Consider the following 144,179-nt stretch of genomic DNA (forward strand, 5'->3'; position numbering starts at 1 on the left):
ATACTTGTAAATCGAATTTTGGCATGAAATTTTTATACGGGACACATATATTTGTTACTGTTACACATAAAAATAATTAGGTGTTTTCTGCTATCGCAAGTATTTTTGTTAGTATTTATTTTAACAGCGCTCAGATCTGTCCCGTTTTCTCTAAACCTCAATTTTTAGATAATATACGTTTAAATTAGTTTCTTCATGTTAGAATCTGTTTTTGGCACTGCCACTGAAGAAGAAAATGTTTAAACATTTATTTTCTATCCTCTGGAATTTTTCCAGAATTTTTTCTAAAATGTATGTTTTGCCGAAACCCTAGGGCAAAGGGTATTTTTGTCTTTTTACTTTCGAGTCCCGTCTCTGTGATTTTCCAGAAACTTTAGTACGTCCAGAAGTGATTATTAAAACCTATTTCCTATCCGTTCGAATAGGTTTCGAGCCGCATAGCTTTTCCAATCGTTCGAGAGTCTAAGATCTTTTCCCCGACTCAGTAAGGTGAGAATAATCTCACTACAATACGGATTAGTTTAAAATTAATTTATGATGAGTGTGTGATCTGAATTGGTTAATATGTGTTATATGATTGATTGTGTGATATCCCTTATGTGCATGTATACGTTATTGAGTGAATTGTGATTATTATATGTTATGTCATGTTATGATGAGTTTATGTATGAGTTTAGTACAATTTTGGCATAACATGTTCTATTTATTAGCATGTTTCATTTATGTTTATGTCATATGTCATCTTTATATGTAACGCAAATAATCAAGTGATAAGATAAGTAAGAGAGTCGTACCGCCTCGAGCTACGGAGGTATTAAGAGAATTCTCTCGAGCCGACCTACGGGCTCATAAAGGGAGTTTTCTCATATGATATGTTTATTAGATGGTGCGAACTATGGGAGGTCACAGCCCCGTAGTTCGTTTCCAAAGTGTACACTGAAATTGGTACGACTACTCTAGGGGCACCCCGAATAAAATATGATAAGACTTATGATACGAAAGACCATGACACTATTAGAATTTAAAACACTAATAACCGGATCATGCATCGCATTACTCATCTCTTTTTGTGAATTATAGTTAGTCTCGCTGAGCGTTAGCTCATATTATGTGTATTCGTCCGTATTGTAGGTAAGCAACAAATGAACAAGTGAGAAGGTGGATCAGCGGCGTTCGATGGCTAAGGGGTTGGGTTGTGGTTCCGCTCACTTATTTAAAAGACTTCCGCTACGAAATTTTCTAAACACTCGGTTTGAGATTTTTTATGCTTAAGATATTTTTCAAGTTTAATTAGTTTCGCAAAACTGAAGTTGAATTTTTATGGTTTTATTTCCGTCGAATATTCAAACCATCTACTTTAGTTTGAGATTCCGAATTAAGTACTTCTCTTATTTTCATCAAATGTTTTTGTAAGGTTTCAGATGTTGGTTATTTTTAAATTTGTTTTATTTTAAAGTCTAAACTTTATAAATATATGAAACGATGTTTAAAAAAAAAAATTATCCACTATTTTTTTTCTAAGTAAAAGAATTAAGGTTAGTATGACGGTCCGAAAAGTCGGGTCGTCACAATATATGTGTGTGTGTGTGTGTGTGTGTGTGTGTGTGTGTGTGTGCGTGTGTGTGTGTGTGTGTGTGTGTGTGTGTGTATGTGTATGTGTGTGTGTGTGTGTGTGTTTATATATTAGTTAAACCTCTCTACTTGATACCAATTGGCTTTAACATGGAATTTAACAGTTCCAATGTCGTTGGCGAATCAAACCACAGCCAACACGATCAACCACGCTTCACATGTTTCTTTCGCTCATCCGATCGCTTCAAAGCTCGATCAAAACAACTTCATCTCGTGGTGCGAACCTTAAACCTCCATCAAAATTTCTCAGCCGCGAAGATGAACACATTTCCAGGTTCAATCCGGAATTTCTTGATTTCGATCAACAAGACAGTCTTATTCTCTCATGGTTGTTCTCACCTATGACTGATAGTCTAGTCTCTCACATGATCAATTGCGAACCCGCTGCCCAATTATGGTCAACTCTTGAGACATACTTTAGCTCTCAAGTCAGAGCAAAGATCTCACGATACAAAATAGTTCTACAACATGCAGAGAAAGGCGATCTCTCAATTAACGAATTTATGCTAAACATTCGTAATTGTGTGGATTTGCCGACTCTAGCCAAAGAGAAAAAGCACATCTATGCAATTCTAAATGATTTGCCCTCAGATTATGAGATGTTCATCACATCCATCAATCTGAGAGTAGAGTCCTACACCGTTACAGATCTTGAAGCTCTCCTACTTACACATGAAGTCATGCTGGAAAAGAAGAACTACGAGTTTGATCATCAATCCAACCAGATCATGGCTAACTATGAAAAGTCGGGAGGCAATTACACACACAGTGGACATCAATACTCAAACAACCCTCAACAACAACAACGTCAAGGCTTCAACAACAACAACTACAATCCAAGAGGAGCCTTCAACAATAGATGAGTTCCACAAGCACGTGGACGATGGCAATCCACCAATGGCAGAGGTTCTTGGTCAAGCAACAAAGTCCAGTGCAAATTATGCGGCGAAATTGGACACACTGTGCTCCAATGCTATTACAGGTATGACCAAACCTTCACAGGGCCACAACAACTTAAATCCAAGGAAATGTTTCCTCACTCGCTCGCCTCTCTTGCCGTCACTATCGCAGCTCTACCGAGCCATCAATGTCGGGTTTTTGTTATCGATTTAGTGACATATTTTTTTAATGGATTCAAATCATCATTAGTTGTGTTTCAATTTATATTAGTGTTTAGCAATAGATTGTTGAATTGTTGTATAAGTCATGTTGATTTGCCATATTCGTTGCTGTTGTATTAGATTTTTGATTTGTTGTTTAATGTAGGTTGGTTATGTATGTTTTTTGTTCTATTACTTACATAAGTTGATTTTTTTTAAACGGTTAAACATATTTGCTCAAACCGGTACCTGAGTTTTGTTAACAAGTACAGTAATTTATACCCGCTCAACGAGACCTCTTCATCACAGAGAAGTTTGAACTTAGATTTCAGACTCTCCCTTCACATGATGTGTGGTGAGATCGTTGTTGGAAGAATTGTTAAATAAAGAGTATTTATTAACAAGTGTATGAGTGATTTGTGACTAATGTTTGAGTGGGGTCCACTCATTGGAATTTGTTAATTCTTGCGCATTCTTATTCCTCGTTGAAACGGGTATGCGATTGATTATTTATTTGCCAAAATAATTATTATAATAAAGCTGCATTATAGATGCCCTCCATCTTTGATACCGGCACCACACGCGAGGCTTCCTTTGTCAGTCACGCTATCGACGGCGTCGACATGTCTGCCAGCTTCACCTCCCCGAGATCGTCGGGCCCTCCGGTGTTGCTTCCGTCGAAGGATTCATGTATGTGCAGTCACCAGACCCGCCAAGGTCATTGTAACACCTTACATAAAAAAAATTACTCTAATACTAGTAGCACCAAAAATTGTTTAAAATAGGTCTCACTCTAGTGTGGTGTGCTTTATTATTATTATTATTTTTTTTATATAAAAAAAAGTAGCGTAGGCATTGTGCAAGAGCACTAATGTCATAATCATTACTACCCACAATGTTAATCTATAAACAAAAAAAGTGATAAATCATTGCCTCTTCATCAATAGAGCAACTTTGGGTGCTTGCATCGTAGAGTGTTTTTTGTATGGTACTAAAATAAATGATATGGATAGAAAAAAAAAAAAAAAAATATTATTTTTAATAATGTGTAAAATTTGACATATATATACATTGGAGAGCAACTCCAATGCGGGTGCTTATGTTTGGGTGAAAAATGTTTTAAGTTGATATTGGATTGTTGGCAACTTAGAGTATCGTAATTATTAAAATCATATATATATCGTCAATCCTCGCTAATATTTTATAAACAAATAAAAAATGAAGATAAAATAAATAAATAAATAAATAAAAAATAAAATACATTAAAATAATATTATAATGAACAATTTTAGAGTTGTCCATTGATATGAAAATAAAATTTGATAAAATATTTATTTTTAATGATGTGTTATAAATGAGTTTTTCTATTCTTGCGATGAGTTTTTAATGATATATTATTAGAGTTTCGCGATACATAGTTTTTTTGGAAAGTTGCAAAGTGTTATAATACAAAAGTTTATATATTTTCGTGTTGATTCAATTTTGATGGAAACCTAACGATCTGGTTCACCGACACGTGATGTTTTTCTATTCTTGCTATATTGATACGTATCGTTCCTCGTGGGATAGCGTTGTTAAGTGTTTCTTCTTTTTTGACGTCTATCTGCTTATTTATGTTGTTCATCAACTCATATTTGCACGTTCATTTCAGACTTAGAGGTCTACGATACAGTGTCGTGCATTTTTATTTTTCTCTCTTGATCATTTCTCATGGTATAATTAGAGATTCTTCTTCACCATCAATAGTTCGTCATCAATGATCCATTGCGCGATCCAAAAATGTTTCATCTTGTCCACGAGATTTGAAAGTCATAATTACATCTCGTGACAATGTTAAGCTCTTCCATATTTCCGACTGCATGGATTTGAAATAATTTTCTATGGAATGATCTAGACCATAGCTCAATATATCGAATTTCACTTGCTCATAATTTAGATCAAGTTCTCATCGATCAATTTTTTATGAGCGGGTGGTTTGTGGTCGATTTATGAGTTTATGCTAGGACTTGTGGTAATGTAGAATTTGGTTCATTCTTGAGCGTCTAAATTCAAGCATCTCCAACGTGAGCACTTCAACTGCCATTTTTCCTTCTGAAGACTAACAAAGGATCATTTGTACTTTGAGAATTCATCCCAAAGATCAAGAAATTAGTTGATAATCACACCAGATTAGGTTAGAGGGATTTGACAAGAACCTCAATTTATATAAGACCTAAACATAATGGGGGCAAGAATGTCCTAAATAAGTCCGCAAAATACTGCATCAAACCTATAGCGATGATGTCGCGTGTGTGTGTGTATATATATATATATGTATATATATATCTACATTGTTGATAATTAGTGGATCGTCGTAATAGTCTTTTTGTAAATCTTCGGACAAGCATACATCGACGATGAGTCACCTTTGTCAAACCTTTATACACAATAAATATTGTCGGTAGAGCTATATTGTTATCACCTTCTTAATTATACCAAGAAAAAACACGACCTTCTTCTACAAATCTAGTTAACCAACTATATTTATCATATGTATATATTTTATCATCGTAAAAACGTATCATTTTATCAATTTGGATTACCGTAATTTAGTAAAAGATTATAACTTTTTAATTAACATGGAGTCTTTTTAAAAAAAAATTCACGGACTAAATCACTTTAAATATTGAATTTGTAATCCAACTAACGTATAAAAATGTTTAAATTTACTCGCATGCCACTACATGACTGCAGATAACATATTTTATATTCTTGCTAACGAGCTACTGCGCTCTTTTTTATATGTGAAAATTCGCCTTTTTAACTTTTGTATAGGCTGACGTTAATTTATCCCATCTTTATTGAGAGAGAGAGAGAGAGAGAGAGAGAGAGAGAGAGAGATTTTATTAGGGTTTCAATTATTTTAAACCACAGTAATGTTGACATTTCAAGATGAATATGGGACCATATCATCACAGCTGGCGGTGAAGAAAAAGGGGATAGTAAAAAGTGATGATATAGTTTTAAGATTAAAAATTTGATTGCAAAAATATAATAATTAACTTTATATTGTATTACATCGCACTTATAATTGTTTCAAATTTCAACGACCTATATGCCACCTTCATCCTAAGTTTGAAAACATAAATTATTTTTTTGCCACTCCGAAAAATATTTTCTTGACTGTGTTCCATGTGTATATATATATATATATACATATATATATATATATATATATACTAGTTAAATATAAGCGCTTGCGCACGTTGGAAAGAGAGAGAAGATAAAAGAGAGAGAAAGAAAAAAAAGGAGTGAGAAAGAGAGCGGAAAGAGCCTAAAGAGAGAGAAAAAAAAACCGTCACATAGCGGACTCTGGATGAAAGTGAGAACAAAAGTCTCTTTATCTAGGGAAAATAACACATTTATACCATGTGTTTTAGTGAAATGTCGAGTTTAAGCCTCAGTTTTCAAAAATGTCGAGTTCATGCCCTCTGTTTAACTAAAATGACGAAATTATACATTCTGTTTAACTAAAATGACGAAATTATACCCTGAAATAGACAACAGTGTCACGAATATTCTTTTTATTGACTTTTCATTGACGTTGACTATAATATTTATATATAAACACCAATTATCTTTATTCATTCGCGTCATATATGTAATTTATTTAAAAACTAAAAAATAAACAACAGTCTCTTAATCGTGAAGAACACAGAAAGAGGCAAAAGGGTAAACATCGATAGTTGATAGTCATCAAAATCGCATATTCGAACAGAGAATCTAGGATTTAGAGTTACAATTCGAACACGGAATGAAGTCATTTCTTAGGAGGTATGAGTTTTATTATTTAATTTCAATTTAAGGCTATTTTTATTTCAAAATTGAGAATTTGGAAGTTAGGGCACTGATTTAGATTTGATTTGGTTTTTCTTATATAAGAGTTAATACCAATGAAAGGGAGATTTGTGACGCTGTTATTCATTTCAGGGTATAATTTTGTCATTTGAGTTAAACAGAGGGTATAATTTTGTCATTTGAGTTAAACAGAGGGTATAATTTCGTCATTTTAGTTAAACAGAGGGTATGAACTAGGAATGACAGTTTAATCCGAAACCCGTTAACCCGTCGGGTATCCGAGCTAAACGGGCCGGGTGATACCTGCTCAAATGGGTTAACGGGTAATACCCGTTATCATTTTTAGCGGGTACGGGTCGGGTGGCGGAAATAACATACCCGATCCGCTAACCCGTTAACCCGACACGTAAACATTAAAAAAAACCCTAGAATTTTGATATAAGTTATACGTACTCTCACACATATAATTTCAGCTTTTATACTACTATATAACCTATGTAGTAGTGACAATTTTTATCTTATAATATAAGTCAATTTTTTTTTATTAAAAACAGCGGGTTAACGGGCCAACGGGTGCATAATTTTGGCACCCGTCACCCGGCGGGTATACCCGTTACCCGCCCCGTTTAAATAGACGGGTTAACGGATATGGGCTAACGGGTATTTTTTTGGCGGGTACGGGTATGGTAATGGTGTACCCGCTAAAACCCGTACCCGTTGCCATTCCTAGTATGAACTCGACATTTTTTAAAACCGAGGGTTAAACTCGATATTTCACTAAAACACAGGGTATAAATGTGTTATTTTCCCATTTATCTATGTTATAGAAAGAAAAAAAATCTGTCACGTGTCGCCGCCTGACGAAGCCACGTGGCGGACTCTGGATGAAAGTGGGAACAAACGTTCTCTTTATTATCTATGTTATATAATTATACATGCCTATAAAGGCAATGTGATGTGTATTAATTTATTAAAAATTGTTAAATACATTAGTCTGCGGTGAACGTTGGCTCTATAATAATTTCAAACATTTTAATTGGCTAGTTACCTAATTCTTTGTTAAACTAATTAGGGGCAATTAGGTCAATAACCCAATAGCTCCAGCTCCTTTTAAAAAGATACCCCAAGTTTCATTTTATCTAAAAATAGCCAATCAGACCGAAGTTAATTAATTTAGTTATTCAGTTAATTTAATTAACTTCGGTCTGATAGACTATTTCCGTAATGAAATGAAACTTGTGCTAAATTTTTAAAAGTATGTAGAAGATTGAGTAGTTGCAACAAATACTTGAATTAATAAACTAAAGAGTAAATTTAATTTACTATTTAGTTAATTATAAAGAGTAATCTGTAAATGTTAGGTAAATAGTCATAAATATAACGTGACATTCTTGTTTTGCCCTTTCATTGAAATAAAATAATGGAGTATTTATGTCAATTTACGGGTGTAAATACATGGACGCGATTATTTACCTAATATTTACGAAACGTTGACTATATAATAATGTGAAATTGTAAATATTGTTATATACCTAATGGATCATTAATTACTGCGGATCTGATAGATTATATTTTAATAAAAGGAAACTTGATCTACTTTTTAAAAGAACGGTATATTATTGGATTACTGATCTAATTGTCCCACGAATATTATACAAAAACAAAGTTATTTTTATAGAAACTAAGTAATTGTTTAAAGGGCTTAAAAAAAAGGTTATTATTTAAAGCTGCAAATTTATTGTTTCTTCAAAGCTCCAAGATTCGATCAGCCGATTCTGTGTTTCATGTTCCGTATTTAAACTTACAAAATTAGTATCATATAAGATTCTTGTAAACAAGATCAGGTGATGGTAAATATATCATGCTCTTAGTCAAATATATAATAAATTTTAGTTTCTATTTTCATTCTGCATCAAATATACAAAAGAGATGACGTTTCTCTTTGGTCAACTTATTGATACCATGCTATTATATTTTTTTTATCTGAGTATATTTTTTACATGTATAAATCAATTTTATTTTTTGACAAATCAAATCATTCGAAAGCACAAAGGAGCGTAAATAAAAAAAAAATGTTGTTTTTAGTAATACTCAGCTTAATCGATAATTTCACGCTATCTTCAAAATAGAAATTGTGGGTTTAATCCTTACGAACAACAAAATTGTACTTCAAAAAAAAATGGTTATAATTAAATTGACATTATAAATTAATTGCACAAAAGAACAACCTTTTTATTTATGGTCTTTTGTGCTTTCAAATGATTTGATTTGTCAAAAAATGAAATTGATCTCTACATGTACAAAATATACTCAGATAATCTCTCTCTCTCTCTCTCTCTCTCTCTCTCTCTCTCTCTCTCTCTCTCTCTCTCTCTCTCTCTCTCTCAAGTTCAACAAAATAAATCAGTGGTAAATATTAAAAAATAAAAGTCAATTAAAGTTACTTACGCTTACGGCTGTAACTTTATTATGTAAAAATATAAATATTTCGTATATAGTGTAAAAACTATAAAAACTAAGAAACACAGAGAAATCAAATAATATCATAAAAAATTGAAGCACCGTAATAAAATTGAAAGAACAAAAATCATAGAAAATTTTAAAAATGAGTCAATTACATAAAATGAAACAAATATGATAATGTAAATATTATATGCACAAGTATAAATATTTCATATAAGGTGTCTAAAAAACCTGGAAAGACATAGAAACGTGAAGAACAAGAGGCACGTAACGTACAATCTGAAAATGCGACAGACAAAAATCAAAATTATGAAATTTATGATAATTTTAAAATGAATTGTTCAGAAAGAAAAAATAAAGCGAGAGAAGTATTGAAATATAGTATAGTATTTTTTTTTTCACAATCATCAAAATTTCACTTGGTTTTGTAAAACGTAAAGTTTTATTTGATAGTCACAAATTTGATATTCACCAATAAAGAGTGGATAGTAGTCTATTCTAGTATTTTCCTAAATAATTAGTTTTGAACTTTAGTCACTTCTCATACGTGCGAAAAATAAGTTATGGACCAAATTTTTTCTAAAGATCGAATTGAATTTTGGCATAATGGCTCTTCTAGCTTATTTGAGCATATATAAGTGACCGTGTATGTAAATCTTGAAAGTATCTCTCAGGTGCATACATTTATTTCCGCATTTGTAAATATTTGAATAAGAACGATTGATGACGTGTGTCTTCATTTGATTGAATTTTGACTTACTAATTGTGTGATCGATGACGACGAGATTTTGAAGAGTAGATTGAGGAGAGGGGACACGACAAATGAGAGTCTTACCATGTTTGTTATTCCTCTCAAAAACAATTTTTTAGTTTTTTAGTTGAAAAAATTGAAAACATGTTTGGTTTAAGTTTTTGGAAAAAAATTTCAAAAAATTTTGAAGTTGTTTTGGAAAAAAGTAAAGAAAACTGAAAACAAATAAAATGTGTTTTTGAAAAAAAAATTCTTCTCTTCTCTACTCTTTTCATTCTTTCAAAAACAAAAATGAAAACTATACCAAACACCTTTTTTTTTTCAGTTTTTTCACTTTCTCAAAAACAAAAATGAAAACTGTACCAAACAGTTTTTTGAAAACAACTACAAAACAGTTTTTCAGTACAACTACAAAAATTAAGGTTGTGTTTGGTAGTTAACTCAAAAAGTTTTTTGTTTTCTGTTTTCTAATTTTTGTAGTTGTATTGAAAAACTGTTTTGTAGTTGTTTTCAAAAAGATGTTTGGTACAGTTTTCATTTTTGTTTTTGAGAAAGTGAAAAAACTGAAAAAAGTGTTTGGTATAGTTTTCATTTTTGTTTTTGAAAGAATGAAAAGAGAAGATGAGGAGAAAGATGAGAGAAGAGAAGAAATTTTTTTTCAAAAACACATTTTATTTGTTTTCAGTTTTCTTTACTTTTTTCCAAAACAACTTCAAAATTTTTTGAAATTTTTTTCCAAAAACACCTAACCAAACATGTTTTCAATTTTGGTTTTCAATTTTTTCAACCCAAAAACTAGAAAACAGTTTTTGAGTGAAGAAACAAACATCACCTAAAAAAAAGAAAACAAAAACCTTTTGAGTTAACTACCAAACACAACCTAGCTCTTGTTTATTAGAGTTGAGGGGAGGATTAATATTAGGGCTCTTTAGATATATAGCTATATGAAAATTTGAATTTTGTAATATAACATAAATTTTATGCAAATAGTCATGTAATTTTATTAACAACGCCAAAAATATGTTTATAGTTTATAGTTAACGTTAATAATTGTTAATAAACAATCAGACTCTAAGAGCACAAATGAAATGCTAAAAAAGTCCAAATAATGCCACATTATCATACTATCTATTTATTTAAAATTTACAAAAAATTAATTATTTAGCATGTGAAATCCCAAATTTTAAGCTTTATTAAAAGCTAATATTTTGGTGTTCGAGTGACGTTAGTATTTTTTTTTAATAAAGTAGTAGTGAATGATTTATTTATGTGGTAATTTTTGAAGTTTTATTTTTTTTATGTTTGTTTTAGAGTGTTTTTTATTTATTTTTAATATACTCTTTAGATTTCAAAATATGGATATTATATATATATATATATATATATATAAAAGTTATATGTTATAAATAAATCATGTGTGTATAAATATACATATTTTACATATATTGTTATATATAAATATATATATTATATATATATATATATATATATATTATAGTTATAAATTAAAGGTCATATGTACTTAAGTAATTTATATATATATATACATAACATAATACATTATATATATATATACATATTACGTAATATATATATATATATATATATATATATATATATTATAATAAGTAATATCACGTGGTCTTATATAATAAGTTATATATGTTTTATATAACTATATCATATCATATTATGTTATACAATCAGCCAAGGTTTAAAATGCCGTTTTCGTTGCCGTTTCGAGGCTCCTGATTTACGAAAAGTCGTCATGCCGATGGAAAATCGAACGGAAAAAATGTGGAAAAGGGTAAGTGAAATGCCGTTTTCAAATGCCGTTTTCCATGGAAAACCGACGTGCCGATGGAAAACCGAACGGAAAAAGTGTGGTCAAATATATTATAAATATATACATACATATATTTTTCAATTTTTAAACATATATAAAGAAAATACATTATGTATATAATCTTTTTTAATAGAAAATTGTATATATATAATATTTTATAAATGTGTGTTATTAATAATATTTAGTATATATAATTTATAAATGTGTGATATTATCTATTAGAATTATCTCATATAGTATGTGTGATATTATATATAATAGAATTGAATACTATATATAATTTTTAAATTTTTAAATGTGTGATATTATATATTAGACTATGTGTGATATTATCCATTTAATTGTGGACTTGAATAAGGAATTAAATGGACATGACCCATTTGCAACAAAAATTAAGGACTCAGTTGCAACAAAAAGTTAATTTTGGGTCAGAAGTGAAGCTTAGGGAAAAAGCTGAGGACTTAAATGTGTGATATTATCTATTAGAATTATCTCATATAGTATGTGTGATATTATATATAATAGAATTGAATACTATATATAATTTTTAAATTTTTAAATGTGTGATATTATATATTAGACTATGTGTGATATTATCCATTTAATTGTGGACTTGAATAAGGAATTAAATGGACATGACCCATTTGCAACAAAAATTAAGGACTCAGTTGCAACAAAAAGTTAATTTTGGGTCAGAAGTGAAGCTTAGGGAAAAAGCTGAGGACTTAAATGAGCAATTAACCAACTCTTGGTTATAACGTTTGTTTTCTTCTTCTTAAACCTGAGTTTCGTTTATTTTTTTTTCTTTTCCTTGGGAATGTCGGCGACTTTCCACGACACGTTGATGGTTTTATACATGGAGATGAACGACATTGACCGGCAGAGACCAAGCGAAAACGACATGCTGTTTCTTGGAAAACCGAACGACAAATTAGAAGGAAACGACACAATTGCTTGTCGCCGGCCGTTAACCCTCCGAAATGGAATTTCCAGGCGACTTTCCTGGATTTTCGCCGGTATTTTGAACCATGCAATCAGCGCATGCATGTGTATCCTTTATAATAATAATAATAATAATAATAATAATAATAATTAATATATTAAGAATATAAGTATGATTAGGGTTTAGGCTTTTAGGATTTGGGCATTTAGGGTTTAATCAAGTCCTATATAAACATCTCATCCTTTTATTTTCACGCTTCTTCTCTGCTCTCCCTCCCCAATCCTTCTCTTTGTTTGGAAATTCGTAACTCTAATTAGGTATGCTTTCTTTTCTATCTGGTTCGGATTCCTTAAAAACGGTTTCTTAAAACGTTTGTCCAGATTTCAAAAAGTATGGTTTTGCGTTGATTCTTTTTGGAAAAGTTAGGTTTAAGAGTCTTCTATCTAAATATTTAATTGAAAAATATTTTTATGAAATACAGAATATTTTTGGATTATTTTCAAATCAGTGCACAGACCTGAAACCTATTTCCGATTTTCAGACTTTAAACGCTTACTGTGGATTCTTTTGGTTTTACGTTGATTCTTTTTGGAAAAGTTAGGTTTAAATATCTTCTATCTAAACCTTTAATCGAAAAATATTTTATGAAATACAGAATATTTTCTGATTATTTTAAAGCGGTACACAGACAGTTTTTGGTAAAAACTTTAAAGTTAGATTTTACCACTTCTTTTATTTTTAATAAATAGTTAAAAAAAATTATTTTGGCCGTGGTGCCTTTACAAAAAGTGATCAAAATTATGTTTTATACGTACTGGAATTTTTACAGTAGTTTTCTCAGAGTTTTAGTTTTTCACCGAAACCCTAATAGCCAAGGGTATTTTGGTAATTTCACTTTGAAAGTCGTTTCTGAAAATTTTCAGAACCAAAAGTTTGTCTTGAATCCTTTTCTCAGCTGATCCTGGTAGTCTTTTATCCTAATTAGGTTCCAAGTCTTTTAGAGCGTCCAATTCATTCGACAGTCTACGATCGTAACTTCCGATATCCAGGTGAGAATAATCTCACTACAACACAGATTAGTTCAAAAATAAATATGATGATTTGTAATTCATGTTATAGTTTGTTTAAAGCTTTATATGTTGGAGCATGTTTTTCTTTTTGATTGCGTGATTGATTGTAGTAGTTAGATTAATGTTTTGTCAACTATGAAGCGTTAAGTTAAAGTAGATTTTTGAGAATGTTACATTGTTTATATTTTTTTAGTCATGTATTGTATGAGCATATGTTTGAAAGTTTTTATGTACATGTCATATCAGTATGTAATGTTATCTTAAAAGTGAAAAGATAGAGATAAGCAAGAGAGTCGTATCGCCTCGAGAGGTATTAAGGAGAAATTTCCCGGGCCGAGGCTCTAATGGGGAAATTTCTCGGGCCGAGGCCCTAATAAGTATAAAAGATAGAGTGAAGTGTGGGACTTTATAACCCCCACGTCTTCGTATCTAAAGTGTGCACTGAAATTGGTACGACTACCCTAGAGGCACCCCGAACTAAAAGTTGATGCCCGAACTAAAAGTTGATAGAATCAAGAAAAGAAAGATCAAGTAGTCAATTAGTTTTAAAATATTAAAAACCAGTTCATGCATTGCATTACTCTTTTTATTTTGTGAGCTTTATATTATTCTCACTGAGCGTAAGCTCATCTCTTCGAAAAAAATATACGTCTGTGTTGTAGGTAAACATCTTACAAGGAACTGAGCAGGGCGGACTAGCGGCGTCGATATCGAGAGGGTTGGGTCATGGATTCCATTCACGAATTAAGTCTTCCGTTACGAGTTCTTAAGAAATAAAGTTTAAAGTTTTGTTTCCGTTATTAAGAAATAAGTCTTCCGCTACGTTGAATAAATAAAGTTTTGTTTTCGTTATTAAGAAATAAAGTTTAAAGTTCTGGTCTCTCATTGTTCACTGAAATTCATATTTACATTTCAGATCAATGTTTTTTTTAATAATGGGCAACAAGATAAGACAAGTGAGATTCATATGCATAAGGTTATATGGGCTAGCAAGATAAGTTTCATCAGAACGATCCTATTAATTGTTATAATGGTATTGAATATATATATATATATATATATATATATATATAATGTTTATAAATATAAAAAACCACGCATGTTCATGAATCCATTCCACATATTTCAGCAGGAAATTGTAACAAATATGTCACAAAAGAAGTTAGAATTATTCAAAATTTTAATTTATTTTAGATATCAAATTCTTAAGTCGTTCGTTCTCGGAAAACTCAAAACATTAAATTCAGCACAACCCGCATCGAATTTCGAATTATGCGGCCCAACGGACCATGTCATTATAAAGCCCATCCGTGAAGAAAAGCACGCACACACGATGCGCGTTCCTCAAGCACATCGCACACCTCCAAAATCGAGTGCGCGCGGCGCGCACCTCCAAAATCAGGCATGCGCGACGCGCCAGCGCGCCTCAAAAATCAGGTACGCACGACGCACCAGCGCGGAGACGTGCGCACCGTTCTTTGCATCCGCGCTCATCAAATCATATCGCACACTCCATGCCAAACGACCAGAGGCACCTCCTCAGCCTCCCAAGCACTATAAATACATCTATTCAGAGAGGACATATATGCCCACACAATTCTCTCTCAAGATTACTTTATTCTAGAATTCTGAAATGTTGCCGAAGACCCTGTACACTACGTTTCCTTCGTCGATCATACAATCTTTCTAAATATTCTCTAATGAATATCTACCCCCTACCTCACATAGCAATTAGACTAACGTTGAGTGTCGGAGCGCGCGTCAAAGGCACTGCCTCTGCGTCCCTCCAAGCTTGATATCTCTTCTTCTTATTCTCAGATCTCCACGACGAGCGAAGAACGCCTTCGATATAGAGGAGTAACAACTCGTGGCGGCTCAACACGACCGTCTGATCAGGCGTGTGTGCCAGACATGGGCTTGCTTGCCTCCCAGCTCTTCTACAAAACTGGGTCATCATCGGGAGCCCAAAAATTTTGTATGTACACACTCAACGATAATACATATATTTTCCTTTCACAAATTTTTTCTTTTACAGTACATTTTGAATATCAATTTTTCATTCATAGTAATTTTTAGTTTTTAAATTAATATTCAATCTTATACCTCACAAGTCACCAACGACAATTAAGAGAATATGCTCTTGAATCTCATAATCATAAAGTGACACCACCCAATCATTTGTCACAAATCTGCCTATTAAATAATAAAATATATGCTCTTTATATCTTTTATTTTCAAACATATCTTGCACTATAAAGTCTATTGCAATTGAACCATCTGACAATTTACAATTTATTGTTAGATTAATATCATATTTTATAAACTGTTAAAACAATATCTTTTGACATTTTTGTTGATGTGTTTTTCTTTTTATGTTGCCCCACGTATCATTCTGATTGAATAAAGGCAAAACATCGACATAAAAACTGTGAAATATGTTAATAATTAATACAAAACAATATACAAACGTAAGATAAATTGTAGCGACTCGAAATTGTAAACTTAATGTTGTAAATTAAGTTTAACCAAAGGACGAGAAAATTATGTGATTAATTTTCTATGAAGTATTTCCAGTATTTTTGGATTTGAAATATATTAAGGTAAGGAGAAATCTCGGAATAAAAAAGAAGGATTTATCGAGTTCGTCTCGAATAAGAAATTAATTCCGAGGAAATGTTCCAGAAATTAATTTAAGAAAATAAATTCTCAAGGATGAGAATTATTTCCGAGAAACCTTAAATATATTTTAATGAATCGAGAACAAACAAGAAAATTCTCGGTTCGAGTTTTTTAATTAAAAGTTCGATCGGTTACGGTTTTAGTCACAAAATTTTGTGACAAGGACGTGGTTGTCATATTTTCCGGGCTCATTTGAAAGAAAACAAGGAAAAAGGGGTTGGATTGTAAATAAAAGGATAAGTATAGCATTGCCACGTCATCAAGAGTTTGGAAACTTTTGTAAGTGATATATATCACTTGGCCGACTAAGGCAAAGCGCAAACCAGGAAAAAAAAAGAGAAGAAAGAAAAGAAAGAAGAAGAAGAAGAAGAAGAAAGAGAACTCGAGAGAGAGAGCTTGAGCACGAGGGAGAGAGAAAGACGGACGCGAGGGTCCGAGGAACAACCACAACGCCGAGGAGAACCCGCGGTGGCTCGCCGAGGTTGCGCGCGAGGGCCGGCCTGAGTGGGAGCTTCACCGGAGTAAATTCAAGGTAAAAATCTTGGTTTCCCTCACCCTCAACCTTGGATTCCCGAATTTGAGGCTCGAATATTTTGTTCCAATTATGAAATCAATTTGGGGATTGATTTTTAGGGTTTGTTCATCAAATTTGGGGGTTTTGTTTTGAACGAGGTTTGATGATTCTTGGTTTGAGATTGTGCTCGAAATTATGTTTAAGATGGTTTGTTTTTGGAATTTCTGAACGTTTGGTTTGAAAATTTTGTGTTGGCCGTGTGAAAGAGTTTTGGGCCGTGTATATTGGTTTTGGCCGTGTGATGTTCAATCTGAAATTCTGGTTTTTAGTTGTTGATGATCCGAAACTAAGTTACTATGGTTTAGTGTTTGGCTGAGTTTGAATTTCAGATTGTTTGGAAATTTTGATTTGATGAATTTTGTTTGGTCTCGGTTGTGAGCCTTGTTGTCAAGGGTCTAGGCTTGTTTAGGCGGGCTACGCAGAGCCCAAAACAGCGGCGGATCGGGACGACGAGGACGTGGCCCGAGACATGACGGAGCTATCGCGCGAGCGTCGACGAGGCGAGACCGAGACCGGGTGAATGTCGGCGTTTCGGTTTAGGCTCGGAGACTCGCGGAGGGCCGTCCCGTTTTAGCGAGTTATTTTATTATTGTTTTGTAATTATGAAGTTTAAAGTTATTTTTGTATACGAATCGTTTTGAGTTAACGTTTGGTATCTCGGTTACTCGAGCGTCGTGATAAGAAATTTGACTATGTTTTCCTTGAGATTCGGAGAAGAAAAAGAAACAATCTTTATTTTGTTGGAGTTATTTTCTAATCTCATTTTGGATAAATGAAATTAGTTTTATTCAAGGAAGCACAAGCTCGCTTATTAGAGTTACTTCTCGGATTTTTGGAGTTTATCGTAGTTTCTCATTCGAGTTTACACTTTCTTGTATCGTTTGAAGTTTTGTTCTAAGAACTTGGTTTCCTTATAATTGGATATGTCTTTGGGTTATACGATTATTAAATCGTACGTTTGAGTTTGAGTATTGTGGATTACTCATAGGATTCTGATTCAAGATCGGTTTGATTTACCGTGATAGGACTCAAGACTGAAAGTCGTTTAGAGGGTTCACAGAGTAAGTGAACGTCTGGATTCTCGGTTTTAGTGAACGTTCAGGTTCACAGGACGAGCGAACGTCTCGTGGAAGAGCGACATAGACGCTTACTCTCGAGGTAGGTTATTATAACCCTTCTCTCCTGATTTTATGGTTTGGCCTCAAGTATATATTATTTTCGAAATGAAAATGATTGTGAACGTGCCACGAAACCTAGAATCGTTTTTAAAATGTGGCAGAATCTCAAATCGGGAGATCCGATTGTGAAATTGAAAGGTATTTTCAGTATTATACATATATCCCTTATTTGAAAAATATAGATATAATATTTTTCTATATTGGCCTGGGATAGCCGGATACTTATATATACGAAGCGGAGAATGCATGCGTATATATAAAAGGGTGTGGAGAGTGCACCATTCTGATCAGAGGACTGCCACGAGTTATGTGGGCAGGCGGTGGCAGGCCACCAGCATAAAAATCGCATTTTGCATTTGCATATTTCATCATTCAATGCACGTTTACTTTTCTGCAAGCTAGACTCGTACGTGGTTGGAGATCAACACGTGACGGGGGTTATACTTGTACGTGTATGAAGATCTGCACGGGACAAGGATAGTACTATTATATGAAAGTATTATTGTTTTTTCGAAAATGATATATGAGAATTATTATTCTTGAAAATATATTTTTTTAAAATCGAGCCAAATATTATAACACCTACTGGGCCTCAAGCTCACCCCTACGTTTCTTTGTTTTTTTTTTCTTAAATTATCTGTATAACCAGGAAAGTAAGAAGAAGTGTTAGGACGACTTCGGGATTAAGTGTGGTCGAGAGTTTGAAAGTCTTTCGCTGGATAGACTATCAAGTATCGAAGGTTGGTTTTATTTCCGTTTTCTTTCTTTTATCTTTGGACTTGTAAAGTAAATAACTGAGTATGCACCGTGGGTTAGTTTTGTAAAGTTTATCAGTTTATTTTATATTCAATAACCACGCCTCATCTTTTCCCGGGGCGTGACAGTGTGGTATCAGAGCTCTAAGTTATGAATCTCTAGGGAATGCATACTCGGTTTACTTTACACTTATAGTCCATCGATAATAGTTTTGGAAGGTCGCCTGATGCGAGTCCTTCGAATGTTCCTCTGTTACAAGGATCCTTATTATTTACTTGAGCCTCTTGAGTATGGTCGAGTAATGAATCGTTTTTCAGGAAGTGATAACACGTGTACGTCTAGAAGTCGATGTCTTTGAAAGTTTTAGGACTTCTACATTCACGTATTTAAGGATCTATGGTTCTGCGAGTTGCAGGTCGTTGGGTTCAGAATAACGTAATGCAGTTGGATATAGTCAGAACTCCGCTAGAGTATTGCGTAGAGTTCATGGTAACTAAGCACGAAGCTCGTGCTAGTTAGGACTGTTCACAGAAACGTACGATGCTCATGACGTGGGAACAAATGGAGGGATTGTTCTACATACAATACTTTCTGGATGAAAGTTGGTGGACCTCGATAAAGGAAGATGATAGCATCTCAATAAGAGACAAGGTTGTGATAGGGTGCGTTTTGCACTCTCACTATCGAAACCAAGCACATGAAGTGCATAAGGTTTGAGGATGGCTTTGAGGCTTTTGTTTAAAGATAGCCAAGTGTATGAACAAGGATGAGCTGGACATGGAAAGTCTTCTAAGATATGGCCTAGTGATGATGGTTGAATAGGGAGAATACATGGACAACCTATGTACGTGAAAGGTAATGTTCTGACATAGATTGGTTGTCAACATATAGAGTTCAACTAGATCTCCTTTGGCAAAGAGTTAAGCTACGTATGGAATCTAGGGAGATAGTTTCTTATTAGGAATGCCAAGACCAGGGGATGCAGAATGGTATCATGAAGTCTTACGTTGGAGGACGAAGAAAGTTTTCATGTTATGCACTTCTTTCGGTATCAGAAGTCGACGTAGGAGACGCTAATACATGATTAGTTATTTCTGTTGTGGATGAATTTCCCAACGTTTTCCAGAAGAGTTAACTAGTCTGCCGCCTGATCGGGAGATAGAGTTATGTATTGATCTTATCCTCGATTCCTTTCCATGTTTGACGAGTTGACAAGTGAGGAATACATTTGGAATAGCACGTCATCATGGGAAGCAACTGTGTTGTTGCGAAGAGGCATGATAAGAGTTTAAGGTTGTACATCGAGTACAGAAAGCTGAATGCAGTAACGATCAAGAATAAGTACTCATTGCCCATGATTAATGAGTTGTTGATTCAACTGGGAGGATCTCGATTCTTTTTCAAGATAGATCTGAGATCTGGATATCACCAGCTGAAGGTTCGTGAAGAGGATATTCCCAAGATAGCTTTCAGGACTCGTTATGGTCATTTTGAGTTCCTGGTAATGTCTTTTGGATTAACGAACACTCATGCATCTTTTATGGATATGATGAATCGAGTTTTTCGACCATTCTTGGATCAGCTCGTCATTGTTTTCATTGATGACATTTTGATTTACTCGAAGGATGCGCAAGAACATGAGTAACATGATGGAGAAATATCCATGCTTGTTCCATGTAACCAGTTAGATCTTAAATTTCGGGACGAAATTTCTCTAAGGAGGGGAGAACTGTAGCGACTCGAAATTGTAAACTTAATGTTGTAAATTAAGTTTAACCAAAGGACGAGAAAATTATTTCTATGAAGTATTTCCAGTATTTTTGGATTTGAAATATATTAAGGTAAGGAGAAATCTCGGAATAAAAAAGAAGGATTTATAGAGTTCGTCTCGAATAAGAAATTAATTCCGAGGAAATGTTCCAGAAATTAATTTAAGAAAATAAATTCTCAAGGATGAGAATTATTTCCGAGAAACCTTAAATATATTTTAATGAATCGAGAACAAACAAGAAAATTCTCGGTTCGAGTTTTTTAATTAAAAGTTCGATCGGTTACGGTTTTAGTCACAAAATTTTGTGACAAGGACGTGGTTGTCATATTTTCCGGGCTCATTTGAAAGAAAACAAGGAAAAAGGGGTTGGATTGTAAATAAAAGGATAAGTATAGCATTGCCACGTCATCAAGAGTTTGGAAACTTTTGTAAGTGATATATATCACTTGGCCGACTAAGGCAAAGCGCAAACCAGGAAAAAAAAAGAGAAGAAAGAAAAGAAAGAAGAAGAAGAAGAAGAAGAAAGAGAACTCGAGAGAGAGAGCTTGAGCACGAGGGAGAGAGAAAGACGGACGCGAGGGTCCGAGGAACAACCACAACGCCGAGGAGAACCCGCGGTGGCTCGCCGAGGTTGCGCGCGAGGGCCGGCCTGAGTGGGAGCTTCACCGGAGTAAATTCAAGGTAAAAATCTTGGTTTCCCTCACCCTCAACCTTGGATTCCCGAATTTGAGGCTCGAATATTTTGTTCCAATTATGAAATCAATTTGGGGATTGATTTTTAGGGTTTGTTCATCAAATTTGGGGGTTTTGTTTTGAACGAGGTTTGATGATTCTTGGTTTGAGATTGTGCTCGAAATTATGTTTAAGATGGTTTGTTTTTGGAATTTCTGAACGTTTGGTTTGAAAATTTTGTGTTGGCCGTGTGAAAGAGTTTTGGGCCGTGTATATTGGTTTTGGCCGTGTGATGTTCAATCTGAAATTCTGGTTTTTAGTTGTTGATGATCCGAAACTAAGTTACTATGGTTTAGTGTTTGGCTGAGTTTGAATTTCAGATTGTTTGGAAATTTTGATTTGATGAATTTTGTTTGGTCTCGGTTGTGAGCCTTGTTGTCAAGGGTCTAGGCTTGTTTAGGCGGGCTACGCAGAGCCCAAAACAGCGGCGGATCGGGACGACGAGGACGTGGCCCGAGACATGACGGAGCTATCGCGCGAGCGTCGACGAGGCGAGACCGAGACCGGGTGAATGTCGGCGTTTCGGTTTAGGCTCGGAGACTCGCGGAGGGCCGTCCCGTTTTAGCGAGTTATTTTATTATTGTTTTGTAATTATGAAGTTTAAAGTTATTTTTGTATACGAATCGTTTTGAGTTAACGTTTGGTATCTCGGTTACTCGAGCGTCGTGATAAGAAATTTGACTATGTTTTCCTTGAGATTCGGAGAAGAAAAAGAAACAATCTTTATTTTGTTGGAGTTATTTTCTAATCTCATTTTGGATAAATGAAATTAGTTTTATTCAAGGAAGCACAAGCTCGCTTATTAGAGTTACTTCTCGGATTTTTGGAGTTTATCGTAGTTTCTCATTCGAGTTTACACTTTCTTGTATCGTTTGAAGTTTTGTTCTAAGAACTTGGTTTCCTTATAATTGGATATGTCTTTGGGTTATACGATTATTAAATCGTACGTTTGAGTTTGAGTATTGTGGATTACTCATAGGATTCTGATTCAAGATCGGTTTGATTTACCGTGATAGGACTCAAGACTGAAAGTCGTTTAGAGGGTTCACAGAGTAAGTGAACGTCTGGATTCTCGGTTTTAGTGAACGTTCAGGTTCACAGGACGAGCGAACGTCTCGTGGAAGAGCGACATAGACGCTTACTCTCGAGGTAGGTTATTATAACCCTTCTCTCCTGATTTTATGGTTTGGCCTCAAGTATATATTATTTTCGAAATGAAAATGATTGTGAACGTGCCACGAAACCTAGAATCGTTTTTAAAATGTGGCAGAATCTCAAATCGGGAGATCCGATTGTGAAATTGAAAGGTATTTTCAGTATTATACATATATCCCTTATTTGAAAAATATAGATATAATATTTTTCTATATTGGCCTGGGATAGCCGGATACTTATATATACGAAGCGGAGAATGCATGCGTATATATAAAAGGGTGTGGAGAGTGCACCATTCTGATCAGAGGACTGCCACGAGTTATGTGGGCAGGCGGTGGCAGGCCACCAGCATAAAAATCGCATTTTGCATTTGCATATTTCATCATTCAATGCACGTTTACTTTTCTGCAAGCTAGACTCGTACGTGGTTGGAGATCAACACGTGACGGGGGTTATACTTGTACGTGTATGAAGATCTGCACGGGACAAGGATAGTACTATTATATGAAAGTATTATTGTTTTTTCGAAAATGATATATGAGAATTATTATTCTTGAAAATATATTTTTTTAAAATCGAGCCAAATATTATAACACCTACTGGGCCTCAAGCTCACCCCTACGTTTCTTTGTTTTTTTTTTCTTAAATTATCTGTATAACCAGGAAAGTAAGAAGAAGTGTTAGGACGACTTCGGGATTAAGTGTGGTCGAGAGTTTGAAAGTCTTTCGCTGGATAGACTATCAAGTATCGAAGGTTGGTTTTATTTCCGTTTTCTTTCTTTTATCTTTGGACTTGTAAAGTAAATAACTGAGTATGCACCGTGGGTTAGTTTTGTAAAGTTTATCAGTTTATTTTATATTCAATAACCACGCCTCATCTTTTCCCGGGGCGTGACATAAATCAACTCTAATAATAAGTGCATGTGTTCCATTATTTTGTGCTTATTTTCGACATAAGAAATAATATAAAGTCCATTACCTATATTTAAGTGTTTCAAATATTCACAATAATTGATGGAGAAATTCAAATAGCAATTGCGAGTTGCGACCCGTCACTCAAATCGTCTGTGAATTCTTTCCATATATACCAAAGAATTCTGACTATTACTACGGTGATCTCTGATTTGGAAGAAAGAAAAATTTATACAGTAGGCCCTAAGAGGATAATGCTTGGCTGGCTAAATACATCTCATGAATCATGATATATATTGTAATATAGTAATATCTACTTTAGTTATGCTAATAATTATATTACAAGTTTGCATAAAAGAAAAATTATAAAAAAATGCTGGCGTATACATAGTGATAAATTTAAACTATTTATAAAACATAGTGACAAGTTTTAACTATTAATACAGCATTAAGATAGCTTTAACTAATAAGATCGAGGACCGGAAGTTATGAGAAACGCCGAGTTCATAAGCTAATTTATAGCACAATCTATGAATGAAAACCCTTACTAGGAGATAAGCTAACATGACTAAACGAGATGAACCATCTAAGATTGATCAAATCATTTAACCACTAAAAGTCACAAATTACACAATTAAAGAATGTCTCGAGTCACATTCTACATACGAAAATTATTATTCTAAATATGACCGATAAGATTGCGAGTCTAATCAACTCACTAATAAGAAAAACAAAAAAATTAAGAAAATAACCAATTTAAATATTTAATATTGATAAATAGTCAATATTTCGTAAATTTTAAGTAAATAGTCATAAGTGATGATGTAGTATAGTATATGGCAATGACTATTTACATAAAATTTACGTTTGTAAATATATGAAAGTGGTTATTTACCTAAGTTTTGTCAAACGTTGGCTATTTAGCAATATCAAACGTTTAAATTGACTATTTTCCTAATGAACCCTAAGAAAAAATACTCGACTACAAAATATTATAAAAAGAAAAAACACAAGGCACTCTCATCCACAATAACATGTGTAGAATTTAAGAGATATATTTGATATAGATAGAGAAAATATAATGAGAGAGTTAATCTACTTGTATTTTGTAAGAGATGTGGTCTTCTATATATATAAGAGATAAGTGAATAAATAATTGTATCTTTATATGGGAATTAGGAAAAAAAAATCAATTTATTAAAAGAAAAATACAAATATATGAAAAATAGAGTTGTGTAATTTCTAATAAGATAGTGCAACTTTCAAGATGATATCTTAAGACTCATAAACTTCTTGTTTTTTTACAACACATCTAAAATCTCTCGAAGAGCAACTCGTCCAATACAAAATGTGACAAATTTTTACACATCATCAATGATAATATTTTTTTTTCTCTATCTACATCACTTATTATAGAACTTTGCATAAAAAACATTCCAATAGCAGTATCACCAAAAACTGTTTAAAGTGGATCCCACTCTATTCAATGTTGTGATTTGCTTTATTATTTTATTAGTTTTTATTTTTAAAAAATAGTGTGGATATTGGTGGGGATCAATGTCATGATTACTATTGTCTAAAATGTTAAGTTGTAAAAAAAAAAGTATTATGTAATTATCAATAGATTTGCTCTTAACACAAAATACTCTTGGATATCAATTCATTATTTTTTCTATCATATATGCTCAAGCTAGTGGACTTTTCATCCAATATATTTTGGTGTAAGTGTTGGAATACTTGGTATTCAATACCAATATAATGTTTGATTTGTGGTAACAATTTGAGTGGGGTCCACTCATCGGAATTGTATAATTCCAAATGCTATGTATTTCATATAACGAGGGATATAAGATTGAATATTTATTTGCCAAAATCATACTTAGAATGAATGAGAAATTGATGCTCAAAGTATGCTAAAAGAACACATTTGTTATGTGTAAGTGGAGTGAAAATCAAGAGTCTCACATGGATTGTGTAAATATGTTGTGTAGTGTATATTATTTTTCAAATTAAATTAATTAATTTAACTTTAATTATAATTAATAATATCTATTAACAAAATTTAATTTAGCTAAACTGAAATTTATTAAAATTTATATACGAATTTATAATAATTTTTTAAAAATTAATTATATCAATTTACTAATTAATTTAATTATAATGAAATTAAAGGCATTAATTTCTTAAATAAATTTAAATATTAAATAAAATATATTAAAACAATTCGGTTAATTCGGTTAATTTCGGTTAACCTAATTAAAAAAAATCGGTTAAACGGTTAACCTTTAACCTAAATTTTCGGTTAAAGGTTAACCTAAGTTAATTGAATCTCTTCTTCTACTCGCGCGCCGCCGAGCCGTGTCGAGCCGGGCCCGGGGTTGGGTTTCGGGAATGTCTCGGTCTCGGGCTTTCTTTTTATTACAAATTTCACTTCTGAAATTTTTAATTCCTCAAATAACTCGTGCGTTATGTTGAGAATTAAATTTGTAACCCTGCATTAAGGCTTGGACGGTTTGTAACCGCTAGGATTAAGGCTTGGACCATTTGTAACCTCTCCTTTAACACGAGTTATGGAACAATCAGTGTATCGTTTTGAGCTGTTGTGCTTATATAAGGCGGAGCTTTCTCTCATTTGGGACACACCGAAAACCACAATCTCTCACTGTTCCCGAGCTTTCTCTTCCCCAGAGTTTTTTTTTGTGTTTGTCTTGGTAATAGTATTTGTAATATTGCTAACAGTAAGATATATCGTGCATCTAACACTATTTTTTTTAATATATATATATGGACTGTAATGTATAGGTTCCAAAACACCAAGTGGAAAACAACGAAATAATAATAAATAAAAAATTATAAATAAAAAAAGAAGACTACTTGTCTCTGTCTTTGCTACAAATTAAAGAGCCGCAAATAACTCTCCACTTTCTATTTCGTTTTTACCGTCTATCTCCAGTATTATTTTTAGAATCAACATTCTCTTCCATGTCTCTCTCGTTCTCTTCTACGTTATTCCATTGACTAAATATATACACAACTTGTGTTCTGATGGTATTTTTCAGATTACTATATTCACAATACGTCCTAATTCATCTTACCTTTTCTTTTATCTGATACTCATACAACTGTCGGTGTATCATATTCTCGAATAAGATCGCCCTAATAACAATCCATTTAAATGGATAGTTAATTACGCGGCTGTGTACTCTGTACATGTACGCCTTTTTAAATAGATGTTTGAGCAAAAATCATGTGTGCTATGTACTATATAGTAAAAAAAAAATTGGATGAATGTACTATATAGTAATTAGTAAGTAGGATTTTTTGTGGCATTAAGTAGATGGATTTTTTTTTTATTGTTGGTCATACTCATATATAATATGCAAGGTTTAAAATTGTACGGGAAGTTCATTATTCCATACGGTATCTTCACTTATTTTGCATACTTGCGAAATAGGTTTAAACATTTTCTAAGATATGTTTTAAAAATCGCAAAAATATAAATATAAAAAATTATCGTTAATGCTGTAAATTGACAAATTATATGTTTAATAATAAATTCATCGTAAATATCGCAAATATAAAGTAAATGCAAAAAATATATCGTAATTATTTTTTTTATAAAGGGTTTTTCAAATGAATATATTAATAAAAACCGAAAAGCTTAAATTGTAAGAATAATGCAAAAGAAATTCAAAAACTTCTATATGAATGGATTTTTTTTTATTGTTGGTCATACTCATATATAATATGCAAAGGTTTAAAATTGTACGGGAAGTTCGATATTCCATACGGTATCTTCACTTATTTTGCGTACTTGCGAAATAGGTTTAAACATTTTCTAAGATATGTTTTAAAAATCGCAAAAATATAAATATAAAAAATTATCGTTAATGCTGTAAATTGACAAATTATATGTTTAATAATAAATTCATCGCAAATATAAAGTAAATGCAAAAAATATATCATAATTATTTTTTTTATAAAGGGTTTTTCAAATGAATATATTAATAAAAACCGAAAAGCTTAAATTGTAAGAATAATGCAAAAGAAATTCAAAAACTTCTATATGAATGAATCGTACTTTCCGAAGAGCTTCCATGGCGGATTTTTATGTGGGAGTCAAAATTTCCGTAAAGTAATCAGATGGGACGAAAAAGTGAGACCACTGATCTCGGACCCATTGATTTGCAACATCGAGCCTTGGAGGGCGGCGCGTATTTTGCGATTAGTGTCAATGCTAGTATTTCAATATTAGAATTTCTTATGTTTGTGCATCGATTCCGTATTTTGAATACAACGATCGATTATGTAAATAACGGGAAATTCCTAGAAATTATATGGATATAAGTGAAAATTTCCAGAAATTTATGGAAATTACATACTGAATCTTTCGATTACCTTCGTCTTTTTGGTTCATTTTTTTTTCTATTGACTTTTTTTTTCAATTCAGAGAAATGGGGAAAAAACCTTAATTCTAGAAACGAACAACTTTGATAATCTAATTGTTGAAGATCTTTACACTATTGTTTGAAGTTTTTTCCTCTGTGCTTCGATTTTTTTCATGGAACAGCACTCAAAAAATAAAATCAATATTGATAATTTTGAAGAGATTTCTAGCATCTATGATTATAGGTTTTTATTTTTGTTTATAGAAATAGAATCGTGAAGAGATATTCTTGACTCTGATTAGTTCTAAAAATTCGGAATCTATAAACACTTGTCATTAATTACTATTTTTTTCATTTTTTAGTCAAGTATATGAGGTTTAAGGATATTATAGTCAATTTAATGTATCGCTTAAGGCTCTATGACTAAATATTCAAAAGTCTCTAAACGCTAGTTATAATTATAGTTTCAATTGGGTTAGAAAAACAAAGTGTTCTAAATTTAAAAGGAAAAATTGTATAAAAGTAGTAATTTGAAACTTATTCATTAACAAAATAGTCAAAGTTTCAACTTTTCAGAAAAGTAGCCAAATTTACGTTTTCAAATTTTTTTTAATAATCGGGATTAAAAATTTTGACGATTATCATCAACAATTTATCACTTTAAAAAAAATTAATTTTGGAGTCAATTTTTTTTTGAAACCTAATTACTACACATTTTGGCTATTTTAATAAATTAAGATAAATATTTGTTATTTAACAAATTCATAACTTTAAATCGACTATTTAGTTATAACATTGACTTTAGTATTAAAATTTAGTAGGCTTCTTAATTATATATGGTGCTAGAGCTACCACGTATTATCAAGAATTAAAATATAGCCTACCAATAAGAGAGAGAGAGAGAGAGAGAGAGAGAGAGAGAGAGAGAGAGAGTATGATGTCATTTTAGCGTTTTGCATTGCCTCTCTCATGCGTCCCTTTCACTCATAAATTTGGGGAAACTAAAAGCACCAAACTACTGCAACACACAGAAACACACCAATTCTTTTTTATTTTTTCGTTCTCTATTCTCTCTCCCACGAAATTAAAAAATTATAAAAAAAGACAGATAATTATATAAACAAACCCAACGTATCTCTCTCAACAGTACTTAACGAAGAAAGAGAAGAACTTCTTTTTCTCTCTCCAGAACCTCTCTCCTTTTATTCACCTTTCTCTTAAAAAAAACCATGGAATAGAAGAAAAGAAGCTCCAGACAAAGAAGACAATAACAAGTTCAGGAAAAAAAAATCACCATGGCCGTTGCGTTTGACGGCTTTTCCATCAGGTAAATTACCTTCTTCTCCCTCTCTAATTCATTACTTCAGAACAAAATAAAACAAGTTAGAAATCTTTTTTCTTTTGTTCATCTAGAGCCTATGCGGCGAAGATGAGAAACGCTGACGTGGCGAAATGCTGGCCGTTCAAAGAGGAAAGCGAAGATCTTCCTCCGATGACCGTCACAAAGTTCCGTTGGTGGTCCAACGAGCTCGCTGAACTCCGGCGCCGCCAGACGACGGATGCGGCGGCACCGTCTGAGGCTTTCCGGTCTCCGGCGAAGGCGAAATCGAGGCCTACGAAGAAGCGATCGATCGCCGAGATCTTCGCGGTCGCTCCTCAGATCGATCCCGTTGATCACGAAATCTACATCGACGAGGTCGATTTCGGCGCGGATCGAGTTCCGATCTTCGATTCCGGAGATTACTTGAGTGAGCTCAGAAATGAAATCAAGAAGAAAAAGAAGGTTAGCAACAACTGCGCTGTGGTTTCGATAGAGAACAGGAACGAAAATAAGAAGAGGTTCATCAACAAAAAGAAAAAGAAGAAGAAGAAGAAGAAGAAGAGGAGTTTGGATCATCACGGCTCTATTATTGCGATCAAGGTATGTGATTTCTCTCATACAATAATGATTTATTTTATTCTTCTCTGTTGACTGTTCGGTGAGAATTAGAATAGTAATAGTCTTATTTGTTACTGTAGTCTTGTGATACTCTATTTTGCTGAAAAAGCTGAGATATAAAAGACTCCGGAGTCCGGAGTAACGAGAGAGAGAGAGAGTTGCCACTATTAATGTCCTTTTTTTCTTTTTCTTTTTCTTTTTCTTTTTGCTATTTCATGTCGTGACTGCACTGAACATATCTCTACAAATAATTGTACCCATGAACAAAAATTAAGGTGGAATTTCATGGCGGTTCATTCACTATAAAATTGGGATATGTTTGTAGGTTTTTTTTATAATTAATTAATTTATTAAATATTACTTTCCTTTTATTGCTGTTGTGGCTGTGGGGGTGGTAATCCAGCTATACTGTACGGGCTTGTCAGAAAGGGCTTTAATAATAACGTGCTAGGGGGTTTTTTTTTTAATATATATATATAATATTTTCGTCATTATTTTTGTTTTTTTTCCTGTTAATGTGTTTGTTGTGGCGTACTTGGTCTGGAATGAGCCAATACCATCCTAGGCTCCTAGCTGAGCTAACTATTATCTTCTTTTTTTTTTTCATTTTCTTTTACTTTCCCCACTTTCTAGTATGAGAAATTTTAAGTTAGGTTTGTGGGTTAAGTGGTGATTCACGTACTTCATATATGACGACTTGTTCCAAAAGCAAGAATTCGATTGCGGAATAGCGTGTATTGGTTACATTACGCGGTAACATTGCGTATTGGTTTAGACATTTTATCTTTTTTTTTTGCTTTTTATTTCGAAAGAAAGAAATCTTACCGGATATCATGCGATATTCGCACTAGTCATTGTTATCACATGGGGATTTTTCCGAGATATGTTGTTTTTTCACCTTTAGTATGTTCGTCTTTATAGCGACTTTGATCTAGTGCTTGTGTTTTTCTTTAATTTGTACTCTTTTGATAATAGTTTGTCAAGTGGGTCTTGTCTTTACTGGCATCAAGGAATTTTTTTTTTTTTTTTTTTTTGGAATAGGGTCTTTGGTAGAAAGATAAGTACTATATCCTTTGAGGTTGCTTTTTTATATATTATTCTTTGAGGTTTGCAATCTGCATTGGTCTTATAGTAGTAGTATATTTGTTAATCCAAATCTTTGAGGACCACCCTTTTGAACGTCAAGATTATATTATTCAGGAATTGGGTAATGGCAGTGTACGTATATTTCATGCCGTGTTACATAGATATGCTGTGATTTTTTTTTTTTTTTTTTTTTTTCTGGTCATCTTACTGTGGACATTGTTCTTTTCGAAGCCAGGTATGTATAACAGTATAAGGGATTATATTCAGTAGTATGTTTGATCATATTAAGATTGGAATATTATCAGGTTATGTGCATGGTTTCTTACGTTAAACCTGATATTTTTAGAGGCTTTGGAAACATATATACATGTCATTTACTATTATGTAGCATAGAATAAATCGTGGGGTTCTATTCCTGATCTCTTTCTATTAATGTTAATACATATATATATGTATATAGGCATATACTTCGAGCCCACATGCATATAATTTCGACTTTTGAAACTTCGTGAGAGTAAATACAGAGACAAACAAGGTAGGATAATGTAGTTGCGACTCCCCAGCTAAGTATGTGTATGTGTGTGTGTATGTATGTATAATACACAACACCCATACTGGCTAGCTAGTCAATGATTTGAACTTAGCTGGTGTGATCAAATGTATCTTTCTGCATGGTCTCCACTGCTCATAGTTATCAAGAAGTAAGAAATGAAAAAGATAAGGAATTATTAAATAGTTTTCCATATCTTCCGTGATTCTTGGTTTTAAATTTTGTCATATTCTGTTCCGCAGTTTCAACTTTCAACTAGTCGTTATTAAATATATATATATATATATATATATATATATCAACTAGTCGTTAATTAAATATATATATATATATATGATATATGCTTGCGCACCATGTACTTCCAAAACCATCATGTGGGGTTACTTTGGAAACACTTATTGTGGTGACTATTATTAGTCGTTGTCTTTAATAATTCTGATATTAATATTATATATAATAGATACCGAATTGTAGAGTCCTAGGGTATATTAAAATGCGATAAATTACTTAGATGAACTAGTTCAGCATATGATAGTAAATTCATTTCAATACTTTTGAAGTCAACATAGATTATAACCCCTTTACATAGACTAGTTTGTGCGATCGTTATAAGATCATTTACGTAAAGGAAGTTGGGATTTAAGTTATCTTAACTTTGTTGATCCATGATTTGCATAAAATTTCCTGTTTAGTCATGAAACCATTGCGTGCATGGTATGTATATGTACTTTTATGTGCTATTCTTGTGTTCGTTAGATACTATAATTGCAAGGATTACAGACGAGGAAAAACGATACATTTGGTAGTTCATGAAGTTCTGTGGAGTAAATTACAAAGTTTGTTTGAACTGCTATGATTGAGAGCCCATTACTTGTTAGTTAATCTACGGGTCTTTAGAGTTTAACTGCTACGATCAGAATATTCGTTCCTTCTGCATTTCGCAACTACATTTGCTTGTACATCAAATAACTATGAAAGCTATATATTAAATTTGATATAATGTCAGCCTACGTTTCCCTCAAAAACATGATTGCTTTATTATCTCCCATCAGTTTAATTTATATATATATATATATATATATATATATATATATATATTTATATATATAATTTTACGACATTTACATATTGCTTCTACCAATTGCTAACTTCATAGCTTATCTTTAACCCTTTAATTGTTGAAATGTAAAACGAGCTTCTGTATTGTGAACCTCTTTTCAAATATATTCTTACTGTCAATCCTATTCATATAATGATATCATTATTTATAGATAATCAACGCTCTTTTTTTTTATTTCCTTGTATGTAACAGAAGAGTCCTCATAAATTAAAACATCAAAGCCATGCAAGCTTTGCGAAAAGGGTGAAGAGATTTGCAATGGATATCCTTGATTCCGACTCGGCACCTGGAAAGAAAACAAGCGATAATCCCCCATCAACAAAAGAGAACCAAGAAGCGGATAATTCTCCCATATTGATTAGTAGTACTGATGATGACGAAGAGTCAACGCCTCCGGTTCGCAGCATTCTCAAGAATCACCCGAGTTGCGAGCCAAGCTCTACGACTGACAATGTGAACCACGTCGGATGTGATGATGATGAAATTCCTTGTGGTACGCAATCATCAGAGAAGCACGTAAAATTCTCTGAAGAAGCAGACATACTTGGTCATGACGTTGGAAGCTCGTCACTTTCAGACTGTCTTGCCGCTTCGTCTTCGGAAAATCCTGAGGCAGTTGCCATGGAGATAGACGGTTCTGTTGATGAAATAGAGGTCGAACCAGTAATAATAGAGGTGCCAAGCTCACCTGTACTTCCCGTGCCTGTTCAAGAGAACCCGAGCCCTTTACCCGAGAAGGTTGTTGGCTCTTATTATGACAAGAAATTACAGATGTTCGATGAAAAGTACCCGAGTGTCCCGCCCGGGTTCGCGTCAAGGCCCTTTTCTACGGTTGAGAGATCCGGAGCAGCTGTTACTGATGTTGGTGGAAGTGTTATTCGAATTCCCGGCTCTAAAAATTCGAGGCTGACTAACCACGTTCAAGATCCTATCTACACAGTCGAGGAAGTTAATCCATTATTGGATTGCACGGGCGGATTGGTTGAGCCGGTTTCTTTAAATCCAGTGGAGAATAATGGGGGCGCTGAGAGCCGTACAATTCAATCTCAGATACGGCAGGTAAGTAATCCGATGAACAGAACGCGCGGATCGGCCGAGCTGGTGTCTTTAATTCCAGCTCGTTATAATGGGACTGAGAGCCATAGAATTCAATCTCAGTTACGTCACGATGAGCAGGCAAGTAATCCGATGGATCGCACGTGCAGATTGTTCGAGCCGGTCTCTTTAATTCCAGCTAGTGTAAACGATCATCTTGCTTCGTGTATTCGACCCGATCGGCGTCCCAATCCAAAGGACCTGATCAGAGGTTCAAATTCCTTGCCGCAACAACAAGCTGTGGTGTCGAGAAAAAGGAACTCAAACAAGGATTTCGTCAGTTTGCCTTTCGACTCACAAAGCATAGCAATGCAGTCGAATCCAAGGCCTTCTGTGATTGGGTCTTCGACTGGCCTTTGTCATGCCCAAATTCACACACAGCCTAGGGGTACCAGGGACTCTCTGGGCGAGAAAAATGACCGGGAAGATGTGTTCGTGGCACAGAATCACGCTCGGGAGAGTCAAAGCTTTCACATGCCGGCTAGGTTAGGGGTCACTAGTAGTACTTGTTGGGAAAGTAGTGGCAGAGCAGATAGTAATAATAATAATAATAATACTCAGCGGATTGGTTTTGAGAGAAGCAACCTTAATATGAGGCCGTTAGACGCTGATCCTAACCCGAGGATCATCTATTTTGATGGAACCAGACAGCCGATGCATGGCCATCCGAAGGACAATTCAGGTAATAACCTCTCTCTCAATGCCTGCCAACCGACAATGCGTTTGATGGGCAAAGATGTCCCTATCGGTAGCGACAAAGTACAACGATTCGATGACGGAAAAGGAAACGTGTGGACCGATAAGCAGATTATAATCGAGGATTGTGATTCGGAAGAAGATAGCCCGGTTGTGTCAACAGCGGCCCCGAATTTCCGGGAGTGGATTCCGGTGGAAAAGCAGTCTCAAGCTCCACAAGTCAACTGCGAACAGGTGTCAACCCAAAGCCATTTCATGGTCAAACCCGTGTCACTGCGAAATAGTAACCTCGGCTTCGGCCGCTTGCCTGCTTCCTCCGCGCCCCGTTTTCGAGACTTCTTCGTGTCGGAAGGCGAACCCGCTCAGCTCGTTCCACATCATCAGAGCCACGATCCGTACGCGGACGTCCAGTGGAGACCAGCCGAGCTCACATACGGGTTTAATTTCTCGAATAATAATAACAGCAATAGCGCTCAGCTTCCATCTTGGCTGGTTCAGGCGAAACAGCAAGGGAAGACTCAGGCGAATCTTTCTCATCTTCATCGTCAAGTACTGCCTCAGCAGATTTCGTCGCGGACAAACATCTACAACACTCCGTCGCTGTACCAGTCTCAGGCAAATCCCTTGCGGGGAGTTATTTCTAATTACCCGAAAACGAACTCGGCTCAGGTTAGTAGGCCTGGTTCAAACGCAAGCTGCGTAAATAGAGTGAAGCCGACGGAGGAGGTGAATCCGAAACCTTTGGGGATCAACGACATTTATCCTTGGAAGAGAACCGCCACCAACACCAACACCAACACTAAGAACCTCGCAGCTGTGAAACCGAGCGCTGGTGTGACCAACCCCACGAGATCCGTGATCGTTAACTCGGAAAGAGATAGAACAACGACAATGCGAAGCTCGGATGTCGTTTATCAGGGTCACCTGACCATCCCTTTTATCCCGCCAGCTGGTAGTGTTATTAGTAGGGCAACTCAACAAGACCCTCGTAATAATGCAACAACCAATATCAACAGGTTTTAGAAAGTAAGTCCTTTCTTTACAACTATTCGCTTTAATTGGGGGGATCAATTTAAGTCTGATATATGCATCTAAAATGAATGATTTATTTATTTATTTTGTTCTTCAGGTTTAATTCCTGTAGGTACAGTAGAAGAAGTGAACAATGAAGTCCAGGTCACCGAGGTTTTTTGTTTTTTATTTTATTTTTATTTTGCTCTACAAACGCAGAAGCATTATTGCTAGACTGTAATCTAGTTGCGCTGTGAATTAATTATTAGTTGGTTTTTTTTTTATGTTTTTTTTAGTTAGTCGAATACAACCAATCAGTGTGTACGGTAGGTGGTTGTCTTGACCAACCTATTTTGAATCCTTTTGCTGTGTACACGTTTTAAATTACTCAAAACTCTTGAAAATTTCATAGATGATTATTGATGAATAGTATTTTTGTACATAGCGACGTTAGCAAGATAACCTGTGTCTTTATTTCAGTTTTGGTTTTATGATATTTAAAGAAAATTTGTATGTTTTCAAATAAATATGAATTTAATTTTTTTTATTATATATTTATATTGTATGGTTTGCTAGCGGATTATGAAGGCAATATTGTAAAATAACTCAAGATCAAATTACCGATAAATTATTGAAAGTACTTGTGATTTTACTGGAGTATCGGTTACCGATAAAACTATCAACATATATAATATATAGTTATTTGAAATATTATTATGGATGTAGCGATCAAAAATAATATCAGGTTGCCAATGTAGATAATGATGAATATTTTATAATAAATTATTGAATAAATCTTAATACACTTTTGATATACAATTTTTTTTTTTGCGATTGACTATTTCATTAGCTCTTTTTAATAAAAGGAAACTTAAGCTAATTTTTAAAAAAGATCATGAGTTAATGAGCTACTAACTTAATTATCTTTTTTAAATATGGATTTGGAACGATTGCCTCATTTTTCGAATGGTAATTACTTATGTTTCATTCTAGCTTTGTGCTCAAATCAATGTTTATTTCTAGTATAAAATTATATGTATATATAAGGTATCATTAGAGTAAAATAAAAATATAAAATTTAAAAGTAGGAGTTAATAATGACATTATTATCTTTATATAATTATTCGTAAATAAATTACACTCAAAAGTCTAAAGCATGTTAAAAATAAAAATTCCAAATACGATAAAAAAAAAAAAAGAATAACATTTAAACAAGTGAACAATGCTACAAATAAGAACGCTATTTATATATATATATATATATATATATATATATATATATATATATATATATATATAACAAAGTGCTATTGCATGAGCGTTCGTAATTAGTCATTTCTATTGTGTTCCTTCGTTCCAAGACATATTGATAAAAAAAAGATTCAATAATATATGCATGCATTTTGAGGCATGAATAGGTAATCCGGCAGCAAAAAAACACACGAAAAAGAAACGGGGAACACTAACGTGACTACCCTGTCGATATAAACACGTACACACAGCATAATGTCACTTTGTCATAAAAAGAATAAGAGAACAAAACGAGCATAATGTCATTTTCGAGGATGTATAATCGCTTTAATATCGAATATAATATGTTAAATAAAGAGTAATGCATGAGTGTCAATCTGTTGCATTGAAAACGACGTTAGTACGTGCTAATTAATTAAATATTGTAGTAATAATATTGTTCTGAACTACTCTGGAAAATAAATATATCATGTATCTAGAAGCTCAGAAAGAAGTGGTACTAGGATAGTCTAGTGGTAATTCCACACCATCTCCTGTGTGGAGGCGTGGGTTCAATCCCCACTGCAGCAAAGTTGCATTAAAAAAAAAAAAAAAAAAACTAAGAAAGAATGATAAAGCATCAAGTGTTTGTTTGCATGCCATCCACTTAAAATCAGCGGGATGCGTAAATTGGACATAATCTGGATTCTGGATATTAAAATGAGTACAACCCAATTAGGGTTTATGATCAGGTGTCGAATTCATGTCCTAGAAAATCGCACTCCTTAATATATATGCAACGCAAACACACCGTGACAAAGGAGAGTAAAACCATCGTATATGTAACTGAATTAATTTGCCCGTAAATAATGCCAAAGATTGTTGATATATATATATATATATATATATATATATATATATATATATATATTTGTGTGTCTCAGACGTCAAAGATTCTATATACTTTGTTAGAATAGGAAAGTCTAGAATATATGGAATAGGTCAAAAAGTACACCGACCTGTCACGAATAGAAACGACTCTGAACCATTTCCATCGACTAAACGTGGCTTAGCGGGAGATACCGCCACTCCCGCTACCGCGTGTGTCCCACTCCCGTTAATTGACCAAACGGGAGTCCCGTCCCGTTAAGTAATGGGACGGGAACGGGACTTGGCCTAACGGGATTCGGACCCCGTTAGGTATAAAAAAAAGAAAAAAAAAATTTAAAAATATTTTAAAAGAATTTAAATAATTAAATAGAAGGATATGATTGATAGGATTTTAAACTATGTGGGTAGAAAAAAAGAATAAAGAAGAATGTAAATTAAAAAATGGGTCTCTTAAAAAACCTCACCGACCCCTAAAAAAGTGCGACGGCGAGGAAAAAGAGCACCCCTTTCCTCGTGAATTATTTGAAAATTTATCCCGGACAAGGGCCGGGATATCCCTTAGTTATACAAGGTAGTCTAACCATTGATGTTTACATTTGCGAAATCAACTTCAAAATCGTCAAGAATATCGAAGCACATGAATGTTTCTTGTGCTCGATTTCTATGTTGAATCCAATCCTTACCACACGTCAATGCTTCGACCATCTCCGGTTTCAAGCTACACCTTCTATCGTCGATGATGCGGCCCGCGCTACTAAAAGCCGCCTTAGATGACACGGTTGAAACATGGATGGTGAGGATGTAGCTTGTGCCATAGATGACAAGACCGGGAACCTCCTCGCATTATGTCTCCACCAAACCAAGAGGTCGATGGCTTCGTCATCCGACCTGACCCAATCGTTCCGATCGTACTCTTGGATCTCCGGATGGGACCGTGCGTCGGTTGCGCTCGACCTCGTCTGACTTGTCCCAGCTTCTTGTTGTTGAGGCGATGGGTTGTAAGCGGGCGCGTTGACGAAGACATTCGTGTATTGGTGTCTTCTCGGATACTGCGTCTGTGATTGAGATGGTTGTGCTCGATATTGCGGTAGGAGTTTCACCTCGTATACCTTGAAAAGATAAAAAAAAAGCTTGCACGATCCTCGCGAGATCAAGTGCAACGTAATCTTGGTCCACGAAATGGTTTCTAATGTACTTCAGAAATTTTTTTAAACCACCAATTTTACATCGGACGTCTAGAATGGCTCCAAAACCGTATAATAATGGAACCTTTCCAGCCCCTCAATATTTTAGAAACTTGGCTGTCATTGCTTGAATAGAATCTTGAAAAATTGTTTCGTTTTTATATTTATCAAGATGCACAGCAATTGCGGTCATAGTATGAAGACCGAGAAAAGAAGTAGGAGTGTAAACAGCAGAGAGATAACAAGTTTATTTGTAAAAAATGTCGAGAAAAGAAACAAATGATTCAGCCATCCTAATATCATATTCGGATATAGCGTTTTCGCCATGTTCGCTGTTAATGTAAAAAACAATAACATTGACGTAATGCTCGGATAAGAAGTTGGTCAACATGAGAAAGGTAGAATTCCACCTAATTTTGTTATCTAGGTGAAATGTGCGTTCTTGGAGACCGTTTAGTCTAAGGCGTCTCTTAATCTCATCTACTCTAGAGGTTGAACTATTTATCCAACTAATGTAATTCCTAATTTTGTTGATCGAATGGTCATAACTAGCGGCTCCGGCTTGAACTATGACGTTTATGATATGGGTAGCACAACGTTGATGCAAAATGGTATCGTCAACGTTAAGTTTCTCCTTTACCTCCCTAATCATGGCGTTGTTGCTTGTGGCATTATCAAAGGTTACAGATATAATCCTATCGGTCAAACCCCACTCAGCTATAACACTAACTATGATGTCTAAGATGTTTTCACCAGTGTGAGAACCTTCTATCCTCCTAAAGGCTAAGATACGTTTGTTCAGGTTCCAATCGCCGTCTATATTGTGCACTACAACGCTCATGAAATCCATCTTAGATTGACCAGTCCAAATATCCAAGGTTAAGACTACGCTATACCTACCAGATGATATTGTGTCTTTCATTTGTTCCTTTTCTCCTAAAAACCATTTTAGGATATCGGATCTCAAGGCTTTCCTAGACATTATTTGAACGTTTGGAATTATAGAACTAATGAATCTAACGAAGACTTGAGATTCGATATGACTAAAAGATTGATCGGTGGATACAAAATATTCTACTAAATCACGTCTAAAGCTTACAGGATCGATGTGACTTACCTGGCTTGACGAGGCTCCATATTGATTCCCCTGGCAGTGCCTATGATGACTCCACAATAGCGACGTCCCGACTCTTGTGTTGTGAGCGCTAAAGATTTTGCCACAACTGTGACATTTTCCGGCTTTTTCGCCATTCGCAATCACCTCTTCAAAGAAGGTCCACACAACGGACCTAGCACGACGTCGTGGTGGTTGTTGTTGTTGAGGTGGTTGTTGTTGTTGTTGAGCACCTTCATGTTGTTGTTGTTGTTGTTGTTCTTGTCGTGCTCGTCGTTGTCGTCGTTGTTGGGTCTCCTCTTGTTGTTCACGTTGTCGAGGTCGTGGAACTTGACTTCGAGGTTGAGGTGGTGGTGGTGGTGGTAGTTCTTCTTCTTCTTCCTCCTCCTCCTCCTCCTCTTCTTCATTTGGATTTTGGGTTGCATCGTCATCTTCTTCTTCATTTGGATTTCGGGATTCACGATATTGTTGCTCGAATACTTGAAATTCTTGAAAAGCCACTTCGGATGGCGGAATTTGAGCTTGATAAGCTTGCTCGATCGGAATCCATTTGAGGGTAATATGGCATTTGGGTGTTTGGAATTTCGGTGAATTCCGAATGGTTGAAAGTAGGAGCAACATAATTTGGATCGAAAGAGTATTGGGTGTTTGGGTCGGGGGCGTTTTGAGACAAGTGCAACCAATTTTCTTCAAAACGGTGCATTTGTTGACCTCGGAAAGCTCTTCCCCTTCGACCTCCTCGGTTGTGTGATGAGGATGCCATGAAAAATTGAAAGCGTTTGAGAGAATATCATATTAAAATCGAGAGAGATTGAGAGAATTTGATATTGAAATTGAGAGAATTTGAGAGAGTTTGAAGGAAAGGTGTGAAGAAAATGAATGAAATGGGGGGGTATTTATAGATTTTAGAAATAAGTGGGAAAAAAAAAATTAAAAAACTCGGCCGAAATGGGTGTAACGGCCATATTCAAACGGCTATAAAACAAACGGCTCTTTTTTTTGGGCCGTTGGATCTTTGATCCAACGGCCGAGATTAAAAAAAAAAACCGGGACTAACGGGATCACCGGATCCCATTAGCCCACTTAACGGGACTCCCGTCCCGTCCGTCAGCAGTAACGGGAGTCCCGCTCTCGTTACTGTGCCTAACGGTAGCGAGGATTCCGTCCCGTCCCGCTACCGTTAGGCCAGGTTTACCATCAACCAACAGGATTATAAAGGTTCAATAATCATGTTGTTACAGTGATTAGTTATGTTTATTAAAAAAAAAATATGAGGTCTCTCTCTATGTTTAATCGAAATGTTACGTTTATTTTCATAAATTTTTTAAAATATTAAAAACGTCTCTTAACATTCCTATTAATATCAATTACATACCTTAAAATACGTTTACAAATCAAAATCCTCCATTTTTATAAAATTTTATTAATATTTTTCAAAATTAAAAATTGAACTGCCAATTTTTTTTTAAAAAAAGTGATCGCACCTGGCCATATGACAACCACTACGATAAATGCTCTCTTTGTATGCGACTTTTGTCGCATCCAAAGCTCGAAAAAGTATTGGATGCGATTAGTCACATCTATAGTTGTATCCATATCGATTCCACAAAAACATATCATTTGGATGCGACTAGTAGCATCCAAAGGTTTTCCCGCGAAAACGCGGAAGTCGCATCCAAAATCCCTTTCCCGCCAAAGTTGTTTTTAGATACGACAAAGTCTCATCTATTTTATTTATTTATAAATTAATTTATATATTGAAATATATATGATAAAATAAAATAAATTCAAAAATATGATAAAACAAAATAGAAATTGTTTTATATAAAAAAAATAGAAATTGTTTTATATAAAAAATTTCATGAAAAAAATAGATAAAAGTTGCTGTTAACCGCGTTTTTGGGTTTACACTAAGAACCGTCCGTGGTTCGATCTAGGGCCGGACCCTATGATCGCACGTAGGTTGGATTTGGTGAAGTTCTTCTCTTCTCGTCGTGTTTGTGTTATTCGGATCTTCGGGTCTTCGAGTGTCCGGGTCTTCGGATCTTCAAGTCTCCGGGTCTTCGGATCTTCAAGTCTCCGGGTCTTTGGATTGTCTATGTTTTCCGTGTTCTTCGCCGGGTCTTTGAATCCTTGCACCTTCACCTAACCACAAATGAAACGTGAATCTAGAGGGACGCGGAGGGTTTTCCCTCGGCGCGTTCTCCGACGCTCAACATTAGTCGTGTTGTATTGTGTTTTTGGTAAACAATTTGTACTTGTCTCTATGTTTTCTAGAGAGAGAAAGTGGTCGTGTGATTTTTGTAGAGTTTTGACAAGTTGAGAGAAACTTCCCTTGTGTTGTGAATGAGTGGGGTATTTATAGGGACCAAGGAGTTTGGTGGAGAATGCTTGGTTGAGTGGTGGAGATGACCGGGTGGTCTTGGCCGAGTGAAGATGACCGGGTGATCTTGGCCGAGTGAAGATGACCGGGTGATTTCGGCCGAGTGAAGATGACCGGGTGGTCTTGGCCGAGTGAAGATGACCGGGTGGTATTGACCGAGTGAAAATGACCGGGTGGTCTTGACCGAGTGAAAATGACCGGGTGGTCTTGGCCGAGTGAAGATAACCGGGTGGTCCTGACCGAGTGAAAATGACCGGGTGGTCTTGGCCGAGTGAAGATAACCGGGTGGTCCTGACCGAGTGAAAATGACCGGGTGGTCCTGACCGAGTGAAAATGACCGGGTGGTCTTGGCCGAGTGAAAATGACCTGGTGGTCTTCTTTTTTGACCGACCGGGTGGTCATTCTTGTGATTTTGTCTTGAAGATTTCTCAAGGAGCCTAGCTTGAAAAAATTATTTACAAGTCTTTTGAAAGACATTTCACGAGAATTAGACTCGGGTTTTGACTTCATGCAATGTGTTCATCGGTTTGGGCCTTGTGCATTGACTTGACGTGCCGTTTCTTATTTTAGGGTGTCGTTTTTACCTTGCGAAAATATCGTCATAACATTAACCCCCCAGTTTCTTGCGCGACTTGTCGTGTGAGAAATTCTCTAATCTTCTTCTCCGCTTCGTGGATCTCCGATGTCGATTCCGAAATTCTTTTGAGTCTACTCTTTTTTTTTTTTTTTTTTTTTTTTTTTTTTGTATGTACTTGGATTTTCTTTATATATGTACTTCCTTTTTTTTTTTTTTATATAAATATATTTATTTGTATGTACTTGGATTTTCTTTATATATGTACTTCCTTTTTTTTTATATAAATATATTTATTTGTATGTACTTGGATTTTCTTTATATATGTACTTCCTTTTTTTTTTTTTTTTATATAAATATATTTATTTGTATGTACTTGGATTTTCTTTATATATGTACTTCCTTTTTTTTTTATATAAATATATTTATTTGTATGTACTTGGATTTTCTTTATATATGTACTTCCTTTTTTTTTTTTTTTTTTTAAGTACATGTATATATATGTATAAATATATTTCTATTGCCGTACATACATGCTTATCCATACATATATACATATGCATATGCATATTTTCTTTTGATATATATGAGTATGAGCATGCGCCTAGATGGGCATTTTAAAAAATTCACATGTATATATTTCTATGTACATACAAATGATACAATGTTCACTTTTCTTTCTGACATACACATGTTTTTTCTTTTTTCTTTTTTGAAATTGTTCTTTTGTTATACATCAGCACATTCTGACACACGCTTCCCTTTTTTTTTACCCTTTTTTTTTATTACTATTTTTTTTTAAAGGAGAAGAAAGAAACAAACAGAGACTTTCTACACGGGAAAAGCATTACTCTGAGTTTCATCTCTTTCATTTTGAAACTAACAGTGCAAAAACCCTAGAAACACATCGTCCACCATTCTTGCCAGATTGAAGCTCATTCTGCAACAAAAAAAAACGTCGGATTTCAGGTGAGAATAGCTTCTTGGCTCCTCCTCTTCTCTCACACTTCTGCTTCCTTTTTTTTTTTTTTTTTTTTTTTACTTTCTCCCTCTTCATTGATGGTGCTCAACGACCCCATTGATGACGGGTCCGAGGTTTTAGATTTGGTACGTTTGTCTGAAATTAATTCAAACAATGGGGAAGCTTTTGACCCGGGAGAAGAGTTTGGGGTTCATTTGCTTGACGATTTGTTTTCCACGGAGGAGGTTCGAGGTTCGGATGTGTTTAGGTACGATGACTTTGGCTGGGTGAGCGTCTTGGCGGAAGTAAACCAGGCGGATTTCGTTGACGGCGGTGGCGGACATCGTGCCTCCGGCATCGGAGTCGAAGATTCTTGCGGTGCACGAGTGGTGGGGTCACACGCGGAGGTCGTCCAGGTTGTGGCAAGACGGTCCCTTGGTGAGATTGTTCAGGCGAAGGAGATGGCGAGAATTTCCCCGAAGAATGTCAGAAGCCCGAAGGTCGCCGGCGTTGGCTCTGCGATGCCTTCGGTGCGGACGCGGGCCGGGTCAGCGAAGGCGGTGAGGGAGAGCGGGGTGCCGGCCATTCCGCAGGGATCTCCAACAGGGATCGGTGGCAGACCCAGGACCGAGTCTCCGTCCGAGGTGGTCGGCGAGGATTCGGCGACTGGATGCGCTTCTTCGACTCGTGTTACTGGTAGAGGCTTCATGCATAAGTCGTCGATGTCGGGTCAGGTCGAGGTGGAGTTGACAACGAGTGCTCTAGCGGCGGGGGTTGTCTCGGCGGCCGGAGGAGGTACGTTTCTTCTTCTTTTTCTCTTTTTATTGCACTCTCTGGTTCCCATGAGCATGATTCTCATACCATGAATACACACGTTTGTATAATTTGAGGTGGTTTGGCACAACACTATATAGAGTTCTCTTGTGTTTTGGCCATGAAATTTTTGGGTCATATGGAAATGCTTGCGGTTTGTCTAAGGACTCTGGAATGTGTTGAGGACTTTGTGATCTTTGGACTTTGCCATGCTTTAAATTTCCTTGAATACTTGGTGGATGCTTTGTGTGACTATTTGGTGGGAATTATGGGTTATTTATTTTTTTTATGCACATTTGAGCTATGTTTTGGGTGGGATGTGATTTTTTGTGCCCTTAGCTTCGTACGCACGCGTTGTAATCACGTAGCGGATAGCGTGAGACATTTATGAGCATATTTTTGTCTCATTCGGAGTTTGTCTTCTCACTATTTTGCGTTGGCAGGTCCCGAATCTAATCACGAGTCGGATGACATCCCTCTTAGCGAGCTGAGGAGGAGAAAAGAGGGGAAGGAAGCAAGGCAAAAACAAGACAAGCCTCGAGAGAGGAAGAAAGCGGCGGGGAAGGTGTGGGTAGAAAGTTCAGGAGAAGGCAAAACGGTAGCCATTAATAAAAACGAAAAAGAGCATGCCTCCCACGGAAAGGTGTCCAATCCGTCCGTCTTGGAGGTCGAGAGTTCTATCACCACGGAGGAGTTGAAACTGATCCGGGAGGAGCTTTGCATCCCGAAATCGTTTCTCACTCTCGCCCCTTCTCCGAATGATATTCCAAGTTGTCCTCCTTTGGGTTACGGACCGGTACACCTCGAGAGTCTCATGTGCGGGTTAAGTTACCCCCTCCAGCCTATCGTACAAGATTTATTAGTGGTCCTTCGTATCCATGCCTTCCAGTTAAGTCCTACAGCCTATTGGGTTATCTCGGCATGTTACATGATTTGGTCGTGGTTTTCTGGTCGGGCGATGACGGCGGGGGATTTTCGTGATTTGGTGAGGCTTGCTACCTTGCCTTCGGTTTCGGGTTCGTACTTTTTCATGGACCGTACTCGAAGGCCGGTGGTTTTGGGTCTTCCTGAGAGAATTCGTAGGGGATGGAAGAAACGATGGTTTTGGATTTCTGACAAGTTGTACGGTATTGCTCCTCGAGAATTTGGTCTACCGGCTAGTTTCAGTGCGAGCAAGGGAGCGAACATAACAGAGTTCTGCCAACTAATCCGGTCGCTACCCGATGACGCATTGTGTGCTGAGTTTTATCGGTCTCGTGTCACATGGTGGGAGTTTGGTTGGTTTCCATTTCGTCCGTGTGTGGTCGACGGCAATGAGCCGTGCGCGTCGAGGGTCCCCGCTGCGTCTCTTGTGCCGAGTTCTAACCCGCCGTCCCCGGAGATCTTCGAGGAAACTTTTGAGGCGTATACGGAACTTCTCGGTGACTCTGTGGCTTCTCCCGTTTCGAATCATTCCCCCGATATCCCATGGGTTTCTTTATCGCCGTCTGGGGGTCTTTTGTCACATGAAGTCGCGACTCCTGACACTTTGCCGTCGAGGGCAGCTCCTGTGGTGTCACCCGCGGATCCTTTGATTTCCTCGCCTCAGCCATCGACAGTCGACGATATTATTTATTGGCATGGGAAAAGTGATTGTGTGTGTCGCGTGGATGATCGTGTTCTACCGACTGTGCATACATTCCCCATATTTACTTGCCATTGTCATTACTATAATTATTAGTATAATAATATTAGTTTTGCTTAATCTTTTTCTTCTTCGCAGGGATGGCTCGAGGCACCCACGCTCGCAATGAACGCAGTGGATGGCCGAGCTCGCAGTATCCGATAATTCGCAGCCTGGGTGTGTGCGAGACGGGAGTCGTGCCGGCTCGCCCCTCTATTATTTCTGAGTATCCGTCGTTGGAGGTGTTCACGAGGAAGCGTTCTTCTGACCCTATTCCCGATGGTCTTGAGAAAAGATTAAAGGGAGACTCGTCCACGTCGGGGCGCGGGAGGAGATTGGGTGAACGTATCACCGCAGTTGTCAAGGCAGTCCCGCACGAGCGGCTCGCATCCGTGAGTCGAATGAGTTGCTCGGAGTTGATGTCCTCCCACTCGGAGCGTCTCATGATGGTTGGTGATTTATTTCATATATTCCTTTTAGTGCAAATACCTGGGTAAATGTATTTTTGTACGAACATATGCTTTGGGTATATGCGTCATGTTTTATATTGTCATTCCCCTTTGTAGGCTTTTGTCGAGTCCGTGGAATCCGAGGAGGTTGTTCGGTCGTTGAAGGCGGAGGTGGACGAGTTAAAGGGGAAGATGAAGACCTCCGAACGTTCTCGAAAAGATGCTGATCGCTTGTCGAGGGAGGTGGACTGTCTGAAGATTGACTTAAAGAATTCCGAAGCGGAGAAGAGAGCTATCCGCCACACCTCCGGTGACCTGGTGAAGCAAGCTCGTGAGCTACAGTTGCTAGCCGAAAAGAAACTCCGGGATCGTGATGACGATGCGGCTTTCACGCGCTCTGAGATTGAGCGGTTGGGAAAGAGGATCGCCGAGCTTGAAGCATCGGCCGCATGTAATGGCGACTCGTGTTCTCTTCGCTTGGAGTTGGACAAGGCACTTGAGTCGATTACCGAACTCAGGGCGTCTCTTGAGGCTAAGAACGTCTCTTTGGAATGGGATGCGATGCTCTATGGTCGGAGGCAGACTATGATTGAGAACCCCGGCCCGCTTACCTTTAGTTATATCCCGCCAGAGTACATCGCTGCGGATGACGCACGTGCGGCTAGGCGGGCAGCTGAGAGAGTCGAAGCATCAGAGGGTCCGAGGATGTCAGGGGCTTCTGATGGTGATGCGGATCGCGCGGTCCGAATGGAAAACGGGGATGTTCCGGAAGACGCCGAGAGGATTAATGCTCTAGATGGCATTGGCGAGTAGTCTTGATGCTTTTTGTTTATTTAGCTATTAGGATATTATTATATGTTTATGTATGCGTTTCAGGGCGAACCATCATTTGTTGGCTATTTTTCTTTTTGTTGACGCGGTATGTTGTGCGTCTTTTCGAGCCCTTATTATCTTTTGTGGGCCCTCCCTCACGGGTGTATTGCCGATAAATGAAAGTTCTCCCATTCGCATAATCGTCTTTTTTCCTCTTTTTTTTTTCTATGCTTTTATACATCGTTTGTTGATGGTTTGTGGACTTCATAATTTCCAACGTGCTTGTGGAACCTGGGGTGCTATAGCCCTCGATTGTGTTCGCTTGCTTTGTCGGTTTTTTTTTTTTTTTTTTTTTTTTGTAACGTTGATGCGTGTTTACGCTCATTTGGTGTTTACTTCGCGTCTTATGCTTTGGCTTGTCACCGTGGGTCTCAGATAGGATCGCTTCTGTTGGGGCTCGTTTTTGTTAGAGCCCTCGACGGGCGATCCTTCAATTTTTTTTTTTTTTTACATCTTTTGTGCTTGTAGACTATGTCTTTCATGCGTGTTGTTCACGTCATGCGTTGACTTTTTTTTTTTTTTTTTTTTTTTTTTGCAGCTCGTGGCTCGTTCCTTTGTATTCCTACATTCCATGTATCCATTAACCCCCCAGTTTTTGTATAATTCAAAGAATTGTGAAAAAACTTAAGAGTAGAATACACAATTGAGAGAAAAAATGCTTGCTTTTTCATTGATCCGATTTTAAGATAAAACAAAAAGGGCACTTGGTTGAGTGCTTAGCATTTTACTATTGGCTAAAAGTGCAAAATGAAAAGGTACATCATCTTAACGAAAATCAAAATCAAAAGTAGAGACTTAATGCTATAATTAGCTTAATCTCCTATTGGTAATACTTGCGGAGGTGTTCCGCATTCCATGGATGTGCGATCTCGGTACCATCGATTCTTTCGATCCGATATGTGCCGTCGCGTATCACTTGTCGGACTCGGTACGGGCCTTCCCAGTTGGGGCCAAGTACTCCTGCTCCTTGTACCTGCGTGTTTTGAAACACTCTTCGGAGAACCAAATTTCCTTCCGCGAAGTTACGCGCCTTAACCTTCGAGTTGTAGTGTCTTTCGATGATCCTCTTCTGTGCGGTCATGCGTGCTAAAGCGTCCGTCCTCTTTTCTTCAATCACGTCAAGCTCAATCCTTAGGGCTTCATTGTTGTTTTCTTCATCGAAATCCTCCATCCGATACGTCGGGATGCCGATCTCGGCGGGGATTACCGCCTCGACTCCATATGTGAGGGAGAATGGGGTCTCCCCAGTGGCAGTTCTAGTCGTCGTTCGGTATGCCCAAAGGACGAAGGGAAGCTCTTCAGCCCAAGCTCCTTTCTTTTCTTCCAATTTTTTCTTCAAATTTTCCTTGATGGTTTTGTTCACGGCTTCGACTTGGCCATTCGCTTGCGGATGTCGCGGCGATGAAAAAGTCTTGCTAATCTTCAATTGCTCACATATGTTTCTGATCTTCTTATTATCGAACTTTGTACCATTATCGGTGATTATGGATTCGGGAATTCCGTGGCGACATATGATTGACCGCCAAATGAAGTTAGTTGTATTGGCTTCAGTGATCTTGTGCAACGGTTCCGCCTCCACCCATTTTGTGAAGTAATCTATCGCGACAATGGCATAGACTCGATTCCCCGGTGCAGTGGGTAGCTTGCCAATGATGTCGACCCCCCATTTGGCAAATGGTCGGGCGACCAAGATAGGACATAAAGGTGCCGGGGGTTGCTTCGGAATGTGCGCAAACCTCTGGCATTTGTTGCACTTCCGCGCCAAGGTATGAGCATCCCTTTTGATCGTCGGCCAAAAGTAACCTTGCTTCAGAGCCTTCTGCATAAGTGATTGTCCCGCCGCATGATTCCCACATATTCCTTCGTGAATCTCCCGAAGGACGTAATTGGCCTCGGTGCTATCCAGACAACGGAGCAACGGTTGCGAAAATCCACGCTTGTACAACACATCGCCCCGCAAGACATATCTCGATGCGTGGAGCTTGATTCTCCTGGCACCGGCGCGATCGTCGGGGAGTTTATTTTCACGAAGATACTCCACGAGGGGAGTCATCCAGGAGGATCCTGGAGGTGCTTCAACAGAGTTTATTTCTTCTTTGGCGATCGAGGGGCGCGCTAGAGTTTCGATGGGAACTTTCCCCAAACCTTCATCTCCAACTCCGGAGGCTAGGCGGGCTAGTGCGTCTGCCTCAGCGTTAGAGCTTCGTGGGACTTGAACTATCTCATACCATGAGAATGATTCGAGGCGTCTCTTGGTCTCACCGAGGTAAGCCACCATGTTATCTTCTTTCGCTTGGTATTCACCTTTCACTTGATTAACGATCAAGAGGGAGTCGCAATAAATTTTGAGGTTTTTGACTTCTAGTTTTTTGGCCAATTCGAGTCCCACGAGGAGGGCCTCGTACTCTGCTTCGTTGTTCGAAGCCTTGAATTGAAAATGCATAGCGTACTTCAACTTTTCTCCGTCTGGGTTGACGAAAACAATTCCTGCTCCAGACCCTTGGATATTCGATGCTCCGTCTACATGCAAGCTCCACAACGGGCCCTCAGGAGTGGCTTTCCTTTTCCTGGTGGGGCTCTCTCCTTCTAAGTTTCCCTGCTTCGCTTCCTCTTCTTGTTGTTGCGCATCTACCGCGTACGTAAACTCCGCTATGAAGTCAGCCACAGCTTGGCCTTTGATGGCGACCTTCGGTTGGAAATCCACCCCATACTCTCCAAGCTCTTGGGACCATACGGCCATTCTCGATGATGATCCCTTTTGAAGGGCTTTTCGAATTGGATACTCCGTTCTCACCACAATTTGGTGCGCTTGAAAATATGGACGGAGCTTCCTAGCTGCTGTTGCTAATGCCAAGGCGAGCTTCTCGATCTCGGGGTATCGAGTCTCGGCGTCTAGCAATGCCTTGCTTACGTAATAAATTGGCCATTGTATTCTTTCTTCTTCCCGTACTAAGACCGTGCTTACCGCCCTTGTAGATACTGAAAGGTATAGGTATAGCGTCTCCCCCTCCTTGGGCTTGACGAGAAAGGGGGGAGATCCGAAGTAGGTCTTCAACTCTTGGAATGCACACTCGCACTCGTCATCCCACTTAAAGTCCTTGCCGCCTTTCAAGGCTTGAAAAAATGGTTGACAGCGATCGGTCGCTTTGGAGACAAACCGGCTCAGAGCGGCGACTTGCCCCGTCAAACTCTGCACCTCTTTCACCCTCCTTGGGGATTTCATCTCCATTAAGGCTCGGATTTTTTCGGGATTAGCCTCGATTCCGCGCTGGTTGACAATGAATCCTAGGAACTTCCCTGACTCGACTCCAAACGCGCACTTATTGGGGTTTAACTTCATCTTATATCTTCGCAGGAGGATGAACATCTCTCTCAAGTCTCGGACGTGGTCCGAAATTTTCAAACTCTTTACCAGCATGTCATCTACGTACACCTCCATCGTCTTTCCGATTTGCCTTGCAAACATTCGATTGACTAGGCGTTGGTATGTGGCCCCAGCATTTTTTAATCCGAACGGCATTACTTTATAACAAAACAGTCCGCGGTCGGTGGTGAACGTGGTCCTAAGTTGATCTGGTTCATGCATCCGGATTTGATTGTATCCAGAATAGGCGTCCATGAAGCTCATGAGCTCATGTCCGGCTGTAGCATCCACCAGCTGATCGATCCTCGGTAGAGGAAAACAGTCCTTTGGGCACGCTTTGTTGAGATCGGTGTAGTCGATGCATATTCTCCATTTCCCGTTTGCCTTCCTCACCATCACGACGTTGGACACCCACGTAGGGAGCTCCGCCTCGCGAATGAATTCGGCAGTGATCAACTTCTCAACTTCCTCATTTATGGCGAGATAACGCTCGGGATTGAAAGAGCGCCGCTTTTGGATTTTTCCATTCTCCGGGAAAATGACGTTGAGTCGGTGGACGATGACTTCTGGGTCTATTCCCGGCATGTCTGCGTGTGTCCATGCGAAAACATCTTTGTATTCTCGCAAGAAGGCCTCGAGTTGGGTTTTCACTATTACGGGTATGCGCGCTCCCACCATGACTACTTGGTCGGGTTTTGTTTCATCTAACACGACAGGGAAGAGATCGCTTGATGCTTCAATCTTTTTCCCATTTGCCTCATCCCTCGGGTCGAGTTCTCCAAACATTCGTGCATCGTTAACGGCACATGGATAATTATCTTCGATTTGGTGAATTGTCCCGATCGTGAGGTCGGATGCCTTGTGATTGGTCCCGCGGATGTAGCACATTCGCGCATCTATTTGATTTCCCTTCACAACCCCGACTCCAGCGGGAGTCGAGAACTTCATGAGGAGATGATATGTAGAAGTGACCGCACGAAGCCTATTGAGTGTCGGTCGCCCGATGATTGCATTGTGAGCGGATGGTTGGTCCACCATAAGAAAATTGACCATCCTAGTGACTTGAGCTTCTCCTTTGGTCCCGAATGTGACCGGCAATTCAATGGATCCCTCTGTGTATATGCGCTCTCCGGTGAAACCAAAGAGCGGCGTCTTGATTGGTGTGAGGCTGATTCCTCCCAAGTTCATTCGGTCGAGAGCCGTTTTGAACATGACATCAGCTGAGCTTCCGTTATCGATCAAAATTCGTCTCACCATGTTGTTGGCAACCTGGGTCTCGATGACTATCGCGTCATTGTGAGGATGCATCACCCGAACGGCTTCCTCCTCTGTGAAATGGATTGCCTCGCACGGGGTGGTTGGCCAATTCTCCTCAACGAGGTTGACGTGGTGAGAGAAATCAAACTTGAGTGCTGCCCGGGAGTAGTTCTTTCGGACCTTGTTAGAATCCCCCGTTTCTGGACCACCGAATATAGTTGATACAATGTTGAGTGGGGCGGTCACGGTGTTCCCTCGGGCATTGTCACGGTTGTCATTGCTGGCGGAGGTTCCTCTAACACCTCGTTGCTGGTGGTTGGCGGGTGGGGCTCGTCGGCTCGAGGAGGCGTTCCCCGTTGCTACCATGGCCAATATAAATTCTTTTAGTTTTCCATTTTGAATCAAACTTTCGATCTGTCTTCTCAAGTGGACACAGTCGACGGTCACATGTCCATGATCTTTGTGGAATTCACAATATTTATTTTTATCTCGCTTGGCGGGGTCATTCTTCATAGGAACTGGTTCGGTAAACTTGCTTCCATGGAGAGCGAGAATCCTATCCGGCGGGGTGTTGAGCGGGGTGAAATCCGATTGCTTTCGAAATCTCTCCACCAAATGGGATCTTCCTTCAACGAGAGGATGGACGCGTGGGATTGGAACATTTCTACTCCTCTTCTTTCGCGAGTCGTTGTTATCATGGTGATCGTCTTCTCTGTTCCGGTTTCCTCGTTCGCTGGTTCTTCGACTTTCGAGATACTCTTCAACAGAGAAATGTTGGGCTGCGCGGGCCATGAGTTCGGTCATCGAGGATGGTCTCTCTTTGACTAAGGATATAAGGAATTCGCCTGTCCAGAGCCCGTTCATGAGGGCAACAATCGCGTCGCCGTCATCGTAATCACCCACTTTATTTGACTCATCGGTGAATCGAGTGAGATACTTCTGGAGAGATTCGTCTCTCCCTTGCTTGATTGACCATAAGTGAGATTTCTCCTTCTTTCGAACCCGCGACGCGGAAAAACGTGTGAGGAATCGGCCTTGTAGGTCTTCGAATGAGGAAACGGTTCCTTTGCCAAGTCTTTGAAACCACTCAAAGGCGGTGCCTGTAAGTGTGAGACAGAACGCTTGACACATCGCCGCCGGAGACAATCTCTTCATTCTCATTGCCGTCTGGTACTGGGTTATATGGTAGGACGGGTCACTCGTTCCATCATAAAGAGGAAAATTCGGTAGGCGGAAGTCGCCCATGATTTCTTCTTCGAGTATGTTTGCGGTAAATGGGGAAGCCGTACTCTCCACTAAGTTTCGGACCGCAGGCGTAAGAGTTCGTTCCGCTCTTAGCTCCTGAACTTCATCCCTTAGCCCTTGAATCATTCTTGCCAGGTCGACATCGTCAGTCAGCGTTCCTACAGGAGCGGGTCGCGCCGTGCGACCCCTTTCGTTGGATTCCTGGTTGACCAGAGCGATTTGCGGAGGAGGAGGATTTGCTATGAATGGTTCTGTCGCGTACAATGGCTCTGTGTTCACTCGCTCATTGTTGCGGCGAGGAATTTCCCATTGTGCGTTGAGGTGTTGCCTCAAATCTACGTTACGCGTGGGTGGTCTCGGAACATCTACTCGCCGTGGTTGTGAGAATCTCCGAATGTCTCCACTATCCGCCACTTCTTCTCCTCGACCTAGGCGGGCGAAGGCGGAGCGACGGGAAGGTTCTGCCCTAGGAGCGGACGTCGAGTGGACACTCCGGGGTTGGTTGTGGTTTAGTCGCCTCGGCGGCTCACGAGGGCGAGCTTCCGCATGTCGAGGTGCTCGGCCTTCTTGGCGTCGGTCTTCGTCGTGGCCGTTCCTTCCGTTTGAGCGTTCGCCGCGATCTATATCTCGGATACTTGGGTCGGGGGCATCACCTTGCGCGTCATGGTCAACGTATTGGTTTCCTTCGTACCCCTCGGCGGCCTCTTCCAGCTCTTGTCCTTCATGCTCCGGTAGGGCTTCCACCGGATCTTCGTATTCACCATAGATTTCGCCCAGGGTGTCTCCTTCTCCTCTCATCCTCGCGATCATTCCGGTCAAACGAAAGAAATTATTCTCAAGGCGTTCGAGCATCTCTTTCGGGGTGGACGGGTCCAGAGGTTACACTCGCTCGGGGAGCATCTTCGATTTGATTTTGTCGGGCTGGGAGTTGAGCCCGCGTGCGGTGAGCAATGTTTCCTCCTTGGCGGGGTGGTCCGCTCTCGGAGACAGCTACTCGATTAAGCATCTCGTAAGGATGTCGTCTAGTACGGTCACACAGAGTGGTCTCCCACTGGTAGTTTCGAAGTACTACTTGTGGAGAGGAGAAATTTGATGTTGGGAATTCGTGGTTGTACTCGAGAACCCCCTCCTTCTAGCGCCAAAATGTTAACCGCGTTTTTGGGTTTACACTAAGAACCGTCCGTGGTTCGATCTAGGGCCGGACCCTATGATCGCACGTAGGTTGGATTTGGTGAAGTTCTTCTCTTCTCGTCGTGTTTGTGTTATTCGGATCTTCGGGTCTTCGAGTGTCCGGGTCTTCGGATCTTCAAGTCTCCGGGTCTTCGGATCTTCAAGTCTCCGGGTCTTTGGATTGTCTATGTTTTCCGTGTTCTTCGCCGGGTCTTTGAATCCTTGCACCTTCACCTAACCACAAATGAAACGTGAATCTAGAGGGACGCGGAGGGTTTTCCCTCGGCGCGTTCTCCGACGCTCAACATTAGTCGTGTTGTATTGTGTTTTTGGTAAACAATTTGTACTTGTCTCTATGTTTTCTAGAGAGAGAAAGTGGTCGTGTGATTTTTGTAGAGTTTTGACAAGTTGAGAGAAACTTCCCTTGTGTTGTGAATGAGTGGGGTATTTATAGGGACCAAGGAGTTTGGTGGAGAATGCTTGGTTGAGTGGTGGAGATGACCGGGTGGTCTTGGCCGAGTGAAGATGACCGGGTGATCTTGGCCGAGTGAAGATGACCGGGTGATTTCGGCCGAGTGAAGATGACCGGGTGGTCTTGGCCGAGTGAAGATGACCGGGTGGTATTGACCGAGTGAAAATGACCGGGTGGTCTTGACCGAGTGAAAATGACCGGGTGGTCTTGGCCGAGTGAAGATAACCGGGTGGTCCTGACCGAGTGAAAATGACCGGGTGGTCTTGGCCGAGTGAAGATAACCGGGTGGTCCTGACCGAGTGAAAATGACCGGGTGGTCTTGGCCGAGTGAAAATGACCTGGTGGTCTTCTTTTTTGACCGACCGGGTGGTCATTCTTGTGATTTTGTCTTGAAGATTTCTCAAGGAGCCTAGCTTGAAAAAATTATTTACAAGTCTTTTGAAAGACATTTCACGAGAATTAGACTCGGGTTTTGACTTCATGCGATGTGTTCATCGGTTTGGGCATTGTGCATTGACTTGACGTGCCGTTTCTTATTTTAGGGTGTCGTTTTTACCTTGCGAAAATATCGTCATAACAGTTGCTAAATATAAAAACGGTATAGTCGCTAAACATATAAAGACTACTATTTCTAGCTTGATTTCTCGTCAATTAGCTCTACTATTTGTCCTCTTGCGCTTCTCATTACTCTTGCGCTATTGTTGCCGCTGCCGCTTGCGATCTCATTGGTGCTATGCGGAAGCTGGCGTAGTCGATCATGTCTCTGCAGATGGTGGAGTAGCCTGAGCCCTCGAAGCTGGTGCCGTAGTCTAAGGTTGCGGTGTCATGCGGTTGAGGTTGTGGACTCTGTCTCAAAGATTGCGTGAGCTCCCTGACCGCAACTTGCAATTCTTGGATCGTGGCTCGCTGGGACTGTACCTGAGTATGTAACTCGTAGATTTTTGACTCGGATGGCTGACTGTAGGATGATGAACTAGACCCGGCCTGATCACAAGCTGTAGCGCAGAGCAGCTCTTGTTGTCAATGGTGCCCACAAGAAGAGTTGTAATCTTTATTTTATACATTTGATGTAATAAAGTCTCACGAAGACTCTTGCTTGTAATTGCTTATTCATTAATAAAAAGTTGAAACGTTCATTCATTCTTCTTTGTCTGTTTGAAGCTTTATGATAAAACTTAGTCTTTAATCCATAAACAAACTTAACAACTTACGAAGAGACAAATGTAGATTTGCATGAACAAACTCTTCGTAGTTTGCTTAAAACGATATATTCGCAATCTAAGGGTCAAAAGGAATATTGACCTCAGTATAAATATTAGGAGGATCTATGATGTCTGGTTATGGGGCATTGAGAGTTGGAGACTCTATAGTTCTTCTAGGTAACTTCCGAAGGTACTGAATTGACCAGTGCACTTCTAGAGACAAAATAAGAACAAACCATTTAACCTCTTATGTCTCGAAGTCACTACATATGAATTGCATCATGCTTACCTTAATCCTGAAATGAGACATGCCATTTCACAACTTACGTATTCTCATTTGAGAAATTCAGAGTTCGGACTCATTATGTGATTCCGAACAGGGCCTATTGCATCATGCTTACCTTAATCCTGAAATGAGACATGCCATTTCACAACTTACGTATTCTCATTTGAGAAATTCAGAGTTCGGACTCACTATGTGATTCCGAACAGGGCCTATTGGTGAAGTACTAAGTTGTGAGAATGTCATGAGTAACTTTGTGAAGTTCTCATAGATATGGAATTCATGTACAAGATTGCTGAAATGCAATGTATATCACTTCATGCTTTGTTCCTTGGAATGTGAATAAATGAACTGGCCAGTGTCAAAATTGAGTCCTGACTCTTTTGGATGAAACAATGTGACTTGTTAGCTCCTCGTCAATACATTGTTTCTGACTTATTCACAAGCGACAAAGGAGTTGAGGAAATAACAGCTAGAAGGGTAAAATGGTAATATTGTAAATCCCGACTAGTTGAAGATATTCATGAAGGGTAAACATAGATAATATTCAGTGGATTCGCTCATCATAATTTGGTTGAATTCTTGAGTAGAAAATAAATTCATTTGAACCGAGAGATTTTCAATGTCAACTATTTAGTGGAGTCAGTTGGCATTAAGCTAAACTTGGAAAAAGGTTTGTGAACTTTTGAGTCCAAGTGTTTAGCTCAAGCTTTGTTCATTTGGATCCATGAGGTCACTCTCACAAATCATATCGAGTAGGAATAGTTAAACTAGAAGCTAAGTCAAAACAAGAACGAAAATTGTCGAAAGGGTAATTTTGTTTTTTTGGACATGGCATGAAATGAATGTCAATAATTTTTTTGACAATGTCATATGATGACATATTATATCACTCGGCCATAACATGTTTATTGGGCCTTGTGAATTAATTTCATTTCATAGAATTTTATTTGAAAATTCTTAATGAGCTTTTCTTATGTTGTCATGAACAAGTGAAGAAAATCTAGAAATGCCTTCTAGAAGGCCTTCTTGGCCGCCCAACCCAAAGGAGAAACAGGGAGATTTTTTTGTGCATAAATGTATCAAGATACTTGCCAAAAGAAAAAGAGGAAACAAATTTCCTCTATGAGGAAACAAGTATTTCGGCCAAGACAAGTCAAAGGGGAAGCAAGAATAAAAGAGGAAACAAATCCAAGGTGTCATGAAGGCACATGTTGGCCGTGTGACTTGGATAGAAATGGGAAATAAAGGGTTGCTCATGATAGTTTGGAAAATAAGAGGAAACTACTTCTTTCCAAGGCCAACCATTATCCTATAAATAGGACTCTCATTCCCCTCATTTTATTCATTCCACATAAGTTAGAGATTGAGAGCGTCTCTCTCTAGACCTTGTGGTGGCCGATCCTCTCTCTCTCTCTCTCTAGTTATTTTTCGGTTTTTGTTTTGGCACCTAGGTCCACATTTGACCTAGTGTTTTAGCTCTTCGACTTTGAGACTTGTTCTCGAGTCGTCGTGTTTAAAAGTGCCCACACACTAATTCCTTTCTTTCTCGAGTGATTCTTGTGATAGAAACTTTCGTGGTTGCTCGAGTTCCCGAGGAAAGAAGAGAGGCGTGATGCGAGGGGAGACGAGCGTTTTCAACATTCCGAAGGCTCATCAACGTTCAAGCTTCTAAAAGGTTAGTAATCTTTTATGCTCATAATAGTTTTTATTTACATGTGCTTGCTCTTTGTCTAGGTTAGTAAAAACGTTTTACTTGAAAAAGAAAATTTTTAAAATTCCGCCGCTTACCGAAGCGTTAAACTTTTTCTTAAACCCTAGATCGATTCCAACAGCTCTCCCCTAGGGATTAAGGGACCTATCTCGGTTTCCCAATCTCAACGCTCCTTGAGAACTTTGTTCATCGCTGCCTGCTCTACCACGTCAATGTTAAGCTCCATACCTTCTTCCGTCGCTTGCGGCTATGTACCGACAATTTATGCATTGATTCGATCATTTACACATGCGAAAGAAAACAATTAAGGTCAACATATAAGCAAGAATAAGTAATTATTATAAATGAATGTAAAAGTTCAACTTACATATGCAGTTTTCGCGGCTGTCATCGTCCACTGCCTAATTGTGTGTTGGTGGAAGTCCGCCCAAGCCTCAAGTGCGAAGCCCAAGCTCTCATTTGGCCTTCCCTGCAAGTATTAATCAAAATATATGTAACGTGTTGATATATAGTAAATATTTAAATTAAAAATTATTAAAGTAATTGCAACTAATGTTCGCATGATACTTTTCTAGCAAAAAATAATTCGCGTTAATACGGGTTCATAGAAGTTAACAAATTTTATGAAAAATGTTACCTTGAACTCTTCCAATTCAAACCTAAGGATTGCCTTTTTCAAATCGACCTGGCTGACACCCTTTGGCGTATTCTGTTTTGAAAGATCTCGTTGCCTGCAAAAGTTAAGTCTGAACTTCCGGCTCAATTTTGACTTGGCATTAAGAACCGCTTAAGTCGGTCTTTCAGAGGGAAGTATCGCAATATAGTTTTCTGTATTTTTTTCAGCAATCTTTCATCTGCTCTCATGGTAAAATGGGAAGACATCATCTTTCTCGAGATCTAAACAAAAAAAAAGACATTGCCGTTCATGCAAACGTCGATCATCTTGTACCCCATGCCGAAGCGCCCCTCATCATTGCGTAGTGTTTTTCTAGAATTCTATTATCAGTTGGATGAGATCACTTCCTCAGGAGCTGCAAAAGTTCAGTGGGCGACTTGTTCATCTAATGGTTTGTAACTTTGGTGTCCATCAACGAAACCAAGAACGACAAAGACGAAAACTCTCTGCAGCCATGTACAATTCTGCTTTCAACTCTCCGAAGAGGTCATCCACTTGCTCTTTTCCATGGAACTCCCTCGGGGCAAGATCATCGAAATCCTCATGTCGCATGATATTATGCAGAGCATCATGCAATCCTCCTATCTCTTTGATCAATACCGATGGCCGCTTCTTGGGTAATGTGAGGAGGTCGTGGCTCGCTGTGATGATACAATTCAATGTATTTCGGGGTAAACCACTAGATTAGGAGGTGCGATCTTACGACCACAATATCATACCATCTAACCTTGTTGCAAATCTTTCAAGGACATCTATATTTGCCATCTCTGTTTGGCTCAGTGGCGGACCCACGTTGAAGGCCCAAGAGGCCTGGGCCCCCCCCAAAAAAAAAAATTCAGCCTAAATTTTTTTTTTTTTCCGGCCAAAATTCATCCGCCACTGGTTTGGCTGGAAGTGTGCAAGGTGGGTAAACTCGTTTATACCTGATTTATGCTGTAAGCTCAACCAATCTTTTGATTATTTACTTAAAATGTACCAAAAGTTGGTTATAGATTTGAGTTTTCATATGGCGCTATATATCTAGAGAGTTTTTTTTTCATCAAACATGGTTGAAATATCATTCGACATTTGTGATATTATTTCTCTGTACAATAATAATAAAGAAACATGACCCTTTGTTAGAGTAAAAGCTAGGCGCTTGTTACGTTATAGACCTTTTTCTTTCGTTTCCCACACATTCGAGTAAAACAGTATTTTTGTGGTTAATCTTTGCTATCATGCATGATATATATATGGTTAACTCCAATATCAACAGACCAGTTTATTTAACCAGCGAGTTTTCAATCGAGATTAAAATATTAATAGCACTATTAAATCAACAGCTAGCATTGATCATCAGCTGATTAGTATAAAGTAGCGTAAAAATAATAGTATCATATTAATTTTTTTTAATGTATTTTCACTCCCAGAAATGTAGCAAACACTTCTTTTGGTTTACAATCAATGTCACAAGTTCTCTAATAATTGTAGTTTCCTCCATGTCTTCAATGCTTCCTTGCTTCTTTTTCGGCCTGAGAAAATATTAAAAAGTATACACATTAGCTAAAAACAAATCCCAAGTACGTACTACAAATATATTTCCCTATAACCAAATTAATTTTATTAAATTTCAAGGAAAACCATTGTTTATAAATAAATTTACCGCTCTGATAACTCTATCAAAAGCGTCGGGTCCATATGAATCGATGTAACGCTCGACGGAGACTCTGGCGTCGAGGCTCATCATTTCGAGGGCTTTCCTGTGACTCTCTGGGTAGTGAGAGTTCCTACTTATATAAGAAGTCCCAATCTTCACGTATTTCCTCACAATATTTCCGTAAATATAGGCCGCTCCATTGAAAATTGGCAACACCAACCACATGCAAAACAACATCTTCACGTACGGCCATATTGGAATCCTGCACCAATGCAGAATGAGTACATTCACAAATTTATATAAAACGTTACGTATAACATATATATATATATATATATATATATATATATATATATATATATATATAATAACTAATGCATTTTAGGGCTATAAATATGATTTTCTTTACGTATATTTGCATACCAAGCAAGGACTTTCCAACAGGAAAGCTCAAAGAGTGTAATGAAAGAGTAGAGGACCCAATATGTTAGCCATTGTTGATCGTCCAGTGATGAAGGGCTCTCTATTGCTCGCATTGATGCATATCTGCCCATATATTATAATTAGTTTTTTTTTTTTTTTTTTTTACTTCGTAAACATATTAGTTACAATTATATTAGTTTCATATGTAGACTTTTATTATCAGAGAGACCCATAACATCTATAGGACTAATCATACACTTACAAAGGATATACAAGCATTGTCCCTGGCCTGAAATTATAAATACATTTATACAAGTTAGGATTAAATAAATAAATAAAAAAACAAATCAGAATAAAAATTTTATATCATCAAAATAATTTACATAGAACGTATTTGCGTACCCAACTATGGCGTCCAGGTTTTTTGCGATTGCTCCGAGAATTCCCATTGCGTGTTTATAATCAAAATTAAGCGCTCAATATAAATTGTTCCCACTCTGGCTGGTATAATATATAGCTTGCCTTGATTTCTATGGATGTTTGAGATTATATTCTTTCTGATTTGTGATGGTCGATTGCCGGGATAACATGATCAGCGATGGACTTCAGGTATATATGTGAATTGTTTCTTTATAAAGCAAAAGAATGTCCTTTAGAAAAGTCTTCTTTTTCTCAACCAACAAGATAAAGGAATACAAGAATATGTTGCAAGGAATAATATATGCCTTCGTAATTTGGATCTTTGTGCAAGTCCGCACGTCAAAGGCGCTTTTATATATAATATTATTCAATTATGTAATAGAGAGAGAGAGAGAGAGAGAGAGAGAGAGAGAGAGAGAGCATGCATTTGTAGGAAAAGCAGACCTGTCTGTCAGGAAACTCGAGACATAATAGGAGTAAAAAGTGTATATTCAGCATGTTCGATTGCGGGTTATCTTTTTTGGGTGATTTGCAAATAGCTAAAGTTTGCCGAATGAGCAACCATCTTACAATGCTCGATTATAAGCGTAACCAAAATTTGCAGTGATCAGCTTACAAAAATAAATTTCAATTTAGAATTAATATTTTTGAAAGTGATAAATTATTTATAATAATTATCAAAAATGTTAATCTTAATGTTAAAAATTATTTGACAGCGTAAGTTTGATTATTTTGCTAAAAATTTAAAATTTTGACTATTTTGCTAATTAATTAGTTTCAAATGACTATTTTGTACAATTTTCCTTTTTTATATAGAAAAAGTGGAAGAAACATAATAAAAGAAAATAAAGCCGTGTCCGATGAAATATCAATCGTGTTTGGTTTCGGTAAAAAAAAATTGTGTTTGGTTTCTAAATGTAGCGTGTAATTTGATAAAAATATGTTATTTCATCCTCACATCTCCTTAAAATGCTCATTAAATCAAGCATTGTAAGACGGTTGCTCATTTCATTGAGAATTTTTGTCTTTATTCACGATCAACAAAAGGAATTGAAAGAAACAATAACTAGAAGGGTCAAATGATTATTTGTAAATCTCATCTACTTAATAACATTCATAAAGAGTAACATGTAAGATATTCAGTGGAACTCATTCTGTTAAGTTATAACACAAAGAGTAGAAACACCACCACAAAAACGTTTATCAACGACAACCTTCAAATGTCTTTAAACGACGACTATAATGTCTGTTCTGACATATATTGTACCAGAGTCTTTTAAATTTACATACGACTTCGGTTTGTTTACGTAGTTTGTTTTAATCAAAATCATATCCCTCGCGATCCAGACGAGCACAACCATAAAAAGCTCAAAGTCGGATCCCTCGCGATCCTGACGAGCAAGCCAAAAAACTCAAAGTCAGATCCATCGCGATCCAAACAAGCACGGCTCGGAAAAGCTCAAAGTCAGACCTCTTAGGTCCAGACTAGCACACACCAAGGTCATTGACAAAACAGACAAAGAAAGAACTTCCACGACACAGTTAAATTTCTCTCGCGAGAAACTGAGGGTTAATATTGGATCATATTTCGGAAATCCAAAAGGAAGGGCCCACCAAAACAAAAGATAGATGCCAACATCTTACCAAACTATCCTTCACGCCACATGCTTTTTTTCCGCGCGCGTGATGCTCACGCACTCCAACCTCCTTGCATTTTTGGCTTTCTCCTCAATTGATTAGGCCTAACGCCCAGGTCCATTGGCTCTCCTTCCGCTTGGGCTCAATTTTCCTTCCTCCCAACACATTTCCTTATGGCTGGAGATCTTTTGGCCATCCAACATCAATTTCTCTCCACCCCGGACCATTTTCTACTCGACCAAGACCAAAACAATCCGCCCAAAGTGCATTTCTTCACCTTTTGTGTGCCAAGCTCTGCTGGGCCCCACAAATAATTCCAAAAATCCATGCACACAACCGCAAACCTCTATAAACACACATTTCATTCCAGCACTCTCTCAAGAAAATGAAGATCCAGGCAAACCAATGCCAAATCTCTATCTAACTTTTCTCTCTTGATTTTTTCTCGCAAATCCATTTGAGTTAAAAAAAAAAAAAAAAAAAAAAAAAAAAAAAGAGAAAAACCACTGTACTCACACAAAAAAAACACAAAAAAAGAGAAATAATCTATATTCATTCTCTTTAGGATGGCAGAAGAAATGTTTAGTCTCTGAATAACACTTCATGGAGCTTGAGCAATCGATTTTCTTTTTTATCGCTTAGTAAGAAGAATATCTCACCACACACTTCACGTTTTCTCTTTTTTTTTTTTTTGAAAAATTAGTCGAACTAAGCCACCTGAAACGTTGAAATTGTAATCTAGCCAACGTTTCGTCCAAATTTTCACTCTAGCAAAAAATGATGATGTGTCTTAATAATGTAAGATGTTAGTTACTATAATATCCTCTACTAGAATTTGCTTACAAAAGTTGTAGTCCACGTTTGATCAACCAAAATTTTCGAAGTTAATACACGTGTATATATTTAGAACTTTTTAAAAAAATTCTATATTTGGCAAAGTTTGTTATTGAGCGTTTATTTCTTTCTAATTTTTTGTTAATCTCCGCTGCTTTGTTAATTTATGTTAATTATGGTAAATTTACATATGTGCAGGTAGAGCCGATTAATGCCCACCAGTTTGAAGTTGTCGATGGTGTTATCAATTGATATTTTTTTTCATTTCCTTTAATATGCATTTAATACGGTGTTATTCACAAGCCGATCAAATTTTCAATACGAATTTTCGAAGTTAATACACGTGTATATATTTAGAATTTTAAAAAAATTCTGTATTTGGCAAAGTTGGTTATTGAGCGTTTATTTCTTTATAATTTTTTGTTAGTTTCAGTTAATTTCCGTTTATTTTAGTTTGAAGTTGTCGATGGTGTTATCAATTGATATTTCTTTCATTTCCTTTAATACGGATTTAATACGGTGTTATTCACAAGCCGATCAAATTTTCAATACGAATTTTCGAAGTTAATACACGTGTATATATTTAGAATTTAAAAAAAAAATTATATATTTGGCAAAGTTGGTTATGGAGCGTTTATTTCTTTCTAATTTTCTATTAATTTCAGATAATTTCCGTTTATTTTACGCACGATAAACTTCGGCTGGCTGAAACGTTGACTAGTATTTGGTTTCTATGATTTATGTTACATAAGGGTATTTTCGATATTTTCTAACCGTTTATTTATGGAAATGGCTAGATTACAAAATTTACCAAACGTTGGCTACATCCTTAAAACCATGTTTGAAATTGGCTACATTGCTAGATTACCCTTTTTTTAGGAAACCACGGCGACAAACTCACTCCCGGCGTGGAGTCGAGAAAAGAGTAAACTCACTTCTAGCGTGAAGTTCAGCGAACAACCACCGCCACACTCAAATCTGATTTGGGTTTTCATCCCAAATCACGATTCAAAGATTCCTTTGAAGCTCTCGGACGCTTTAGGCATTGTCCTAAACTTCCTTTCCCCTTTTGCTAATTGTATTAGTTTAGCCTCGTTGAAGCAAATTTAAAACGTCAAGTAAATGAAAGTATTAGAAGTATACTATTGTATACTCGAGAGTAGAGAAGAAGTCATTCTCCTCATACACCTATCACAAACTTACATGGGTTGGTATATAGTCCCACACATGCACAAAGAAAGTAGAGTAGGAATGCTTTGATGGAATATAAAATGAGAACGAGTTTATACAACAAATCATATTTTTGGCCATTTGGCTACGACCAAGTGTAGTATATGTTCTTATCAGCTTAATGTATGATAATTGGTTTTCTCGGCTAAGGGGACCAACAGATTCGGAGCTAAAGATAAATTGTGGAAGGCTCACGGTATTGTTCTGCCGGGTGGCCTCCAATGATATAAAGAGCACTTAAATTAGTCCGCAAAGCTTTTTGAATTTTGTTGTTTTATTTACAACCTTGGAGGTTGGGAAATTTCATAAATAAAATAAATAATTTACAAATATGATTTGGTAGATAATAAACTTTATTTAAATAAAAGAGAATATTAGCTATTTTATTATTACAAATAGAATATAGTTGTTATGATTCTTTTTATTATAAGGATTAATATAAAAATAAAGTGGTTAATTAAATCTTAGATTTTTTCTAGATTCAAGGATCTTGAAAAGCCAGAAATAGAGGGCAAGCTATAAATAGAGGGCAGGGATATAAGGAAATTACGACTAATAAAAGTGAATTTCATTTTAAAATTTGACTTACTCAATTCTAGCTTTGGAATTCAATATTTTATTTCTTTTCTTTCTAGAAATATTTTAAACTCTAGAAGTCAGAACTTTTTTTTTGTCTTTAGAAACATATTTTATTATTTGGAACATCGAGAAATAGAATGTTACGTGATATTACATTGAGAAATCACGAATAAATAAATAGAAATGCTTGTTTAGAATCTTTATGTGTTTTTTTTTAATTTCATGTTTCAGGAGATTAAGAAGTTGAATATGCAATTGACTTCTCTTGTTTATGTATATGTATATATATATATATATATATATATATATATATATACACACATTGGTTATAATTAATTGTCTACTAAGGATTTTTAGGTAAGATTTTTGTTAAATGCAATAAATACGTTAAAGCTGGATTAATTATATAAAACTTATTCATGAAGGTAATTGTCGGAATGTTTGTGCTTTACATATGTTTCGTTAGCGGGGATAGCTCAGTTGGGAGAGCGTCAGACTGAAGATCTGAAGGTCGCGTGTTCGATCCACGCTCACCGCAATTTTACTTTTCTCCATCGATTATGAGAACCTCATTGTCTAAGGCTAAGCCTAAGCCCAACATCCAAAACGCCCATAGTATTTTCTTAAAAGGGCCAGGAGGCAATTATACTTTAAAGAAGGTAAATATAAAGATATATACAAAACATATAATACAAATATAATCAAAGGAAAGCTGTCACATTTTTTTTTCTGTGAAGAATAAAATTATTTCAATTTTTTTTTTTCTCAGAAAAAATTGACTCTAACATCCAATACTGATAAATGTTTTATTAAACATTATCATAAAATTTACCAAAACAGTTGGGTGAACAAAAAAAAAGTTAGTTAAAAGATATTCGGTGTGGAGCTAATTTATGGATAGAGAAAAAATCAACCATAAAAATATGCAGGTCAATTTTTTTTTCACTATGTAAATTATAATAAATTTTCAATTAATACTTTTCTCAATTTGTTATAAAAATATTATATTAATTGTTAAGCTGATGCTTAGTTTTTGGGAGACTTGGTCATTTCCTTAATCATCTCCACATATTTAATACATTTTTTTTCAATTAATCTCTCTCTCTCTCTCTCTCTCAAATTCATCAATTTTTAAAAGGTTGAACTAAGTATCTAGCCCAAACAGCCCCCTATTTTAAAATTATAGCCTAACTATTAATATATTTAGGAAAATAATCAATTTGTTATAATAACAGTCCAATAATACCTTTAAGGGTTATTATTATTAGCTGTCAGAGTAAATAATATTAACGGTAACAAGAAAAATAGTAAATCTCATTACCCGTAACAAAAACAACAGTGAATCTTATTAACTGTAACAAGAACAACAATAAATGTTATTAACTTTCATCTCCGCTGTCTCTGGCGTCGGAATCCGAGTTTTCATCAAAGTTTCAAACGATGAAATCTCAACCCTGTCTTCAAACGGTTGGATCTGTGCAACCGCATGACTTGCTGATGTTCGAGATCATTTCCGGAGGAGGATCGTCACGGTTAATCGAATTAATCTTCACAATTAATCCAATTAACTATCACACTTAATATGCAGAACCGAACTTGCGACCTTCGAACGGCCAGATCGGCGCAATCGCGAGACTTGTCGATGTTCGAAATCGTCTTCGGAAGAAGTTTGTCACAGTTAACACATATAAACACAAATATACCAATCCAATATTTGAATCAACACAAATGTACGGATCGGAAAAATACATCAACTGGCGATTGATTGTATGACAGAGGGTGGCGCCGGAAAAAGCCTCTGACAAGGGAAGATTTTCCTGGCCGAGCGGAGGAACTTACGAGGGAGGGAGAGTTCAAATCTGGGAAAATGGAGGGCTCCAGAACTTTCATCGGCTACGACGGAAACTCTTATCGCGGCTCGTGAAGCTTCGAACGAAAGCACGACCAGACTTCTACGAGGACTCGTGGAGGAAGAACATCCAAGACAACCATGACCGCTACATCTAAAAAAACATCATATAAAAAGAATAAATGAATAAATAATTTATTCATATCTGCATAAAAATTGATTAAATGAATAAATATCGCAGCCACAAGAATAATATACGGCTATTGGAACAATATGTGCATATAAACAGATCAAACGAATAAATAATATCAAATTAATTACACGGTATATAATAATGACTATGCCTTTAAGCACTCTATGGAATAGACCATGGTTTCCAAGAATAGACTTCTCTTCCATGAGCATATCAAAACTATCGCAGTCACACATGATTTAAAAAAAAAAAAAAAAAAATTCCATGCAAAGAAATAGAGAGTAAAAAACGAGAAATTTCATTAATTTGACCTAAAAATTAATAAAATATCAAGATTAGGCCTCTTACTTCAAAAATATCTAAAAATGGACTTTTGTCTCCATTTTGAACAAAAATACCATTCTGACCATCGTGACATACAATGTCGTAGGATGCCATACGATGTCGTACTATGTCATGTGATGATATATGATCAGGAGGGCATTTATGTCCGAAATAAGGACAAAAGTCCATTTTTAAATATTTTTGAAGTGAAATGTCTAATCTTGATATTTTGTTAACTCTCAGGTCCTCATAATGAAATTTCTCTAGAAAAAATGCATAAAAATTGCTTTAAATAAGTAAAAAGAATCTAAAAAATAATAATAATAAATCAGTTAAATAATCGCTGCCTAAATTGTTTTTCCGCCTCGCCACCGCTTGGTGAGCCAAAATATTCAGAATCCTCTCATGCGGAGAAAGAGCACCATCTTCGTGGTCTTGCCTCTTTTCCCCTTGATCTAAGCATTTTCCAACGTCAGCTACGTACCGCCTTTTCCGGTCCTTCGGCCCCATCCCCAGGAAGATCTCGTCAGTGGAGGACTACTTTGTGCGGAACGCAAATTTGTAACTCTTTTTCTTTGAAATCTAGTTGTCTTTTTTAATTTTGTATGTTTTTTCGATATGGACCGAGTTTATTAGGGTCTTAGTTTGATTTTATGTGTTAGTTGTTTTTAATTTGGAACCATCTACCAACGTCCCTCTAAGGAAATTCTGTTAGATTTTTATTTATACAAATTAAAAAATAATTTTTTTCATAGTCAACGAATCGCGATTGTTTGAATCTTTTCATCAATCATTATGAATATTTTGAAAGAAAAAAAAATGGTTATTGTTCTTCCTCATGTCGGAAATAACCACAAATCGAGCGAACATTAGTACTCAGTGTTAGATCTGATCCAACCTAAATTTGTATTGTGTCGTGCTAAAAAATATTCTAAATTTGTATTTGGGAAAATAACACATTTATACCTTGTGTTTTAGTGAAATGTCGAGTTTAACCCTCGGTTTTCAAAAATGTCAAGTTCATACCCTCTGTTTAACTAAAATGACGAAATTATACCCTCAGTTTAACTAAAATGACGAAATTATACCTTGAAATGAATAACAACGTCACAAATCTCTCTTTCATTGATATTAACTCTTATATAAGAAAAAACAAATCAAATCTAAATCAGTACCCTAACTTCCAAATTCTCAATTTTAAAATAAAAATAGCCTTAAATTGAAATTAAATAATAAAACTCATACCTCCTAATAAATGACTTCATTCCGTGTTCGAATTGTAACTCTAAATCCTGGATTCTCTGTTTGAATATGCGACTTTGATGACTATCAACTATCGATGTTTACCCCTTTGCCTCTTTCTGTGTTCTTCACGATTAAGAGACTGTTTTTTATTTTTTAGTTTTTAAATAAATTACATATATGGCGCGAATGAATAAAGATAATTGGTGTTTATATATAAATATTATATTCAACGTCAATGAAAAGTCAATAAAAAGAATATTCGTGACACTGTTGTCTATTTCAGGGTATAATTTCGTCATTTTAGTTAAACAAAGGGTATAATTTCGTCATTTTAGTTAAACAAAGGGTATGAACTCGACATTTTTGAAAACCGAGGGTTAAACTCAACATTTCACTAAAACACAGGGTATAAATGTGTTATTTTCCCTTTGTATTTATGAGTATTTTGCGTCCACCTATAACATTAAGTTTGAGATTTAGCCTAGTTTGGAGTTTTTCAGGGAAATAGCCAAACGTATTAGATGGCAAAATATTTTTTACTTTTTTGTCCTTCAATAATTAAAGCAATTTTTTAAAATCACGTTTTTTTTTTCCTTTTTTTGTGCATGTTAAATTCCTATTTTGTAAAAAGGTAGTTACCAGATATTAGAATCCACGGTCTCTCTCTATCTTCCACGTTCTCTCTCTCTCTCTCTCTCTCTCTCTCTCTCTCTCTCTCTCTCTCTCTCTTTCTCTCTCCACAAAATCATATCTGAGTTTTTTTTTTTAACCACGTTCTCTCTCTCTCTCTCTCTCTCTCTCTCTCCACATAATCAGATCTGGGTTTTTTTTAAACCTTCAACATGCCAAGATGACGAGGAAGACGCCGAGGTCGCGGACCAAGGGGGCAGTCCAGCCGAAGAAGTTGTCGCCAATGACGCAGATCGGCCGGAGGCGGCGGAGGAAGTCGGCGAAGGCTCGTCGGAGCCAGATCAACGCTCACAAGAGGTGGTTGACGAGAGCGTAGGGGAGGGAGAACTTGGAGACGGGGTCGCGATGAGCCTCACGGTGGTGGTTGGTGGGAGAGACGATCGGAGCTTGGTTAGAGGTGGCCCGACTCTCACTGTTAATTTTTTTTAACAGTGAAGATTTTCGAATGTCAGTTTTTGGAAAAATATAGAGGTACAGATTATTTATTTACAGTTATTTTCATTTATTTCCATTCAAATTACTTAAATGTGGAGAATGAGATAATTTCCAGTAATTTACGTTTATTATCTGTGTTGACAGGTTCTTACACAGTAACGTCAGTCTTGGTGAAGCCATTCTAGATTAGCGCGCCGCGTGATTAATGATATCTTTGATAAAATATTTTGTTGAGATTTGTTAGAGGTTAAAGGCTACGTATAACAATTTTGAAATTGTATGTTATTTTATATCGTTATTGCTTATTATTTAATATAATTATATTTATTATTTCCATTTGATTGAGTAAAAGGGCAAATTAGTCTATTAATTATTGACACCTACGCACGTTGGCTATTTCCCTAAAAGTTTTGAAATATAGGCTAAAAACAAAATCTATAGTTTCAAACTGGCTATTTTGCTACACTGCCCTAATGATGCAAATTCGGTTAAACTAATCTTTTTGATTGATTTTTTAACCTAAATTAACCGGTTAAAATTAACCGTTCGGTTAATTTTAACCGGTTAATTTCGGTTAACCTAGGTTAACCTAGATTATAAGACTTATTAAATAAAAAAAATAAAATATATTATTTTTCAAATTAAATTAATTAATTTAACTTTAATTATAATTAATAATATCTATTAACAAAATTTAATTTAGTTAAACTGAAATTTATTAAAATTTATATACGAATTTATAATAATTTTTAAAAAATTAATTATATCAATTTACTAATTAATTTAATTATAATGAAATTAAAGGCATTAATTTCTTAAATAAATTTAAATATTAAATAAAATATATTAAAATAATTCGGTTAATTTCGGTTAACCTAATTAAAAAAAATTGGTTAAACCTTTAACCTAAATTTTCGGTTAAATTTTCGGTTAAAGGTTAACCTAAGTTAATTGAATTTTCTTCTTTACACTGCCCTATTATTTTTTTAAAAAATAGTTAGTTTGCTATAGCGCCTTATAAAAATAAGAATAATTTTGAATCCCAAAAAAAAAAAAAAAAAAAAAAAAACAACGAAGGATGTCGTATTTGTTTGAAACGGCCAAAGAAGAGCGGTGTTTGGCACGAAGGAAGGGTATAATCGTAATCCAGCTACAACTGGGAGCTTCCAATATTTCAGCTTCTTCTTCGTTCCGCGCCTTTCGATTTCGCACAATCGCTTCCGTATTAACATTCCTCGCTCTGTAACCCTAAAACCAAACGTCGCTTCCGATCTCGGAGTCTCTTCTCTCTCCATCAACACAAAAGTAAGCTTCTTCCCAAACCTCGATTCCCGTTCCGGTTCTGTCGAATTTCTCTAGCTCTTTTTTTTTTTTTTTTTTTTTAGGGTTTCATTATCCATGAATTGTTTTTCCTCTTCGCTTTGGGAGGTTCTCAGAGAGTCCGACATTGGATACAGCTAAAACTCACGCCCTATTTTTTTTAATAGGTATCGTATAAAAGGGGCTTTCTTTTTAATGTTTAGGATATCCAGAACCCGAGATTTTATATATGTCTTTCTGGGTTCTTTTCGACCCGATCGGTTCGACCCGATTGGATAAATCGGGTCGTTCTCTAGCTCAATCGGAATTTCCCAGCCTGAATTTTCTCGCATTTTAAGGTCGATTTGACCGGGCTTAGGTATTGGATCGGGTGTTGGAGACCCATTCTATGGATAAGCGTTTATACAGTGTTACCAAAAAAATAAAAATACGTCTTTTGGCGTGAAGATTAATCTTGTATTCGCTTGATGTTCTAATATAGTATATTTGATCAGTTACGTTTAATTTTTCGTATAAAATCAGATTGATGTGAAGTTGCTAAGATGTTGAATACTTTTGAGGTTTTTTTTATTCATGAAGTCGCAATTCTTTTAAGGAATTGACCAATTATATATAGTTTTTTCATATAAGCAGTTTATATTAAGGTCAAATTTTTTTTTTCTTCTTCATATTCGTGCCACAGAATACGGTTTTGATTCTTCAGAACACTTCTGTTGTTTGTAATTGCTCATAAGGTTCTATTGGGTGACCGAACATGAATCTCGCTCTGCAGATACTATGCTAGACTAGCCGATTTCGGGTGAACAAAAATGGACATGTCTGAGGCTGTGATGGTCAAGTCGTCCCGGCTGAAATCCCTGGTGTGGAACGACTTCGACAGGATAAAGAAAGGCGATATTTGCATGGCGGTGTGTAGGCACTGCAAGAAGAAGCTGAGCGGGTCGAGTACGAGCGGGACTTCCCACCTGAGAAACCACTTAATCCGGTGTCAGAGAAGAGCCAGTAACGGCGTGCCTCAATTGTGCAGAGAAAAGAAGAAGGAAATCCCTTTGGCCATCGCAAACTACGGCCTCGACCAAGAGCACAACAAGAAAGACGAAGTCCTCGGCCTCGTGAACTTCCGGTTCGAGCAGGACCAGATGAGAGACGACGGGGTCGCGGCTCTCTCGCAGAGCAGCTTTGACCAGAGACGGAGCAGGTTTGACCTCGCCCGGATGATAATCCTGCACGGGTATTCCCTCGGCATTGTCGACCACGTCGGGTTCAAGGTTTTTGTCAAGAATCTTCAGCCCTTGTTCGAGCTCGTGAGCTGCGAGAGGGTTGAGGCGGATTGCATGGAGATTTACGCGAGAGAGAAGCGGAAAGTGAGCGAGGTGTTGGATAAGTTGCCGGGTAAGATCAGCTTGAGCGCCGACAAGTGGGTCTCTCTGGAGCAGAACGCCGAGTACTTGTGCTTGACCGCGCACTACGTCGACGAATCGTGGGAGTTGCACAAAAAGATTCTGAATTTCATAATGGTCGACCCTTGTCACACCGAGGACACCCACGCCGAGGTGATCATGAACTGCCTGATGGACTGGGACATCGATCGGAAGCTGTTCTCGATGACTTTCGATAGTTGCTCCACGAACGACGGAATCGCCGTGAGAATCAGCGACCGCTTGTCCCAGAACCGGTTTCTGTACTCGAACGGCCGGTTGTTCGACGTGCGCTGCGTGGTCAGTCTGATCTCCATGATGGTCCGGGAGATCTTGACCGCCGTGGAAAGCGTGGCTGAGAACATAACGGAGAGCATCAAGTACGCGAAGAGCTCGCAAACCGTTCAGACCAAGTTCAACGAGATCGTCCAAGAAGCCGGGATTCAGCCCCGGAAGTGCTTATCCTTAGCCAACCCTCTCCGGTGGGACTCGACTCTAACGATGCTCGAAGCCGCCTTGGAGCGCAAGGAAGCTTTCTTCCTCTTGCAGGAGAAAGACCCGGGATTCACTCACTGCCCGTCCGACGAACAGTGGGACCGAGCGGCCGTGATAACGGGCTTCTTGAAATCCTTCGTCGAGAGCGCCACGTCATCGTCGCCGGGCCCGTTCTTCCCGGACCTCTGCGAGACGTACCTCCAGCTGAACGAGTGGTGCAAGAACTCGGACGAGCTCGTGGCCTCGCTGGCGTCGAAGATGAGAGCCAAGTTCGAGGAGTACTGGGAGCGGTGCGGGCTAGGGCTCGCGGTCGCGGCGGTGCTCGACCCGCGGTTCAAGATGAAGCTCGTCGAGTATTACTACGCTCAGCTCTACGGCGCCGGGGCTCCGAGCCGCGTCGACGACGTGCTCGACTCCGTGAAGTCGCTCTACGACGAGCACTCGGTGTGCCTCGCGTCGCTCGACCAAGGAATGGCGACGTGGCGCCAGCAAGGCGGCGGCGGTGACGTGGCGGGCGGGTCGGGGCGGGACCGGCTCACGGGCTTCGACAAGTTCCTCCACGAGACGGCCCAGAGCGACGGGTCGAAGTCGGACCTGGACAAGTACTTGGAGGAGCCTCTGTTCCCGAGGAACGCCGAGTTCAACATCCTCAACTGGTGGAAGGTCCACACGCCGAGGTATCCGATCTTGTCCATGATGGCCCGCAATTTCTTGGGGGTTCCGGTGTCGAAATCCGGGCCCGATTCCGCGTTCGGGACCGGAGGACCGAGAGTTCTCGACCGGAGTTGGAGCTCGCTCACCCCGGCCACGCTTCAGGCTTTGGTTTGCTCTCAGGACTGGATTCGGAGTGAACTCGAAAGTTGATTTCTTGCTCATCATATCTTGTTTTCATTCTATTTCTTACACTTTTTCTTATTTGGATTAGAGCTTTGTAACCTTTATTATAAATACGTTTTAGATAGTCCTAGTGTACAAATAGTTCTCCCCATTTTATTTTTGTTTGTTGATGAAAATGATGTTCTATTTCTTCCGAGGAAAAGAAGAGTAATGCAATTTTATAATTCTTGGAAGCTTAATTAACAAATGGTAGGGAATCTGTTGGATTGGATGGAGTGTTTAATTTGCTCTTTCCTTCCTCTTTGACAATAATTTAATACAAAAACGTATCAATATAAGGATTATAAATATAATAATTGTAGCTAATAGATATCTGTGTCTTTTGTGTATAATCAATAATGCGCTTGCTGTCAAAATGGCAATTCAATCAATGTCCATTTACCATCTTAAGGTCAAATGGTGACCAAATATTAGTTGCCCCACTTTCCAAAGCCTTCCTTTTTAGGTTAATATAAATCGTCATTAAAATAAATACCCACAAAACACTAGTATTACTATTGGTCATAGAGTTAAAGATAATTAATGGCACCAATCTTCACTTTTTTCTTCCAGTGGATTGATAAGTTTAAAAGTTGAAACCACTTCTACTCATACGTCAAAATTTTGTCAAGAAGATGACAAACTAGAATTTTCCTTAAATTGAAAAATACCCCCTGATTCGTTAATTAATTTCCAAGTACCATCCTTCTCTTCTCGCCAATCTATAGCCAGCGATACATATCAATAAAAACCCTTAATGAAATTTGGCATCACAACATTTTCTCGAGCAACAAGATATTTGGCATTCATGAAATTAGGTATGTATCATTTAAAATCCTTTATTACCCCAAAATACAATTGCATGAATTTGTAGTGGTCCCATAGCTTGTACCTAATTCATCACAAGCAAGATAAAATGAATATTGAATCTGGCTTAGGCATCATTGCTTTTCGTACTTTTGGGCCTGCAGTTTCCAATCGCTCCATGAAAAAAAAGGAAAAAAAAAAAAAAAAACAGAAGAAAGCAAAAGTTGAGGCATTCCCTTCTAGTATTACGTCTCATCTTGTTCACGCTTCTTCTAATGCAACTTTCGCTTTTTTGCCCACAAAACTTGCACCTAAACCTATCTGTGTTATCTCTCACATCTTTTTCTTTGCTCAAAACTCAAGTATATGCATAAATAAATATAAATATCATTTCTGCTTGTCGTTTCGGATACATGTTTATGTTTTTTTTTTTTAAATATTATATTGTATGTATTAAAAATAAATATATAATATTGGATTCTGCAAAAGAATATTCAATCCCGTTATATGAAGTTGTACCGTTTAGGAAATTTCACTCTTATTCATTGCTTCCTATAGCTCCATTTCGTTTTACTCTTTAGATTCCATTTTCCTTCTTTCTTTTTTTTTTTCATTTTTTAAGAGTCAAACAAGCCAAAAAATTTGAAGTAATTGAAAAAAGCGATACATGTCTCAATAGAAAAACAAAGACTATAGATCGGAGAAGTTCAGCAGCTAATAAAAGGAGCGAATAAATTGTTTGTAATAGTCAATCACTAGAGCCACGTGGGGACCAGTGGGTGCACGGGTCCCCACTGAATCGGGACAAAAAAAAATTAGTATGCTTAATTATAATTATTAAAAAATTAAATAATTCATATTTATAAATATAACAGGTACACTAATAATGTCACAAAATTTTGGCAGCTCAAATGATCAACCACTTAAGACAAACGTGGGTTTGGAGTTGTAGCTCAGGAGTTCGAATCCTGCTAGGCGTAAATTTGTCTTTATTGGATTGTTTGTTGAAAAGTGTCTTTATTTAAAAAAGGGCAAATTTACGCCCAACAGGATTAGATCTCCTGAACTACAACTCCAAACCCACGTTTGCCTTAAGTGGTTGATCATTTGAGCTGCCAAAGCTTAGTGACATTATTAGTGTACCTGTTATATTTATTAATATGCATTATTTAATTTTTTTAATAATTATAATTAAGCCCACTAATTTTTTTTTGTCCCGATTCAATGGGGACCCCTGCACCCGCTGGTCCCCACGCGGCTCCGCCCCTGCTCTCAAGCTAAGTTGCAGTCATCTCTGAAGTTGGCTTGGAGCACAAGTCATGAAACCAGATAGACAATGTATTTGTGAAGACATCTGCCAACTAATGCTCAGAGGGCACATAGCGAATGTCAGAAGCCTTAAATAGCACCTTCTCTCTCACAAAGTGCACATCAATCTCGATGTGTTTAGTCCTCGCATGATACATGAGATGAGGTCAGTGAAGTTGCTTCCATGTTATCACACCGCATAACTGCACTTTTGGTACTTGGCAAACCCAACTCGCACATCAAACTCTGTAACCATATCACTTATGTAGTTGCTTCAGATAAAGCTCTATACTCTACTTCACAACTTGATCGAGCTACCACCTTTTGTTTTCTAGAACACCATCTCACCAGTCACTCGTTGAGAAATAAGAAAAACCCATGAGTTGACCTTCTATCATATGCATAGCTCGCCTAATCAGCATCAGTGTAGCTAGGGCTGGCTCAAACTCACCAAGGACTCTAGGCGATTCAATACTTTGAGGCCCTATGATTCTAATAAAAATTTAAATTTTCAGGGTAAAAAATGTAAATTTTTTAGAAAATGGGCCAAAAGTGTAAATTTTTAGGGTAAAAAAATGTAAATTTTCTTAAAAATAGGCAAAAAGTGTAAATAATTTTTTTGGGGCCCAAGACACAAGCCTTGCCCGCCTTAGGTCAGGGCCGGCCCTGAGTGTAGCTCACAATGTCCAGCTTGTCAATCCTTCCTGCAGATGTGAACTCTATGCCTCGAACTAGTGAACCTCTGAGATATCAAAGGATGCGCTTGCAATTACTCCAGTGCTCAGTTGTAGGAGCCTTTAGGAATTGACTGAGTTTGTTGAATCTTTTATGGTATAATTTATTTGGAAAAACAAATTGTAACAGAGTTGTTCCAGTCAGAGCGTCAAGAAGTTGTTCAAACAACTTAAAGCAAGGGTACATTGCGTTTCCTCCTGCGCGAAACAAATCAACTAAACACGTTGTTTAGTTATGATTTTATTGGATGAATAAGACCAGATTTGGAGAATTCAACTTATTAGATTTCGCGAATTATTAGGAACTTAACCATATAAAACCCACCTAGGGTTTGTGTGATTCGGTTGTTCTTTTTTACTGTTTGGTGAATTCACAAACGTACCATAGCTTCGAGTTTGTTTCTCTATTCTATGAGATCATTATCGACAATAAACTCTTACGAACTCATAGCTTTTGTACCGTCATACTAAGTGTGAGGACGAGTTTTGCATATTGATGTGCTGTCAATCTGCGAGAGAAGATTGGGTATTGACGTGATGATGTGTTTTGCATATTGATGTGAGGACGTGGTTTGCATATTAATGTGCTGTCAATCTTTGAGAGAAGATTGGGTATTGACGTGAGGGCGTGTTTTGCATATTGACGTGAGGACGTGTTTCTCATATTGACATGTTTTGTCAAACTTAATAATCCTATTCCTTTGACTGTTATTAGTGGATTGCTTTTCACCCAGACGTATCAGTCCCCTTCAGTTGGTGGTTTTCACCAAACATGGTTACCAATCTTATGCATCTTTTATTGCTTTCGATTATATGTTTGATTGATAACTAAACTTAGTAATCTTGCTAAAACCAATCAGTTTGTTCAACAAAGTAGTTACAACAACATAGTTGAACAATAGTCTAACATCACAGAAAGTAACCTCAGAGTTTATTGACTGGAAATGCGATCTAGACGTGATAGAGTCAGATATTGCAACACGCCAACGGTGCTTCTGTAGACTTGAAGGTCTTCAAGTTCTGTTCCATCAATGGTGAAGTTCTTGTTCTGCAACATAGGAGTAGGACTGGAATGTGCAGACGCCATGTTTGTCTTGGCAAGTAAGTCACTCTTGACAACCTCAAACCCCAGAAAGAAACATACTTGGCTAAGATCTTTGAGTGAGAACTAAGTATTTAAGGTAGTGACAATCTTAGCGAGTTGTACTTTATCTCCTTCTATGGTTAGAATATCGTCCACATAGACCAAGATAAGTACCAAATCAGACCCACTACATCGATAGAATATAGTGAGGCATCTTAACTCGAGCTCTTGAACTTAAGACATTCCAAAGCACTATTGAGTTTCTCAAACTAGGCTCTGGGAGCTTGACGAAGACCTTAGAGTGCCTTCTTGAGCAAGCAAACATGATCAGGCTTAGAAGCATCAACAAATCCATCATGTTGCTTCATGTGAATAGTTTCATTCAATATGTCATTGAGAAAGGCATTATTGACCATCCAAACTGAGTTGCACTTGTAAAGAGCACTCGAATTGTAGAGTGTTTGGCCACATGACTGAATGTGTCGAAGTACTCAACACGTGCATTCTACTGAAAACCATAAGCAACAAGCCTAGACTTGTCGTTTTCAAGTGATCCATCTGTCGGGGATGATTCCCCATATAACCATATTAATGCGGAAAAATAATTAATTACGCTAATCATGAGCTAATTAATTCATTGATTATATGACAAGATCTAGATTTACGTTAATTAAAATTATGCGAGAGCATATATGTCAAGCAACCGATATAAGAGTAAACGAATACTTACATTGGTTTTCGGTTCAGCTACAGAACGCTCCTAAACCAATCGCGTACTCCTTGCGTCGTCTTGATGAAAGACTCGAGGATGACACCTTAGTCTTCCGAAACGTAATCTCTGAGACGAATAAGAAAGATGTGTGGGCACAGTTTTTATCTCAGTAGATCACGAAACTAGGTGTTTCGAGATCTCGCTCTTATTTTACTAAGAATGGATACGAATTTCCGAGGGGAAGAGAAGCAGAAGTGCACGGCCAAGGAAGGCTAGGATGCACGAATTTTTCTCAAATTAATTGCTTATTTTTGCCTTCTCATGAACCCCTATTTATAGTAGTAAAATGAGATATTCATGGAACCTTCCAGAATATTTTATTTCCTTTTATTGTGTTCAAACTAGAGGATTTAATCTAGGCCATTGGAATTAAATAAGTGAATCCTACTTTTTCTCTCATCCATCAGATCAATATCTATGGGATATTATTCTCTATTTAAATGGAGAATATTTTATTTAGTGAGATAATAAAGGAGAATATATTATTTCCCTGCAAATATATTCTCATATATTCTCCTAAATACGTTCCTTTAAATAAGGAGAAAATAAAAGACAATATCTTATATTATTCTTTCTCCTTTATTTAAACAACTAAAGAGAAAATATTGGTAAATACCATTTTGAAATTTTCGAACTTGATGGCACACGGCCAAGGTGATTTGCGCAAATCCTAGTGCCAAACACCTTAATTCGACTTTTCCATGTGTGCAAGGTCCAATTCCTTAAAACCCAATTAATCATTTATTTACTTGGTCCAACAATAAACAAATAATTAATAATTGTTTATTTACTTTATCAAACAATAAATAAACAATTCTACCATAAATATTTATTTAATTCTGCGAATACCCATTTTCCAAAATTAATGCTGTCAATCATAATTACAGCAAGTGAGATTAATAATGATAAACATTATTATACAAAAGTTCTTATCCGCCTTTATCAGAGCCGAATCGGGGACTATGGACCTTGTAATAGAAGCTTAACAAATCCGATGAAAAAGATGAAATAGTCCTTTCTCTTTTTCCATCTATTCGTCTAATCTTGGTCAAATACTCCACTTTGTAAGCCAAGACTGAACTCTCTTTTAATACTAGAATTATATTTACTCATCGTGACGAGTGTCCACTGATATAGTCAGTTCGTGATCAAGATCCTCCAGGTTCAACCTGTATCGAGAGAAGTCAATTTATTCCGTTATACTTCCCTTGATACATATCAGCCCTAAGCATTGTTGCTTCCGTAGCGAAAGATTCTTTCGAACGTTACTTACTTCGAAAGTGCGCGCAATCTATCGGTTCTAGAATCAACCCTTAGGTGAGAGAACATTAACCTTCTTTCAGGAAGGCTGGATTCCGTAGCTGTAAATCATTTCCCACTCGAATTATGCTCTGAGAAAACTCCCAAGACATAAGCTGTGATTAGCATGAATAGCCTTTTAGCGAATGAGTCAAAGAGCTCAGTAACAAAACCCAGTGTCCATGATCAATTCAGGATTTAGATCAAGTCTCACTGTGATCATCATAGTGGCCTCGGTTAGTGTGTCGTAACAGTCCTTAAACGACACATCTACACCAAGACCTGTCCAAGTCGTACACTTACCACAAGTGTAGAATGCTCCCACATATAGTGATCAGCCTTCACCTATGTGTTCCACGTATATAACTTTAGATATAGTTTTCCAGGCGTATATCAGTCATCGACCATGTTTTAGCACACCGCCCGAACTCAGGTGCCCAACACGTGACTCAGTTAGATACAGAGGCTATGGAATAATGAATGTTTAATAAATCTCATTAAATAAGAAATAACGCTTTCAATTTAAATAGATAATAAATGTCAAACTTTATTTTATTAATAAGTTCAACGAGAATTTACATAAGTATCTTCTCGTGGGCAAGAATTCCTAACAATCTCTCACTTTGACCTAGAGAAGATATGGCAGGTATCTAAGGCCCATTCCTCCCACGTGTTTCACGAACACATGTTCAGATAGTCCCTTTGTCATTAGATCCACAATGTTGTCCAACGTCGAGATCTTCATGACTGCCACGTCTCCTCTTCGAACAATTTCTCTTATAAGGTGGTATTTTTGCTCTATATGCTTTCCTCTCTTATGGTTGCGAGGTTCTTTTGAGTTTGCGATGGTTCCAGTGCTATCACAGTGGAGTTGCACAGGCACATTCATGTTAGGAACTACCTCCAGTTTGGCTAAGAAATTCTTAAGCCAAACAGCCTCTTTGGCTGCCTCGGAAGCTGCAATATATTCAGCTTCCATAATAAAGTCTGCGATACTTGATTGCTTAACACTTCTCCAGACAATGGCTCCTCCATTGAGAGTGAACACTGATCCAGACGTTGACTTCAACATGTCACGGTCTGCCTGAAAATCAGAGTCAGTGTATCCTCGTATCACCAAGTCATTACTTGTGTATACAAGCATCGTGTCTCTAGTTCTCTTAAGATATTTTAGGATATGCTTAACAGCTACCCAATGTTCTTGACCAGGGTTTGACTAGTATCTACTAACAACTCCCACTGCATAGCATATGTCGGGTCTAGTACACAACATGGCATACATCAGACTCCCAACTGCTGAGGCATATGGAACTCGACTCATATCATCTACTTCTTGTGGTGTCTTAGGACACTGCTCTTTCGACAGGAACTTTCCTGAACGAATTGGCAACAACACCCCATGGGCATTTTGCATCGAGAAGCGAGAAAGTATCTTATCTATATAAGTACCTTGAGACATAGCTAGTAGTTTGTTCTTCCTATCACGAATGATTTGGATTCCTAGAACAAAGGCAGCATTCCCCAAATCCTTCATTTGGAATTGCTTTGCCAGCCACTCCTTTATGTCAGACATTACTTTAATATCGCTTCCTATAAGGAGGATATCGTCTACATAAAGGACTACGAAAACAACTACTTTCTTCGAGTATTTGTAAACATAAGGCTCATAAAGGTTTTGTTTGAAACCATAGGTATTGATCACCTTATCAAACCTTTGGTTCCAGGATCTAGACGCTTGCTTGAGTCCATAAATGGACTTCAATAATTTGCAAACCTTGTGCTCTTGACCCTTTTCTATGAATCCGTCTGGTTGAGCCATATAGATTTCTTCTTCCAGATAGCCATTCAAGAATGCCGTCTTTACGTCCATTTGCCAAATCTCATAATCGTAATGAGCGGCGATGGCCAGAAGAATTCTGATGGATTTAAACATGGCTACATGAGAGAAGGTTTCGTCGTAGTCGATTCCTTCTCTTTGGGTAAAACCCTTAGCCACAAGTCTAGCCTTAAAGGTTTCGACTTGTCCATCAGCTCATTTCTTCTTCTTATAGATCCACTTGCACCCAATCGGTCTAATTTGTTCGGGTGCATCTACAAGAGTCCAGACTGAGTTCGAGTGCATAGACTCTATCTCTAGATCCATGGCTTCTAGCCATTTTTCTTTGTCCAAGTCGACCATGGCGTCATTAAATGACACGGGGTCGTCGTCGTTCGCATCCAAGGCAACGACGTTTGCTTCAAAACCAAGATATCGGTCGAGCTCTCTAGAGACCCTCCCACTACGATGAGGCAGTGTAGCACTTGGACCAACGTTTGTGTTTTCTTCTTCATCTCCCACTCTCACAACAATTGTAGGTGGAGATGGATTCCCTTGGACGTTAGTCTTCGGGGTTGGTCTAACAGTTTCCTCGAGTATAATTGTACTTTGAGGTTTATGACTTTTAACATAATCATCTTCAAGAAAAGTAGCATGAGTTGAAACGAATGTTTACCTATCAATAGGATCATAAAAAACACCTCCTTTTGTCTCTTCTGGATAACCAACAAAGAAACAAACGTTTGTTCTTGGTTCCAACTTGCTCGATTTCTTTTCAAACGGGACAACCCCAAATACGAAAGTGACGCAAACCTCCAGGTGCTCCATTCCATAGTACTTTGGGTGTTTCGGATATAGATTTTGAAGGAACTTGATTTAAGATATACATGACAGTCTTCAATGCATAACCCCAGAAAGATGTTGAAAGTGAAGAGTAGCTAATCATGGATCTTACCATGTCTAATAGAGTTCTATTTCTCCTTTCAGCAACCCCATTTTGTTGAGGGTTACCAGGAGCCGATAATTGCGACTCAATCCCATGCTCAAGCAAGTAATCGGTGAACTCAGTGTCTAAGAACTCGCCTCCCCGATCCGATCGAAAGGTCTTAATAGTCTTACCCAATTGGTTTTCAACACAAGCATGAAGTTCTTTGAACTTACTAAAAATTTCAGTAAATGAACCCATATCTAGAATAGTCGTCAGTAAATGTGACGAAGTATTCATAACCACCTCTCGCAGCTTCACTCATCGGTCCACAGACGTCAGAGTGAACAAGTTGTGGAGTTTCGGTGGCTCTTAATCCTTTTCCAGCAAAAGATCGCTTGATCATTTTTCCTTCAATACATGATTCACAAACAGGTAGAGTTCCCACTTGAAGGTGTTTCAACGGCCCAAGCCTTGAAAGCCTCTCTAGCCTCTTTATATTTATATGACCAAGTCTTAAGTGCCATAAATAGGTTTGTTCATCACTAGACAGTTTAATTTTCTTATTAGATGTGGGTTTAGCTACTTTAAACATTTCAGCATTAAATGAACATTTATTTTCAGGAGTTAATACATATAAACCATTATATAATAAGGCATCACATATTATTCTTCCATCTAAAGAAACACTCATAGTTTTCTTATTCACAGATAAAGAAAAATTGTGTTTAAGTAATTCAGAAACTGAAATTAGGTTTCTACAGAACCCAGGTATAAATAAACTGAATCTAATATCAAATATTTATTTCCAAATCGGAGTCGAACTATTCCTAAAGCTTTAGCCGTGACGGACTCTCCGTTCCCCACTCTAAGCTGTAGTTCGTCTCCCCTCAGTTCCTCCCATGAGTCAAACACCTGTAAGGTTGTACAAACATGATTAGTTGTCCCCGGATCAATTATCCAGTACGAGAGAGAATCTCTAGTATATAATGCTTCTAATACATGTAAGTGAGTGAACGGTACATTACCTTCACACGACTCATGGCTGATGTCATCATCATCAGGAATCACTATAAGTGATGGCTTTTCCATTACGAGAACATTCTCTAATGGTAAATCTTCTGGTGAAGGTGGACGAGGCTGTGGTGCCAAACTCGGTTGCACCTGATGATAAGCATACTCTATCAAACCATCACGCCAAGAAAGAAGTTCGCTTTGAAACTTCGTCATCTTATAATCCGGTCCAAAACCACGAAAGTAAATGACAAAGTCAGTGTATTCCTCGGCGAGTGAATTCAGAATGATTTCAACCCGAGTTGCCTCATCAATCTTTGTGCCCCGAAAGGCGGCTTGATTCATCCAATCCGACATGTTTCTCATATAGAGAACTGCGCATTCACCAGACTTCATTTTGTTATCCATAATATACTTCAAGAGATTATAATTCGAAGTCATGCTAAAATTAATAAAATACAAGTACATAAATTACTATTGAAAAGAAAAAACATTCATCATATAAATTTAGGAAATAAAAAACATAATGCATAAATACGGGGAAAAATACTAAATATTTAAAAGACCCAGTTTTTTATATTCCAAGGTAATTCGACTAATAGTCACAGTCCGTTTCACTCTGGTGACGTAACGGAGTGCACCTAGTGAAAATGAGAACCATCTCAGATTAGTGAACAATCACAGTGCATGTACCTTCATAACTATGCTCACTAACTACCATTTTAATAGGAATCGTTGGCCACATGAGCAACCACCGGTTGGTTCATGCATGAGTCGACCCAACATTTCAGTGAAAGAAATCTAGCCCATACGCACTAGCGTAACTAGTACACGCAGAGATCAACCCTCCCACCTATCGTCAGAGACACAACCTTGGTATTGGAATAAAAAAAGCCCTTTCGAATGGAACTGACCACCATGTTTAGAAAACCGCCGGTCACGAGGGAATCTTTCATCCTCACGGTGTTGTATCAATGTTGGAGGCCTAAGACTCAATATACTTTTAGTATTTTATTTTCCTAGCATTAACTTTAATCTAGGTGATTCACTCGTGTTTACTAAATCATATTAAAAGCTCGAGTGATTCTAAGCTACCCTTAAAAACAATAAGTTTCGATATAGTTTAGTGATTAGGAAAAATGTGACATTCTAGTCTTGATTATCCTAATAGTATTCCTTCACGGAAAAACTCCCAGTAGAGAAGGTGAGACACTAGGTCTTCTTAAGTACCTCTCAGCTTAGCCTCTTATCGGCTTGGTGACAAAGCTCTCCGATCCGTTCAACTCATTCATTAATTAACTATCCTAATCCAACTAGACAATTTAATGAATGAAAGCCCATGACAACCATTAACATACGATACATGATCTAAGTTATATCATACAAGCATAGTAAAGCAATTAAATAAACAAGCATAACAAGCATGGTTTGATTTTTGTTGATCGTTTCCTATTTGATTCTATAAAGTAAATCAAGATGAGCCCAATCATATTGGCCCATGGATTCAATTGGGCCCATTCTTATGTCCTTTAGAAAAATAAATCAATATCAAGTTATTTAATTTTTCTAATTTTGTTTAATGAGTGGGCCCGTGGGCCCACTAGGGTTTTCGGGCTGAGGCCCGGACGAATCCTCTAATCTTGACCTAGGTCAAGATTAGACTTGAGGCTGCACCGGACCGCCGCCGCCACGAGGGCGCGGCCCGGCACGAAGAGGACGGCCGAGACTTGTCACAAAATTTTGTGACAAGTGTTCTTGTGGCGTAGTCGTTGAGGTTTTCTTCGTCCGTCATGCTTCTTCGTTGTGTGTCCGTCTCGTCTCTCGCCGATCGTCGTGATCAAGAACGTCGCTCGTCGAATTACAACAATAATAATAATAATAATAAAAGATTTACAAAAAATCATATACCCTTTGAATTTCGGGTGTACAAAAAAACTAGAAAAGCGAGAATAAAAAATTCTACAATCAACCACAAATCACAATTCACATAATCATATATTGAATTGCATGAACTTCATATCAAAATATAAATTCATTCAAACCATATTAAATTTAATCACATGAACGAATCAATTAATTAAGTAAATCGATTAGCTCTGATACCACTTGTCGGGGATGATTTCCCCATATAACCATATTAATGCGGAAAAATAATTAATTACGCTAATCATGAGCTAATTAATTCATTGATTATATGACAAGATCTAGATTTACGTTAATTAAAATTATACGAGAGCATATATGTCAAGCAACTGATATAAGAGTAAACGAATACTTACATTGATTTGCGGTTCAGCTACAGAACGCTCCTAAACCAATCGCGTACTCCTTGCGTCGTCTCGATGAAGGGCTCGAGGATGACACCTTAGTCTTCCGAAACGTAATCTCCGAGACGAATAAGAAAGATGTGTGGGCACAGTCTTTATCTCACTAGATCACGAAACTAGGTGTTTCGAGATCTCGCTCTTATTTTACTAAGAATGGAAACGAATTTCCGAGGGGAAGAGAAGCAGAAGTGCACGGCCAAGGAAGGCTAGGATGCACGAATTTTTCTCAAATTAATTGCTTATTTTTGCCTTCTCATGAACCCCTATTTATAGTAGTAAAATGAGATATTCATGGAACCTTCCAGAATATTTTATTTCCTTTTATTGTGTTCACATTAGAGGATTTAATATAGGCCATTGGATCTCAATAAGTGAATCCTACTTTTTCTCTCATCCATCAGATCAATATCTATGGGATATTATTCTCTATTTGAATGGAGAATATTTTATTTAGTGAGATAATAAAGGAGAATATATTATTTCCCTTTAATATATTCTCATATATTCTCCTAAATACTTTTCTTTAAATAAGGAGACAATAAAAGACAATATCTTATATTATTCTCTCTCTTTTATTTAAACAACTAAAGAGAAAATATTGGTAAATACAAATTTGAAATTTTCGAACTTGATGGCACACGGCCAATGTGATTTGCGCAAATCCTAGTGCCAAAAACCCTAATTCGAATTTTCCATGTGTGCAAGGTCCAATTGCTTAAAACCCAATTAATCATTTATTTACTTGGTCCAAAAATAAACAAATAATTAATAATTGTTTATTTACTTGCTCAAACAATAAATAAACAATTCTACCATAAATATTTATTTAATTCTGCGAATACCCGTTTTCCAGAATTAATGCTGTCAATCATAATTACAGCAAGTGAGATTAATAATGACCCTTGTGACCCTTGTAATGGCCCACTAGGACCTAAGTATACACACTTTGTGGACTTGAATTGGAGTTTGTGAGCATTGTAGGGTCTTAGATATGGAAATCACTCTATGGTCTTCATCTAGCTCCCAAAGCGTGGTTTGAGAAACTCGCTTTGTAATCTCTTAAGTTCAAGAGCTCGCGTTCTGATGCCATGAAAACTTTTAGATGACTAGAGAGAGAAAGCTACGAAGATAGTATGAAAATCATAAAGAGGAATTACAATACAATACAAAGTATTTATACAACCACTAGCGTAGCTGAGTTAGTTGAACTAACTCTGAGTGGACATCCGTGCTGACACAGAATTCCACATCACTAACGCTAAGACGCATAAGCTATTGTATTATCAACAACACCTACTATTCCTCTGGTATATTATTAATCCATGCTTATTATGATCTCGCTGGTATAGTTTTGGCCATCTAAATCACAAGTGAAATTAATTACGGTTGTTGTTACGTTATACGTTGGCTTTATTTTTTAGTGCAAGTTGTGTGGAAAGATGTCGGTTGTTATGCTTCTACTTTTGGTGAGACATCTTTCCTCATGTGTGCAGACTTTATTTCAGGCAAGTTTCCAATATTGACAGATTGCCTCGCTGGTAACTTCATTGTGAGATTTTGCCTCGCTGGTGCCTTCATTGTGAGATATTGCCTCGCTGGTGACTTTATGATGAGATATTCGTATGAGGCTGGGTAAGGAAACCCTAGATTCACTTCCAGGCCTGTACAGCTGCTATAAAAGCCTTGCGCTCCCCCTTAGCAGCCTCGACGCTTTTGATAAAACACTTAGAGCTCTTAGACGTGCAAAACCGGCGGACTGGGAGGCTTTGTGTTTTGTTGATCGCGGTGTATTCTCTCAAACACTATTCCACAAAGATTGAGTGTTTGTGAGAGTTGGGTTTTGTGTTCGCGTGATTGAAGGTTCACGAACAGCTGAAGACTGAAAGTCATTCGAGCACAGACGGTTGCTCGAAGTGTGGAATTGAGACGGAGCTCAAATTCAGGGGGAGTCCCTGACTAGGTATTCACTGGTGGTAATAGTCTCTAGGTTTTATTGATTTGAAGATTGTAATCATATATAAACCTTGTGTGTACTATTGACTACAAGATAGTGAATATGGAATTCCTTTTGACCTAGCATTTTTAGCTCTTCGACTTTAAGACTTGTTCTCGAGTCGTCATGTTTAAAAGTGCTCACTCACTAATTCCTTTTCTCTCGAGTGATTCTTGTGATAGAAACCATCGTGGTTGCTTGTGTTACCGAGAAAAGAAGAGAGACGTGCTGCAAGGGGAGACGAACGTTGCATCTTTCCAAAAGCTTCTCAACGTTCAAGCTTCTAAAAAGGTAAGTAATCTTTAATTCTCATAATAGTTTTTATTTAATTGTGCTTGCTCTTTGTCTAGGTTAGTAAAAAAAATTTACTTGTCAAAAGAAATTTTTTAAAATTCCGCCGCTTACCGAAGTGTTAAACTTTTTCTTAAACCCTAGATCAATTCCAACATAAAATTGTTTCTGAGAAGGCCATTGTCAGTGTCCCCAATCTAAAGATTGTTGAAGGAAGAATCTGTGGTGAATGCCAGATTGGGAAACAAGTAAATAAGTCTCACAAGATGGTGCAACATTTTACCACATCTCGTGTTCTGGAACTTCTTCACATGGATCTGATGGGACCGATGCAGGTCGAGAGTCTTGGAGGGAAGAAATACGTGTTTGTGTGTGTGGATGACTACTCCAGGTATACTTGGGTTGATTTTATCCGTGAGAAATCTGACACTTTTGCTGTTTTTGAAGCTTTATGCAAGAAGGTTCAGAGAGAAAAAGGAGAAAGCATCGGCAAAGTGGTCAGAATACGGAGTGATCACGGGAGGGAATTTGAAAATATGAGCTTAGCAAAGTTTTGTACTGCAGAAGGGATAGCCCATGAATTCTCAGCTCCCATCACACCACAACAAAATGGAATTGTAGAAAGGAAAAATTGAACCCTTCAAGAAATGGCCAGAGTGATGATGTTGGCCAAAGACATTCCAGCACACTTTTGGGCTGAAGCTCTCAATACTGCTTGCCATATTCATAATAGAGTTACAATTCGTCCAGGTACTTCTATCACTCACTATGAAATATGGAGGGGGAGAAAGCCAAATGCGAAATACTTCCATGTCTTTGGACTTCCATGTCTTTGGTTCTGTTTGTTATATCCTTGATGACAGGGATCCTCGACGTAAATTTGATCCTAAAAGTGATGAAGGTATATTTCTTGGATACTCTAGAAATAGCCGGGCCTATCGTGTCTTTAACAAACGCACTAAGTCTATGATGGAATCCATAAATGTGGTGGTAAACGATGATCATGATGTTTCTAACAGTACTAATGTGAATATGAAGTTTTTCCCAGTAACACAGATGTCAGGACAAATGCTGAGAACTCTTTGGACGACATCTCTTCTGAAAGCCCTAATGTCAGGACTGATGCTGATGACAAAGTGAGTGACATTGTTTCGGATGAGGGGTCTCCTCCTGTGATTGAACGAAGAATCCTTTCTAGAAGAATTCAGTAAAATCATCCTGCTCATAAGGTGATTGGCTATATTAGTGAAGGAATGAGGACTCGCTCAAAACCCCCTGTAAACTATCGGGAGATGATTGGTAATCTTTGCTTTGTCTCTAAGATTGAACCTAAAAATGTGAATGATGCTATTGATGATGAATACTGGGTTAATGCTATGCAAGAGGAACTTGTTCAGTTTGAAAGAAATGAAGTCTGGGAGCTAGTTCCTAAACTAGACAATGTGAATTTCATTGGAACTAAGTGGATATTTAATAATAAATCTGATGAGCATGGCAATATAACTCGAAACAAAGCCAGACTTGTGGCGCAGGGTTATACACAGGTGGAAGGCGTAGACTTTGATGAAACTTTTTCCCCGGTTGCGATACTTGAAGCCATCAGACTCTTGCTCGGCATCTCCTGTCATCTGCACTTCAAACTTTTCCAGATGGATGTTAAAAGTGCTTTCCTCAATGGGTACTTGAATGAGGAAGTCTATGTGGCCCAACCTAAAGGCTTTGTAGATTCCAACTCACCTCAACATGTCTACAAACTCAGAAAAGCTCTCTACGGTCTTAAGCAGGCTCCTCGGGCATGGTATGAAAGACTAACTCAGTTCCTTGTGCAGAATGGTTATACCAGAGGAGGAATAGATAAAATCTTGTTCATAAAGAAGGAGGATGGCAACCTCATGATAGCCCAAATCTATGTTGATGATATCTTCTTTGGAGGAATGTCGAACAAGATGGTGGATCTTTTTGTACGAAAAATGCAGTCTGAATTTGAGATGAGTATGGTTGGTGAGCTTAATTATTTTCTGGGCTTTCAGATCAGACAAATGATTGATGGTATCTTTATCTCCCAAAGTAAGTATGCTAAAAACTTAGTGAAGAAGTTTGGCTTGGAAAAGGTTTCTCACAAGCGGACCCCAGCCGCTACTTATGTCAATAGACACGGTGTCCAGGTTCGAGGTTTGCGATCCAATAAACGCGCTGATGGTCAGGCCGGAGGTGCGATTACTGGTTCAATTCCTCCTGAGAATCCCCCACTCTCCGCCGCAAGAAGTGCCACGCTCAAGAAAGCCTCTCTCTCTCGATCACTGACATTACTGGAGAAGTAAGCTCCAGTAGTTCTTCTGAAGAAGGAAGAAAAGATGACGCTGCTCCCGAAGAAGAAATTCTCACTGGTGGGTCTCCCATTGAGAGCCCTCACGAGGTTGTACAAGGTAACCCTGAAACCTCTTTTCCCATTGATGAAAATCCTAGGGACAGTGAAATGTTGAACTCGCTCCTCCATGAACAAGAGCCTCCTCCAGTTGATGTCATTGGTGGCATTCTGGGTTTAAGTTGAGATGTCGCGAAAGATGTTCCAACAATTTCTTCTCTGAGGCAAGAGAGGAAGACTGATGAAGTTCAGGATGATGGGGATGATATTCTTGCCTCTCTGAAAAAGAAGGTCCAGAAAGATGACGACGTCTCTATTGCCACTCTTCTGTCGGAGAAGAGAAAGTCTTTGGAAGAAAGTGCTCTTGCTGCTCCCATCCCTGCTAAGAAGAAGAAGAAGAAAGAAAAGGTGGGCATGATAAAGAAGCGTGTAAAGAAGTCTACTGAGACTCCTATGTCTCCTATTGACGAGGTCCATGAGGTTGAGGAAAAGGAAAAAGTGATTTCTCTTGGTTTAGGGAACAAGAGATCTGTGGGAGGGCAAAAGCTCCCGAAGAATGTCCCTGCTGCTCGTATGGACAATGTCTCATTCCATAAGGAAGACGGTGTCCTCAAATGGAGGTATATGTATCATCGAGGCATCTTTCCTGAAAAGGAATTGTCTGCTGAGGCTCTCAAGATTGATGCCATCATTGAGCTCCTGCACGATGCTGAGATGCTCAGGACTGTCACAAGCATTGGGGTTTACTATCCGGCTTTGGTGAAGGAATTTATCGTCAATCTCTCCTCATCCTTCGATGCTCCAGACGATGCAGAGTTCAGAAAGGTCTTCGTCAGAGGATATTGTTTTGAGATCTCTCCTGATGTTATCAACGAGTACCTTGGTCGAGGGAAGATCATTACTGCCGATCGGGTACCCTCTCTGGACATCATTGCTCAAGAGATTACTGGTGACGAAACCAAGGTCTGGCCCTCCAAGGGGACTTTGCCATCTGCTGATCTCACTGCCAAATACTTCATTCTCTATCGCATCGGCATTGCCAATTGGGCTCCCTCCTCTCATGGGTCGAGTATCAAGGCAGATCTGGCTCGCCTAATCTACCAGATAGGTACCCGTTCCTCCTTCGATTTTGGTTTGTCCTTGACTACATGGCGAAGCATGCCAAGTCTTTTGCAGTGAAACTTCCCATAGGTTTCCCTTCGCTCATCACCGGTATCCTGCTCCTTCGATTTTGGTGATTTTGTCCTTGACCACTTGGCAAAGCATGCCAAGTCTTTTGTAGTGAAACTTCCCATAGGTTCTCCTTCGCTCATCACCGGTATCCTGCTCAAGCAAAACAAGAACATTTTGCGAAGTACAGATGTGGCGGGCAAAAGACCTGGTGTTCTCAACTTCAGTCACAAACTGTTTGAGGGGAAACATATTCGAGACCTTGTCAGACCTTCTGTCGCGACATCTGACATCTCTGGGAGCAAACTGCATTTGGGCTCAATGACAGAAGAAGTTCAGAGGAATGTACTGAAAGAACTTCTTGAGGAGATTGAGGCTCTTAAAAATACTATTGAGACTCTCTCCAACAGGAAGTCTAAGTGTGAAGCCCTTGTCCGAGATCTCACTGCTCCTAGTACGGCTACCGACTCTCAGCCTGGTCAAGCTAATGATTCTGATGTTTCAGATGCTGCCGAAGACTCTGAGGATGCTGAGGAGTCTGAGAACGATGAAGGAGGTAATGGCAGTGCTCGGGATGATGTTGGTGATGATGGTGGTTCGGCTTAAATCTCTCTCTCTCTCTCTCTCTCTCTCTCTCTCTCTCTCTCTCTCTCTCTCTCTCCTTTTATTCAAAATCTGGTCTGTATTATTCAACTTCTTTTCAGACTTCTTTATGTTTGGCTTGTGCTACAGCATCGTGTGTTTCAGACTGAGTTATTTGAAGATTGTAATCATATATAAACCTTGTGTGTACTATTGACACTAGTAGAAAAAATGGATTTAATGGCGTTCAAAATGCGCCATTGTAGAGAATTAATGTCACTTTTTGAACGTCATTAAAACAGGCGACATTAAATATATATAATGGCGTTTAAACCAAAAAGCGCCATTAAATGTGCCGACGTGTCATATCCACATGGCAGAGTACTGGGAAGGGTTTTAATGGCGTTTCTCTTTCGAACGTCATTAAAAGTCTTGCCACATCATACAACGCACGAAATTCAAACTTTAAATGGCGCTGTAAAGTTGGCGTGTTATTTAAGCTATTATGGTGATATTTAACGGACCACCATTATTTGTGGGTTTTTTTTTAATTTTTTTTACCCAAAAATTTTCTTAATTATTGCTCTCAAAATAGATATTAATAATATCAGTAGCCTGCAATTCTGCATTCATGCATACATCAATAAAAATATAATCTTAACACCAAAAAACAACCAAGAAAAACAATACATGATACTATTCTTTTTCTTAAAAAAAAAAACATTCATAATACCATAACTTCTTCTATTTTCCAAGCTAGAAAAATATTTCTAACTATGATTCACAGATTCATCAAAAATAAAAATAAAAACAATTAACATCCACCATATTCATAAGTTCAAACTATATCTAACGTCTTCACCAAGTTCATAAGTTCTAAGTATGTTTCACATATTCGTCTTTGTCTTTCTTAGAAATGTCATCTAAAACAAATTGATACCATTCGTCATGAAACTCGTTGATGTCCACTTGATTGTATGTGTCTTGATCGCACCACTAAAAATGATACCTACAAAAATGGAAAAAATAGTTGCGGAAAAGGATACTTTGCATTCCATATCTCGCAAGTAAATTAACAAGGTAGGATAAGTAATCGTAAAGGATACTCAAATCCACATTGGCGCCCAAGTTATCAGAGTTGGCAATGAATACATATTCTTTACCCTGCATATGATGATAAAGTATAATGGTAAGTAACTGTGTTATAAAATATGGAGGGATGGCCTAAAGCTTATAGCCTTGTAAAGGAGAGAAAGTGCAACGAGATTTATAAGTATTATATACTATTTTCACCTTAGATAATAAATCATCAAGCTTCCCGCTGTTCTTTAGGGATGGGAATACGTCACCATGGCCGGGTGGGTACCTTCATTACAAAAGAATCACAAACAGTATTATAACAAAAGTTATATAGCATTGGACACTACACAGCAAGGCAGGTTAGTGAAATCATTCTGATACCACAACGATAAACCATAAACACTCCATACAGAATACCTAAATAAATAACACTCCATACCACAAGTTATACTTATTATTCTGCCAAGAAAAGAATACCAACACTAGTAGAAAAATGGTCTTTTATGGCAAAAACTAAGTTATAACTGATATAACTTATTATTCATTCATATTCCCATAACTGATTCTCCAGATTTTGCAATAGTACCCAAGTTCTTAATCAAATCATCCTTGGTCATACCAACATCCCAATCCCGTATAGAAAGGATTTTCTTCTCCTTAACTTAATCTGTAACTGGTTTGGTACACATTTATGTTCAATAACATACCACAACAATCTAACCACCCAGTCAAGAGATTTCCTAGCTATCACCTCTGATTCTCTGCAATACAAAACAAAATAAACTATGTAAATGACTACAATCAGTGACATTGTATATGTGTGTACAATTTAAGAAGCGAGATTTAAACAAACTTCTTAACGACATCTGAGTCAGTGGAGTGATTGTTTGAAACCCCACCGATCTTCGCTTCAACCTTTGGTGGATCTATAAGCTCGCCTGAGTAAGCCACAATATTCGCTTGTATTTTAGTACCTATATTACCATCCAAACAGATCCGAAAAATTACAGTAGCAACTCTATAAAAAAATAATTAGAATATAGCTATTCTCGGAATCAAGACTCTGTTCAGGAGATTTGAGAAAGAAAAAAAAAACTAATCTTTAGAGGAACTGACGAACATGGCTGTGAAAGGGCATGAAACGACGAACGCCGTCGAGGATGAGCCGCAAAGATCAAGCGACGTCTAGCAGCGTCGATGCGGAGCGGCGGCGATGACTGGCAAGTGAAACCCACGGCGAAAAAGTAGAGAGGGATTACAAACCATTAACTTCAAAAAAAAAAAATGAGAAGAAAAAAACCCTAACCTTGGAAGGAATAGGTGAAGCCGATTGTGAACGATTACGAAACAAGAAACTCCGACCAAACCCATGGCTAGATACATGAACGACGAGAGGCAAAATACAAACGGAGTCGAAGACTGTGAGGATAGACGGCCAAACCACGAGGCGATGGGTTTGGAGGAGACGAATGCGCTGTGATTTTTGTTCAAGGACGAGAATATTTGGGAAAAAGAACGAGGCCTTGTGGTTTATTTTACTAAACCATTAATGGCGTTTCTTAGGAAAAGGCCATTAAAACTTACGCCCAACAAAACGGCTCCACGTGGCTGGGCATGAGAGTTCTCTTTGCTAGTTTTGATAGCGTTCGATATTTAAATGTCATCATATATAATTTTAACCACATGGCATTCAATGATTGGTTTACATTTTTTTAATGGCGTTTCAAATTTAAACGCCATGAATATTTTTTTGTTGTACCTCTTCCAAAAGTGACGTGGCGCTCTCTAATTCGTCTTTTGCTTTAAACACAATCTCGAAAATACAATAATTACTTTTAATGGCGTTTTTTTTCACTAACGCCATTAAAGAGGCGCCATTAAAAGCCATTTTTCTACTAGTGTGACTACAAGATAGTGAAATCCTTTGCACTGGCAGAGTGCCCCCAGACCTATGTGTATTTCACCGAATTGGGTAACCATATCGTGTGTACTTTGTTTATTGCACTGTTTGTTGTTTATCCATAATCTGTGTCTAAGCAAGTTGTCGGACACATTGTCAACACATTGTGTGCGATATTTTATCTTTGTGACTAATCAGAATTTCAACGGTAAATTCAAAAGTAAATGATTACATGCTCTTTTTTAAACAACATTCTATTTACTTTTAAAAAAGAGAACATCCAACATCCAGAGGCTCTATACTATTTATGGGTAAGAAATATATACATAACCTTAGCAAGGTCATAAAAATGTCTACTCTATTCCCGTATTTATGTGAGGACAGTGCAATAAATAAGTGACTACGACGGCCCATATATTCAGACCTAGCAAGTATATAAGTCATATGTCACAGCTTCTTTCATATAGTAAATAAATACTGAATGTTACAACTTAAAATAAAGCTAAACCCTTTTTTAAACTATGTTTACGTGCATCTGTGTACGTATATGTATGCATGTGAGAAATATAAGCGTGTATATTTATATCATGAGTATAGAATTGTGACGATGGGTAAGAGAATTGATTGATAAATATTATATAATATATATATATATATATATATATATATATATATATATATATATATACATAAATGCTGTAGTTTTATATTGCCAATCTGATGAGATAAAATCGATCATATGAATATCTAAAATCTTGTGGTCCTCAATTTAGTGTGGTAGTGTCTGATCAAGGATTTTCTTTATGAAGAAGAAGAGCTTTTGGCTAAAATCAAATTGAGCATGGGACACAAATTAAGTCTTTCATGATCCATTTAGTATTATTGTTAAATTGATGAGACCTGGTTGGGGAGTCGTGGGAGGTTGGTTGTGCATCTGGTTGAGGAAGGCGATCTGTTGTCGCATCTCCTGCAGCTCGGCTTGTTAGGCATCCATCTGAGCTCGCATCTCGGCAACCAATGGATCGGTCTGAGATGACGAACTTGACGAGCCTCTATCTAGCGTTTGGGCAACACCCAGCGATGACCTTGGGATCGAAGACCCTAAACCGACTTCCCAATCTCTGCGTACTCCCAAAACTTCGCGCATCACGTACATCTCCCCATCTTCTTGGGAGACCACGGTGTTTTGCTCCGCCGCTTGCCACAAAATATCTATCGTTTGGGCGGTGATTTGATCCTTAAAAAAAACCACAAAAAACTTATCAGATAAGAATAATTTAAGTAATTAAATATAGTAAATAAAACAATTAACTTACGAATTGCGACTTCGCGAAGTCCGTCGTCCACGATCCCTTAGCGTCATGGTGTTTTTCTGACCATATCGCTAAAGCCGAGCCTATACTCCCATCTTCCCTTCGCTGTAGATTTTTCAACATTAAAATATGAATCACATATATATTTCATATTAATATTAAGCGACTTACATTCCTCGGGCGATGACCAAAAAAACTAAGCGACCCTTGTCTCGCCTTCGTCTTCTTCATCTTCGAATTTTCCCAGTTGCGGACAGACTTCGCCTGCGAGACATAAATTCGTTAAGTTCAATTTTAAGAAATTCAAATTACCGTCGGAAGTTCAACTCATACCTTAAGCTTCGGCGAGTCGAACGTCTCTATTGCTTTCAACCATGCTTCCTGGTTGTAGCCTTCGAGAGTTTCATTTTTAGCGAGATCCTTACTCCCGAAAAATGTCTTGAAGAAGAGCTATGATAACCTCGACTTCTGGCCACGGCGCATCCTCTTCGCATCGCGAATGGTAGTCATATCAATCTCGTTGAGAATAGGATCTGCAGGCACAAGCTCGCCACTGTCGGGATGTTCATAAACAAAGCGATACTCATTATGAATCGAGTTCATAAGAGCCGCCACACTCTGCGCAGGCACATGATTCCAGTCTGGGAGGTCGACTGGAATGGTACTCTTGATCAGGTTTCCTAATCGGTTTTGGAACGTCCCGATCAACGGATTTTGCTCTTTGACGTCTTGGTAGAACGCCTTCGCCTGCGTTCGCTGTGATGATACCATTCGGTGTATTCCGGGGTAAACCCCTTGTTCAAAAAGTGATTCTTTACGACCCCGATGTCCAGCCATCTCACGTTATTGCAAGACTTACAAGGACAACGATAATGACCGTTTTCGTTCGGGAGTTTGCTTGCAAGGCGGATAAACTCGTTAACACCTATTTTATATTGCAAACTCAACTGATTGTTCTCGGTAATCCAGTCCCTACTTGGATTTGACATTCTTCTAAATGAGACGGGAAATTGAGAGATAAAAATGAATCATTAGAATTCATTTTGTAAGAGTGAATTATTGACATTGAGAGGTAAAATTGAGAGTGAATATTTGAAATTTAGAGTAAATTGTTATGAAATTGAGAGTGATGAATTATTAGGAAATTGAGAGTCACTCGTTAACATTTGAAAAATTCGAGAGCGAATTTGTAAGAGTGAAACAGAAATTGTGAAAAATATGTATTAATTTGGAAAAATGGTTAGAATTCGTTATATTATTGAAAGAGTTAATTTTTTTTACAAATACTTATTATTCTACCGAAAATTCAGCAGAGTTTCCCCTAAAATATTGACTAGCCAAAATCTGCAATTTAAAAAAAAACACATATATAACCAACCAGGACTATTAATTAACATACTAAATAATATACCGAGCCTCCGTAGCTCGGTTGCAATAAATTTTCAATAAGTTTAAATTAAATTTAACATGTTACTAATTCAACAAATTGCAATCAAATTACACTAAACATGTTACATTAAATTACACTAAACATGTTACTAATTAATTTAATATGTTACTTTTAACTTAATTAATCTAATCTAACATATTACATATTATTAAAAGTAATCAACTTAATTAATCTAATCTAACATATTATTAAAAGTAATCAACTTAATTAATCTAATCTAAGATATTAGATATTATTAAAATAACTAACCTTTTCCGAGGCGACGAAGAGGCAACGAGCTACAACGGGGGACTGTGAGTGACCAAGCTGCGACGAGGTCGGGCACGGGCTGCGGCAAGTTGGTGTCGACGAGGGGGCTGTTCACGGGCGGCGAGCGGGACGAACCTGCAAAGAGACAGAGTGAGATGGGGATAAAGGTGAGAGAGAGAGAGACGTACCGGGGCGGCGGGGCTGGACGCGGGGCAGGGCAGCAGGGGCGGTGGGGCAGCGGGGTGGCGGGGCGATGGGGCAGCGGGGCGGCGAGGTGGCAGGGATTGACGAGGGGTGGGGCAGCGGCGCTGGTGGCGGGGCGGTGGGGCAACAGGGCGGCGAGGTGGCAGGGATTGACGAGGGGTGGGGCAGTGGCGCTGGTGGCGGGGCGGTGGGGCAGCGGGGCGGCGGGTTGGTCACGGCGCCGGAGTGGGGGTCGCGGGTGGCTGGGCAGGAGGGTGGTGGGGCAGCGGGGCGGCGGGCTGGTCACGGCGGCGGGGCGGGACAAACTGGTCAGAGATGGAGAGAAAGATGAGTGAGAGAGAGAGAGAGAGAGAGAGAGAGAGAGAGAGAGACGTACCTTGGAAGATGACGACGAAGGGGTCACGGGCGGCGGGGGAGGTCACGGCGGAGGTTGAACGACCGTCGGAGAGAGAGAGAGAGTTAGATAGAGAGAGAGAGGCTGTTTGGGCGAGGAAGAAGACGCTCGGGTATTTAAAATACCCTAAAACTATTGGGTGCGATAATGTTGCACTGATAGTTCATTTTTTAGAACAATATTCAACTTCTTAAATGTAGTATTTTGGTTTATGTATTTTGTTGTGGAATGCATCTTTTTATTACTAAAAAAACAAAGAAATTTGTAACTTACTATGCCATTCCAAACATCACATTTGAGATATATCCAACATTTGAAAACTTATTATAAAAATAGTCAAACAGATGATGTGTCACTTGAATAAGCCATTTATATTTTCAATTTTGTCCTTTCAGCTTTTTTTTTTCTAAAGTGATTTGTCACTCTCTCTCTCATACAGTTTTTATTTCCTCATCAAAACTTCAAAAATCCATATCTTCCTCATATGAACTCGAAATTGAGTGATTCCAAATCCTATGGATTTGTGGCGAGGAGAGCTTCAAAAATAGAGTCATTGTGTTGGATGAAAAATCCTGTCTTCTACTGTAGAATTCCGCCGGAGTTCACCATTGGTACATTAATTGTCGAATTTTTTAAATTAATTACATTTTTGTGTTAATTATAACATAATTAATATAAGGATATTTAATTCAATATAATTGTCATTTGTTATTTTCCTAAACGTTTGCAAACGTTGGCTACATCCCAATTTTATAGTTTAGTTTTGGCTACAAATCACAACGCCCAAAAGTTAATGCTTTTGTTTATGCACTTTCTTATCAATCAATAAATTAACATGTTTTATGTAATAGAGAAATAAAATATTATTTCATGCGTTTTAATACATAAATGACACATATAAATTTGGTGATATGAAAAGAGTAGTTATTTTGGTCAAATTTGTAAAATATAAAAGTACTAGAGATTTAAAATTATAATTTAAGAAAATTATTAAAGTGAGAAAGAATATATCTAAAATATTATTTAGCAGATGTAAAATAGAGATGGGTTGGAGTTGTAAAGCACTATTCACTCATGCAAATATGCATTTTGGATCAAAATTTTGCATTACTATTGGAGATGCTTTGAACAGAGCAAGGATGAGAACTAGACGAGAAGAAGGAATTGCAAGATCTCGAGTGCTGTTTTGTGCATAATTATCAGGTCATTCTAATTAAAAATAAATTATTTGAATGATATTTTGTGGTTTTAAACAAAATTATTAAGAATTAAAGTCATTTAAAAAGGCATTCAAATATTTTTATCCTTCTTTTAATTTTACTCAATACTTGGTTTAAAGTCATTTGAATGGTTCACCATTAAAAAAACGTTTATTTTAAAATAAAAGGAAATGTTTTGAAAATATATATATAACTTCATAAGCCAGTAAAAATACATAAGACGGCCGGCAAGGACAAATATTGTGGTGTTTCAAGGTAATGGAAAGAACAAATATACTAATGATAAAATATATATTTGGTTTTGGATCAGGAAATCTATTCCGTGTCTCTCAAAGAAATGACAGCAACATAATGCAGCCAAATAACCATCAAAGAAATCTCTTTCCCAGTCTTACTATAAATAAAATCAAGAAGAATAAAAGGTATTTGTAAGGATATGATTACATATCGCATTTTTATTTCACATGGGAATCTCTACATTTGGATATCACTGCGTACTCTGGAGCGTGACCAAGCGATAGAAAGATTTAATTTTTGGAATATTATAGAGTCATCTATGAGGAATGGCCACAGTAAAAACATTTACCCTCAGAAGTGAACTCAGAAACCAAATCTAGAATATAATTAACTTTTGTGTGTGTGTCTGTGTGTTAAATATAATACTTTCCTTCGACATTTATTTATGCACAAGAAACTCAGCATTTTCTTGAAAAATGAAGCTTATACAATTATGGTCACTCGATACTTCGAACAACTGGTTATTAATACGTGGCTTATGAAAGAGAATAGCATACAAGACACAACTATAAAGTAAATATGAATATTTACGACAGATGAAATCAATATACATATATACAATTAGAGAAAGACTAGTAAAAATTATAAAAATAAAAAGCAAAACAAAATAAAAGAGTGTGAGTTGGAAGATGGTTGAGGGGTCTATTTTTGTGTCCAAAAATACCCACCTGCTAATACCACAACGCTTCTCTACTATTTCCCTTTACATACCAGAGAAAAGCCCATCTCTCTCTCTCTCTCTCTCTCACACACACAAAGAGAGAGAAAAAGAGAGAGAAGAGACTCTCTCAAACACTCAACCCTCTCTTCCAACCTTCCAAAGGTAAAAAATAATAGTATATATTTTGTGATGATTCGAGAAGAAAAAAAAATAATTTAATGAGACCATTGCTATAATCATTAACTGTACATGTTTGTGTTTTGGGTGTGGTAAATAACAATGAATGAACTAGGGCTTGGTGTGATGATGGAGTTTCCAAATGAAATAGCGGAGGAGGATCAGATAAGCCCTGATTCGCAGCTGAGGAAGATGGGAAGAGGGAAGATCGAGATCAAGAGGATTGAGAACACCACAAACAGACAAGTCACGTTCTGTAAACGACGCAACGGTCTCCTCAAGAAGGCTTACGAGCTTTCGGTGCTCTGCGATGCTGAGGTGGCTCTAATCGTCTTTTCAACCCGTGGACGGCTCTATGAATATGCTAATAACAGGTGATTTTTTTTTTTTTGAAGAATTTTTTCTTCTTCTTCTATAAATTGTTATTGAACAACAGTTTGGTTGGTTTTGTCTTGTTATGGTAATTATATTTTTTTTAATTAGTTTTTGCATAACATATATTTCATTTTGGCTGTATATATACATATTATTTTATAGGGTTTTTTGAAATATTACCTTTTTGCTTCATGAGTTGTGTTACCAAGATCTGTTTCTATTCTTGTGTTAGATATGCATACATATAGCTGAGCAAGCATGTGATGAGATTTTAAAAGTACTACTACGCTCATGAAATGAGATTTTACTGATCCGGACAAGCATATATATATATATATATATACTGATTTTTATTGGATTTTTTTTTTCCTTCTAATTTTCACTTTTTATTTTTAGGCCATATGAACCCGTTCCTCTTTTTTTTTATTTTTTTTTTATTTAAGGGATATGAGCTTTTTCTGGCGATTAATTTCACACTTGTAGCAGAAAAAGGAAAGTCTTTGTTGTGTGTCTATTCTTGTGAGTTTTCATGTTTGGTTTCTAAACCCTAATCATATGTTCAATAGAGAATCCCAGATCTGGTGGCAAATATTATTAGGTCCTATATTGAAATAAACAGTTTAGTGGAGTGGTGGTGCAATAGTAGTTCTTCTTGTTATAGAGCAACAACTTAATAAGCACACTGAAGGTTTTGTAGATCATAACTTTACTTTGATACTTTATTTTCTCTCTCTCTCATGTCATCAATCACTCCAAAAAATATAAATGTCTATACCCTAGAGCTGTCGAACTCTTATTAGCTCACAATCTGTTTCCCTCTTAACATATTCCTAGATGTATGTGTATATATATATATATATATATATATATATATATATATATGTATATGTCTTATATATATTTACATCACTCTTGAAATTTGATCCGCAGCATAAGAATGCATTGTCACCTATGACAATTCAGAAATTGGGGGTTTCTTTTTCTTATTCCAAATTATTAGAAATAAGGCTCAAAAACTTAAATGGATATGATTCCAAAGTCATTAACGCTGCTCGTACCAGCAGTTTGGTCAGAGATGAATTATGAAGGTTAATTATTTATGGAACTAGTTAGCACCAACTAAATAGAGAGAGAAAGAGAGAGAACATCATCACCTAACTAGGGTTTCCAGTATTGTATAGTATATTGACGGTGTCATTAATTTCACAGCCTTCGACCATTTTACCCTTTATGACTATTATTAACATGGCTTTTCTCATATATTTTTTTACCCTACTGAAAAAAAGTATTTTTTAAAAATCGTACATATCTAATTTATATGTAATTTTGCTGAAGAGTTATGTTTCCTACCAAAGAGAAGTATCTGTAGGTAACTTAATGTGGGCAATAAAATACGACAGAAAAAATTAATTCCCACCGTAATACGCGTAGAGAAAATGATATGGATAGGATTTACTTCCACACACAAAAATCGATGATTAATATTCATAATCATATAGATCCGCCCATATATTGGCTAGATCTTCTTAGAGGTGATTGGAGTGACATAATAAAAGGTAGTTCTCTTGAGAGAGAAGGAGAGAGTGAAACAAATAAATCAATAAAAAAAAAGTGCATATAGATGATAAAAGCTAAACCCAATAAGAAAATTGTTTTGCGAAAATTTGGCGAGGACTAGAGACTGCATGGGAAGGTAAAAAGCATGCAAAGAAATGGGTTGTCAAGACAGACTTCTGAGCTTCTCAGTATGTGCTCAGACACAAAAATGATATAGGGTTCTTTTCATGTAGTCATTCCAAACATATTGCTTCAAATAATATGACGAGAATTAAAAAAAAATGTTGAAAGAGATGACAGCGAAAGCATTTAAGTTTAGTTTTAGCGGTGTTTCCCTGGTTATTACACGATTTGTAATGGGTCACTGACACGTGGCGTGAACTTAGTGGCTCTAATGCTCGAACCAATCATATTGTGTGATCTTCTGCCAGGTTTTCAGAGATCAACCAATCACTGGGTCGACGAAATTAAGGATATACCATCCGGGGGATTTCCTAGATCGTTATTGTATAAATATCACTGAGTTTTCATATAATATATTACGGACACATATATGCATCTGCAGGATATTAGTTATTATTTGATCAGCGGCGCGTTGCTTTTGTCAAATATTTAAGAAGATTGCCATATATATATACAGATTTAGTAACCTAACGATGACCCAATTGACGTATGATTAATTAGTATTAATTAAGATAATTAACATGTCTGCTTATATTACCGGTATGACTAAGCAAAATTAAAAAAATACATAATCTGTACTAGGAAAATATTTATTTTTTAATTGAATTATTGTCACTGTGGACGGAGCTAATTCAGGAATAGTGGGAGCTTAAGCCTGCTTAAATGTCTTCTTTTTTAATTTTATTTATTATTATTGAAATATATTATTTACCCTCCTCTAAGATTTGTTTTTCATATAATCCCCCTAGCTCAACTCCCTCCGTTAAAGTAGTTACTATATATATTCTTTTGAGGGCTTATTATTTCACAACTGAAATATAAAATCTGCATTTGTTTAATCAATTGGAAGGAAAACATAAGCCCCCTGAAGACCAAGTATATAATTCAACCCCTGAAAACATAATCATTTTGGACTAGTAGTGCAGTTATTTAGGAACAGGGAGATTTTTCTTATCATTTTTTTATTGTTGAAATTATTTAGAGTGGTAAATATATAATTAATCAAACAATATTTCTACCTAAACAAATCATTTTTTGTGTTTTGATTTCAGCGTTAGAGCAACAATTGATAGGTACAAGAAGGCATGTTCTGATACTTCAAACACAGGATCTGTAACTGAAGCCAACGTTCAGGTATATAATCAACAAAATAATGTATACACTTTAAACGCCCTTCTAAATAATATTTATTTTATTATTAAGTTATTTTTTGGTTAAAGGAACAGTATTCATATGAATACCTGTCAAATAAAAAAAGAAGATATAGGGCAATTATAAATTCTCAGAATAGCGTAATGTTTCTAATCTAAAATAATCATCGAGTTTTTATTGTAAGTTTTATCAGATTATATATATATATATATATATATATATATATATATATATATATATATATATATCAAATATATACTGAGCTAGTACACGTTTTTTATATTTTATTAGTAACTTTGGCATTTGTCAAATCAAGCGCCAATCTTAACGCTGTTCTATGATGATATTGAAATGTTGGATCTGCGTTCATGAATCAATGGTAGCTAGAAGCAGAATGATCATGGTTGAAAGATTTGTATTTTCAGTGTAGAAAAATTGGCAGTACAATGCACATCTAATCAAAGTGATTAGGTAATTAATTCTTGCTATCTTTAAATGTGACTTCAGTCTGCCAAATTAATTATATTAAGGTTTATATATAATTCGTTTAGTGTATCAATAATGTGTCAGTTAAAATGGTACAAGCTAATAAGTAAAAGCGTGTTAAATAAAAAATGATTGATTAGAACGTACATGTGTGTGTGTGTGTGTAAATTATGTTTTAACTTAACATTAACGAATTTTCAAATCATCAATGATATTCATCACAAACATTTGCAGTTCTACCAGCAAGAATCCTCCAAACTGAGGAGACAGATACGAGAGCTTCAAAATTCAAACAGGTAATTATGCAATCATTTCCGCAAATATATATCTCAGGTTCCTACATATATTATTTACCATGCTTAAACAACACTATTTTCTTAATTATATTATATAATTATTAAAGCGTAATTATAGAAATATCTTAGGTAAAGCTCTAAGATCAATAAGATTATAATTTTCCTGATGTAATTTGTCGTTCTTGATGACCACTATTTTTTCATAATACCAATTATATGATTACATGCATATCTTAGGTGAAGCTCTAATAAGTTCAATGATATTATTTTTCATGACATTACTTAGGTACCACTATTTTTTTTCATTGTATAATCTGCCATGCATCAGACCTTTTTTCATGATATACTAATATAATTATTAATATTTATATATATAACACCAGGCATATCTTAGGTGAGGCTCTAAGCACAATGACCCTCAAAGACCTGAAGAGCCTGGAAGGAAGGTTAGAGAAAGGTATAAGCCGAATCCGATCCAAGAAGGTAAACACACAATTTATGGCAAACATAAAAAAAAAAAAAACACGGAAAACATTCGTTATATTTATATGGAGTGCTTGAAATTGATGGCAGAATGAAAGGCTGTTCGAGGAAATAGAGTTCATGCAAAAAAGAGTATGTACATCTTTCGATGCTTCTTCGTATAATTCGTATGTTCCAAGATATATATACATATATGTGTATATATATATATATATATATGTACATGTCAATTATATGGTGATGCTCAAATGTTAATGCAGGAGATGGAATTGCAGAGCCATAACAACTATCTGAGAGCAAAGGTAAAATACTTGGTAATAATATAGTTATTTTACTTTGACTTATTTTGTAGGAAAGTTCTACATGAATAAGACTACTAATAAAACCACTTACAAAAAAAAAAAAAAAAAAAAAAAAAAAAAAAAAAAAAAAAACCTACAATATATTTTACTGTACTCAAAATTTAATGTCACCATCTTAATTAGGAGTATTTGGTATTTGGGAACCCTCTAGTCCTTTTTTTATAATTTGTTTTGCTGAGCTTGTAATTTTTTTTACCTGGAAAATTTTCGCAAATATCAAGTTGGAGTCATGTGAATCTAGGGTAAACTATGCCATTTTAGTATGTCTTACGGACAAACATATTGAAAATTTACAGTGGAAAATAATTTTTTTTAGGGTCCATTAGGAAATTAATTAGCCAACTTAGACGTTTGACATTGTTAAATAATCAACGTTTGGTAAATTTTAAGTAAATAGTCAATTTCAAACGTAAACTTTAGGTAAATAACTATTTTTATATACCAAATGTTGACTATTTATCTAAAATTTATATTTAAAAGTGACTATTTAACTAAAATTTATCAAATGTTGGCACAATATCAAACGTTTAAGTTGATTATTTTCCTAATTTTTTGTTTTTTTTTATAGTCACCAATTTATAAGAAAAATGTCGAAAGAAAATACAAGTTCCATAGAGAAAAAAAAAAATCGTTGATCATCATGAGTCATGACCCGAATAATGTAGGTGTGTTGGATAATGTCAAATTGATATTAATTCATAAAACGAGATTAGCCTGAGGTGATATAATTATATACATATATGTATATGTGTGTATATACAGATTGGGGAAAGCGAGAGGATCCAACAGCAACAGCAGGAAGAAGAGGAGCATCAGCAAATGAGGCTGATGCCAGGTGGCGAGACGTCATACGATCGCCCTAATAATAATAATAATAATAGTAATAATAATAATAGTAATGACTTCCTTCCAATGACTCTCATGGACTCCAACGCTGACCATTACTCTCGCCAAGACCACCACACCGCTAATTTCCAGCTTGTGTAAGCCCTATTCCCTTCTAGTTTTCAATAACTTCAATTATTGTGTCTTTGTTTTTGCCTTTGGTTGTGATCAGTTTTCGACCGTTGATTATACGCAGCTGAGGACGGTAGACGAGTTTTCCTTTGTGCTTTACTACGACGTGGAATGAGTGATCAGATCTATATATGTCGTTGTAATTGCGTAGTTCTACACTGAACTTACTGTACTTTGTGTGTTTTGTTTCCCCTAATACTGTTTTGGCTTAGACTATACTCTACTACGTACTTTTGACTCTTCTTTTCCCTCCTAAATTTAAATGCCTTGAACTTGTCATCAGCTCATGTTACTTAATATGCCCCCAAATAGTTTGATGTTTTTTTTTTTTTTTAATCCGCTGACTTTTATGGGAAAATTTATTGTTAGGAACTACCATAGAAAAAAAAAAAAGTTTAAGTGGTTACTCATGTCATTGTCATGCCGAATATTTTATCAGAATCTGACACATCTTAAATGGGTATGTGATCTAATTTTATAGATTCAGTCCAAGATAAGCGAATGTTGTGAGCTATATATATATATATATGTGTATATATATATATATATTAAGGGTATAGGATTCCATGAAAACTAACAGCTTTTAAGGTTATAGGTTAGGAACACGATGATATAGTTCACAATTCTAGAAACAATTTCTGATTTATGCTCTTTTGTGTAGAAAAAAAACCTTGAGAGGGTGAGAGAGGTCTACAAACAAATCGAAAAAATGACGAGATTGTCATTTTTTTTAAACTGACAATCCGATTTAAACTATTGTTTTACTAATCCTGCCGGGTCTTGTTTTACAAACGCGTCTCAAACAGATTGGTGCAATTCTAGACATTGAAATGTATTTTTTTTTTAACAGGCCGGACCTGTTTCAAAAGTATTGAGTGAGTGAATATAAAAGTGTTTTTAGAGGTATAAGTGTAGAGAAGATGAAGAAATAGCGAATCGGAAATGAGAGAGAGAGTGTTCCGAGACTTTGGATATTTCTTATATTTGATATGAAATTGTATCACCTATTTATACATATGGTAGATACATGAGTGTAGTCTAGATACATGTGAAGTAATAAAGACGTGTAATAAATATGCCTAGTAAATAGATAATAATAAATATTACACAGAGAACAAGACATAGAAAATAACATGATAAATAAATGCGACAATTTCCCATGTGAAATGAATGCCGAGTGGTGCGAGTTCCCAAAGGCACATTTGTCAGGAAGAGGGGAGGCGAAGTGACGAGGACTAGGTGACGCTTAGCTCGGACGAGGTGGCGAAGTGTCAAGAGAAGGCCGAACTGCCGAGCTAGATTTCAACACTCCCCCTCAAGCTTGACTGTATATATTGAGGAGATCAAGCTTGCTACATAGCTCGGAGAATGTAGTTCGCGGAAGGGCTTTGGTGAGGATGTCGGCGAGCTGAACACCTGACGGAATGTATTCCATATCGATAATTTTTGCTTCAATCTTTTCACTGATGAAGTATCGGTCGATCTCGATATGTTTCGTTCTGTCATGGTGGACTGGATTTTTAGCTATGCTGAGAGCGGCTTGATTATCACAGAAAAGTTTGATTGGACCTTCGATGATGATCTTGAGGTCGTCGAGAACTTTCTTCAGCCAGATGCCTTCACATACTCCGCTTGCTAAAGACCTGAGCTCGGCTTCAGCACTACTTCTTGAGACAACAGACTGCTTCTTGCTTCGCCAGGTAACAAGATTTCCCCAGACGTATGTGCACATGCCTGATGTTGATCGTCTGTCTGGAACATATCCGGCCCAGTCCGCATCTGTAAACACTTCGACACCGCGACTTCGTCTTTTCTTGAAGGAGAGGCCAGTCCCTGGTGCAGCTTTGAGATATTGGAGGATCATCATAACTGCATCCATGTGAGTTTTCGAAGGGTTACTCATGAATCGACTTACCATACTCACTGCGAATCCAATATATGGTCTCGTGTGGGTGAGGTAGATGAGTTTTCCCACGAGCTGCTGAAATTTTTCTTTGTCAGTGGCGGCCTCGGTGGTGCGAGCTAGAAGTTTCACATTGGTATCAATCGGAGTGTCTACTGGTTTGCAGCCAAGCATGCCAGTTTCTTTGAGGAGATCCAAAATGTACTTGCGCTGTGAAACAGAGATACCCTTCTCAGACCGAGCTACCTCCATGCCAAGGAAGTATCGTAGCCTGCCGAGGTCCTTAACTTCGAACTCTGATGACAAAGTTTGCTTCAATCTCTTGATCTCTTCTAGGTCGTCTCCGGTGATGACTATATCGTCCACATACACACTAAGGATGGTGTGCTTGCCTTGTGTGGAGATTTTTGAGAAGAGTGTTGGATCTGCTTGACTCTGCTCGTAGTCGCAACGCTTGAGCACATTGGTGAATTTTCCGAACCATGCTCGAGGGGACTGTTTTAGACCGTATAGAGACTTCTTGAGTTTGCAGACTTTGTTGGCTCCTTGATCATTGTCAAATCCCGGTGGGAGTTGCATGTAGACTTCCTGTTCCAGTTCTCCATTTAGAAAAGCATTCTTCACATCGAGCTGAATGAGAGGCCAATCTAAGTTAGCTGCTAGTGAAAGAAGGATTCTGATGGTATTGAACTTCGCAACTGGAGCGAACGTCTCTTGATAGTCAATGCCATATGTCTTAGTGTACCCTTTTGCGACAAGGCGGGCTTTATATCTTTCCATTGTCCCATCTGGATTGTGTTTGATGGTGAAGAGCCGTCTACATCCAACAGTTCGCTTGCCTGGTGGTAGCTCGACGATATCCCACGTATCATTCTGTTCGAGGGCTTAGATCTCGGCATGACTCGCATCTTGCCACTCGGGACTTTGAGGGCTTCCTCGATGGATTGTGGCACTTTACCTTCATCTAACTTTGCCACATAGGCTTGGTAGCCCATAGATATGTTCTCATATTACACGTAATCCTCCATCCTGTATTGACCACACGACCGAGCAGGTTTTCTCAATGCAATGGGTAAGTCTGGAGATGAGATGTTACCTTGTTCAATAGTGTCGTGGTTCAGGTTCGTAGAGACATTTTGTTTACGGGCTTGTACCGGACTCTGAGTGATGTTCAGTTCGCATGGAGAGGGTTCAGAGGCTTGCGAGCTGGGAGTCAGAGTTGGACTGAGTGAGCTGGGAATCTCTTGAGCAGGTGAGGTCGGATTTGGGAGCGAACTAGGTGGACTAAAAGGCGAGGTGAATTTCGGGTTTATGATGAGCCAATTTGGGAAGTCATTTTCATTATTCTCCCCCTGACGAACTGGATTGGCGAAATAAGGGCTGAACTCATGAAAAGATACATCCATGGAGACTATGAATTTTCGTGACCGGGGTTCGTAGCATTTGTAGCATTTCTGAGTTGCTGAATAACCAAGTAAGATGCACTTGAGCGATTTTGGTTCCAGTTTACCTTGGTCATAAGAATGGGTGAAGACGGAACAGCCGAATACTTTCGCAGGTAGAGTTGAGATGAGACGAGAATGAGGGTATGTCTCTAGAAGGACTCGGGCCGGGATTTTGTAACCAAGGACCCGAGATGGCATTCTGTTTATGAGGTATGTGGCTGTGAGGACTGCTTCTCCCCAAAAATGAGGTGGAACGTTTGAGGAGAACATGATGGCTCAGGCGACCTCGAGAATGTGTCGATTTTTCCGCTCAGCTACCCCATTTTGTTGCGGGGTATGAACGCACGAGCTGGAGTGAATTATGCCATGTGTTTTGAAGAGATCGCCGAGCTCAGAATTAAAGTAATCTCGAGCGTTGTCGGTGTGGACAATTTGAATGGAGGTGTCGAACTGTGTTTGGACCATTTTGTGAAAGGTTTTGAATAGATTGGATGTTTCGGATTTTTGTTTCATCATGTATATCCAACTGAGTCTAGTGTGGTCTTTAACAAAGAGAAGGAACCATCGAACTCCAGTGATATTGGGAACTTTTGAGGGCCCCAATATATCACTGTAAATTGTGGAAAATGGACGAGATGGTTTGTATGAGGTGAGGTGATACGAGCTTCGAGAATGTTTGGCGAACTCACACATGTCACACTGAATGGAATTGATATTTTTATTGATAAACAAAGAAGGAAACAGTCTTTTGAGATACATGAAATTTGGATGCCCTAGTCTAAGATGATTGAGCATGATCTCTTTGTACTTGGGTGAATGTTGGGCGAGCTGACACATGGCGGGCTGATCTGGCTTGATGACATAGAGTCCGGTACTCAGATCGGCATTACCAATCTGTCTCCCCGTGACCTGTTCCTGAAACACACATGAACTTTCATCAAAAATAGTTCGGCACTTAGAGTCTTGGTTGAACTTATGCACAGATAAGAGATTGCACTGTAGTTGAGGAACAAAGAACACGGCCTCTAGCCTCATGGACTTCGTCAAGACCACGGTGCCAATACCAATGACTTGAGTCTTGGCTCCGTTGGCGATGGTGACTGATATGCTTCTATCACAAACGGAGTAAGTTGTGAATAGACTTCGATTACCAGTCATGTGATCAGAGGCATCGGAGTCGACAATCCATGCTGTGGGATTCTCTGAGCTTACATGGAGGGCTCTATGAGAGTTACCTAGAGGACCAATGCCCGAGCATTCTCCACTGAGTTGGACTTGTTGGATAAGCTTCTGGAGAATAGCGAGCTGGTCGTTGCTGAAGGGAGAGGAGTCCGAGGTCGAGGTCGAGGCAGCGGACGAGGTGGATACTAAGTTTCCGGCTGAGTTCGGATCCTTAGCGTCTCGGGTTGACTTTGAGCTCAGTGGTTTCCCATGCAGCTTCCAGCAGGTTTCTCGGAGGTGTCCAGATCGTCTGCAATGATCGGAGTAGGGGCGAGGTTTGCGAGGTCTCTCTATTGAGACGCGAGCTGCAAGTGCTTCGTCTCCATGCGTGGTGAGGATGAGCCCGGAATTGAGCTCGATTGGTTAACTCCAAGCATGAGTTTCCTCCTGCTTTCCTCATGTCTGACCGCGGAGAAGGCTTCACGGAGAGATGGTAGTGGTTTTGTACTGAGTATCCGACCTCTGGCCTCATCGAGGTCTTGGTTAAGCCCGGATAATAGTTTAAACACACGTTTGATCTCCAATATCTTGCAGTAGAGTTTTGAGTCTTCGGAGCAGGTCCACTGGTGATGTTCGTAGAGGTAGATCTTTTGTCATAGATGAGTGAGCGAGCTGAAGAACTGAGTAACAGACATCTCTCATTGACGTAGGTCGTGGAGAGTGTTCTCAGTCTCAAACAGCTCGGACACATCTTCGGAGTTGGAGAAGATTTCTCTAGCTGCTTGCCAGATTTCCGCTGCCGTTGGGTAAAGGAGGAAGGTTTCCCCGATTTCGGGATGCATAGAGTTTATGAGCCAGGACATCACCATGTTGTTTTCTTTCTTCCAACTCTTAAATGTCGGGTATTCGATCTTTGGAGATTTAACCACGCCTGTGAGGTAGTCATCTTTACCTCGTCCCGATATGAACATGAGCACAAATTGGGACCACTGTAGGAAGTTGTGGCCATTGAGTTTGTGACTCGTGATATGTTAGGAGAAGGATTCAGATTGAGACTGAGTAGGCGAGGTCTGCAAGGTGGTCGAAGTGGTGTTGAGGGCGAGTGAGTTTTAGAAGGAGTTCATGATGATTGAATTTCTGGGCTCTGATACCATGTAGAAAAGATGAAGAAAGAGAGAATCGGAAATGAGAGAGAGAGAGAGTGTTCCGAGACCTTGGATATTTCTTATATTTGATATGAAATTGTATCACCTATTTATACATATGGTAGATACATGAGTGTAGTCTAGATACATGTGAAGTAATAAAGACGTGTAATAAATATGCCTAGTAAATAGATATTAATAAATATTACACAAAGAACAAGACATAGAAAATAACATGAGAAATAAATGCGACAATTTCCCATGTGAAATGAATGCCGAGTGGTGCGAGTTCCCAAAGGCACATTTGTCAGGAAGAGGGGAGGCGAAGTGATGAGGACGAGGTGACGCATAACTCGGACGAGGTGGCGAAGTGTCAAGAGAAGGCCGAACTGCCGAACTAGATTTCAACAATAAGACTAAGAAAATTTGAGAAATATCTCTAGCAAGCCTAAAACATATATTATTATTATTTTGTGTTTTTACATTTTTATCCTTAGCACATACAACTTAATTTATATACTCTTAACATCACAACAAACCTCTTAATAATATTGTAGATAGTTAACAACATAATAAAACCAAAAATTGAAATGTTAGTTCTCTTCTATGGAGGGCGAGAGAGCAATCTCGTCAGATGCAGCTCGGCATCTCTGTTTCTGTTTATCGTTTAGGGGTCTAGTTTTCTTTTATTTATTACTTTGTGCTCTTTCTTTGAACAATTTCATCAACTTGATAGGATTTTATCTCCGTTGCGAACTATGTATTCAATCTTCATCAATATCATCAATTATACAATTTTCGTTTTGAAAAAAAAAATGTTGATGGTACTAAAACGGCCATAACTTATTTTTCAAAATTCCAAACGGTCTTAAACTTTTGTCATTACAAATTAGACTTCCGGGGTTTTGATTTGATAGGCTATAGACCCAAATCCTCAACTATTTCCCCTTTCAACCGAACAAATAAAGCTGACAGACTACTTTTGAGCTTATTGTTAGTAGTGATATTTTGACTTGTAGATATTGATTGCTACGTACGAGCCGTGGCTCTGCCCAAGGGGCCATCCATTGATGGGAAAGCGGCTCGCATATGCCGAAAGCCCTCTTATAAAGATTAAGAAGCTAGGATGGGATTTAAAGAATCTGAACGAAGTCTGAATTCGAGTTAGATGGCGGGCATACTTAGTTGAAGTGGACTAGTGTATTGTTCGAGTTGGGATAGTCTGGGACCAGCATTGTTGTGGGGACATTACTACGAGTCTACTATCTCACTGAGCCTTTAATCTAAGAGAATATGATAGACGGCTGGAAGGACACCGTCATGTGGCAATGGACAACGATTTCCCTAACACATGCTATCCGAGGTCCGACTCGATTCACGGGACTTGGAATCTGACACGCATGTCGCGAGCGAGGTATGTGGGGATCAAAAGGATGATTGTTGGGTTATGAGTCGAGTTGCTCCCTCGGGAAGCAGCGTGCGAGAGTTGCAAGTTAGGACGCCGAAGCAAGGACTTCAGGTGCGGGTGCCACCTTTATTTGAGCATACGCCTAATTGGGTTAGGTTTACGAAAGCCCATCGAAGGAAACATATGGAGAGTCACTCGAGAGAGCGCTGATGCAGCATGTGCCTAGATGAGACATATAGGAACCTAGATATAAGGAGAGTTTCTAGAGAGACGATGCGTAGGTATGTATCGATAATGTAGTCCTAGATGCCTTGGGCGAGACTTTTCAGAGGTAATTCCAGTCAAGCTATATGTGACCGTAAGCACTAGATGTGTGAGGTTTTTGTGAATAAAACTAGAAAAATGGGTTTGGCTCCGCAGGGATGAATTGATTTTTGACCCTTGACATTAGACTTGGATTTTTAAATTTTTTGTACTGTTTTTTTGAATTATATATGCAAAATAAATAATAATAATAATAATAATAATAATAATAATAAACAAAAGCCGTCAAAATAAAATTAAAAAAAATCATATCATATTGGTCTAAACCAGTTCTGATTTTTTTTTTTTTTGGGTTCGGTCAGAACTCCCAAAAAATCCTGTCGGATCGAGAGACAAGTCTAGGACTAGAACCCAGAGGACCATGTACAGGGATACAGTTTGTCAAATAGTCACGGCTCTATTCACGGCCACCTATTTTCCAAGATATGTCCATCCTCTTTAACTTTTATTTTTAAAGTTAAATTCACTAGCTTCCTTCAAAATCCAATCAGGGAATCACTGGTCCATGATATAGCTTAACAGCAGAAGGCAAATTAAATAACCAAAAAATTAGGAAAACAACCAATTTAAATATTTGATATTATTAAATAGCCAACGTTTGATAAATATTAATTAAATAGCCACTTTCAGATATAAATCTTAAGTAAATAACCAACGTTTCGTATATGAAAGTAGCTGTTTACTTAAAATTTACGTCTGAAAGTGGTTATTCATCTAAGATTTATCAAACGTTTACTATTTAGTAATGTCAAACGTTTTAGTTGGCTATTTTTCTAATAGGCCCTTAAATAAAAGGGTCAGAAAAATCAACATTCAATCAAGTTAAAAAAAAAAAAAAAAGGCGCAAAAGAACCCGAGTTTTTAGTTTTGCAATTTAATGAGTAACACCCATTTTTGTAGTCAATGTATAGGTGATCAACACAGAAATTACTATAAGCTTCCGAACAAAAATAATAGAGCCATGATAATGTATACAAAGGAAAATACTATATATGTGTTTCAAACTTTTTATACAAAGTATGGTGATCAGAGCTGTATTAGTTGGAAATGACAACTCATTTATTACCTTACTTGGTACAAAAAATCTGAGATAACGGTTGACCCAAATGTTTAAAAGTATGCAAGTAATCCTGACTACCCAGCTAAGCTTTACACCGCTGTTAGAGAGCTATAGTTGAAGATTGGTAATATTAATGTTTCTTCGGCTATTTTCTATATTATGGACAAGGAGTTCATATCTTTTTACCAGTTCAGAGCTCAAGCGCGATCACAGAGACTGAAGGCAAAACCTTCTTCCCTCTGGTACCGAACTCAATGTGATGTGAACAATGAGAGAGCTTTCGTTCTGTTTTTTATTTTTATTTTTTTTTACCCCAGGACTCCACATTTTCTGATAAACTTGTTCGAAGCATTTACGTGTTTTTTCCACAAGCCTCGGAGCTCGGGCGAGCCGATCTCGAGCCACGGCTTAGCGGGGCCGCTGAAATGTATGACCGCCGTGGCTCCCAAAAGCTCCTCGTCAACTTCTTGGCCACGGTACCCTAACCCGTCCACATGGAACGATGGATCGATCGGATGAACGTGACCCTCGAAAGCAATCAATGTTGGTGGAAAAACTCCGGGGTACCACAATGCCAACCCCTCTCGGAGACTCTGTTTGACGATTGAAAAGGGTCATACATGGTTGATTTGTGATCAAGGAATTTATGCAAGTTTGATAAATGGAATTGGACATGAGTAAGAAGTCTTTTCAGGGAATATGACAAAAAAAAAATGTATGCTTTTCAAAGACACATTTCTGGGAGTCTTCCTAGGCGTATTCATAATTTTTTATGAAGAAGGCTTAAAAATGTTTAAAAATACTCCTAAAAGGTCGTTTTTATCGTGTACTTGAAAGACTCGTACTCGGGTCGCTATATTGAAAAACTTGTACAAATGATGATCATGGTGAAGACTAATCTTGACTTCCACAGGATGGTAAAAACTTACAGTGCTCAACCAATGATGATAAGTTGCGGTGATGTTGGATTTCCTCCATGCTTCGAGATCAAAGACATTTACCCCGTACAGCCAAGCGCAGCGATCGCGATTGAAGTTCGATGATATAATGGGATTTGAAAAGTTGAAGTAGTCTTCGTACTTCCTTTCCGAGCAACAGTCGCCTCGGCACCACGAATCAGTCACCGCACCTATAACTTTCCCGTCGAGATCCAACTCCCACAAACGCGATATGTCATGCTGTACCACTACATCGTCGTCCAACAACACAATCTTGCTGAGGCTTGGAAACAGCTGTAAGACCGCACCAGATTATTACCAATGAGTTCATCAAATATTTTCAATTTGATTTGTAAATAGAGTGTGATTACCTCGGGGATGTAAATTCGGAGATGATTCATGAGGGAGAGACAGCTAGGACTTAGCGCCTCCAAGTATCTTTTATTCTGTCGCTCGGTTTCGAACTCTTCTTCTTTCAGATTTCCGTAGTAATGGTTCCATATCAGATGATGGATCTCCAACATCTCTTTAATCTTGACATTGATCTCCTGAGGCCAGTCGTAGTGGTGCAAACTCTTGACTTCCACAACCGCGGACTTGATGGGATTGATCGCAAACCAAGCGTGCATCGGAGTGTAAGTTTTCTTGTCTGTGACTATGTGAAACACCAATTTCTCGGGATTGTCAGAGTGCTGAAGCGTTGAAGAGACGACCACAGAGGCTGCGAGGACATTGTCGGTCAGTAGGACGAGGTGGTGTAACGACGGGTCGGAAAGACGTGAAACGAATTCAGGAGGAGGTAAGCGGGACCGAGCCACGGCGTTCACTGCGTACTCTTCGGCTAATTTGAGACATATGCAATGTAGGCTCTGTGGAACGCCGTGTGAGGCTAAATGCCAGTAAACAGATTCGCGGTTCCTCGCTGATTGGACTTTGCGCTCCATTCTCAATAACTGCATTTCATGAGTACAGTTATAACTACTAGTTATACAAAACATGAAGTGATGTAGTTATATTATTTTCACAATCGCTGTATTGAACCATTTGTCAACAACACACACACACAAGATAGATTGCAAGTTCCACAGGACAAAATAGTACACCGGTTTCAGACCCTAGCAGTCCCTATTAATTTCTCTCCAGTTTGGCACTAGTCACGAACACTTTCAAAGTTTCGAATTTCAGTGTTTTTGCCTTGTGATTCTATACACTATCAAACAAGCATGTTGAAATGATGTGTACAACATTGGTTGGCATGAACCAGCAATTAAATCGAATATCACTTTAGTTGGAAGTTTTGGCATGATCAAGCATACAACTCTAAAATGATGTGTTTGCAAGTGTGAGTTAGTCCAATTCAAAACCGGTTCCCAAGATTCGAAAACTGAGTGGCTTTAGTTGGTAGAGGCAAGGATTTGTGATACAACTCTAAGAGGAATCTAGAGTGATAAGAGACGAATTTATGTCATTATATGGTTAATTACCCCATCTCACTTATAAGGTGGTTCATGCCAAGATCTCAAATTGATAAGAGACTCTAACAAACAAGTACAAGTCAGAGGGAATGATTGAATAATTCCAGCAAGAGGTGGTCAAGAAACATTATGACACTGATAATGATGGTTCAACAATTCTCGACCAATACCGGGGGTAAAAAAAAAATCCCTGGTAATACTTGGACATGTATATCTAAAACGTGTATGCGCATTATAATTATGCAAAAACAAAAAACAGGAAATAGCAAAAGACTATGGTAGATAGGGTCATGCAAGTTGATTCAAACTATTTCCAAGGGAAAGCAGACAAACTTGTTAATGATGGCTCAACGAATATCCACCACCAATACCCGGGGAAAAAAATAATTCATGCTAATATATGGACAAGTATATCTCAAATGTATCTGTGTGCATTACAGTAAATATTATAAAAAAATATAACTAAAAAACAAAATAATTTGGCCAAAAAGTTTATTCAAACTACGTCCAAGGGGAAATAGACAAATTTGTTTCAAGTTGATAGTAAGTGCCTAAAATTTCACTCTGTTTCACACCGCTTTTTGTTCCAAAACGTTCTCTTATTAACGTTTGGCATGACCCAAAATTATGATCATATGATTAATATGGCATAGGTCGGTCCTATTTGTTGCAGAGTGAGCCCAATTTAATAAACAAAAAATTGACAAATGTGTCAAAAGTCCATACTTTTCAAACACCGCCTACCTTGACTGTGTCTCTCTCATCAACTATATCAATCAAGCCATACACATACAGATAATTGAATATTATTAATGACACAAAAGTACGCAGAACAAAGTTACAAAATCGCCAAGGAAAAGCAGATCTAATGTGTGCATATGGACAACTATCAATAAAACAGTTTGTTTGTATGCATTGTAGACATATCATATATACACGTATATATAAAACTGATGTGGAAGTGCGTACCATAGCTTTGGTCTTGAAAGCGAATGTCTTGATATCTTGTTGTTTGGACGTCATATCTCTCACGAGCTCGTCGAAAGATTCTATACCTTCCTCGTTGTGGACATTGCCATCTTTTGCTTCTAATAGTGCCCTTGTCAGTTCGTCACTAAGCTTCTATTCGAGTGAAAAAGTACACGCCAAATCATAGTGAGAAAAAGTATGTGTTTTACTTTTACCTCATCTCTTTAGAAAAAAGTGAGATCATGATAACGTCAAAAACTAAAAATAAAAATAAAAAACCGGTTCTCTTCTTCAAAACCGTGTTGACGTATTGTTATCAGTGGGTTATCTATAGTGATTCTACAGGAACTTAAATGCAACCTTTTTTTTTTTTGTCAAAGCAGAAAGAGCTAAACTTTTTTGGATTCTCCAATAATGACATCGTGGGTGTGGTCAAATGAGCTAATAAAAATAGAAATCCTCAAAGGAGGACTACTTTTGGTTTTGTTTTCAAGTCTCGTTAATATCCTCTGTGTTTTTGTTTTCCTTGTAATTTATCATATTATTATCAGAACACAGCTACACAAGCAATATATAAGCGAGTAATGAGCAAGTGGACGAGAATGTATAATGATCATTCGGACTCAACAGGCCACGTGTCAATGAAAGCAACTGTTAATTTGAAGTGAAATGCCGACAAGGCCTAGAGTGCGTTTATCCACACACACTGTATATTCTGTATTTTTAGGAGGACGAAAATGCCACTACAAGCTAATTTCTGTGTTGAGAAGTTTAGTCACGTAATGTATTTATCTCAAAACTTATAAGAGGAAATATGACTTTCTGAGTTGACTTTAATACAGAAAAATTAGGCTTGACAAGAATTCAACAAAACAAAAATAGGTCCACAAAGAAACAAAGATTTATGCTATTCACCGTACATCGTATATACTCTGCATGTATCGCAACTGCTAATTAAAATACCATTTCCCAAAAAAAAAAAATTAGAAATAAAGTGAAGGGGTAGTTTCGTCAATGTGAAACTTACCAGAGACGAATCGCTCCCACTGAAAATCCCCCATCCAATGCAATCTAAACAAAATAAACGTTGAATTAAAAAAATAAGTTTGATTAAGGAACAAAATGAATACATAGAATATTAAAATAAATGAAAAAAATGAACTCGTAGAAGTACGCGCTCACTGAATAATTCACATAAAACAACGAACAATATTGGAAAAGAACAAGAAAGAATCATCGGCGAAAAATCTGATTACACTGTAATAGTTCGCTTTATCGTCAGCTTATCATTACATATCACTAAAATATCATTGGAAATCGTTAAAAGAGATATCAAATTAACAAAACATGATCAGCTAAGAAGAGTACCGATAGAGGAAGAGCAATTGGCGGCGGATTCGAGGACGACGAAGGTGATTCTGAGAAAGAGAAACGTCAAAAGAAGACCAAAGACGAGTACGACCGGGAAAATCGTCCGGCTAGGATTCCGGCGACTCGCCGTCGTGGACGGGAAGTCTTTTCCGGAGCCGGCGCTCGAAATAGTGAACCGCTTAATCCCCGACGCCGAGATGTAGAACTTCATGGTCTCAGCGATTCCATAGGAGCTTGATTCACAAGATCTGCGGAAGAGAGATTCGGTTGGAAATGCAAAAGTCTGAAGGAATCGAGAGAAAAGAGTTGTGTTTGTGATTTGAAATTTTCTTTGATTTGTAAGCGCTCAGTGAAACTTGGAAAGGCTCAGTGAATATCGCTCTCTGCCGTTCTTATACTAGCTCTCTCACTCTCATTACCAAAAAAAAAAAAAAATTATATTTATTTATTATTAGAAGAAAAATATATAATGGAGAGAGATAAAAGCCAAAACCAAAGGCGCGTTTAATGCCGCGCGAAAGTGATTGGCAATTTATGAGCATGAGAGTGTGCGTTCGTGTTTGTGAACAAATTTAGTTACTGCGAAGTAAATGACGGTTTTATCCCTGCTTATAATCTAATGTCACCGACAAATTGCCGAGTCTTACACGTGTCCGAGTGCTTCCTTCGTTTTCTTCGGGGTGAGTTAATGACAAGTACTTAATATTTATTTCTTAATATTTTAAAAGCTTTTAGTAATTGAAAATTAGTAGTAGTACGGGGACATTTAATACCGTAATCATAAGTAATTAAACAGCTTTTACATTGTTTTTCTTAACTGTGATTGGAGGTAAACGCGTCGAAGTGCAGGAGAACATTTTTAGTTTACAAAACAAAACAAAAATAATAATCTTCTTCCTTTTATTTCCCGCAACTTAGTTAGAGAAAAATAATCCCTAGTCCCTACAAGTTTTCTATATTAATTTGAATTTTACCTTTTAATTATTAAATAATTGAATCTTTGTATGAAACCGATCGGTTGAATCAATATGAAACAAAGAATTATTTAAAGAGATTTGTAATAAGTGTTCTTTTAGGGGAAGTTAAAATTATAACCAAATAATTCGTTGTTTCATTGTTAATCCTCTTTTTGCACTATTCATCATTTACTACAAAGAACGTCTTTCATTTAATCAAATTTGAAATCAGTTTAATGTATTTTTTTTTAATTTCACATACAAAAATATTAGTAATTTTATTGTAAGCCTATACAATAAATATTATTAATTATAACCGCCTGTTTCAATTTTATTTTTAATTTGGGTTCGCTAGATAGCTTTAGTGAATTCATGTATATCAATGATAGCTGTCCCCATTCAATTTTTATATTTTCTTTCACTTGAATGGAAGAATCATATTTATAACAATAATTTAGCAAAATAGCCAAATCAAACTTTTAAAATTGCTAAATAGCCAAGGTTTTATAAATACTAAGTAAATAGCCAGATATCATTTAAGACACTTCTAAATTTACCAAAACTCTCAGACATTTCCCGCCCATAAGTCACACGGTTAACTTAAAAAAAAAAAAAAAAAAAAAAAAAAAAAAGAGGTAACGTGATTCCAAGAATCGAGGAAGTAATAACTGCAAATTTAATACCGATCAACTCACAACCGATATTCACTCTTAAGAAAAAAAAAATTCTCCCAAAATATTTTTCAAAACCAGCTCCTCTCTCCGACGAACTACAACTATTTTGGCGACAACCGACGAACTGCAACTATTTTTCAAAACAAGCTCCTCTCTCCGACTGTAACAGGTATGCATGTGTGATTTTTTTTTTCGATTGGAATTCTTATTAACTAATGTTCAACCTCGATTTATATATTAAAATATGGAAAAAATGTTTTTTTTAGTCGATTATGAAAATAGATGGTATTGCTTATTCCTTTCCGTATATGTAATGAATCCGTGGATTATTGTTCATTAATCCTAAAATTTACACAAAACCCTATTCATCACAAAGAAATTTGGGGGATCCGACTATTGTGATTTAAATACAAAATGCATGTGTCATTCAGTGATTTAAATGTTTATTGTAAATCCTTTTGAATGTTTAAATGTTGTTGAAACGGGTTTGATGTATAAATCTTGATGTGTTATATCTAGATCTTGATGCGTAGTGAAATGAAATCATGTTTCAGTGTGTTAGTGTATGGGTAATACCATTGTGAATGCGTTTGAAGATTTTGGGTGTTTGGATATTAGAAGAAAATAGGAGTCGACATATTCTGCAGTAAATCTGAGTAAATATCGGACACTCTAAGGTTTTTTGACCAAATCTTTATTTACACATATTTACTGCAGAATATGTCAATCTTTCAAAGTTGCCGAAATACATTAAAAAGTTGTGACGAAGATATTTCCATGTATTTACTACTGAATATGTCAAGTTATGAATTTGTTATATCTAATGAAATTAGAATATTAACGTGTGTTTACTGCAAACAGGGTTAATATGACTCAACCACGGCGAGAACAAAAATAACTGCCGTAAGAAATAAGACGCTCACAATAACGCCGTCTACCGAAAACAGTTTGTAAATCATGTTGATTACATTCTGTATTTACACCACCTGACAATGGATTATGGTTTTCCAGCCATTAACGTTCAAAAAGCTTAACTGCAGCATAACAGTTATAGTAAATATACGTAAATTCAATATTAATTTTATGAAAACCTGTGCGAAAATAGCCTAAAATTTCAAAAAAAAAAAAAAAAGCATATAGACCTGATTCATTCATGTGCGTTGGAATTTTTTTTTTTTTAATATTAAACAAGACAAGATAAATTAAGCAGTAAATATAAGAAAATAATATATAATAGGAAACAAATAAATTGCAACTGCCACGTCCAAATGAGTTCATACATAAAGGGAATCATTAATAGACTAAATCTTGTTCACACTTATATCAGGAAATAAATTTCAAAAAATTTCGGGAAGTTTATATAATCCGAAATTTGAAATAAAATTCAAAATTCAAACGCAACAAGGGCAATTTTCGGATATGAAAAAACATATTATTGGGCCACGTCATTCGAGTGGCTATTTACTTAGTATTTACAAAGCCTTGGCTATATAGCAAATCATAACGTTTGATTTGGCTATTTTGCTAATTTACCCTATTTATAAATAGTCATTGTTTGTTTGTTTATAATCTTCACTTTGCTTAGAAACAAATAATATTTAGAATAATGACAGTATTTTTTTGGTTATCTAGACCAATGCTTATTATTATTAAACATATAAAAGAACCATATTCATATATCATGTTTGTTTCTCAACGGACAAAAAATAAAAATAATACGTCCATAAGAAAGGAAGAAACAAATTGGGCTGTAAGCGTTCACAAAAGAGTGAATGTTTTTTAACGTGCAAAAGCTTCCACGCGCGTAAATTAATAATTTCAGCCAAGAATACGATTCTCATTCTTCATGTGTTTTTCCGAGTTTAGTACTTGCCAAATCAGCTGTTGAACGTATAAATTTTATGAAATTGCTTAAATAAACGCACTTATAAATTAAAATGGATGCATTTGTTCTATAATCTCAATCATCATTCATGCGTATATATATATATATATATATATATATATATATATATATATATATATATATATATATCCCACTTTACCGTTCGTACCCAGTACCTATTATGAGATTAATATGCTTATCGTCAAGGATTTCTTCTATTGGTAAGTAATATTAATTGGCCAATTTATATCTCTCTCATTATCATATTTTAGGATATCCTATTTGTACTATGTTATGTATAACAAGGTTCTTCACTTCCATATGCAAAATATAGTAGAAATATGTCAGCATATGACCAGGCAGGAACAATTGGTGTCATTTATTTTTACATATGAATAATAAGAAAACTAATATATTGATTATCACCCATTAGGGTTCACTAAAGCCTAATGGAAGACTTTCGGGATCTGCTTACTATAAAAAGTGGTTACATCCTTATTATTAATATTTTTAATTTAAAGGGAAGATTTTATTTTTAATTTTTTAATAATCAAATCTATTACGTGTGAAAGCTGATTGTGACGATGTGACATTATAAATTAGTTAGAGTTTCTCAAAAAATAGAAAATGAGATCATTTTAGCGTCTCTTTATACCAAATATTATATGGGTTATTAAGTTATATAGCCACACGTCTATAGTGAATTGAGATATAGTCCACATTTGGTTAATTTCTTGTAAATAGTCAAGTGGACTTATTAACACATTAGTAAAAAACTTATTTAACACAACCAAACATGTAAAAAATAGATAATTAATAGGCTGCCACGTATGTAAATTGGCTATTTACAAAGTATTTATCAAAAGTTGGCTAATTTACAATTCTTATAGTTTAGGTGGCTAATGTAGCCAATTTTTTGATATTATATTTTTTAACAGCAATTTTGATTTTACTCCAATAATTATGTATTATATTTTACACCAAAAAGAATATTTTAATAATTATTTTTTATAGTTTAATTAATTTAATTTAACTATCTACTAATTATATCTCTAATCTAAAATATATACAATTTTATTAGTTATATAATATGAGTTTATTAGATTATAATAATCCTTACTTATGTTGGTGTAATTTTTACTACAAATAAATAGTGTTTTATGATTTATAAATTTTATGTCACTAGTATAATAATTTTATATTATTTATGAAATTTTAAAGATGTTCTTTGGAGATTAGATTAAATTACTTCGGATAGTGTAAGAATACTTTGCGAAGTTACCTTATGATAAAGCCAATATCATTCAAACTGATTAGTCAAATTAATCGATCACAATCGATTTTGTTATATAGACAATGAAGTTTTGCCGACATCTCTTATAGGCAATTAATTAATAGATATTATTGAATTACCCATGCATGTACTGTTGCTTCGACATCGGAAATGGTAGGAAGAAGAAATTTTCCACGGCAGAAATCAGATTTTAGACCGCAAAATCAACACTATGCCCTATGCGGCTATGCCTACTTCTCTATGTATTGCAGACAGTGTATAGGTTCAATTATTATTTTTATTCTATATAGCACTATCTTCTTAATCTATCTGAAACTTTTTCGTAAGTAATGAATTTGAGATGTACAAATTTAAATGAAAGTTGAAAAATAATTAGCTCATTAAATTGTAATTGTAGTTTACACTTTTAACTATTACATTAGGATAAGTAATAAAAAAAAATATAAAAAAACACCTTATTACATTGGAGTTTTTTAAAGGATGATAGGTGCGTTAATCACGCGTAAAACTCCTATCCCTCGGCTTAAAACGAGCGAGTTCTCAAGTGTCTTTGATAGTTTCTAGTATGTTTTTTATGATTTACAGGTACAAAGGAGCAGAGAAGCTTAAGAAGTCATTTTCGGAGCAGACGGGAGTCGAAACGGAGCAAAATTGAGGTTTATAAAGAAAGTAAACGCTGGATATTGACCAATCGCGGCGCGGCAATAATCAGAGCGGCGCCATGTGATACCAGCGCGGCGCCAGAAAAACCCGTAACAAATGGCAGTCATTCCTGTTCAGGAGCGCGGCGCGACGAATATTTAGAGCGCCGCGATAGACCGCGACACTTGACCGTGGCGGCGCGATGGATGCGATTTGGGAAACTGATCACGCGTTTTTTATTAAACCTGGGCCATTGGATCTTATTAAGTGGCCCAGATGACTCCGAAAATAGGCTAGAAACTTATAAATCCTACCTTTGTAACCTAGAAAGACATCTTTTGTTTATTTTTTATTGTTTGCTCAATTAGGTTGTTTTGCTACTGAGAGCTTTCTGTTTATTTATTTACTTATTCGTTTATAAATTTTGTGTTCCATTCAACAACAGTTTCCTAAGTTTTCTTCGTGCTAGTGAGAATTGAATCTTTAATTTAGCCTAGTCCTCGTGGGATCGACTCGTACTTACGAACTTTACTACTTGGGCGATTACGTGCACTTGCGTGTGCGAGAATTTCGCAACAAAGGGCTCTTTAAACTAACTATCATATGAAATTTCAAATTTTATCATATATTTTAAATAAATAACCACGATATTTTATTATTCGTTAATAATTGTAAATGTCCATTAGATTTTAAAGGCATTATTAATAGAAGTGTTCATTAGGTATATAGCCGTATTTACAGTTTCACATTGTTATATAGCTAACGTGTCATAGCTTAGGTAAATAGACCCATTCATATATTGACACACGTAAAATGACTAAAATACTCTATTAAAATTCCATCTAAAAAAATTTCTGTAAATTTAAAATTAAATAAAATTCATTCTGTGTATTCAATAGTAATTGTGATAAGCATGGAAACAAAATCCATCACACACACGTTATCAAATATTGAAAATGATTTTATAACATTCTGAGACAATGTGACGTTGCATATTAACAACTATTTATAGTTATTGATTTTTGTTATTGCATATTAACGACTACTTACATTTATTAACTTGTAATTTACGAATATTTTTGCAGTTAATATTTGAATATGTTTACTATTTGCGATATATTGATTTTTTTCATTGCAACATAAACAAATATTAACACTATTATGTACAACTGATTACAACTATATACATAAATGTATAACTATTTACAGATGACGCAAAACTCTCTAGAGAGACTCAATGGCCGTATGCCGAAAAGACCGTAACCGATCTCTGCCATTCACTTGATGGAGGCGTGTCTCTCCTCAATGGGCCTATGTCGGGAAGACCGTAATCGGCCTCGACTCGTCGGATCCTGCAGTCCTCGTCCTCCATCTCGGCCTCGTCGGATCCCGTAGTACTCAAATCTAGACGATGGTTCAAAGAATCTCTCTCCTCGCTGCGTAGTTGTATTCAGATCGGCGAATGCTGTTATGGCGTTTCTTGTAGACAATGCCTCCCAATCATACTAGACAAACCGATGTGATGACTCCAAAAGCGATTCCATCCTACTTTGCTGAGCTCATTCCGCCGAAAGACTCATCCGCATTGCATTCATCATTGTCCATGTCGCTGTGAGTGACATCGTTTGCGTCGAAAAGACTCGGAGTAGGAGTCGGAGTCGAAGCCGCTAAATTCTCGTCCGTAAGCGGTAAGTCCGGTGTCGGAGACGATCCTAGAGCCTAATTAAGGCGGACGCATTCGGTGCTGAATCGGGCGATTTTCGGTCGGATTCTGGTGCCGTACTTGGCGGAGAGCTCGCAGATGGATCCATGGAGGAAGCAAGTCCTAGTATGGCGACGGGAAGAAACACCGAGAGATAAAAGCCGTTGAATTGCGTTGCACTTGTCAAACTCCAAGAAAGTCAGGGGAAAAAATGCAAATCTGGATTTCTCTCTCAACTTCAGTGTAAGAAAGGTACTTTTAGAGAAAGAGTGGAAAATGGAAGGATTTGAAAATGTTACGCACATTAAAAATGATATTAGGGGGTTAAAAAATGGTGTTTTGTGACAATTCAAATTCAAATTTTAAATGAGGGGCGAATTCGGAATGCATTAAAATCTCTAATAAGGTCGCATAATCTTTCTGACTGTTTGCTTAAGATTTACGAAACGTTGCCCATACAACAATTTCAAACGTTTTAATTAGCTAATTACCTTTTTTTTTTATATATAAATAGAATACTAAAAACGTCTAAACAATGTCATATCACTATAATGGCTATTTACTTAAAATTGATAAAATGTTAACTATCTAGCAAGTTTCTAAATTGTGATGATTTAATTACTCAATTAATTGTTTTTTTAAAAGAGCTTTATTACATGTGTTTACACTTTTAACTATTCCATAGAAATGCAAGATAGTTAATGAAGTACATCAGCAGATGTTACAATAATAAAAATGTCGCATTTAGAATATCTGTTTCACTAAATTATGATCATCATCACTAATCTAGAATGCCTAGAAAACAATTACACTGATAGCCACCAAGGTAGTGCTGAAGTGCATGACAGCATCATTATGCACTCAAATTAATTTCTAAGCAATAGATATCATAATTTGAAAAACCTAAAGTAAATATATTGTTAGACGAATGTTGTCAGTTAATTTATTTTCAAATCTTTGGTTTGATGAAAGATAGCCGTACATTTTAGGGACAATAGGGACAACAAATTCGTTCATGTTCTAGATTCAATCACTCATATTAATTAGGTCAAAAGCACCTTTCTTTATCCTTCCACTTTTGTGAAGAAAAGTTTTACTATTGAAAAAAAATATATTAGAAACATATATTTTACTATTAATATTTGTTTTCTGTAATCACCAAAACCATCCAACGTAAAATGAGATATAATTTATTATGACAGTATAAAATAAGGAACCACATAACGAATTAGATAGAGTTATCACATGATAACAAGAGAAAAAAAAAATATTACACGTTTTCTTTTTTTGAAATTTTCTATTAAAATCATTGTTGATGCCTTAGAAAGCAGGACCATAGCCAGCAAATTGTATTACATTAGATGGCTAACATTAATATTTTTCTCTCTTATTCTGAAGACGAACATTTAATTAGTTTTCTTTTTCTTTTGAGAAATTACACAAATGAATTAGTTTCCTTTTCTGTTAGAACTATATACGTCCATCAGTTTATAGCCAAATTATATCATAAAAACAAACAGTGGGGGCAAACAAAAAAACAATCAATTTTTATTTTTTATTTATCAAATGACATTCTGTTAGTCAATTAACAAACAAACAAAAACAGTTTTTTTTTTTTTTTTTCAATAAACTATCAAATTATTATATTAACAAATAAACAAAACAGTTCTCTTTCAAAGTTATTAATAACTCAATTTGTCCATCTCGTTTTCTCCTTTCGTTTAGCGAAATGTCAAATCCAAGTAGAGAGCAGCGCAGGAGGAGGCAACAGCGCATACCGAGGTAGAAGCGGAATAGGATCCGCCACGATGGATAACTGGTATCAAGCGCGCAAGAAATAGTTGTGTATTTACTTTTACGTTTTATTGAATATTTTATGTTAGACTTTATTATTATCGAACGTGTATAATATTTTCTATTACGTTATAAAAGAAATTTATTTTCTAATTCGAATTTTTATTTTGATTATTATATATTTAGTAAATATTAATTTTATTTTGATCATTATATATTTAGTAAATATTAATTTAAAAAAAAATTAAAATTGGATGCGACTAGTCGCATCTAATACTCTGCCCGCCACAACGCGGGAAAGATTTTTGAATTCGACTAGTCGCATCCAAATCATTCCCGCGTTATGGGGGTAGATTTTTAGATGCGACTAGTCGCATCAAATTGTATAAAATCCCACTAATTGAAATACTTTTGGATGTAAAAATAGATTCGACAAGCCGCATTCAAATATTCGCATCCATGATCAATTGAGTTAATGAAATTCAACAGCTTTGGTAATATATATATATATATATATATATATATATATATATGAAATTCTGATTAGTTGCAATGGCAAGATGTCGCACACAATGTGTTGACAATGTGTCCGACAACTTGCTTGAACACAGATATGGATAAACAACAAAAAGTGCAGTAAACAAAGTACACAGGATATGGTTACCCAGTTCGGTGAAACACACCTACATCTGGGGGCACGCTGTCAGTGGAAAGGATTTTCACTATCTTGTAGTCAATAGTACACACAAGGTTATATCTGATTACAATCAACAAATCAATAAAACCTAGAGACTATTACTACCAGTGATCACCTAGACAGGGACTCCCCCTGAATTTGAGCTCCGTCTCAATTCCACTCTTCGAGCAACCTCCTGGCTCGGATGACCTTCAGTCTTCAGTTGTACGTGAACCTTCAATCACGAAAAGCACAAGAACCCAACTCTCACATACACTCAATCTGTGGAATGGTGTTTGAGAGAATACACCACTTAAAACCAAAACACACAGCCTCCCAGTCCGCCGGTCTTGCACGTCTAAGAGCTCTGAGTGTTTGATCAAAAGTGTCGAGGCTGCTAAGGGAGAGCACATGGCTTTTATAGCAGCTGGACAATCCTGGAAGATATCTCGGGTTTCCTTACCCGGCCTCATGCGAATATCACAAAGTAAAGACTCCATCAAAGTGAATATTCGTGCAATGAAGATAGCAGCGGAGGATATCTTGCAATGAAGGCTCCAGCGAGGCAGATATCTTGTAATGAAGACAGCAGCGAGGCAATAACTCAGCAATAAGTCGCCAGCGAAGCGAACAGACGAAACTGGAAACTTGCCTGAAATACTGTATGCACACATGAGGAAAGATGTCAATCCAGAAGATGAAACATAACACCCGACATCTTTCCATACCACTTGCACTAAAAAATAAAGACAACAAAACAACGTAACAACAATCTCCCCCTTTGGCTATTTTTTAGGCAAGCACTTCCAGGACCAGTTCTCATACAAGCGTCATAACCAGAAAGAGAGTCAAAATAAATGACCTAGACGCCTCTCCCCCTGATTGCCTCAAAAAGATACCAAAGGCAAGGATCGACCAACACAGAGGGAGGAACAAAAGCCTGAAAAGGGAATGAGAACTAGGAAAACAGCATATCATTCAGCAGAAAAAGTACGATAGAGCTGTCTTTCAAACCATCCAAAACAAACCATATCAGTCAGAAACACAGAAGCATGCCAAGAAACCAACATAAAGGTGTCTAAAAAGAGGTTAGATGTTACAGACCAAAAAAAACATTAACCAGAGGGATTAGAGACATCGTTGGCAAGAGAACTTTGAGAGTCGCTGCTGACAGCATCTTCTGATTCTTGTTCATCAGGACACGTAGAGGGACTTGGTTGAGAAGTGGAAGCACCATCCATGGCAGAAGGGAGAGTCATGACAGAGATAAGACGCTCACACGCAGTCTTTCTTCGAGAAGAGATAGCAATGACTTCCTTAAGAGCAGCAACTTCTTCCAACAAACCCTTGAGAATATCGCTCTTGGCATTTTCTGACAGGGGAGCCACTTTGATGGTACCACCAACCGGGACAGATGTTGCGACAGAAGGCATGACAAGGTCCCTGGCATGTTTCCCTTCAAACAACTTAGGACTGAAAGAGAGTTCACTGGGAGGTTTACCTGCAACATCGTCAGCCCTGAGCAGATCCTTCTTCTGAGCAACCAGCAAGCCAGACAGGAGCGAAGGGAAGCCAATAGGAAGCTTTACTGCATAGGACTTAGCATGCTTCGCCAGGTGGCTGAAAACAAACTCCCTAAAGTCGAAGGACGCCCGAGTACCAATCTGGTAAATGAGGCATGCCAGGTCGGAGTTGATACTGGAGCCGTGAGAGGAAGGGGCCCAATTTGCAATCCCAATTCTGTACAGAACAGAATACTTCGCCGAGAGATCTGAGGAAGGCAGGGAATCCTTGATGGGCCAAGTCTTCTTATCATCGTTAGTGAGCTCTTTGGCAACCTCATCCAAGGAAGGAAGCCGATCAGCAGTGACAATTTTTCCTCTACCCAGAAACTCGTTGATGGCAGTGGATGATATATCAAAGCAATGGCCACGAACATAGACTTTCCCAAACTCAGGGTGATGGGGCTGATCAATCTCAGAGGACAGATTCACAATGCACTCTTTCACCAGTCTGGGATAATAAGGACCGATCCCAGAGACAGTTTTCCCAAGTTGAGCGTCGGACAAGAGTTCCATGATCACATCAATCTTCAGGGCCTCCTTAGACAATTCTTTTTCCGGAAAAATAGATCTGTGATAGACATACCTCCATTTTCTGACACGATCTTCCTCATGGAAGGAGACATTGTCCAGAGGAGCGGCGGGGACATCCTTGGGAAGCTTTTGGCCTCCGACAGATTTCCTGGAGATGAGAGACACCCTTTCAGGACGGGCAACATCTTCTTCCTCTTCCAAATCTTTCAGGACATCTGGAATTGTCTCTTCAACAGACTTTCCCTTCAGCCTTTTCTTGTTCAAGCCCATCTTCACCGGTTTCTTCATCTTCTTTTTAGCCGGGATGGTAGTGGGAGCAGCTTCTTCCACCAGCTTTCTTTTCTTCTTTTTCTTCTCTGAGAGAAGAGTGGCTAGACACACATCGTCATCTTTCTGAATTTTCTTTTTCAGAGAAGCAAGGATATCCTCTCCAACATCCTGGACAGGGTCGGACGTTCTTTCTTGCCTCTGAGAAGATGTAGGCACATCTTGCGAAACATCTTTACTTAAGCCTAACATGCCCCCAATGGCATCTTCAGGAGTAGGCTCTTGAGGCAGCGAAACCCTATCAATAGGAGAGGCAGAGACAGCAGGATTACCTAGCACAACCTTGTGAGGGCTTTCGACGGGGGAAACACCGGATGGGGTTTCTTCTTCAGGATCATCAACACTTCTTCTTTCTTCCTCAGACGAGCTACTGGAACTAGCTTCTCCTGTGATGTCAGTGATGGAGAGAGCAGCTTTCTTCAGAATTGTGCGTCTGGCGGCAGATAGAGATGGATTCTCAGGTGGGACTGATGACCCAGCGATCGCACCTCCGGCCTGACCATCGGCGCGTATGCTGGGTTTCAGACCACGAACCCTAACTCCATGCATGTTGCTCTCAGCACTGGGCTTTCTTGTCCCGACATTTTTCTTCCTCATTGTGGCTTTGACTTTTCCAGAGGGAGTAGAGGTACTGATCCCGCTTCTTGTACCCACCATTTTGGAAAAAGAAATAAGGAAACTGCCACAAGGATAACTGTCAAAATGGGTAAGAAAGCAGATTTGGGAAACAAATCTTAAGAGCGAAGAAGTATAAGAAATTTCGAAATTCAAACAGGAAATAACTTCCCCTTCTTTCTCGGAAGAGTAACCGTCTGCATGAGTGAGAGCATGGCAAGAAAAACGATGTCGCAACTTCAAGTGGGCCTTGAACGTTCCTAGGCCCTGAGAGACAACACTTGGCATTTTAGCCCGGCAAATCAGTCGAATGGGCCAACCAGAAACATGGGCCCATGAGAGAAATAACACACCAGTAACACGAACAAGAGTCAGCGAAGGATTAGCGCAAAAGTTAAGACCAAAAAATCCTTCGATAAACAATAATTGCTATTGATCAATAACACATAACCCAAGAGAAGATCTGAGATTTTCAAACCGGTTAGCATCCAAAGCCTTGGTGAAAATGTCTGCAAGCTGTTTCTCGGTGTGAATGTATTCGAGTTTGATCTTCTTTTCTTCCACAAGATCTCGAATAAAATGATGTCTGATCTCAATATGCTTGGTCTTACTGTGTTGAACAGGATTCTTTGAGATGTTGATGGCGCTAATGTTGTCGCAGAATAATGTCATGACATCTTGTCCAACATCATACTCAGCGAGCATCTGCTTCATCCAGAGAAGCTGAGTGCAACTACTCCCAGCAGCGATGTATTCAGCCTCAGCTGTGGACAAGGAAACACAGTTTTGCTTCTTGCTGAACCAAGAGATGAGATTGTTTCCAAGGTAGAAACATCCACCAGAAGTACTCTTTCTATCAACCGTGCTACCTGCCCAGTCAGCATCACAGTATCCCACAAGCGTAGAAGAAGTATCATAGGTATATAGTAAACCAAAATCAGCAGTACCTGAGATGTACCTTATGATTCGCTTAGCTTGAGCCAGATGGCTAGCTTTGGGATTGGCTTGATAGCGCGCACAAACACCTACTGAGTAGGCTATGTCTGGTCGGCTGGCAGTGAGATAAAGAAGACTGCCAATGATGCTCCTGTAGAGACTTTGATCAACAGATTCTCCATGCTCATCCTTAGTGAGTTTGATGTGAGTAGCGGCAGGGGTCCGCTTGTGAGAGGATTTCTCCAGGCCAAACTTTTTCACCAAGTTTTTGGCATACTTACTTTGGGAAAGGAAGATACCATCATTCATTTGTTTGATCTGAAAGCCCAGAAAGTAGTTTAACTCGCCGACCATACTCATCTCAAATTCTGACTGCATTTGTCGAACAAAAAGATCCACCATCTTGCTTGACATTCCTCCAAAGACGATGTCGTTAACATAAATCTGAGCTATCATGAGATTGCCATTCTCCTTTTTCACGAACAAATTCTTGTCAACGCCACCTCGAGTATACCCATTTTGCACAAGAAATTGGGTCAGTCTTTCATACCATGCATGAGGGGCCTGCTTAAGGCCGTAGAGAGCTTTTCTGAGTTTGTAGACATGTTGTGGAGAGCTGGGATCTGTAAACCCTTTTGGTTGAGCTACATAAACTTCCTCATTCAGGTACCCATTGAGGAAAGCACTCTTAACATCCATCTGATAGAGCTTGAATTGCAGGTGACACGAGATGCCAAGCAAAAGTCTGATAGCTTCTAGTCTCGTAACAGGGGCAAAGGTTTCATCAAAATCAACGCCTTCCACCTGTGAATAGCCCTGCGCCACAAGTCTAGCTTTGTTCCGAGTTATATTACCATGTTCATCAGATTTATTCTTAAAAATCCACTTAGTCCCAATGACATTTACATTGTCAGGCTTAGGGACCAGCTCCCAGACTTGGTTTCTTTCAAACTGAACCAGTTCTTCTTGCATAGCATTAACCCAGTATTCATCATCAATAGCCTCATTAACATTTTTTGGTTCAATCTTAGAGACAAAGCAGAGATTACCAATCATTTCCCGGTAGTTAATAGGAGGTTTTGGACGAGTCTTTATTCCTTCACTGATTTCGCCAATTACCTCATGAGCAGGATGATTTTTCTGAATTCTTCGAGAAGGGATTCTTTGTTCAGTCTCAGGAGGGGATCCTGAGTCTGGAACAATGTCGCTAACTTTGTCATCAGCATCAGTCCTGACATTTGGATTTCCAGTGGAGATGTCGTCCAAGGGGTTATCAGCATCTGTCCTGACATCTGGGTTACTAGGAAAAACTTCATCCTCATCATTAGGACTGTTAGTAACATCATGATCATCATCATTTATCACCACATTTATCGATTCCATTATAGTCTTAGTGCGTTTGTTAAACGGTATGCACGACTATTTCTAGAGTATCCAAGAAATATACCTTCATCACTTTTCGGGTCAAATTTACGCCGTGGATCCCTGTCAGCAAGAATATAACACACCGAACCAAAGACATGGAAGTATTTCACATTTGGCTTTCTCCCCCTCCATATTTCATAAAGAGTGCTGGAAGTACCTGGACGAATAGTAACTCTATTGTGAATATGGCAGGCAGTATTGAGAGCTTCAGCCCAGAAATGTGGTGGAATATTCTTGGCCAACATCATTACTCTAGCCATCTCCTGAAGGGTTCGATTTTTTCTTTCAATAATTCCATTTTGTTGAGGTTTGATAGGAGCAGAGAACTCATGTGCTATCCCTTCTTCAGTACAAAACTTAGCAAAGCTTATGTTCTCAAATTCTCTCCCATGATCACTCCGGATTCTGATCACTTTGCCTATGCTCTCTCCTTTTTCTCTCTGAACCTTCTGACATAGAGCTTCAAAAACAGCAAAAGTGTCAGATTTCTCACGAATAAAATCAACCCAAGTGTACCTGGAGAAGTCATCCACACAGACGAACACATATCTCTTCCTTCCAAGGCTCTCGACCTGCATCGGTCCCATCAGATCCATATGGAGTAGTTCCAGAACTCGAGATGTGGTAAGATGTTGCACCATCTTGTGGGACTTCTTGACCTGTTTCCCAATCTGGCACTCACCACAAATTTTTCCTTCGACAATCTTCAGGTTTGGGACACCGGTGATAGCATTCTCAGAGACAATTTTCTGCATACTTCTGAGATTTAGATGACCAAGCTTTTGATGCCACAGCTTGGTTTCGTCAACTTTGGTCAAGAGACAATTGCTGGTTGGTACGGGGGACCACATATAGCAGTTGTCACGAGATCTGTTTCCTCGCATAAGTTCATCCTGATCTTCATTAATCACCACACACTTATCACGAGTAAAGTTGACATGTAAATTCAGATCACAAAGTTGACTAATACTAATAAGATTAGCAGTAAGTCCTTCTACCAACAAAGCCTCAGTCAAACAAGACATACCAGGATAGTTTAATTGAGCTTTATCCACAATTTTGGCTTTGACTCCATCTCCAAAGGTAACATGGCAGTTGGAGTAAGGTTTTACGTTGGTCAGGAAGGTGTGATCCCCAGTCATGTGGCGAGAGCAGCCACTGTCGAAGTACCAGTCATTCCCGGTGGAAGCACTCAGAGAGGTGTAGGCAATATTGGCACGATAAGAAGCATTTTTCACTCTCCATTCCAACCGAGTAGCAGGTTGTTGATGAGAAGAGACATTTCTGTGGATGGACCTGTGCTGACGGACATTCCTCCCATACAAACGATAGCAGAAAGGACGGATATGTCCCTTTCTTCCACAATAATGGCATACCTAACGAGGTCTGTTGACAGGAGACCTGTTTGGTCCAAATTGATGATATCGAGAAATGTCATGAGATTTGTTGTTACCAGATGGTTGAGGCAAGTTTCGCGACATCTGGCTAGTCTGCTTTTGAGGAACGAACGTAGTCTGGGATGATGAAGCTCCATGGGTATATCCAAGTCCCTTCATGTTCTTCGCGGGTTTGCCGATGGTGAGGATTTTGTCAAGACTGTCAGTTCCAGAATTCAGCATTCTAACAGTTTTAGTCATGTGCTCGAGTTCGCCATTCAGACGACTGACTTCCTTCTTCAGATCCACAATAGTCTCCAGAAGCCTTGCCTTATCTTCAGTCAGGGTAAGGATGAGAGCACTCTGTTTGTCTAGAATCTGGGATTCCTCAACCCATTTGGTATGAAGGGTATTGTAGGCTTCATTCATAGCATCGTCAGATAGTTCATCATCAAGAACATATTTCTGAGAGCATTCACCAAATTCATTAGTAGACTCATGAGTATGGACAGAAGCAGTAAAGGCTACAAAATTACTTATCTGATCTGAGTCGCTCTCTTCATCTTCTTCATCCGAAAGAGTAGCGTTGTATCCCTTTTTCTGTTTCTTGAGGAAGTTGGGACACTCCTTCTGAATATGTCCAAACCCTTCACACTCGTGGCACTGAATGCCTTTGCCTTTCCCAGATCGTTCACCACTTTTACTATTCCTGTGAGGATAAGTATTTTTCTGGAAACGTTGTTGGAAATTGTCCTTGACATCTTGTGAGACATTTTTCCCATTCATCTGATTGAGTCTTTTCATGACCCTGCCATAGTTTTTTGCAAGCATAGCAATAGTATCATCAATATCATTGTCAGAGTCTGAATATACCTGATCCCTTGGTTCATGAACATAACTTTTGAGGGCCATCCCTCTTTGTTTCTTTTCCACCTTAGGAAGAGAGAGCTCAAAAGTCATGAGAGATCCCATTAGCTCGTCGAATTTCAACGTCTTTAGGTCATGAACTTCCTCAATGGCCGTGATTTTCATCTTGAATCTAGAGCTCAAAGCTCTCAGGGTTTTTCGAACAAGATCTTCATCTGTCATGGGTTTTCCGAGAGAATATGATTCATTGGCGAGATCACGAATGCGAACGTTGAACTCAGCGACAGTTTCGTCCTCGAGCATCGTGAGGGCTTCAAAATTGGTTGTGAGGTACTGAAGTTTTTGTTCCCGGACCTTTGTAGTTCCCTCATAGGCAACAGCAAGGATTTCCCAGGCCTCTTTGGCAGTAGTGCAAGTATTTATCAACCTGAAAACATCTTTATCAACACCATTAAATATAGCATTGAGAGCACGGGAGTTACCAAGGGCCGCCTCATCCTCAGTGGGGGTCCAGTCTTTTTCTGGCTTGGTTCCAGTACGGGCTCCTTTGTCATCAGTAGTCACAGGAGCTTCCCACCCATGTATCACAGCTTTCCATGTTCGACTATCCAGGGACCTCAAGAAGGCGGTCATGCGTGCCTTCCAATATCCATAGTTGGTTCCGTCGAGTACTGGAGGACGATTGATAGAACCTCCTTCTCGGGAACTATCCATAATAGGCAATCAGAAAGAAAATACAGGAAACCACCTAAGAGATCAAGGTGCCTGCTCTGATACCAATTGAAATTCTGATTAGTTGCAATGGCAAGATGTCGCACACAATGTGTTGACAATGTGTCCGACAACTTGCTTGAACACAGATATGGATAAACAACAAAAAGTGCAGTAAACAAAGTACACAAGATATGGTTACCCAGTTCGGTGAAACACACCTACATCTGGGGGCACGCTGCCAGTGGAGAGGATTTTCACTATCTTGTAGTCAATAGTACACACAAGGTTATATCTGATTACAATCAACAAATTAATAAAACCTAGAGACTATTACTACCAGTGATCACCTAGACAGGGACTCCCCCTGAATTTGAGCTCCGTCTCAATTCCACTCTTCGAGCAACCTCCTGGCTCGGATGACCTTCAGTCTTCAGTTGTACGTGAACCTTCAATCACGAAAAGCACAAGAACCCAACTCTCACATACACTCAATCTGTGGAATAATGTTTGAGAGAATACACCACTTAAAACCAAAACACACAGCCTCCCAGTCCGCCGGTCTTGCACGTCTAAGAGCTCTGAGTGTTTGATCAAAAGTGTCGAGGCTGCTAAGGGAGAGCACATGGCTTTTATAGCAGCTGGACAATCCTGGAAGATATCTCGGGTTTCCTTACCCGGCCTCATGCGAATATCACAAAGTAAAGACTCCATAAAAGTGAATATTCGTGCAATGAAGATAGCAGCGGAGGATATCTTGCAATGAAGGCTCCAGCGAGGCAGATATCTTGTAATGAAGACAGCAACGAGGCAATAACTCAGCAATAAGTCGCCAGCGAAGCAAACAGACGAAACTGGAAACGTGCCTGAAATACTGTCTGCACACATGAGGAAAGATGTCAATCCAGAAGATGAAACATAACACCCGACATCTTTCCATACCACTTGCAATAAAAAATAAAGCCAACAAAACAACGTAACAACAAATATATATAAAACAGATCTCACATTCGCACCGACTTGTATCTAACATATCTCACACATTTATATGATTTTGCTATATAGTACAAAACCGACCTGAAAATAAGGTAAACAAATATCAAAGATCAAACGACCAAAATCTATCAAACAATTACCAAAATAAGAAGATAAGTTTGTTTGTTTTTTTTTTTTTTTTTTTCAAAATCTACATATATAAAAGAAGTTTCGTCTTTTTGTGTAATGAACAAAGCCATATTAAAAATAAAAACCAAACACATTTTTCGTAACAAAAACCTAAAATAGCTAGAAACATATATTGCCTGGTAATAGAAACATTTTTTTTTACGAAGCTTTATCAATTTTGTTGTGTTCCTATTTTTTATTTATTTTTTTAATTATTAGAGTAATAAACGGAAAGAGGAGACATCCTGATGCTGTCATATCAATCGGGTTGTCTCATGATTCTGGGTTTAATACGAATGAGTCAAATTCATTTCAAAATTTACAAACGGGCAAATGACGGATCTACGATTCAAATGATATTTATGCTATAATTTTCCTCTTTGGGTTTTCTGGAAGCAGATAGAACACTAACGGTAAGGCCTCTACAATTCCGGCAAAACCAACCGTGTGGAGCGTTCGATACCTCAATACCTTCGGTATACCCGCATATAATGCATCGGAGTTCCGGGCTAAGATGAAAGCTGGTTATAGAAGTTCAAGTTCCTAACATCGCTCCGATTGGAATTAGAGAAACTAAGTTCACCGGGAAAGTATTAATGAACATCATAACAACGATCATAACAAAGAAACAAATAATTTAATTTATTTGTTCAGATTCCTATTTTGTAGTCCGTGTATATTAATTTATTTGTTTTAGTTCCAAAAAAAACAAATAATCACTTTAATCACTACTACAAATACAGTTTTCCTGATTTATGGGTGCGACTATGGGTGCGAAAAACCGCACCTAAAAGTTATGACCTTCGGGTGCGACTTTTCGCACCCATGACCTTTAGGTGCGAACTTTCGGGTGCGAAAAAGTCGCACCTAAAGGTATCATTGGGTGCGAAAATTGACTTTCAGGTGCGAAAAAAGTCGCACCCAATGCTGTTTTTTGTACTAGTGAATGCTACAATAATATTCATTCATTAAATATGTGATAAATATAAATATTTTCATTCTTTAAATAAAAAATTGATTTCGAATTAAAAGATAATAATTTTTTTAATCTGTTTTAGTTTTTTACTCGAAAATCTATAGGGTAAATTGGACAAATTGTTGGTAGTAGTACTAGTGGTGGAGCCTAATCTAAGGAATTGTAAAAAGTCCCACATCAGTTAGGGATAGTAACTTTGCTCTATTCCTTAGTATATACAAAGGATGCTATGTGTTGTATTCCTTTGTACCCAAAATAGAAACACTTGTACTTGTAAACTTTCCCAATTGGGTTTATAGTATTGCAGCGGCAAAGTGGACGTAGATTTCTCTTTGAAAGTGAACCACTATAAATCTTGTGTTCCTTCTTTTATTTTTCGTTTTCTGTTTCGAGAGAGAGAGGTTTTGACAGAGTTAACCCAACACGGTTGGGCGAACTGACGAACTGACGAACTGAATCCAAAGACGTTTGGACGAAGTGACGAAGTCATTCCAGGTCGATCTGACGAAGTGACAAGCTCGACTGATCAAGTGACGAGCTCGACTGACGAAGTGACGAGCTCGACTGACGAAGTGACGAGCTCGACTGGACGAAGTGACGAGTTCGACAAGGTCAAAATCCCAACAACTGGTATCAGAGCTTCTAGATTTGCAGTTTCTTGTTGAAACGGAGTGCGGCCTGTGGAGAAGAAGCGAAGGAGAAAACGATGGGAAGCGAAAAAGGCACGGTGCATGGGATCGGGAAGTTCGACGGGTCGGACTATGCATTCTGGAGAATGCAGATCGAGGATTATCTGTACGGAAGAAAGCTTCATCAACCGCTGAGAGAGAAACCAGAAAAGATGGATGAGGCAGAATGGAATCTCCTCGACAGGCAGGTTCTGGGAGTTATTCGACTGACGTTGTCGAAGAACGTGGCTCACAACGTGGCGAAGGAGAAGATCACGGCGAGAATGATGAAGGTCCTGACGGACATGTACGAGAAACCCTCGACGAACAACAAAGTGTTTCTGATGAAGAGGCTTTTCCACTTGAAGATGGATGAAGGAGCCGGGGTAGCCACTCACGTGAACGAGTTCAACACGATCGTCAACCAACTGTCATCGGTTGAGATCGAGTTCGACGACGAAGTGCGAGCTCTGATTCTGCTCGCGTCCTTGCCGAATAGCTGGGAGCCGATGAGGGCCGCGGTCAGCAACTCGGTTGGAAGTGCGAAGTTAAAGTTCAACGACGTACGAGATCGCATCCTCGCCGAAGAGGTGCGACGAATTGATTCTGGCGAGGCCTCGACGAGTTCGGCCTTGAACGTGGAGAACATGGGAAGAAACCACAGCCGGAATCAGAACCGAGGGAAGGACAGGTCGAAGTCACGGAGTGGGCGAGGTCAGTCCAAGTCAGGGCGAACCTTTGCGTGCTGGAATTGTGGCGATTCCGGCCACATCAGGAAGTATTGCAAGAAGCCAGTAAAGGAAAAAAGGTGGTGCCCACGCTGTCACTGAAGATTTAGCAGATGCGTTACTGCTAACAGTGGACAGCTCGATCGACTCTTGGGTGCTCGACTCAGGAGCGTCGTTTCACACCACCCCTGACAGCTGTTGTCAATGGTGCCACAAGAAGAGTAGTAGTGTCTATTTATGTACATTTGATGTCATATAGTCTTACGAAGACTCTTGCTTGTAATTGCTTATTCATTAATAAAAAGTTGAAACGTTCATTCAATCTTTCTTGTCTGAAGCTTTATGATAAAACCATAGTCTTTTAGTCCATAAACAAACTAAACAACTTACGAAGAGACAAATGTAGATTTGCATGAACAAACTCTTCGTAGTTTGCTTATAACGATATATTCGCAATCTTAGGGTCAAAGGACTATTGACCTCAGTACGATTGTTAGAAGAATCTATGATGTCTGGTTATGAGGCATTGAGAGTTGGAGACTCTATAGTTCTTCTAGGTATCTTCCGAAGGTACTGAATTGACCAGTGCACTTCTAGAGACAAGATAAGAACAAAACATTTAACCTCTTATGTCTCGAAGTCACTACGTATGAATTGCATCATGCTTACCTTAATCCTGAAATGAGACATGCCATTTCACAGCTTAGCATTCTCATTTGAGAAAGTCAGAGTTCGGACTCACTATGTGATTCCGAACAGGGCCTATTGGTGAAGTACTAAGTTGTGAGAATGTCATGAGTAACTTTGTGAAGTTCTCATAGATATGGAATTCATGTACAAGATTGTTGAAATGCAATGTATGTCACCTCATGCTTTGTTCCTTGGAGTGTGAATAAATGAACTGGCCAGTGTCCAAATTGAGTCCTGACTCTTTTGGATGAAACAATGTGACTTGTTAGCTCCTCGTCAATACATTGTTTCTAACTTATTCACAAGCGACAAAGGAGTTGAGGAAATAACAGCTACAAGGGTAAAATGGTAATTTAGTAAATCCCGACTAGCTGATGACATTCATGAAGGGTAAACATAGATAATATTCAGTGGATCCGCTCATCATAATTAGGTCGAATTCTTGAGTAGAAAATAAATTCATTTGAACCGAGAGATTTTCAGTGTCAACTCTTTAGTGGAGTCAGTTGGCATTAAGCTAAACTTGGAAAAGGTTTGTGAACTTTTGAGTCCAAGTGTTTAGCTCAAGCTTTGTTCATTTGGGTCCATGAGGTCACTGTCACGAATCACATCGAGTAGGAATAGTTAAACTGGAAGCTAAGTCAAAACAAGAACGAAAATTGTCAAAAGGGTATTTTTGTCTTTTGAGACATATGATGAAATGAATATCAATAAATTTTTTGACAAGGTCATTTGATGACAAGTAACACTCGGCCATAATATGATTAATTGGGCCTTGTGGATTAATTTCATTTCATAAGAATTTTATTGAAAATTCTTAATGGGCCTTTTTCATGTTGTCATGAACAAATGGAAAAGCTTCTAGAAGCCCATTCTAGAAGGTGATAGGCGCCCACACCCAAAGAGAAAGAGAGATTATTTTGTGCATAAATGTATGTAGATACTTGCCAAAAGAAAAAGAGGAAACAAATTTCCTCTATGAGGAAAGTAGAATTTCGGCCAAGAGAGAGTCAAAGGCAAGGCATGGA

General features: G+C 37.6%; 8 protein-coding genes, 2 long non-coding RNA genes, 1 other non-coding gene and 2 pseudogenes across 14 annotated transcripts; 10 read left to right on the forward strand and 3 right to left on the reverse strand.

The window, feature by feature from the left end:
• The window catches only part of LOC149407078 (leucine-rich repeat extensin-like protein 1 pseudogene), a 10,194-nt pseudogene extending 9,706 nt beyond the window's left edge, over nt 1-488 (forward strand).
• A 15,994-nt stretch (nt 489-16,482) lies between these two features.
• On the forward strand, nt 16,483-19,039 carry LOC149407079 (uncharacterized). The gene is made up of 3 exons (XR_016296332.1): nt 16,483-16,853; nt 17,921-18,053; nt 18,723-19,039. It is a non-coding gene; the product is annotated as an uncharacterized LOC149407079 (long non-coding RNA).
• A 1,871-nt stretch (nt 19,040-20,910) lies between these two features.
• Nucleotides 20,911-23,330, forward strand: LOC149407080 (uncharacterized). The gene is made up of 3 exons (XR_016296334.1): nt 20,911-21,281; nt 22,349-22,481; nt 23,151-23,330. It is a non-coding gene; the product is annotated as an uncharacterized LOC149407080 (long non-coding RNA).
• A 5,462-nt stretch (nt 23,331-28,792) lies between these two features.
• Nucleotides 28,793-35,711, forward strand: LOC149407081 (uncharacterized). 2 transcript variants are annotated; one of them, XM_089610914.1, is made up of 4 exons: nt 28,793-29,114; nt 29,201-29,708; nt 32,675-35,299; nt 35,418-35,711. In XM_089610914.1, exons 1-3 carry the CDS (start codon nt 29,083-29,085, stop codon nt 35,294-35,296), a joined length of 3,162 nt encoding a protein of 1,053 aa, XP_089467040.1. In that variant the 5' UTR covers nt 28,793-29,082; the 3' UTR covers nt 35,297-35,299; nt 35,418-35,711. The 2 variants fall into 2 exon arrangements, with proteins under 2 accessions (XP_089467040.1, XP_089467033.1); XM_089610907.1 differs by having other exon boundaries at nt 28,794-29,114; nt 35,403-35,711.
• Nucleotides 35,712-43,719: 8,008 nt separating this feature from the next.
• On the forward strand, nt 43,720-46,154 carry LOC149407082 (uncharacterized). The gene is made up of 2 exons (XM_089618581.1): nt 43,720-44,416; nt 44,878-46,154. Exons 1-2 carry the CDS (start codon nt 43,720-43,722, stop codon nt 46,152-46,154), a joined length of 1,974 nt encoding a protein of 657 aa, XP_089474707.1.
• A 43-nt stretch (nt 46,155-46,197) lies between these two features.
• Nucleotides 46,198-47,515, forward strand: LOC149407083 (uncharacterized). Its single transcript, XM_089627491.1, has 2 exons — nt 46,198-46,546; nt 46,664-47,515. Exons 1-2 carry the CDS (start codon nt 46,199-46,201, stop codon nt 47,357-47,359), a joined length of 1,044 nt encoding a protein of 347 aa, XP_089483617.1. The 5' UTR covers nt 46,198; the 3' UTR covers nt 47,360-47,515.
• Nucleotides 47,516-48,239: 724 nt separating this feature from the next.
• LOC149407084 (uncharacterized) lies at nt 48,240-54,095 on the reverse strand. The gene has a single exon (XM_089618592.1). It carries the CDS (start codon nt 54,093-54,095, stop codon nt 48,240-48,242), a length of 5,856 nt encoding a protein of 1,951 aa, XP_089474718.1.
• A 5,990-nt stretch (nt 54,096-60,085) lies between these two features.
• Nucleotides 60,086-61,457, reverse strand: HVA22F (HVA22-like protein F). The gene is made up of 5 exons (XM_089626091.1): nt 61,264-61,457; nt 61,124-61,150; nt 60,862-60,984; nt 60,445-60,700; nt 60,086-60,313 (listed from the first exon to the last, which is right to left on the reverse strand). The coding sequence occupies exons 1-5, from the start codon at nt 61,308-61,310 to the stop codon at nt 60,287-60,289; spliced, it is 480 nt and encodes a 159-aa protein (XP_089482217.1). The 5' UTR covers nt 61,311-61,457; the 3' UTR covers nt 60,086-60,286.
• Nucleotides 61,458-65,050: 3,593 nt separating this feature from the next.
• Nucleotides 65,051-65,210, forward strand: LOC149407086 (U2 spliceosomal RNA; annotated as a pseudogene).
• Nucleotides 65,211-66,027: 817 nt separating this feature from the next.
• Nucleotides 66,028-66,100, forward strand: TRNAF-GAA (transfer RNA phenylalanine (anticodon GAA)). Its single transcript has one exon. It is a non-coding gene; the product is annotated as a tRNA-Phe (tRNA).
• A 5,268-nt stretch (nt 66,101-71,368) lies between these two features.
• Nucleotides 71,369-74,618, forward strand: LOC149407088 (zinc finger BED domain-containing protein RICESLEEPER 1-like). Of its 2 annotated transcripts, none has more exons than XM_089610956.1 (2): nt 71,369-71,603; nt 72,353-74,618. In XM_089610956.1, exon 2 carries the CDS (start codon nt 72,428-72,430, stop codon nt 74,393-74,395), a length of 1,968 nt encoding a protein of 655 aa, XP_089467082.1. In that variant the 5' UTR covers nt 71,369-71,603; nt 72,353-72,427; the 3' UTR covers nt 74,396-74,618. The 2 variants fall into 2 exon arrangements, with proteins under 2 accessions (XP_089467082.1, XP_089467075.1); XM_089610949.1 differs by having other exon boundaries at nt 71,371-71,603; nt 72,391-74,618.
• A 27,079-nt stretch (nt 74,619-101,697) lies between these two features.
• LOC149407089 (agamous-like MADS-box protein MADS1) lies at nt 101,698-108,029 on the forward strand. Of its 2 annotated transcripts, XM_089610969.1 has the most exons (9): nt 101,698-101,824; nt 101,955-102,213; nt 105,007-105,088; nt 105,827-105,888; nt 106,272-106,371; nt 106,462-106,503; nt 106,632-106,673; nt 107,496-107,716; nt 107,815-108,029. In XM_089610969.1, the coding sequence occupies exons 2-9, from the start codon at nt 101,966-101,968 to the stop codon at nt 107,816-107,818; spliced, it is 801 nt and encodes a 266-aa protein (XP_089467095.1). In that variant the 5' UTR covers nt 101,698-101,824; nt 101,955-101,965; the 3' UTR covers nt 107,819-108,029. The 2 variants fall into 2 exon arrangements, with proteins under 2 accessions (XP_089467095.1, XP_089467105.1); XM_089610979.1 differs by lacking the exon at nt 107,815-108,029 and having other exon boundaries at nt 107,496-107,720.
• Nucleotides 108,030-115,982: 7,953 nt separating this feature from the next.
• GAUT15 (galacturonosyltransferase 15) lies at nt 115,983-121,482 on the reverse strand. Its single transcript, XM_089610991.1, has 6 exons — nt 120,947-121,482; nt 120,606-120,649; nt 119,579-119,731; nt 117,506-118,087; nt 117,126-117,428; nt 115,983-116,789 (listed from the first exon to the last, which is right to left on the reverse strand). The coding sequence occupies exons 1-6, from the start codon at nt 121,158-121,160 to the stop codon at nt 116,505-116,507; spliced, it is 1,581 nt and encodes a 526-aa protein (XP_089467117.1). The 5' UTR covers nt 121,161-121,482; the 3' UTR covers nt 115,983-116,504.
• Between the last annotated feature and the right edge of the window lie 22,697 nt (nt 121,483-144,179).

This window comes from Urtica dioica, chromosome 1, assembly GCF_054948205.1.
Source record: "Urtica dioica subsp. dioica isolate 48M chromosome 1, U.dioica_male_clone48M_v1_H2, whole genome shotgun sequence".
Lineage (NCBI taxonomy): Eukaryota > Viridiplantae > Streptophyta > Magnoliopsida > Rosales > Urticaceae > Urtica > Urtica dioica.

What these genes read in the sequence shown, in the direction of transcription:
- LOC149407089 (XM_089610969.1), top strand. Translation starts at nt 101,966, where the DNA reads ATGATGGAGTTTCCAAATGAAATAGCGGAGGAGGATCAGATAAGCCCT. An exon ending in TAGAGTTCATGCAAAAAAGA is followed by an intron (nt 106,504 to 106,631) that starts GTATGTACATCT and finishes ATGTTAATGCAG; the next exon opens with GAGATGGAATTGCAGAGCCA. An exon ending in ACAACTATCTGAGAGCAAAG is followed by an intron (nt 106,674 to 107,495) that starts GTAAAATACTTG and finishes GTGTATATACAG; the next exon opens with ATTGGGGAAAGCGAGAGGAT.
- LOC149407088 (XM_089610956.1), top strand. Translation starts at nt 72,428, where the DNA reads ATGGACATGTCTGAGGCTGTGATGGTCAAGTCGTCCCGGCTGAAATCC.
- GAUT15 (XM_089610991.1), bottom strand. Translation starts at nt 121,160, where the DNA reads ATGAAGTTCTACATCTCGGCGTCGGGGATTAAGCGGTTCACTATTTCG. An exon ending in CTTTCAAGACCAAAGCTATG is followed by an intron (nt 118,088 to 119,578) that starts GTACGCACTTCC and finishes CATGAAATGCAG; the next exon opens with TTATTGAGAATGGAGCGCAA. An exon ending in ATCATCATTGGTTGAGCACT is followed by an intron (nt 116,790 to 117,125) that starts GTAAGTTTTTAC and finishes ATCGTCAAACAG; the next exon opens with AGTCTCCGAGAGGGGTTGGC.
- LOC149407084 (XM_089618592.1), bottom strand. Translation starts at nt 54,095, where the DNA reads ATGATCGCGAGGATGAGAGGAGAAGGAGACACCCTGGGCGAAATCTAT.
- LOC149407082 (XM_089618581.1), top strand. Translation starts at nt 43,720, where the DNA reads ATGGTGCTCAACGACCCCATTGATGACGGGTCCGAGGTTTTAGATTTG. An exon ending in TGTCTCGGCGGCCGGAGGAG is followed by an intron (nt 44,417 to 44,877) that starts GTACGTTTCTTC and finishes TTGCGTTGGCAG; the next exon opens with GTCCCGAATCTAATCACGAG.
- LOC149407083 (XM_089627491.1), top strand. Translation starts at nt 46,199, where the DNA reads ATGGCTCGAGGCACCCACGCTCGCAATGAACGCAGTGGATGGCCGAGC. An exon ending in ACTCGGAGCGTCTCATGATG is followed by an intron (nt 46,547 to 46,663) that starts GTTGGTGATTTA and finishes TCCCCTTTGTAG; the next exon opens with GCTTTTGTCGAGTCCGTGGA.
- LOC149407081 (XM_089610914.1), top strand. Translation starts at nt 29,083, where the DNA reads ATGGCCGTTGCGTTTGACGGCTTTTCCATCAG. An exon ending in TTTGACGGCTTTTCCATCAG is followed by an intron (nt 29,115 to 29,200) that starts GTAAATTACCTT and finishes TTGTTCATCTAG; the next exon opens with AGCCTATGCGGCGAAGATGA. An exon ending in GCTCTATTATTGCGATCAAG is followed by an intron (nt 29,709 to 32,674) that starts GTATGTGATTTC and finishes TGTATGTAACAG; the next exon opens with AAGAGTCCTCATAAATTAAA.
- HVA22F (XM_089626091.1), bottom strand. Translation starts at nt 61,310, where the DNA reads ATGGGAATTCTCGGAGCAATCGCAAAAAACCTGGACGCCATAGTTGG. An exon ending in AACCTGGACGCCATAGTTGG is followed by an intron (nt 61,151 to 61,263) that starts GTACGCAAATAC and finishes TTATAATTTCAG; the next exon opens with GCCAGGGACAATGCTTGTAT. An exon ending in TGTTGGAAAGTCCTTGCTTG is followed by an intron (nt 60,701 to 60,861) that starts GTATGCAAATAT and finishes GCATTGGTGCAG; the next exon opens with GATTCCAATATGGCCGTACG.